The following is a 144,179-nucleotide window of genomic DNA, read 5'->3' as shown; positions in this document are numbered from 1 at the left end:
AGGCAAATTTATTTTAGGCCATTTCTGCCCCCCAGGAGGCAGATCGGCCTATTGTTATTAGGCCTATCTGGCCCTGGAGTGGGCAGAAACCTCTAGGCTCCAGGGATAATTTTTGTTTGTTTTTTGTTTTGTTTGTTAGAGATGGGGAATGACCCCTTAGGCAAGGGTCGCTCCCCTGGGGGCAAATTGTATTTAGACCATCGGCCGATTTTTTGTTAGGCCAATCTGCCCCCAAGGGGGGCAAAAACCACTAGGCACCGAGGATCTTTTTTTGTGCCAATTTCATGCAAGGGGAGCGACCCTTTAGGCAAGGGTCGCTCCCCGGGGAAGGGGGGGCAAATTTATTTTAGGCCATTTCTGCCTAGATCAGCCGATTTTTGTTAGGCCAATCTGCCCCCAAGGGGGGTCAGAAATCCCACCAGAGACCAGGGATTTTTTTTTTCCAGAATAAGAGGGTGGGGGTATGGCCATACCCCCACCCCAAATAAATGCGGCCAAAGTTGTTCTGCCCACCAGTGGACAGATGAGGCAATTACCCCTGATCCACCCCCTCGGGGGGCAGAAAGTCTACTAGATGCCAGGGAATTAAAAAAAAAAATATTGGGCTGGTGGCTACCATCCAGTATGGGCCTGGTTATGTCCCCACCCCAGCTGAAGGGGGCAACAGTCTTTCAGCTCACCCCGCACTTTAAAACATCTTATCCCACAGCAAGCAAGAAGACATTTGATTATTTTGGGTTTTGGTTTTACATTTGGGCCATGAGAGCTTGGCTAACTCTCAAAATCGTCCCACTTGGAATGGTGAGGGCTGCACTTTATGGACTTTGGGACGCTGCCATGTAGAAAAATCCACAAGACCTAGACACTTCTGAAAACTAAATATCTGGGTGATTCCAGGGTGATGTGTTTCACATGCACCCCACACCATTTTTGTTCCCAAAATGCCCTGCAAACCTTCAACTTTGCTGGAAATCACACATTTTCCCCAGGTTTTTGTGATGGAACCTTCCGGAATCTGCAGGAATCCACAAAATTCCTACCACCCAGCATTGACTCATCTATACCGATAACAATTCTGCTGCACTTATCAGGCTAAAAATGTTTTTTTTGCACACTGCCCTTTTGGACCCCTTTTGGGTCCCCCTCAATATCAACATGTTTTTGGCTCTTCCCTTTCACAAGCACTTGGCCCACCTACACAAATGAGGTATCATTATTACCGGGAGACTGAGGGGAACGTTGGGTGGTAAAAGGTTTGTCCCAGTGCTGTGATCCCACACAGAAATGTGGGAATTTTTTTATTTTTTTAGCTAAATTTGAGGTTTGCTGAGGATTCTGGGTAAGAAAACATTGGGGGATTCACGCAGGTCACACCTCCCTGGACTCCCTCGGGTGTCTAGTTTTCAGAAATGTCTGGGTTTCGTAGGTTTCCCTAGATGGCTGCTGAGCCCAGGACCCAAAACGCAGGTGCCCCCGCAAAAACAGGTAGTTTTGTACTTGATAATTTTGAAGTGTCCAGATAGTGTTTTGGGGCATTTCCTTTTGTGGGCAGTAGGCCTACCCACAAAAGTGAGGTACCATTTTTATCGGGAGACTTCGGGAAAGCTGGGTGGAAGGAGATTTGTGGCTCCTCTCTGATTCCAGAACTTTCTGTCACCGAAATGAGAGGAAAAAGTGTTTTTTTGGCCAAATTTTGAGGTTTGCAAACGATTCTGGGTAACAGAACCTGGTCAGCGCCCCACAAGTCACCCCATCTTAGATTCCCTTAGGTGTCTATCTATCAAAGCTGCGCAGGTTTGCTAGGTTTCCCTAGGTGCCGGCTGAGCTAGAGGCCAAAATCCACCGCTAGGCACTGTTCAAAAAACAGCTCTGTTTTCTTTGTGAAAATGTGATGTGTCCACGTTGTCTTTTGGGGCATTTCCTGTCGCGGGCGCTAGGCCTACCCTCACAAGTGAGGTACCATTTTTATTAGGAGACTTGAGGGAACGCTGGGTGGAAGGAAATATGTGGCTCCTCTCTGATTCCAGAACTTTCTGTCACCGAAATGAGAGGAAAAAGTGTTTTTTTGGCCATATTTTGAGGTTTGCAAAGGATTCTGGGGAACAGAAACTGGTCAGAGCCCTACATGTCACCCCATCTTAGATTCCCCGAGGTGTCTAGTTTTTAAAACTGCGCAGGTTTGCTAGGTTTCCCTAGGTGCCGGCTGAGCTAGAGGCCAAAATCCACAGCTAGGCACTTTGCAAAAAACAGCTCTGTTTTCCTTGTGAAAATGTGATGTGTCCACGTTGTGTTTTGGGGCACTTCCTGTCAAGGGCGCTAGGCCTACCCCCACAAGTGAGGTACCATTTTTATTAGGAGACTTGAGGGAACGCTGGGTGGAAGGAAATTTGTGGCTCCTCTCTGATTCCAGAACTTTCTGTCACCGAAATGAGAGGAAAAAGTGTTTTATTGGGCAAATTTTGAGGTTTGCAAAGGATTCTGGGTAACAGAACCTGGTCAGAGCCCTAAAAGTCACCCCATCTTGGATTCCCCTAGGTGTCTAGTTTTCAAAACTGCACAGGTTTGCTAGGTTTCCCTAAGTGTGATGCTATTCATTGTGTTTGACCAATGACTTTGTGTTTCACCACTGTGCATATTAGTTGCTCAATGTTCACCAGTAGCACATTATGGGGGTCATTACAACATTGGCGGTAAAAAGGCGATTACCGCTGTGCAGAAGACCGCCAATACACCGCCGCGGCCGCGGAATTCCGCCACAGCTATTATGACCCACATCTCAGAATCCGCCGAAATTCAGACACCCACAGAAGTCCGCCACACCAAAGGTCAGTGATAAACTGGCGATAACAAAACCAACACCGTTGAGGTACTGGGTTTTTCAGAACCGGTACTGATCCGGTAACCCAGCGGTGCCAGGGTACACCCAAAGACCTCGGGTACTTTCCTGATTCAGACTACAGAAACTCAGAGTCTTCTAGGTGAAGTCAAAGATCGAATTTATTGGCTGCAACCAAGTGACAAGCGTCCTAAAAGTACAACAGCACGGTTTGTATGTTCTCAGGAGAATGTGTTTCAATGCAAAGTCAGGTTTCCTTATATACAGTTTTTTAAGCTTCAGGCAAACATTCTTGACATTTTGGTTGGTCATTCACATGTTTTCACTACAAAGGAAAAAACAGTGTCATGATGAAACCTCATATTTCATCATATCATCATATGCCCTCCCCCTTTACGAGGGGGAGGGCACCTCCCCCTCGTAAAGTAAGAAGAAGAAAAGAGCAGGTGCAGGTGTGAGCAAGATTAGGCAGGGTGTGTGAGCGATAATAAGGGTTTTATGGCATGGTGTGCCTTGATGCTATCTGATTCGGCCACTGGGAGAGGGACTGACCAAACAGGTTTGGCCTGAGGCAATGGTTCCAGCTTGCCCAGGTCAGAGAAAAGTCAATCAAGGTGTACGTGTCCTTGGAATCAAATCTGACTGTATTATAAGCCTATGTGAGGGCAACTTTTAAAATGGCTGCCGTGTATAAAATGGGAGCCACGAGTGCAGGACGAAAATGGCGATTTCGAGGTGAAAACGCTGCTGGAATTGAGCGAAAATGCTCATGCTTAGTGTACTAGTCATTATCGGTCTTTTGATACTAAAATCGTACTGCTGTGGCAAAGTAAATTACATGGGTCCAGAATTTTTAGAACCACAAACCCTCCTTTTGCCCTTACATAGGCAATAAACCTATTCTCATGCTAATCTGAGTCCAGGTCTATGTTTATAAGGCCATGGAGATGTTGCTGGAGCAAAATTCTAGTACTTGGTAACTCTCTCTGGACAGGTCTCCTCGAACATGAAGTAGCACAAAAGGCCACATATGGCAGGACAAAATAAGGAATACCTCTATCTGCAGTAGGTGGCATAAGATCACACACCCAACAATTAGTGATGTTCACTACTAACTAGTGTTGATGCAGAAGCTGTACAAAAGAATTGCTTACAAATTCTGATCTTCTAACCTGCTCATGTTCAGGAAAAGGGTGAAAAGAGTGCAAAGAAACAATAGTAGGAAAAGACATAGGTTGGGAAGTGGGTGCAGAAGTCAATTGAGTAGAGAAAAACAATCCCACCCATAAATGACAACGTCATGTTTAAAAGACACTAGAAAACACGTTATTAAGATCATATAGACAACGGGAGAAAGTAGTGACCACTATTTACAAATGAAATAATAATTTTTCACAACCCTAACCAAAAAGCAAATCCTAAAATTATCTAGTAACATTTTTAGGGCTCCTCTGCATTTCAGTAATTTTTGTATGTTCAGGTGGAACAGTGGTGACTCTCATCAATGCTCTAAGGTGAAAAGGGGGTACTCTTTCCACAGAAAATGGACTTTATTCTGCTTTTACTAAACAGAATAGTACTTTAAAACAATGCCACAAAACAATCAGTCTCCTAACACCTAGTCTATACAATCACACGGAAACCTCTTGTGAAACCAACTATGCCCAGAGTCCGTTCAAAAAGCCTCTCTGGCAGGCTTCTATTGTCCATCAAATTTTCTTTTGTTGTTTTCTTTCGCATGGGCCTCTCAATTCAGGCCTCTTCGTGAGAAAAGTACTGCTTAGTTGGAGTGCCCTCCTGGCAAACACCCACAGCTCACTCGAAAGTCTCAATGTCTTAAAGCAATGCACCAGTGTCTCTCCTCTGTGGCAGATACTACAAACAATGTGCTCTTCATTGATCAAGGGCACAAATCATCTCGTGCAGACCCAAGCACCATTAATTGGGAAATAGCTCAAGCTCAGCAGCACTTTCAGACTCCAACACTCATTATTTAGTGTCAGAGGACGCTCAAGCTGCTCTTTCATGGGCACCAAAATATAGTGCCTTTTTCCAAACTTGAAATCTCCGGTGCACTGCCCTTCTTCCGTTGGAGCAAAGAAAAGGGGGTGTGTGGCCAAAACTCAGGCCAAGGGGCTCAAGGGATTGCACACTGTCAGAGGTTACCAGCACATGACAGGTAGAGAAATGAAACCTCAAAACAGCTCTGCCATCAACAACAGGAATCCTTCTCTTTAGCTCTTTTACACTGAAACTTTGGTTTTGTGATGTCCAACGCCGTCTGATGGAGCAAGTACGATACCATGCGCTGGCGATCGCTGTCCAGCTTTGCTACTTCCTGGGTGCTGAGACTGTAGGGCCAAGACGTCCGTCTTTCATCTGTAGCTGTCACTGATGGGAATTAGGCTTAAATCAATGTCCTGCAGGTTATTATGACTTGATACCCGCAGAATCTAGTGACGTAGGAAGTGTGCCACAGCTGTTAGTTTCCTTCAATTTAGTACAAAAACAGTTCATGGTTTTTAACAAGGGGACTGCAAGCAGGTGGTCTGCAATCTTCAAAGGAGTAGCCATACACCATGGGCATAAAATACAAAGACAAAGGCAGAAGGGCAAAACAGGGTCTGTAGCATCTTTAATTCAGTTCTCTCCATTATTCTCTGCCATCTATAGCTACATGAGAATTCTATCTGAATGGATTTCCTCACACAGTGGCATTGTCTAATGGGGTAAACACATATTTGCCTCAATGATTAAGTCTAGGTGTTCCTCCTTACCTTAGAACATCTCAATAGAGAAATCACTTGATACCGATTATCAGGGACATGTAGAAACCTTCCTTTAAAAACTGTGCATCAGGTGCACTATGCAATACACAGGCTAATAGTCAAATGTGCAAACAAAAAGACAAGAACTAGAGGGTCCTGATATTTGCATGATTAGGACACATCTGATCCCACAAAAAATTAAAGTAGCAGGAACAGAAGGGAACCGAAAACCAAATTAAAATAGACATTGAAAATTCGTCATGTTCAAAAAGGTAAACATAAGATATCTCCTATTGAGATGGAAAACTTGTCTTACTATAATATTGAGTCAGTTAACCAGTCTATCGCTACCCTGACAGTCAGGCTGGAAAACATTGAAGCAGGCAAATTCTTGAAAACCAGTCTGGTCATACCAAAGGGAATTATACATAACATGGGGGTCCCTGGTACATCACTGCAGTCTGGAAATGTGAACCTGAACAATACATCAATAATAATAAAAGGGCTGACTGGTGAAAGGAATTCGAAAAAGGGAAATGGGACTAGGACATAGCTAAAATCTCAATAACTAAGCATGGTGCGACATTGGTCAGGGGAAGTAACCAAAGAAAAAATCTATAGAAAGAACAAAAAAAATTATTTGGGTGATAGTCAGGCATGTGACACAACACCAAGAGTACGGGTGATACACAAAGGCCAAAGTTACACAAATTTTAACTCTACCGTTGGCGACTACACCATATACGGTACTCCTAGCTAATGTTTCAGTTCCTTCTTCAGGAAAAAATGAAAACCTGGTTTTCTTTTAAGGAACGAAAGCCATATGCTACTTAGGAAACAGAACATCATTAACTAATGTAATATAGAAATTAGGCCACCTTGAATCACAGATCTATAATTTCATCCTTAGGTCCAATCAAGGATACATAAATGTAGGGCTGCCTGTTCCTTTAAGGGAAGGGGCAGTAACGTGACTAACTGCAGGTGACACACTTTGATCCTGTATATCTCTTTTTATTTTCCTTCAATACCATTATAGCCAAATAGACATTCACTGGTGAAGTGTTGTCTTTTATGTTCACAGCATGAAATATCATTATCTGTGGAATTTAGTAACCAGAACAAGTTCAACCAACTGTTGCGTAGCGATGGGCATCGTCATGACCATCCCCTCACAACACAGGGGAGCTTGTAATAGTATCAAAAGCAGCAACAAACATGCAAAAAACAAATAAAAAAAATAATAAAAACGCACAAAACGTCAAGCCATCAGATATACTTGCTGTGTATCAAGCACAAAAAGCATAGACAAAACAATAGCATGTGTGAATAAGCGGTGACACACAACACCATGTCATGTACTTTATGCACTGTAAACCTGCAGCCCAAAACCCAATATTTGGGCCTGTTTAATTCGTCAGGTTTAAAATCCTTACCCTCCTTTTGACAGTAGATCACCAGGCAATGGAAATCTGCTGTCAAATATAACTTTACTGTTTCTCTTCTAACATACAGGACCAGCAAGAACAATTCATGATAGGACCAAATACATGAAAATAAATTTCCATTACTTAACTGTTACCCTCTTGTCAGTTACTTCGCAACATCAAGCCACCTTAGTTTTACCTTTCTAAAAGTAAAAATTGTTACACTGACACTCCATATTAATTTGGCACCTACAATTTCCACTGTGAAAAATAAGTCTTAATTGGCAAATCGTTCTCATTAAGGCATGTAGCCTTCAAAATTTTAGAAAAGGGCTGCATCTTATTTTCTGTCTAAGACTTAATGCAACACTTTGTTTTCTGTCAAATAAAAGCAACTAGCAGGCATAATTTTATTTTTTTAGAGCGGAGACGCAAATGTATCAGTTCTGCAGAGCATTTAACATGATGTTGGGACTTTCGAAGAAACCCCTTTTTTTATATTTTCCCTTTGGAATTAAGTTCTTTAATTGTATTGATGTTCTTCTGGAGAAACCAGAAATCCCACTTTTAGAGGCCCGGTAGGGTCATTCTGCATTTCACAGAGACAAGGCCCTAATTTAAAAGGTCACAAGTGTCAACATGACAGCCTCCTCCATTGTTTATGGGAAAACTAAAGATAGCATCTCAGCAGAATGACTTGAGCCAGCCTCTGTAGCTCTCCTAGCTTCTGCCACTCTGAATCTGTCAAAGACAGTAGGCCTTTCTATTTTCCTTCTAACCTGCAATAATTCACTCTATTTAAAAAAAAATTTTTTTCCTTTTTAGGCGCTAAAAAAATGTATCTCTATTTCCAGATTATTAAACTACATTTACTGTGAATAATTCACAAACCTTAATAACACACATACCAGTTGTTAGAATAAATGCTTGTTGCAATCCCATGCAATGGTACATATTTCATCAACCTCGAATGAATGAACGTCTCAGTAGGCCCAGCTGAAGTTAGAACCTTCAACCTTGATATTAAAACAAGCCTTTGTACTGGCACATTGACTCATTGAATCATAAGAAGGCGCAACCTGCAAATATATATCAAACCTAAATGTATGCATTTACTGAAGCCTGATACACTTTAAAAAGTACTCTGAATGAAAGAAAATGCAGTTTAAACAGTGCTTTTGCCCAAAATCGACTTTGATATTTTAGGCATTAAAAAATCAATATCCTACAATTTTCTTGCATAATATGCATTACCAGAATGTCTATTACACAATCCATGAGTCAGCCATTGAAAATATTAACTTATACTTTATCGAAATGAGCTTGTTTGCTCCTGCGCCAAGGGAAAATTGCACATACAAATGTCATTTTAGCGGTGCAACATAACTTAAATTAAATGTTAATGTTAGGAGGTCATAGTATAGGTATTAAGCTTTATAAATATTAAAAAACGATTTTGAAAGGCACTTATTTTTTAAATAATTTTTCCATAATTAATAATTTTCTTTAAAAAAAAAAATATATATATTCTTTTTTTTGTGATAATTCCACATATAAAAGCAAGCTGCATCCCTTGCCTATTATTTGGGATACATTAACTCATAAGCCTAACTTGAAATGCGTCACATTTTTGCGCCACTTTCATTTAAAAGGAAGGTTATGCAAAATTCCACCCATGTTTAACTGGGAAAGTGCTGGCTGAATTGAAAATAGATAATTTCGTTTTTTTTTTTGGGGGGGCCCTATTTATATCTATTGAATGTGTTTTCTAATTTATTAAGCATTTAACGGCAGTTTTGTATATGTGCACAATTGCTCATTCTATAAATTAAAGAGCAACATATAGCTATGTTAGCACATCACATGGTTCATTTCTGGATTTTTTCTAAGTTTCTACTTAATATTAATTAACCAACATTTTACTTAACAAACTGTAAACATCAAGAAGACCCACAAACACACATTGAGCTCATTTCAGATATAAACAGAAAACACTCAGTACACACAATACAGCGCGCTTTAGCCATTTTTCATAAATAGCGCCGTCGCAATTTACTTACAGAACCGTTTGCAGATCCTAGTTGTAAGTCATATTTACAAGAAAAAAAAAAAAAAACTTTTCTCAATTATTTCCAAGAATAGCGGACCCATACTTTATTAAACGTGATGGGGCCCACTCCGTGCTTCACATATAGTTCATAGGTTGGAGTTCCAATCGGAGGAACCGGACATGAGTCCTCCAACCGGGAGTCCCTTTTACAACCAAGACAAAACAAATTTCCAAGTCTGCTAAGACCAGGCATCTTCGCTCACTAGTCTAGCTTCAAACTTCAAAGGATTATCGTTTACGATAGTCTCGTGAATACACAAGTCCTTCGGCTTTGGTACTTGCAAGTTCCAAATCAAAGTGATCCCAAAGGGATACCAAACCAAATGTCCAATTAAGGACCAAACCAAGTGTCCAACTAAGGACCAAACCAAGTGTCCAACTAAGGACTGGGAGACGCTCCACTTATACTTAACTGAAAATATCAATGACGTCACCAGAAGACTCGTCTTATCGTTTCGCTCTACCAAAAATCAAGGGTCCAAATCAGGGCGATAGCCAGGGCAGCAGTCCTTCATAGCCGTCGGGAAGCGGGGAACCTCGCAACAAAGACTTTCGGACCACGTCGACATGCAGGGGTCGATGAAGTGGCGGCCTTCCTCCAGAATTTTCACACGAAGCTCCCCACGGACCTCAGGCTTGGACCGGTACCGCTGGTATCGCCCCACGTTTGGGCGCCAACTGAGGTACTGGGTTTTTCAGAACCGGTACTGATCCGGTAACCCAGCGGTGCCAGGGTACACCCAAAGACCTCGGGTACTTTCCTGATTCAGACTACAGAAACTCAGAGTCTTCTAGGTGAAGTCAAAGATCGAATTTATTGGCTGCAACCAAGTGACAAGCGTCCTAGAAGTACAACAGCACGGTTTGTATGTTCTCAGGAGACTGTGTTTCAATGCAAAGTCAGGTTTCCTTATATACAGTTTTTAAAGCTTCAGGCAAACATTCTTGACATTTTGGTTGGTCATTCACATGTTTTCACTACAAAGGAAAAAACAGTGTCATAATGAAACCTCATATTTCATGTCATCCAACCCATAATAAATTACCCGGCAAGGCCTAGTATTTTACATCAGATAAGTGTGGACCCCCAATAAAAACGGGCACCTCCCCCTCGTAAAGTAAGAAGAAGAAAAGAGCAGGTGCAGGTGTGAGCAAGATTAGGCAGGGTGTGTGAGCGATAATAAGGGTTTTATGGCATGGTGTGCCTTGATGCTATCTGATTCGGCCACTGGGAGAGGGACTGACCAAACAGGTTTGGCCTGAGGCAATGGTTCCAGCTTGCCCAGGTCAGAGAAAAGTCAATCAAGGTGTACGTGTCCTTGGAATCAAATCTGACTGTATTATAAGCCTATGTGAGGGCAACTTTTAAAATGGCTGCCGTGTATAAAATGGGAGCCACGAGTGCAGGACGAAAATGGCGATTTCGAGGTGAAAACGCTGCTGGAATTGAGCGAAAATGCTCATGCTTAGTGTACTAGTCATTATCGGTCTTTTGATACTAAAATCGTACTGCTGTGGCAAAGTAAATTACATGGGTCCAGAATTTTTAGAACCACACCGTCATGCTAACAGAAACACGCCCATGCTATTATGACCCACAAATCCACGCGGCAGTCTTACAACCGTGGTATTCCATTGGCGGTACACACTGCTGCGCTCAAAATACACACACATCTCCAAAACACCGCCACATTGGACAATTCAAAATACACACACCTGATACACATACAAACACCACTCCCACACACCCAACACAATATAAAACACACACCCACATCACCCACAAACCCCTACCACAAAAAATTATAGACGAAGGCGAGAGAGAGAGCACAGCAATAGATAACCCCACCACACAGAGGCACACAACACCATCACGCACACAACATCCACGCACAAAACACCACACACCAGTACACATCACCACACTCATCACCACATACACCACCCCACACATCACCAACACCACCCCATGGCACGCCAAAGACACCCCAGGTTTTCGGAGGAGGAGCTCAGGGTCATGGTGGAGGAAATCGTACGGGTAGAGCCACAGCTATTTAGATCACAGGTGCAGCACACCTCTATAGCTAGGAAGATGGAGTTATGGCGAAGAATCGTGGACAGGGTCAATGCAGACAGCACCCAAGAAATCGGGAGGACATCAGGAAGGGGTGGAACGACCTACGGGGGAAGGTGCGATCCGTGGTCTCCAGGCACAATATCGCGGTTCAGCGGACTGGCGGCGGATCCCCACCTCCTCACCCACAACTAACAACATGGGAGGAGCAGGCCTTGACCATCATGCATCCTGAGGGCCTCGGAGGACTCGGTGGAGGAATGGACACTGGTAAGTCAAATCTTAACTATCACATCCCCCACCCTACCTGCATGCTATCACACACCCCCTCCCCTATCACTCCAACTCCTCACTAATGTACTAATAACACAAACCACACATCCCAACACCAAGCCCTGCATGACACAACAACGCATGGACAACCATCACTAAAGCATGCCCACTGCACATACCCATAACAACCCCTAACCATCATCACACAAGCCCCCACACAGGAATGCTAGCACTGGGGTACACGCTCACCCACCCATTGCACACCATGACACACACAGATGCAATAATCATGCTTTTACACCCATGCAGGACCACTACCTAACGTCACCAGACAAGAGAGTCCAGACATCTCTACCCCACCCACAGAAGAGGCCCACAGTGAGGACAGCAGCTCTGGCCAACTGGATCCAGATGACCAGTCCGGACCATCGTGGGCCTCGGGACAGTCGGTTCCCCTCGCACAGGCACAGCCCAACACTGACCTTCCACCCTCTGGAAACACCAGTACAGCACCCACCCAGAGGGCCCATACCTCCGTCCCCACGACACGTCAATCAGCTGTGTGTCCACCACTACAGGGAACCCAGGATAACCCACCACCCCAACAACAACAGGGACCTGGGGGCAGTGGTAGTGGGCACACGGTCCAGGGGACGGAGGCACAGGAACACAGGGGAACTGGGCGGGCTGCTGTGCGACAGGGGCAGACAGGCCAAGGGAACCCACTCTCCACGAGGCCCTCTCCTCCGTCATGGGCACCTACCACCACTCCCAGGAGACGATGGCAACGGTCCTGGCCAAGTTTCAGGAGACCCAGCGCCTGCAGGAGGAACAGTATTTGGGCTTCAGGGAGGAACTCAGAACCATAAGCTCCGCCCTGGGCACCATCGTAGGGATGCTGAAGGACATACAGAACACCATGAGGGACACCGTGGCACTCCAAGGGGCCCCTGACACTAGCCTGGACGATGAACTGCCCACCACCTCCACCAGCGCTAGTGGACAGGAGGCACCGCCACAGGACCACCACACCAGTACCCCACCCCCTGCAGACGGAGAACCACCCCCGCAAGCGGTCCCTGAGAACCAGGAACAGGACAGAGCACGATGGCAAGCCCCCCACCAAGAAATGAGACCACCCTGATTGTCATCCCACTGTCCCACTTTGTAACCCTGTCCATATTGGAACTGCTCCAGCTCCACTTCCTATGGCCATATGGGCAGTGCACCTGTGAGACTAATAGACTGGACTCTGCCATGGACATTCCTCCACCATCACCCATCACCCTTTTACCACCCCCTCCAATAATTAGCACTTCAATAAACACCCTTGAACCACAAAACAATCTGGAGTCAGTCTGTGATGTTGAAAATGTGTATTACCTATGACAATGACAAAATCCGTTCGAAAATGTAATGTCAACATACCTATGTCAAACATCACAAGTCCATGAAGGATGCAAGCAGATGACACACGTTGGTAACCACACCTGTGAAACCGTAATGGAAATGTACAACTCAGTTACCAAATACTGCTTGAAAATGACAGACAGGATAGAGGTAGAAGTGTGAAAGTAAATGTATTAGTAAAGAAAGTGTTCTCACCTGTGTGTCACTGGAAATATTGCTGTATGACTGAGTCCCTGTTGTCAATGTCTTCTTCCTCTGCTTCCTCCTCATCACTGTCCACAGGCTCCACAGCTGCCACAACACTGTCATCTGGACCATCCTCCTGCAGAAAAGGCACCTGGCGTCGCAATGCAAGATTGTGAAGCATACAGCAAGCGATGATGATCTGGCACACCTTCCTTGGTGAGTAGAATAGGGAACCACCTGTCATATGGAGGCACCTGAACCTGGCCTTCAGGAAGCCGAAGGTGCGTTCGATCACCCTCCTAGTCCGCCCATGGGCCTCATTGTAGCGTTCCTCTGCCCTGGTCCTGGGATTCCTCACTGGGGTCAGTAGCCATGACAGGTTGGGGTACCCAGAGTCCCCTAATAGCCACACCCGGTGCCTCTGGAGTTGCCCATCACATAAGGGATGCTGCTATTCCACAGGATGTAGGCGTCATGCACTGAGCCAGGGAACATAGCATTTACCTGCAAAATGTACTGGTCTGCCAAACATACCATCTGTACGTTCATCGAATGATAACTCTTCTGGTTCCTGTACACCTGTTCACTCCTGTGGGGGGGGGGGGACCAGAGCTACATGGGTCCCATCAATGGCACCTATGATGTTAGGGATATGTCCCAGGGCATAGAAGTCACCTTTAACATTAGCCAAATCCTCCACCTGAGGGAAAACGATGTAGCTCCTCATGTGTTTCAGCAGGGCAGCCAACATTCTGGACAACACGTTGGAAAACATAGGCTGGGACATCCCTGATGCCATGGCCACTGTTGTTTGAAATGACCCACTTGCTAGGAAATGGAGCACTGATAGCACCTGCACTTGAGGGGGGATTCCTGTGGGATGGCGGACAGCTGACATCAGGTCTGGCTCCAACTGGGTACACAGTTCCTGGATTGTGGCACGGTCAAACCTGTAGGTGATGATTAAATGTCGCTCCTCCATTGTCAACAGGTCCACCAGCGGTCGGTACACCGGGGTATTCCGCCATCTCCTCACATGTCCCAGCTGACTGTGCCTAGAAAGGACAAAGGCGACCACAGAGTCAAGCAATTCAGAGGTATGTACCCACAGCTACACAGAACACGAAACAAAATCCAAAAAGTTGTCTGTATGTGTGTTGAGTCCAGGCCTAGGTATGTGTGACGCACTTTAAAATGAAGCCATGTGGGCCCCTGAAATGGGACAATGGGATGTGAGGTAACTGCGCTGGCGTTGTACACCGTCACAGTAGGTGGTCATAGACCGCGGCGCAATGCTGCATTGGTTAACATTGGACCCTATGGGTCCCAGGAGCCAATGACGAAGTGCGCTGGCGGTGATGATGCGCACCGCCGCGGACTTGACGGCCGCGGACGTGACCGCCATTTTCTATCTGTTCAATCACTCGATACCTGATCTTCGACAGGAGAGGACCTACACTGCAAGTGCTGCTGTGACCTCGGTCTGGAAGAGACAATGGCTCGTGCGTCTGGGGAAAGGGCCCCTGCCTTCACTGCACAGGAGTTGGAGAAGCTCGTGGACGGGGTCCTCCCCCAGTACACGCTATTCTACGGTCCTCCAGACAAACAGGTGAGTACATAGGGTGCAAGTTGTATGGGCTATGCCTGGGTGGAGAGGGCTGGATGTAAGAAGGAAGGGGGCAGAGTTCTGCGAGCATGAAGGACTGTGAATGCATGTGCCACATGGCAAGGGCAGGGATGTGGGCCACTCACTTTGACGGTGCAGTTGGTAATGACTTCCTTCTTCCCCTGTACATGTCATGTAGGTCAGCGCCCACCAGAAGAAGGATATTTGGCGTGCCATCGCCAAGGACGTCCGGACCCTGGGGGTCCACCAGAGACGGAGCACCCACTGCCGTAAAAGATGGGAGGACATTCGCCGCTGGAGCAAGAAGACGGCGGAGGCTCAGCTGGGGATGGCCTCCCAACGTGGGAGGGGTGCCTGTGGCACCATGACCCCCCTGATGTTCCGGATCCTGGCGGTGGCCTACCCTGAGTTGGATGGGCGCATGAGGGCATCACAGCAGACACAAGGGGGTGAGTACACTCTCATTCTGCTGACTTTGCGCGCAGTGGAGGGGTCTGGGTGGGGGAGGAGGGCTGTGGGTTTCCCTAGGCCAGGGCAAGTTCCGTAGGCTAGGCCCCTCCGTAATGCATGCCATTTGGCACTCCACCCCACCTCTGTAGAGTGCCAAGTACAGCTATACATGCCCCTGTGTCATCTATGTGTGCAGATGTCCACCATAGCCATGTAGGCCATATCCCAGGAACTGCATCTGTAGAGCCCAAGAGCACGGCGTAGTGCAGGGGGCTGCTGTGTCTGTATTGTCCGCCAACAGTAGTGGTAAGCCATGCACTCAACCTGTCTTTCTTCTGTCCCCACCCCCCTTTTTGTGCTCTCCCTGTTCTTTTGTGCATCAGCATCATCAGGCGGAGGTACAGTGGCACCGGAGCACGAGGGGGCTCCATCCCACAAGGCCATGGAGGGCTACACCATGGACTCAGAATACACCAGTGGGACGGAGGGAGAGGGGAGCTTCACGGCGGGCACCGGATCAGCAACCAGCGACACGGACTCGTCCTCCGAAGGGAGCTCCCTTGTGGTGGCGGCACCATCTGTGCCCCCCACTTCAACAGGTACAGCCGCCACCCCCGACCAGCACCGCCCTCCCAGCAGCCCCTCAGCCTTCGCCTCGTGCCCGCTCACCCAGGAGGGTAGGCATCAGCTTCGCCCCAGGCACCTCAGCCCCTGCCCCTGTCACCCCTGCTGCCCTCAGTGAGGAGGCCATTGACCTCCTCAGGTCACTCACTGTTGGGCAGTCTACCATTGTGAATGCCATCCAGGGTGTAGAAAGGGAGTTGCAACACACTAATGCATTCCTGGAGGGCATTCATTCTGGTCAGGCTGCCCATCATCGAACCCTGCAATCTCTGGCCTCAGCACTGATGGCAGCCATTGTCCCTGTGTCTAGCCTCTCCCCTCCAATTTCCTCCACCCAGACCCAATCCCCTGTACCTCAGCCTATTCCAAGCACACCATCAGACCAGCCTGCACACACCTCAACACACAAGGGCAGCTCAGGCAAACATAGGCACCACACATCCCACAGGCACTCACACAAGCATCACCCACATACAGACACAGCAACATCCACTGCCTCCACTGTGTCCCCCTCCTCGTCGTCTCCCTCCTCCCTCCCAGTGTCGTCTACACTCTCACCTGCATGCACTACCACTACAGCCACTAGGACTCGCACAAGAACACCCACCACCACACCCCGCTCACCTGTACTCACCACCCCCACTACCATTTACACGTCCCCTGTGTCCTCTCCCAGTGTGTCTGTGACGGCCTCTCCCAAAGTACACAAACGCGGCCACACACACACCCGACATCCATCCACTCACGACAGCCTCCGGAACATGCACCTGCACCCAAATCATCTAAACTTACACCTCCTACAACCACCTCCTCTTCCTCCACTCCCAGTCCCCCTGCAGCTACCCGTCCCTGTGTTCATCAGAAACTTTTCCTGAGCAACGTTGACCTCTTTTCCACCACCACCCCTCTCCAATTCATAGGTCCTGTAGTAGCACCTCAGCCAAGAAATCTCCGGTACCAGTGGTGCCTGTTAGAGGTATGTGGAGTGCACCGGGCACTAGGGCAGCCAGTGTGACACGGAGCCAAAGCACAGCCAGTCCCCCCCGTGAAGCACCAAAAGTTGGACAGTGCCCGACGGGAGAGGGTGAAGACTCCTGCCGGCAAAGCCACTCACAAGGGTCCCGGGGGGAGTGTCGAGTCAGCTGTGACGCCTCCCAAGGTGGGGAAGGGGCAGAAGAAAGCGCCAAAGTCTGGGAAGAGCAGCATGGCGGAGAAGGCCGCCATCATCCCCGCTGCCCAGGATGCTACCGCCAGCCCCATCGTCAGTGGTCAGGAGACCACCGCCAGAGTCAGTGCCCAGGAGGGCAGCACAACCGTCAGTGGTCAGGAGACCACCGCCAGAGTCAGTGCCCAGGAGGGCAGCCCCATCGTCACTGGTCAGGAGACCACCGCCAGAGTCAGTGCCCAGGAGGGCAGCACAATCGTCACTGGTCAGGAGACCACCGCCAGAGTCAGTGCCCAGGAGGGCAGCCCCATCGTCACTGGTCAGGAGACCACCGCCAGAGTCAGTGCCCAGGAGGGCAGCACAATCGTCACTGGTCAGGAGACCACCGCCAGAGTCAATGCCCAGGAGGGCCCCGGCAGCCACAGCCCCGCTGGGCAATGAGGGACCGCCATGGCACACACCACTGCACAGGTCAGAGACAGCAAAGTCAAGCACCGTTGAACAGGGCAAAGTCCGCCAGGGCAAGCACCGCTGAACAGGGCACAGACCGTCATGGCAAGCACCGCTGAACAGGGCAAGAACCGCTGAACAGGGCACAGACCGCCATGGCAAGCACCGCTGAACAGGGCAAAGACCGCCATGGCAAGCACCGCTGAACAGGGCAAGCACCGCTGAACAGGGCAAAGACCGCCATGACAAGCACCGCTGAACAGGGTAAGCACCGCTGAACAGGGCAAGCATCACTGAGCAGGGCAAAGACCACCATGGCAAGCACCACTGAACAGGGCAAGCACCGCTGAACAGGTCAGAAACTGCAAAGTCAAGCACCGCTGAACAGGGCAAGCACCGCCAACTCAAGCACCGCTAGCCCATGTGCGTCAGGGGCAGTGACGGAACTGGGACTGTCACGGGGAGAGTGATGCACCCTGGGCACCAGTCCCCCTCCAGAACCAGTGGAGAACAGCATCCACTACCTCAGTCCTTGGCAGGATGAAGCACTCTGGGCACCAGTCCATATCCAAAACCAGTGGAGAACTGCATCCACTACCTCAGTCCTTAACAGGAAGAAGCAGTCTGAGCACCAGTCCCCCTCCAGAACCAGTGGAGAACAGCATCCACTACCTTAGTCCTTGGCAGGATGAAGCACTCTGGGCACCAGTCCCCCTCCAGAACCAGTGGGGTATCACATCCACTACCTCAGTCCTTGGCAGGATGAAGCACTCTGGGCACCAGTCCCCCTCCAGAACCAGTGGAGAACAGCATCCACTACCTCAGTCCTTGGCAGGATGAAGCACTCTGGGCACCAGTTCCCCTCTAGAACCAGTTAGGTATCACGTCCACTACCTCAGTCCTTAGCAGGGTGAAGCACTCTGGGCACCAGTCCCCCTCCAGAACCAGTGGAGAACAGCATCCACTACCTCAGTCCTTTGCATGATGAAGCACTCTGGGCACCAGTCCCCCTCCAGAACCAGTGGAGAACAGCATCCACTACCTCAGTCCTTTCCAGGATGAAGCACTCTGGGCACCAGTCCCCCTCCAGGACCAGTGGAGACTGTTATCCACTTGAGAGACTGTGGCTTTGCACTCCCCAGGATGGTACAGTTGGCAATCCACCCACTGCAAAGACTTTTGAGACTGTGGCTTTGCACTCCCCAGGATGGTACAGTGGGCAAACTACCCACTGCAAAGACTTGTGAGACTGTGGCTTTGCACTCCCCAGGATGGTACAGTGGGCAATCCACCCACTGCAAAGACTTGTGAGACTGTGGCTTTGCACTCCCCAGGATGGTACAGTGGGCAATCCACCGACTGAAGAGACTTGAGAGAATGTGGCTTTGCACTTCCCAGGATACAGCAATGGGCATGGAGCCCCGTCGTTGATCTGGCGTGGTGCTGTCATCCAGCTGAGGTGCCCCCCCTTCCCTTCCCCCTGAGGTGCCTGTTGTATTTCTATCTGATGCCCCAGCAGTGTTCTCTCCGTTTCTGGACAGGTATCGTGTGTGGGCCTCACCCATGCTTTTTGGGCCCAGTGGTCCACGGACATTGAATGGTGCATACGTGCACTACTAACCATGATGTATATTTTTGGAATGTGTATATATTTCTGTATATATTAGCTTACTGTATTTTGATACATTACAATGGTTGTACTCAATTCCTTTTGTCTTTGCATTCTTCCGGGGGCGGTTGGGGGTTGTTACTGTGATGTTTGGAAATGCATTGGTGTGTGTGTTGTAGTGTGTGAGGGTCGGGGTGGGGGTGTTGCGTGTGTGTGTCCCTGACTTTTGCCTCCCCCTCCCCTATGTCGTAGGTGCTGTACTCACCGTTGTCTTCGGCGCCGGCGTTGCTTATGATCGTATAGGAGCAGGAACACTATCGCAGGGAGTATTTGGAGTTCCGGCTTCATGGTGCCCTCCTTCCTCGTGGAGTGTGTTAAGGTGAGCGTTTTCCCATTGAAATGCCTGTTTCCGCCGTGTTTTTATCCATGGTGAATCTGCCCCAGAAAAGGTGGCGGATTGGCTTGTTGTAATACTGTGGGCGGTACTTGGTCTTCCGTCTGTCTGTTGGCGGTGACCGCCGCGATGCTTGTCTGTACCGCCGTGGCGGTGGGAGTGTTAAGGTGGCTGTCTTTGTTGGCGGTTTCCGCCACGGTCATAATTCCCTTTTTTTTTACTGATGGCCTGTTGGCGGTCTTACCGCCGCTTTAACACCGACCGCCAGGGGTGTAATGAGGGCTTATATGTTTTGTTCAGTTTAGCTGCCTATTGGCTTTGACATGGCATTAGCCATTACATTCTGTATTCAGTTTAGCTGCCTATTGGTTTTGACATGGCATTAGACATTACATTCTGTATTCAGTTTAGTTGCCTATTGGTTTTGACATGGCATTAGCCATTACATTCTGTATTCAGTTTAGTTGCCTATTGGCTTTCACATGACATTAGATATTACATTTGATATTTAGGTTAGCTGTCTATTGGCTTTAAGGTGGGGTTAGACATTGCAGTTGAGATATTGCTGATGAGCTGTATTTTTCCACAAGATGGACCAAGCTAGTTTCTTCACACCAGACCTTAGCTGATAAGAGCACGTAGATTTTGTGTTTACCTCGCAATCCAGTCTGAGAGCGAGTGAGCTCGGGAGAACTGGCCACTCTCCAAGGTTCTTCGGTTCTCACACTGAGTTTGCTTTTAAGGATGACTCTCTACAGCAGAGTTAGATTGAATCTGCTTTGACTTCAGACAGGAGATAGACGTCAGTTGCCTGTCTCCCGTTTGGGTAGAGAATCTCTTTCTCGCAGTTGACCGGAGTCATCAACTTACAGACCCAAGAAAGATGAAGCTGAATATAGGCCCTACCGCCTTGCCCATACGGTGTTGACTTTTGACTTTTATGCTTTGCTTTGAAGTTATGCCATAATATAATCACATCTATTTGCTGTGTACATTGCAACTGAGAAGTACTTTGATATATTTTGCTTTCATTGCTGCGACTACTTTTGAACGTGTGCTTCCAATCTACTAATTTCATCTCTCAAGAACCTTGCGGTGAAGAAATAATAACAATAAATGTCTTCTTTAAACTCAGAAGTACATTCCAAAGAGGTTCTGTAAGCTCGGTTATGAGATAAGAGGGAAAGCAGAACATTTTGTCGTTAGTCGTCAGTCTGGGAGTCAAATTGGAGTTTCAAAGTGCACTATTTAAAAGTGTAATTGTTTTTTGTTGTTTGGAGAATTACAGAAGCACGGCAGACCATGTTTGAAAATGCATGTGAAGTCAAACTGCCTTATGGTGCTGTGAGAAACATGTTTTCTTGCTGAGATAAAGCATATTTAGAAAATGTGCCTTTTGAAAGAAATGATGTTCCTTTTGTTGTTGACAGAAGGGTTTGGATACTTTTATCTGCTTACAGAAAAATGCAGGAGAGATGTAGGCAGTTAGAACATGAAAATAAGAATTTACGTGAAAAAATTAGCTAGAACACATTAATGCAAGATAATGCTGAAATCTATAAAACTGCTGTTTTAGAAGAATCTGGCTTTTCCTATTCCAGTAATGAGGGGGTTAAGACAGCTGTGAGCCAGTCTGAGCCTCCGTGTGAGCAGAGCATAGAACCAAACACCCCGCATTCCTTAACTGATAATACTGAGAACAGAGCTCAGAATGTTATTTACAGACCGCTTCTGCAAAGAAAAATTAATTCGGACATGGCAGAAGTACCGTCACAAAATGTGCAGTTACTGGCACAAGTAAAACAAAAGATTTTAGAGTTTCTTACTGTTTGCACTACACCGAGTTTCATTAGCTTGTTTGATTTTTGGAAACAGTATAGCCCTCATCTGAGTGAAATCTTAACACTTTGGTATAAAGTATCTAGGAAAAAATATAAGCAGCTGCGTGCTTGTGATTTGGCAAATGAAATAATTCAGACTTTAGGTTTCTGCGCAGTCCAAGAGGGAAACACTGATGTACATGTAAATCAGGAACAGGGGAAGACAAGAGTGCCCCTGGAACTTTGGAGTATTAAACTTGAAATATCAAGCATGCAGTGGGTGATGAGTTCACCTAATTCTCACAGTTTAGGACAGGCACAGGAGGCTAGCATCATGCACTGGATTTGGTACATGCAAGACAGGGCTAGAGTCACTGCAGCCCTACATGAACAGGTGTCACAAGCCCCTTTTCAGGATGTGGAGAGGGTGTAAGGAGTACCACAGGTAAAAGAGTCACCAGTGAAATTGAGTGCACCTTTTGAATTTGTGTCCCCTGAGGATAACAAGTGTGTATGTTTGACTAATGATTACAATCCAGTTACTGAAAAGTTGTTTTCTAGCACAGGAGAAGTAACAGATTTGTACAATGTGTGTCAGATTTTAAAGCAAGAGCTGCTTGAGATGTGTCATTTTTACACTGATTCTTGGTTCACTGCCAATGGTCTAGCTGTTTGGTTTTCCACATGGCTTATAAATAACTGGTTCAATTCCCTTGCAGATGTTAAAGAGAAAAATTCAGAGTCTGAAGTGTCCACCCAGAATTCTGACTTAGTGGGGATGGCTAAGTGGGTGCACCAGAAATGTGGACAGCTGGGAGAAAAAGCCACTTACAGGTGGGCAGAGATTAGAGAGATGCACATTCCCCTAGATTTGATAAAAACTGTGATTGTGCCTATTTGTCAGCATACACAATAGCAATCTGTCCCACAAACAGTCAAAGATCAGTTGGAGAGAGGAAAGTTACCAGGACAGATGTGGCAAATTGATCAGGTTTTAGGGGGAGTGATTGCTGCAGATTACCAAGGAAAAATCATAATTATGCTGATAACTAGAAAATAATCTGATTCATTCATACAAATTGGAGACAGAATGGCCAAACTTGTCAAAAGTGCAGTGAATGGAGGTTTGGTAAAGAAAGAGTCTGCCCCAGCCCTTCTGACAGTGCAAGGAAAGGGATGCTGTGGTGCAGCAGATAGAAACCTCAGTTCTAAGGTGTGGGTTGAAGCCCCAGATGACCCTCCAGAACCTGCAGGAATCATGACAAAGGGCCCCAAAAACGTCCTGCTGATTATAAAACAAGGAAAGGAAGAGGAAGGGCACATTTCAGGTGACAAATGTTATTTGCAAGAAAAGTCATACTTTTTTCTTTTGCAGATCCTACCACGTTTCGCCACTGACCATGAGTGTGCTGTGTGGTCTCCCTTCGGGTGTGTGCGTGTGGGGTCGGGGGAGGGACCGAACCCCCAACCTGAACCTGATTGATTAAAGTACAGACCCCACGGATCCATTTTGCGCATCTGGCACCTTCAGTTCAAGTTCAACTTGTTTGATTACATTCTTCCACTGGAACTAAGCAACCTTAACAGTTAACTGTCTATGTTTTTTCGTATGGAACTCTGACTTTCGCTTACATTTCAGCAAACCTTTCAGGTGGACCATGCACCTTTACATGAGTAGAACTCATGCTACATCAAATTGCTATTTTAGAGACACTGTTCAATCAGTTATTATCCCAATCAGAGTATATAAGTTTCAGTCTTTTCTGTGCAGATGTATCTGATGTGAAAGGTTACGAGATTAATATGTTAATCCACTTCCATTGCTTTACAGTGACTGCTTTGATCATTCAAATCTGATTTGCTTATAATGTTTTTTCTGTTGATATTAGTTTTTTTTGTTTTTGTTTGAAATAAGAGATATGAAACAAAAATTCATTGGTCAGAGGGTGGAATGTGATGCTATTAATTGTGTTTGACCAATGACTTTGTGTTTCACCACTGCGCATATTAGTTGCTCAATGTTCACCAGTAGCACATTAAGGTGATCATTATGACCGCCAGGGCCAAAACGACGGGAGCACTGCCAACAGGCTGGCGGTGCCTCCCGGCGTATTTTGACCACGGCTGGCCCCGGCGGATGTAATCCGCCAGGGCTGCGCTGCTTGCAGCGCTGCCCTGGGGATTAAGACCCCCTTACCGCCAGCCTGTTTCTGGCGGTTTGCACCACCAGGAAGAGGCTGGCGGTAAGGGGTGTCCTGTTGCTTTGAAGTTATGCTATAATATGATCACATCTATTTGCTGTGTACATTGCAACTGAGAAGTACTGTTATATATTTTGCTTTCATTGCTGCGACTACTTTGAACGTGTGCTTCCAGTCTACTAATTTCGTCTCTCAAGAACCTTGCGGTGAAGAAATAATAACAATAAATGTCTTCTTAAAACTCAGAAGTGCATTCCAGAGAGGTTCTGTAAGCTCAGTTATGAGATAAGAGGGAAAGCAGAACACTAGGTGCCGGCTGAGCAAGAGGCCAAAATCCACAGCTAGGCACTTTGCAAAAAACAGCTGTTTTCTTTGTGAAAATGTGATGTGTCCACGTTGCTGCGCTAGGCCTACCCATGCAAGTGAGGTACCATTTTTATCGGGAGGCTTGGGGGAACACAGAATATCAAAACAAGTGTTATTGCCCCTTGTCTTTCTCTACATTTTTTTCTTCCAAATGTAAGACAGTGTGTAAAAAAGACGTGTATTTGAGAAATGCCCTGTAATTCACATGCTAGTATGGGCACCCCTGAATTCAGAGATGTGCAAATAACCACTTTTTCTCAACACCTTATCTTGTGGCCATTTTGGAAATACAAAGGTTTTCTTGATACCTATTTTTCACTTTTTATATTTCAGCAAATGAATTGCTGAATACCCAGTATAGAATGAAAACCCATTGCAAGGTCCAGCTCATTTATTGGCTCTCGGTACCTAAGGTTCTTGATCAACCTACAAGCCCTATATATGCCCACAACCAGAAGAGTCCAGCTGACTTGACGGTATATTGCTTTCAAACATCTGACATCGCAGGAAAAAGTTAAAGAGTAAAATGTGGAGAAAAATGGCTGGTTTTTTTCACCTCACTTTCAATATTCTTTTATTTCAGCTGTTATTTTCTGTAGGAAACCCTTATAGGATCTACACAAATGACCCCTTGCTGAATTCAGAATTGTGTCTACTTTTCAGAAATGTTTGGCTTTCTGGGATCCAGCATTGGTTTCTCACCCATTTCGGTCACTAACTGGAAGGAGGCTGAAAGCACAAAAAATAGTAAAAATGGGGTATGTCCCAATAAAATGTCCAACCCTGACCTGTTGAACAAGAACTAAACAAACATACTGCCTAGCAATGCTATGTACTACAATACAAACCAGTTGCTTTACTGTTACTGATTTGTCCATGGCCTATTACCAAGTAGAAGTGCACCCTTCCAGATCATCTACCTCATATATAAAATCCATAGGAGTCTACAAATGGCGCAGGATGTGATTTGAGATGGCATCCAAAGCTGGAATATTCTAAAGAATGAGACAGCAAATACTCAAGTGAATTCAAATGTTGTGTTTCTAGGATCATATCCTGATATGCGGTGCAACTGCTGGTGATCACAATGCAACGTTAGGAAGGGTACTATTTAAATTAAGTAAGGCTATTATCACAATAAAAAAGTTGAATTTCAAATCAGTGCCAGTTCGTTAGATTACCTAGGCCACACCATATTGAAAGATGGTGTAAAATCAATTTTAATCACAGATGCAAGGATGTAGAGGGTAAGTGCAATGTGCCTCACATTTTTAAAAACATTCTGAGAAAAATTAATCAGAACTAGAAAGAGAAGCTGATGCGGGCTTCTGGGCAATTCATGTTTATTCTGTGGGGTTTAAAGTTTGCACTTAATACTGACCCCAAGCTATTCACGTTTACATGTACTTCCAAAGGGACAGAGCATAGTACTCTATATGTTACTAGGTGTCTGCTATCTTTAGAAGTGGTTAATTTCAAATTGGAATATATCCTAGTTGTAGGAGGCTGGCCCTCTATGTGTTGTGCAAAACTAGGCACACTATGCAGGCGGTCCAGGCAAGCACACTTTGGTTTCCAGAGGCAAAAATTAGACCACCTAATGCTCCAATTTGTAAGGTAGCTGGTCCAGCAGTTAGGCTAATCCCAGAGATGTGCTAAGCATTTGTTGTACTCACAGATCAAATCATGCACTACACACACTCAATGAATAACTCAAGACGAGAATTTATAAAAATACTTCAGACTTTTATATAATTTTTAAGACCAAAATGGTTAAGAAAAGTTAAGTACTTTTGGAGTTATGATTTTTCAAAGTTTTAATAAAGTTAGTCTTTCTGTGCGTAATTATGCACCATAGGAATCAATGGAAGGCCACCTAGAATAATGCATATAAAATCACAACGGTGGGTTACCAGTCTCTTCTTTTTCAGAGTGGTCGATGAGGTTGGTGGGCATACCGTGCCAGCTGGAGAGTCTTGGACGGCTTCCGGTTCCAGCGGGAGCAGTGCTGGAAAGTCTCTTGGCACAGGGTCACTTGGAGGGGCCACTTCGAAAAGGAGCTGGTTTGCAGGTTTAAGGGTGGTGCCTTGGGGTCCCCTTGGGCTGATGAGGTCGCAAGGGGTTAGAGACCCAGGACACAGAGCAGGTTCCACAATGCAGGGCTGAGGGTGGCTGGGGACAGGGCGAGTTGGAGGTCTTGGATGCTGTGCACAATGGAACCCTTTGGAGTTTGAGGTAAGTCTTCTTCCCGGGGCCTTGCAGGACGACTAGGGTGCCCTAGTGGGAGGTCTGGGGTGTCACTGAAGTCCCTCGACTGGGGATTCCTTCTGGTCCGATTGCAGCTCTGGGGGAAATGTTTTTGGTGGTGTCCGATGTGCATTAACCAGTTCCTGGGGTATTGGTACAACTCAGCCATGGGAGGGTGCTGTGCCACCAAACTTGGCAAACTTGCAGGTCTCCTCTGGGCTGTTGTTGATGTGTTGCTGGGTTTGGCTGTGACTGCTGGTTACGGAGATATCATCAGTCAGTGAAGTGACCCTCACCGGTTTGCTGGTTCCTTGTAGGTTTCTTTGGTTTCTTGAGTGGCGCCTACACTCAGGAGGGAGATCTCAGGCTATTGGTGAAGCCTGGAGGTCCTCAGGGGTCTTTTGAGGTTGGTCCAGTGGTCATCTCCTCCGCAACTGTCAGGACTCCGTTGCAGCAAGCAGGGGTCTTGGAGCCTCTTCTGGTGCAAAAGGTCCTCTGTTCTCGTCCTGTCGAGTTATTTGGTGCTGTCTTCTTTTCTTCCTGATTAATCTGGTTTCTTGGTCTAGGGTAGCCCACTAAATATTGAATTTAGTGGGTGTTTTAGGGGGAACCTGGTAGTGTCCAATAGAATACTTACCGTCAGGTGGCTACATCCACTACAGTGACCACTTACTGTGGGAAGGGTCACTACCCTAAACCTCATTGGCTATTTTCCTGCCATCCAACATGGAGGAAAATGAAATGGAGGGTCCACTTCACCTGCAAGCCCCTAGGGGTGGTGCATGCTCAGTGGACCCCTCCTCCCACCCTTTTTGTGGTTTCCCGCCTTTGCTCCAGCCAAAAGTGGGGGTGGACAAAGGGGATAGCCATCATCTGCTAGCAGCCGGCCTGGGGGCTCGTGTTTCAAGGGCAGTAGCCCTTTGAAGCAGGGGACCATGGCCAGGTGTAGGCCGGCTGATCTTAAACAACGGCTAGGTGTATACCACCTTAAAGTGGAACTAAGGTATTTCGAGCCCTGGGAATGTAAAGCTGTATAAGTGAGACAGATAGCTTCAAAGGCAATACGCTTCCCTATAGGCAGCCAGTGCAGCTGCCTAATGCTCTCACTTGCAGATACGGTCCAAGGAAGATGCAGCGCAAGACGAACTGCAGTGTTCTGAATGAGTTGCAGCTTATGAAGGGAGCCTTGATTAACATTCAACAGGACTTCAAAGCAAAGCATAAAAGTCAAAATTCATCACTGTATGGGCAAGGCGGTAGGACATATATTCAGCTTCATCTTTCTGGGGTCTGCAGGGTCTGCAGTTTGGACACAACCAGAGCCAGTACAACAGAAGACCTAAGATCCTTGGGATAGAATTTTCCAGTGTTTTGATCATCCAGAAACTGATTTTAATGGTTTGATTGACCTGAAAATCAAAAGACGGAGCTGTCAAACAGAATCCCTACATTTTTGGCGACAGGTAATGGAGATGGCAGGTCCCCGCAGAATTGAGGCCACCAGTGCGTACTTCATAATGAGCTGCTTGAGCTAAAAAAATATAATCTCAGTTTTCTCCACGGTCATTTTAAGCCAATTATGGCTCATCCACTTGTTTACCTCATTCATTCAAGTATGAGCCTCTTCCCAGTTTTTATTAATCAGAATAGTAAGCTGAGGTCTCGTCTGTGTATGAGGAGATCTGAACACCAAAGGAGCGGACCAATTTCGCCAGCGGTGCCACATACAGGTTAAACAGGGTAAGGATGAGGGAAGATCCCTGTGAGACACAACAAGGAAGTTGAAACAGAGAGGCTCTGAAGTCCCCACAGCTCACGATGGTGGATCTCTTACTCAGAAAAGAGTGCAAAATGCTCAGTACATCCTCTCTTAGCCCTGCGTGGTATAGGCGACACATCGTCAGTTGAGGGGATATAGTACCAAATGCAGCCAAGAGATCTAAAAGTACCAAAATGGCTCCCCCGCCTTGGTCAACCATCCAGCGGATCGAGTCCGAGGTGGCAATAAGGGCCAATTCTGTGCTGTGAGATTTACGAAATCCTTGCTGGGAGGGGTCAAGGCTCGATGTTAAGGTGCTCACCTAAAATCTTAGCTTCTGTAGGCATAACGAAATTGGGCAAAGGTTTTTTTAGATCATTAGGGTCACCCCCTGGCTTCTTTTTAAGCAGGATCACAATTGCCTCTTTCCAGGAGGGAAGAAAACCTTAGTGTCTAAAACCTCTCGATATGCCATTTCCAGTGCCTGAGAAATAAGGTCAGGAGCCTACCTTAGAACTTTAGGGGGACAGGGATTATCCGGGGATCCTTACCTGACCCCTGACAAAAGTGATTCAATTCTGTTGCCTGACAGCGGGGAGAAACAAGTGAGTGAGACTCCACTGTGTGTCTCTGCCCCGGCCACTGGTACCTCAAAAGCCAGGTCCGAAGAATGCAGGGTACAATTTGCTTGAATCTGTGAAACCTTGTGTTTGAAAAAGTCAGCTACCTTGTCGCAGAAAGCTTGGGAGTTCTCTAAGTCAGGGGAGGTGACTGGGGAGGCAAGAGAGCGAACCACCTTAAAAAGTTCTCTGGGTACATTGACTGCTTCCTTAATCTTAAGGGCATAATAGTCAGATTTGGCTTTTCTAATTGCCTGCTTATAGTCTCCAATCAGGGTCCTGAGTTTAGCTCTCTCTTCTAAGCCCTGATCTAATTTTCATCTGCGCTCCTGAACTCTATACACTCTTTGAAGATCCTTAAATTCCTTAGTGTACCATGGGGTAAAGCCTCATCTCCTGCCATCGGACTGACCTTCCTCAAGGGGGCAGTGAGATCCACTGCTGCCCTTATCCCATGTTCATACCTCTTAACCATGCATCTACACTGCCCCTCTTCCTGTCCCCAGCAAATCTCCAGTGCTTGCACAAACATTTGCTGTCCGATTTTACCCTAATTTCTGACCTTCTTAGTGCCCGGAGGGCAATAAGTCAGTCCCCCCCTTCCTGCCACCGTAAAGGCCAGCAGATGATAATCTGTCCAGTCAAGGACTAGGTTCCCAATAAGAGAGCACCTGGCATGACAAGAAAAGATACCATCCAGGGTATGTCCAGCCTGGTGGGTTGGTGACGTAACCTTCAAGTCCCAGACAAAGTTAGAGGTGAAATCCAGCAAGGTCCCAGTAGCACTACCCAAGTTATCCTCTAGGTGAAAGTTAAAGTCACCTAGCACGATACATTTGGCAGTCATTATCAGTGGTTCCATGATAGAGGGCCAGAGTGATAGAAAATAATTTTTAGGTCCTGGTGTACGATAAATCAACAGGCCCTCAAACCAGATAAGGTTCCTATGGCGGACCTTGAAAAAAGCACCTTCACATATTACAGGGCTGACATTAATTTGTTCTAATGAGCAGTGGAATTTACTTCTGAAGATCACTGCCAACTCACCTCCCCTCCTACTTGGTCTATCCAGCCTGGTGGACTCATAGCCTGCATGAGTGGCTATTGCAAAGTCAGAACCCGAGTCTTCCCTGGCCCATGTTTCTGTTACAAACAGGCAGTCCAAAGCCAATTCTTCAATAGTATTGTCAATTTCAACACTATGGGGGTCATTACAACCCTGGCGGACGGTGTTAAAGTGGCGGTGAGACCGCAAACAGGGCGGCGGACAAAAAAAGGGAATTATGACCCTGGCGGTAACCGCCAACTAAGACAGCCACTTTAACACACCGCCCGCCAGGGCGGTACAGACAAGCAGCGCGGCGGTTACCGCCAACAGACAGGCGGGAGACAATGTACCGCCCACACTATTACAACCCGCCAATCCGCCACCTTTTCCGGGGCGGATTCACCGTGGATAAAAACACGGCAGAAACAGCGTTTGCTATGGGAAAACTCTCACCTCAACACATCCCACGAGGAACGAGGACACCATGGACCCCGAATTACAAATCCTACCTGCCCTTGTCTTTCTGCTCCTTTACGACCAACAGCTACGTAGGCGCAGAAGATACCGGTGAGTACTGCACCTACGACACGGGGGAGGGGGGAGGCAAAAGTTAGGGGGACACCCACCAAACACCCCCACCCTCGCATATTACAACATACACACCAATGCAGTCACAAAAATCACAGTAACAACCCACAATCCCCCCGAGAATGAAAACACAAAGCGAAATTCGGGCAAACATTGTAATGTGCCAATATACATGTCATACAAAAATATACATATATATATCTCAAAATCACTCTTATTTACACATACAATCCGAGAAGTAGTGCAGATATGTACACAACAATGTCCGTGCACCAACAGTCCAAAAATGCATGGGCGAGGCCCACAATAGATACCTGACCAAAATCGGAGAGAACACTGCCGGGGCATCAGATAGAAACAATCCAGGCACCTCAGGGGGAAGGGAAGGGGGGGCACCTCAGCCAGATGAATGCGAAGCCTGATCCACGACAGGGCTCCATGCCCATTGATGTATCCTGGGGAGTGCAAAGCCACAGTCTCTCAAGGCTCTACAGTGGGTGGGTTGCCCACTGTGCCATCCTGGGGAGTGCAAAGCCACAGTCTCTCAAGCAGATGCAGTTTTCTACTGGTACTGGGTGGGACTAGTGCCAGACTGGATGAGTCTCCCCGTGAAAGTTCATGTCCTGTCACTGTCCCAGCTGTACATGGGATAAGGATGCCTGATGTGGCAGCCTCTTTATTCCTAAACGGTGCATGCCCTGTTCAGCGGTGCTTTGCCATGCTGGTCTATGGACTGTTCAGCTGTGCTTTGCCATGGCGGTCTTTGCCCTGTTCAGCGGTGCTTTGACATGGCGGTCTTTGCCCTGTTCAGCGGTGCTTTGACATGGTGGTCTTCGCCCTGTTCCGCGGTGCTTTGCCATGCCGGTCTATGGACTGTTCAGCGGTGCTTTGTCATGCCGGTCTATGGACTATTCAGCGGTGCTTTGCCATGCCGGTCTATGGACTGTTCAGCGGTGCTTTGCCATGGCGGTCTTTGCCCTGTTCAGCGGTGCTTTGACATGGCGGTCTTTGCCCTGTTCAGCGGTGCTTTGACATGGCGGTCTTTGCCCTGTTCAGCGGTGCTTTGACATGGCGGTCTTTGCCCTGTTCAGCGGTGCTTTGACATGGCGAATCTGATACGGACATTGGTGTGTGGCATGATGATCTCTACACTGGGCATTGGTGTGTGGCATGACGTTCTCTACAATGGGCATTGGTGGGTGGCATGACGTTCGATCATTGCCCAGTGGGGCTGTGGCATCCGGGCCCCTCCTGGGCTGTGACTCCGGCGGTGGTCTCCTTGCCAGTAACGATACTTGAGCCCTCCTGGGCTGTGACTCCGGCGGTTGTCTCTGGACCAGTGACGATACTTGTGCCGTCCTTGGCTGTGACTCCGGCAGTGGTCTCCTGACCAGTAACGATACTTGGGCCCTCCTGGGCTGTGACTCCGGCGGTGGTCTCCTGACCAGTAACGATACTTGGGCCCTCCTGGGCTGTGACTTCGGCGGTGGTCTCCTGACCAGTAACGATACTTGGGCCCTCCTGGGCTGTGACTCCGGCGGTGGTCTCTGGACCAGTGACGATACTTGGGCCCTCCTGGGCTGTGACTCCGGCGGTGGTCTCCTGACCAGTAATGATACTTGGGCCCTCCTGGGCTGTGACTCCGGCGGTGGTCTCTGGACCAGTGACGATACTTGGGCCCTCCTGGGCTGTGACTCCGGCGGTGGTCTCCTGACCAGTAACGATACTTGGGCCCTCCTGGGCTCTGACTCCAGCGGTGGTCTCTGGACCAGTGACGATAATGGGGCCCTCCTGGGCTCTGACTCCGGCGGTGGCTGTGGTCTCCGGACTAGTGACAACGGTGTTGGCGGTTGTGTCTGGACCGCCGGAAATTATGGCACACTTCTCCGCCGTGACACTCACAACAGGCTGGGCAGACTTCCTCTGGACCTTCCCCACCTTTGTTGGAGTTACAGCTGACTCACCAATTGCCTTGGAACCCATGTCACTTGTTGTCCCACCAGGAGTCTTAACACGGTCCCGTAGTCCATTCTCCAATTTTAGAGCCTTTACAGGGGGTGGGCTGCCAGTGCCTTGGCTCCGGGTCCTACTGCCTGCCCTGGTGGCCTGTGCACTCCACAAACCTTGAACACGCACCACTGGTACTGGAGGCTTTTTGGCTGAGGCGCTACGACGGGACTGATGAATTGGATGAGGGGTGGGGGCAAAAAGGTCGATTTTACAGAGGGACAGTTTCTGACGGACACTGGGATGGGTAGGTGGAGGGGGTCTGGGAGTGGAGGAAGAGGAGGTGGTTGTAGGAGGTGTCACTTTAGGTGTTTTGGGTGCAGGTGCAGGTACTGGAGGCTGTCGTGAGGTGGATGGAAGTTGGGTGAGTGATTGCCTGCGTTTGTGTACTTTGGGAGGGGGCGTCACAGACACACTGGGAGAGGACACAGGGGACGTGTAAATGGCAGTGGAGGTGGTGAGTGCAGGTGAGCGGCTTGGGGTGCTGGGCGTCCTGGTGTGAGTCCTAGTGCCTGTAGATGTGGTGCATGCAGGTGTGTGTGTAGACGAGACTGGGAGGGAGGAGGGAGAAGAGAAGGAGGGGGACACAGTAGGGACAGTGGATGTTGCGGTGTCTGTATGTGGGTGAGGCTTGTGTGAGTGTCTGTGGTGTGTGTGGTGCCTATGTCTGCTTGAGCTACTTGTGTGTGTTGACTTGTGTGCATGCTGGTCTATAGGTGTGCTTGGGATGGGCTGGGGTACAGAAGATTGGGTCTGGGTGGAGGAAGTTGGAGGGGGGAGGCTGGACACAGGGACAATGGCTGCCATCAGTGCTGAGGCCAGAGATTGCAGGGTTCGCTGAAGGACAGCCTGACCAGAATGAATGCCCTCCAGGAATGCATTACCATGTTGCAACTCTCGTTCTACACCCTGGATGGCATTCACAATGGTAGACTGCCCAACAGTGAGTGACCTGAGGAGGTCAATGGCCTCCTCACTGAGGGCAGCTGGGGTGACTGGGGCAGGGCCTGAGGTGCCAGGGGCGAAGGTGATGCCCACCCTCCTGGGTGAGCGGGCACGGGCGAAGGCTGAGGGGCTGCTGGGAGGGAGGTACTGGTAGGGGAGGTGGCGGCTGTACCTGTAGAAGTTGGGCATACAGATGGTGCCGCCACCACAAGAGAGCTCCCATCGGTGGACGAGTCTGTGTCGCTGGTTGGTGATCCGGTGGCCGACGTGAAGCTCCCCTCGCCCTCCGTCCCACTGGTGCATTCAGAGTCTGTGGTGTGGCCCTCCATGGCCATGTGGGATGCAGCTCCCTCATGCTCTGGTGCCACTGTACCTCCGCCTGATGATGCTGATGTACAAAAGGACAGGGAGAGCAGAAAATGGGGGGGAGACAGAAGAAAGAGTTTTAGTGCATGTCATACCGCTACCGTTGGCGGACAAGACAGAAGCAGCAGCCCCCTGCATTACGCCATGCTCCTGAATTCTGCACATGCAATTTATGGGATATGGCCTACATGGCAATGGTGGACATCTGCGCACAAGGATGCCTCAGGGGCAACTATACCTCAACTTGGCACTCTGCTGTGGTGGGGTTCAGTGCCACATGGCCTACATTACGGAGGGGCCTTGCCTACAGAATTTGCCCTGGCCTAGGGACACCCACAGCCCACCTCCCCCACCCAGACCCCTCCACTGCATGCAAAGTACGCAGAATGAGGTTGTACTCACCCCCTTGTGTCTGCTGTGATGTCCTCAAGTGCCCATCCAACTCCGGGTAGGCCACCGCCAGGATCCGGAACATCAGGGGGGTCATGGTGCGACGGGCACCCCTCCCACGTTGGGAGGCCATCCCCAGCTGAGCCTCCGCCGTCTTCTTGCTGCAGCAGCGAATGTCCTCCCATCTCTTCCGCCAGTGGGTGCTCCGTCTCTGGTGGGCCCCCAGAGTCCGGACCTCCTTGGCGATGGCACGGAGGTCACGCCAAATGTCCCTCTTCTGGTGGGTGCTGACCTACATGACATGCACAAGGGAAGAGGTACAGTCATTACCAACTGCACTATCGTTGTGAGTGGCCCCCTCCCTACTCTGGCCATGTGGCCCATTCATTCCCATGCATTACTGTTCTTAGAACTCTGCCCCCTTCCCTCTTCCAACCAGCCCTCTCGACCCAGGCCTAGCCCATACAACGTGCTCCCTGTGCACTAACCTGTTGGTCTGGAGGACTGTAGAGTAGACCAGAGAGGACCCCATCCACAAGTTTCTCCAACTCCTGTGCAGTGAAGGCAGGGGCCCTTTCCCCAGACGCAGCAGCCATCGTCGCTTCCAGACCGAGGTCACAGCAGCACTAGCAGTGTAGGTCCTCTCCTGTCGAAGGTCATATATCTAGTGATTGAACAGATAGAAAATGGCGGGGACGTTCGCGGCGGTGACGTCCACGGCGGTGCGCATCATCACCGCCAGCGCACAGGATCATTGGCTCCTGTGACCCATAGGGTCCAATGTTAACCAATGCAGCATTGCGCCGTGGTCTACGACTGCCTACTGCGACGGTGTGCAACGCCAGCGCTGTTACCCCACAATCCCATTGTCCCAGTTTAGAGGTCAGACAGCCGCCATTTCAGGGGCCCACATGGCTTCATTTACTACTGCATCACACATAGCTAGGCCTACACTCAACACACATACAGGAAGGGTTTTGTGTCTGGTGTAGTCTTGTGTGTAACTGTGGGTACATACCTGGAGGAATAGTAAGGTGGTTCTTCGCTGTTGTCCTTCGTAGGCACCGTCAGCTGGGACATATGAGAAGATGGCGGAATCCTCCGGTGTACCGACCGCTGGTGGACCTGTTGACAATGGAAGAAAGACATGTCATCGTCACCTACAGGTTTGACCGTGCCACTATCCAGGAACTATGTACCCAGTTGGAGCCAGACCTGATGTCACCGATCCGCCATCCGACTGGAATCCCCCCTGACGTGCAGGTGCTGTCAGTGCTCCATTTCCTTGCAAGTGGGTCATTTCAGACAACAGTGGCCATGGCATCAGGGATGTCCCAGCCTATGTTTTCCAACGTCATGTCCAGAGTGTTGTCTGCCCTGCTGAAACACGTAAGGAGATACATCATATTTCCTCAGGTGGAGGATTTGCCTACAGTTAAAGGTGACTTCTATGCCCTTGGACATATCCCCAACGTCATAGGTGCCATTGATGGGACCAATGTAGCTCTGGTCCCCCCCCGCAGGAGTGAACAGGTGTACAGGAACAGGAAGAGTTATCATTCCATGAATGTCCAGATGGTCTGTTTGGCAGACCAGTACATCTCGTAGGTAAATGCTATGTTCCCTGGCTCTGTGCATGATGCCTACATCCTGAGCAATAGCAGCATCCCTGATATGATGGGTCAACTCCAGCAGCGCTGTGTATGGCTATTGGGGGACTCTGGTTACCCCAACCTTTCCTGGGTATTGACCCCAGTGAGGAATCCCAGGACCAGGGCAGAAGAACGGTACAACGATGCCCATGGGCGAACTAGGAGGGTGATCGAGCGGACCTTCGGACTCCTGAAGGCCAGGTTCAGGTGCCTCCATATGACTAGTGGATCCCTATTCTACTCACCGAAGAAGGTGTGCAACATCATCGTCGCCTGCTCCATGCTCCATAATTTGCCATTGCAACGCCAGGTGCCTTTTCTGCAGGAGGATGATCCAGATGATGGTGTTGTAGCAGCTGTGGAGCCTGTGGACAATGATGAGGATGAAGCTGAGGAAGAAGAAAACGACAACAGGGAGTCAGTCATACAGCAATATTTCCAGTGACACACAGGTGAGAACATTTTCTGGTTTAACATTACATTAACTTTCATACGTCTACCTCAATCCTGTACCTCCATTTCATTCACTATTTGTTAATTGAGTTGTACCCTTCCATTTCAGTTTCACAAGTGTGGTAACCTACGTGTCAACTGCTTGCATCCTTGAAGGGCTTGTGATGTGTGACATAGGTATCTTAGCCTTACAATGGGTAACCCATTATGACACTGTGATTGATAATACAAAGTACCAAATCATAGACTGACTCTAGATTTTTTGTTGTTTGACGGGTGTTTATTTAAGTGCTTATTTAAGTTATTTAAGTGTTGTTGGGGTGGTGGGTTACCCTGGGTGCCCTGTAGTGGTGGACACACCGCTGATTGACCTGTCCTGTGTAGGGAGGTTTGGGCCCGCTGGGTGGGTGCTGTGCTGGTGTTACCAGAGGGTGGAAGCTCAGTGTTGGGCTGTGGCTGGGCAAGGGGAACCAACTGTCCTGAGGCCCACGATGGTCCGGGCTGGTCATCAAGATCCAGTGGGGCAGAGCTGCTGTCGTCACTGTGGGCCTCTTCTAGGGGTGGAGAGGTGTTGTCTGGACCCTCTGGTGTGGTGACGTTCCTTCGGGTTCCTGCAGGGGTATAAGAACATGATTATTGCATGTGTGTGTTTCATGGTGTGCAATGAGTGGGTGTGCGTGAACCCCAGTGCAGGCGTTCCTGTGTGGGGGCTTGTGTGATGATGGTTGGGGGGGTGTTCTGGATATGTGCAGTGAACATGCTTTAGTGAGGGGTGACCATGCTTAGTTGTGTCATGCAGGGCTTGGTGTTGGGATGGGTGGTTTGTGTTATGGGTAGATTAGTGAGTATCTGGAGTGATAGGGGAGGGTGTGAGGGTGGGGGTGTGTGATAGCATGCAGGTAGGGTGGGGGATATGATAGTTAAGAATTGACTTACCAGTGTCCCATCCTCCACCGACTCCTCCGAGGCCCTCAGGATGCAAGATGGTCAAAACCTGCTCCTCCCATGTTGTTAGTTGTGGGGGAGGAGGTAGGGGTCCGCCGCCAGTCCGCTGTACCGCGATGTTGTGCCTGGAGACCGTGGAACGCACCTTCCCCCGTAGGTCGTTCCACCTCTTCCTAATGTCCTCCCTATTTCTTGGGTGCTGTCCCACGGTGTTGACCCTGTCCACTATTCTGCGCCATAGCTCCATCTTCCTGGCTATTGATGTGTGCTGTACCTGTGAGCCAAATAGCTGTGGCTCTACCCCGGACGATTTCCTCCACCATGACCCTGAGCTCCTCCTCGGAGAAGCGGGGGTGTCTTTGGTGTGACATGGGGTTGTGTGTGTGAGGTGTGGGGTGGTGTATGTGGTGATGAGTGTGGTGAGTGTAGTGGTATGTGGTGTTTTGTGCTTGGATGTTGTGTGGGTGATGGTGTTGTGTGCCTCTGTGTGATGGGGTTGTCAATAGCTGTGCTCTCTCTCTCGCCTTCTCTCAGGATTTCTGGTTGTAGGGGTTTGTGGGTGATGTGGGTGTGTATTTTATATTGTGTTGGGTGTGTGGGAGTGGTGTGTGTATGTGTATCAGGTGTGTGTATTTGGATTGTCCAATGTGACGGTGTTTTGTAGATGTGTGTGTATTTTGAGCATGGTGGTGTGTACCGCCAATGGAATACCGCGGTTGAATGACCGCCGCTTGGATTCGTGGGTCGTAATAGCATGGGCGTGTTTCTGTTGGCAGGGAGGTGGAGGATTTGTTTCCGCATGTTTATCGCTGACCTTTGGTGTGGCGGAGGTGTGTGGGTGTCTGAATTTCGGCGGATTCCGTGATGTGTGTCATAATAGCTGTGGCGGTGTACCGTGGCCGCGGCGGTGTATTGGCGGTATTCTGCACGGCGGTAAGCGCCTTATACCGCCAATGTTGTAATGACCCCCTATGTTTGATAAGGGAACAAGCATTGATCAATCCACATTTTAATCTACTCGGATCGCAGGCCCCTCGGTCATTAAAGGTAGCAGCAGGTTTTTCGGCCCGGAGCAGACTGCATTAGTAGAGATAAACGGCCTGGCCTCCCATGCGCAACAAATGCACCTCCGGCCCTCTATCTGGTCCAGATTAGCTGGCCTCCTGTCCCTACAAGTTCACGTGACGCGAGATTTATCAAGAGCTTTCTTAAATACTGGAGGTGTGGGCCTTCCCGGGCAGGCCGGGCACCAGCCCCTGGATTTGGGCGGGCATGGAAGGGCGCAGACTGGCTTGCCTTAGGTGCGCCTTTGGCGCACCAGTGGCATGCCCGCTGCGCGCACGCAGCCCAATCTGTTTAAATGCCGATGTCCAGTCCATGTGGCATTAGCAGTGCCCAAGAGACTAGCCCGCTAACCTGCCCTGGCAGCTTCTGGGCACCAAAGATGGTCACCGCCAAAAACGGGGAGGGCTCTAACAGGCCCTTTCTAACCCTGGTAACAGAAATCAGTATGGAAGTGTCTAGCGTGTCCCAAAAAAATACTAATGTTAAAAGACTCCAAGGAAGGCACGGGTAAAACAATCCCCTTTATCAAGTAAAATTATTATACAAATATAAAACTATGCCAAGGAAAATAAAAAAGAATTCCCACCACAAAGCAGTGTGCTCTCGTCTGTGGCTAGCGCGCCCGCGGCCCAATCGGTGTAAATGTCGATGGCCGGTCCATGCAGGTCAGCAGGGCCCAAGAGACTAGCCTGCTAACCTGCCCTGGAAGTTTCCGGGCACCTAAAATGGTCGCCGCCAAAAATGGGTAGGGCTCTAACAGGCCCTTTCTAGCCCCGGTAACATAAATCAGTATGGGAGCGTCTAGCATGTGCCAAAAAAAAAAATACTAATGTTAAAACACTCCAAGGAAGGCACGGGTAAAACAATCCCCATGATCAAGTAAAATCATTATACAAATATAAAACTATGCCAAGGAATATAAAAAATAATTCCCACCACAAAGCAGTCTGCTCTCTCCTGTGGCTATCAACTTTTCTCAGTCTCGCTCTTGTCCACCTCATATCTCTTTTAGTTCCAGCCACCATTCAATTTGTATCAACAGCCTCCAAAGAAGCGATTCTTTTTCTTTACTGATAACCACTCACAGGATCAATTTAGCTGATGGTCATGATGCGTGCCTTTTATACCGATGCTGCCGATAGTTTTCAATAAATGTTATTTGTGGGCTATTTAGTTTCTAGGGGTACACAGTGGGTAATTAGATAATAATTATTTAGCAAATAACTACTAATTGCTAATTATTTAATTAATTTTTTTATTATGTAATTTATAGAATAGTTATTCATTTTATCTATATTATAGTTGCCTGTAGCTAGGTTTGTAGGAGTATTGGGTGGAAAGTTAAGTAATAATTATTAAACAATTTATCTAATTAATTCTTACATTTTTTAATTATGTGAAATCTGGAATACTGATTTATTTTACTTATATTTTAGTCCTGGGATGCCAGGTTTGTAGGGGGTTTGTAGGGAGACGTTAATTACATACTAATCAACTATTATTATTTGTAAATTTGTATTTATTTTATTCTAAATATGTAAGTTATGGAATAGTTATTTTTAGGTATATTGTAGGTGCAGACTGCCAAGTTTGTAGGGGTGGGAAGTTAATTAATAATGAATAACAAGTATTTCTTGATTGATATTTTTTATTGAATATTAGTTATGTAATTTGATAATTTGCTTTTTAGTTTATATGTAATATATAATGTTAATATTTGTTATTAAGTTTATTTTTTTTCTACATTCATGGAGTTACTCATATATGTAATGTGTTTGAGGTGAGGTATTTTCCCTACTCTTGCTTAGACTGCAATAGACTGCAATAGGAGTAGGAAAATGTATCTCTTCACAGTTAACCCTTTCCCTGCTGTGGTGCTGTTTGGAGTGGAAATAGTAAATTTAACCCCTCTGAAGTTTAACAATTTCCCTACTGTTATGTTGTTTGGAGTGGGAATAGTAAATTTCACCCCTCCTATGTCCAACGCTTTCCTTACTGTTGCACAGATTGGAGTGGGAACAGTATATTAAGGGCGGACAGTTTTCACCGTCTGTCGAACTTCCGACGAGGTGGTAACCGCCATAGTGGCTTCCTCCCCGCTGGGACCATTATGCGTTTCCCCTCTAGGTAAGCTTGTGGAAATCTCAATTTCCACCCACTGGCCTAGCGTAAAACGGCCTACAGCATTGTCTTTGGCTCGTAAGCGGGCCGACGGCAAGGTTGGAGGGTGCACCAGCACCCTCGCAATGTTCACTGTCTACAAAGCAGGCAGTGAACCTTGAGAGGGTGCTGGTCAGGGGGCCCCCTGCATTGCCCATGCTAACAGCATGGGCAGTGCAGGGGCCCCCTGCACCCATTCTCCGCCAGCCTTTTCATGGTGGTGCTACCTCCATGAAATCGTTGGCGGAGAACGAGGTCGTAATCCACACTGGTGGATTAGGACCGTCACAACTGCCAGACCGCTGGACGTCCAAGCCTGGCGGTGCTGGCAGTCCAACACTGACACGACCACCATGGTCACAATATGGCACTCAGATTTCTGTATTGGTGGCGGTCCGACCGCCATTCGTGAACCTGGCAGTCATGAGACCACTGGGTTCATAATGACCCTCAAATATTCTTAGACGTGAATTGTTTTCATAATGGTGGTTAAATAGTTTATAGCATTGTTTTTCTATATATTTTATATTATTTATGGTTTTATGATGAATCTTTCGATGAATCCACTAGAAACTGTAATAAAATAAATGTCCAATAACACCCAAGTCCTGAAGTTCAATGCGCGATCAAAAACGATGCTCTTCCATTTAAAACCACCGATTCATGTATTTGTAGGAAAACAAACCAATGGGTTTGTTTCTATGGGCGGTTTCCCTTTATTCACACTTGCAGCGTTGTGACGTAACCACATCAATCTGCATTTTCCTCGCGGACCCGGTGAGTCAACACGCGAGGTAAGAGGCACGCGACTTGTAACCGGCAGACGCGCGACTCGTAACCGGCAGACGCGCAACTTGTTTACAGCAGGTGCGCGAGAGCTTAGCAACGGCAAACGCGCGAGCTTAAAGATTAAAATGAATGTTTCTTCCTATACAACGCTGCCGCGTTTCCAATAAATATCGAGATAATCAAACACAAATAGTGTCAATAGTCTCACCTGCTCTCCTAAACAACGGCTGTCCACTGGGCAATATAAACAGCTCCTTACGCTCCTCACAACATCCGTACACTGCCTCCAATTCTCAGGATGCTGTGAATCTTCCATTAAGTAAAATAAATCCAACAGCCACAGCTCGCTAGTCTCCAATTAACAAAAATGTTTTGTTCAGCAAATAAGCGGGAAAAAAAAAAATACCAAATCCATCCAAACCAGATGCTCTGCCAGGGTTGATCCTCATATACGACATCCCATCCTTGTCGCCACTAAAGGAACCAAAGACACGGCATTCCTTAAGTATATCTTCTTTATTCCAGTCCAGATGTATACATCCAACCCTGGCAGTTCCCAGCAGCTAACTGAGTCCACCTCACATTCTACTCAACATTCCACAAGTTGCTAAGCACTAATAGAATCTTAACTAACACCCACTATAATACAACATAAAGGAAAACCAACTTTGTATATCTAGAGGCGCAAAAACTTTTCGGATCCTTACGTTCTCGTACAGAGGTCTGATTGGCTGCCAACACTTCAACCAGGAAGTGTTGGCAGCCATTTTGAGACTGAACTGAATCTCAAAATCAAATGTAAAAAAAACAAAAGGGGGCACAGTACATTTACCCTAATTCCCAAGCCTTGGTTCAAGGGTCCCCCATGAGCCCCCCGCAGGGCAAAAATGCATTTTTTTTAAAATTCATGGGGAAATTCAAAAATATTCATGCATTTCCCCATCAATTAAAAAAGTAAGAGCAGTCTCTTGTGCTTGCTTTTAATTTTGACCCTAGGTGGGACAGGTCACGGAGGCATACATATTTTCATATAATAAGGAGTGGGGGCACATAGGGGAGCTGTGAAAATTCTTCTACTTGCTGGAAGCGGAGTTTTCATCTCTTCCCTGCCTGGTAGCTTGCGGGCAGGGAAAGAGATGAACGTGTTGCTCCCACATGCAGGGAGGTGCATTTTCAGCAGCTCCCTGCATTTGGGAGCACTGTTGGCTAACGCAGGAGGCTGGGAACAGGCTGGCACCGCGGGGCCTTGAGCCCCCCCCACTGTCCTCTAATCATCCTAACTTCTGGCACATGGCCGGGGCAAAGCAAATCTGTTTTCTCTTCATTTCCACTGTAAACAGTTATCTGTAATCCTTGATGAAAGTGTTTACATCCTTGCTTTTTTCGAGCGCAATATCACATTTAGGGGCATACAGTATTTATAAGCCCCTAGCACCACCTTGCGCCCTATTAGTGTAATTTTTGTGACGTTAATGTGGCCATGAGGCCAAAATCCTTGCGCCACATTTACAAAGTGGCACAATGCATGCATTGCACCACTTTGTAACTCTTTGTGCTACATTATGCCTGCTCCAGGCATAATGTATGCAAAGGGGGTGTTCTCCCATTAGGGGGGGCCAAAATAAAGGTGCAAGGAAATCTAACAGATTTCCGTGTGCCATTTTGTATGGCACTTTTAACGCCTGCTCGGAGCAGGCGTTAAAAGGAGGCCTCCATTATTTAGAATGAGCCCCTATGTACTCTGCAGGAGTAGTGCCAACATTTTGGCGCTACTCCTGCAAAGTACATCAATAGCATCACACAGAATGACGCTAACGCCCCCTACCATGCGTCAAGGTGCACCGTATTTTAAATACGGCGCACACATGGTGGCGGTAGGGGGGTAGTAAGGGGCACAAAGAAAGTGGCACTGCAGTCGGTGCAGCGCCACTTTCCATAAATCTAACCCTTAGTGTCTTTGACAAGTGGGTGCTTTCTTGTCATCATCTGCTGAGACCAGAGATCGGGTTCTAAACTTTTAAAAACTATAAGTCAGTAAACTTGCCTAAAAGATCCGCTCGTATGGCCTGCTCCATATACATTAGTGATATGCAATGTTTCCACCCCATTTCCCCTGGAAGATGGAGAGCGCTCACTAAAAGAAACCCTGAGCGTTTTTCCCACCAACGCGTTTTTGATGCCATAGGAATATGATCACATCTATCTCGAACAAAGAAACAAATCCTGCCACACACTGCCAAAGGCCATGTGCTATTTGGCGCTGGGTGGTTATACGGGGTTGGCTGCATGTGCGTGGCGGAGGTTGGGCTAATATAAAGTAATTAAAATTACTTCATGATAAGAAAAGACATATAACTTCACTGAAAAAAATAAATGTTACAGGGACATTATAATTAGGAAATAGAATTTAAAAAAACATAGAATTTTAAAAACATAGAAATTCCCTTAAAAACCAAAGGTTAAAGGGACGTTATAGTTAGGCTCACATTTTAAACATACAAAACCATTGAATTTTACCTGTTTTATCTGTGATTTGTTTACTTACCATTATAAGTAGGAGCACAATATTATGTAAACAATAGTTTTGACACAATATTTTTGTCAACAATATTGTTTACCACAATATTGTGTCAGTGATCCTGCATTACTTTGGTGTAATTTGGGAAATTAACAGAAGCACCTATAGTTTTTGGCACAGAGCATAATAAATTAAAATACCCTGACCAGGCTCTGAATCACAAAATAATGCCTCCCGAAGTAGCCAGTAATATAGAGAAATGTTTTAATTCCATCAAACATTCCCACTCATTGCATGCGTGTTGCAATGTACAGCACACAATGTGTGCAATGTTTAAGGTTTTATCTAACCATAAGATATTTTACTGGAAATGTGTGCTTCTCGTAGAAATCCTATGCTAGACAGCATGGTGCTTTTTCAAGACTGTACCAATAAGGTAGCTACTGGAAAAGAAGCTGTATCAGCTGTAGGCATAAACAAAGCTACAAACTTATAACCCAACTGCCTTGCCAACGTGTGCAAAATCACTACAAGCCGTCAACATGTCCCAGTTTACCAGAAAGTTTAAAGTAGCTATGGATATGGATCTACTTCTACCTGATGCTGCGGTCCACAAAGCTGATTTAACTGAATGTATCATATTGCGTATTCAGTGTGGACTGAAGGATCAAGAAAAGCCAGTTCCTCCATGGGCCGCAATTTATGCTCAGATCTCCCAGAATATCGTCCCACTGAAGAGGGTTGGGGTTTTACCAGTAATAACATCTCCATACACAACTCTAAATAATTTCCAGCATGTGCATGCTCAGCTTGCCGACCAACCTATTCTGCCAATTTTCTGAGATTAAGGTGTTTTCTGTATTGTAGCTGACATTTTTATGAGCAGTCCAGTAGAATCTGTTGATCTTTAGCCAATAACCGGCATTTTCTACATGACAAAGGTTGCGTTACAGTGTGCAGAAAGTTATCTCAATGGATGTGGCATAGACCATGCACTTATTGAGGCAGAAATCTTTGGAAACAAAACTGTCCAGTCAGTATTGAGTGGAACTCATTATGTTCATTCGTTACAAGGTATGCTCATCATATCTGAGGCTAAAAAACATTGAGTTGGAATGCTTTTGGGAACAAGAAAGACAAATAAGGTTCTACATCTCTTATCTCAGATGTGAACAAGGCACAGGGTTCACTTCATTCAAAAGACATAATGAAAAGCCATGCGATGTACAATTCAAAGTTCAAAATCAGAAAACCTGAAAACCAAGGGGCTGATTTATGAAAAGTGGCGCTGCACCTAGTGCAGTGCCACTTTCTTGCACCCTTTATCACACCCCTCACGCCACCATGTGTGCGCCATATTTAGTTCAGCAATTTGTAGGACTAGCGTAAAAAATGTTGACCCTAATCATGCAAAGCACCCAGAGGCCCATTGAAACCAATGGGAGCCTCCTTTTACTGCCTGCTCTGAGGAGGCATTAAAAATCCCTGAAAAAAATCATGCAAAGAAATCTTTTAGATTTCTTTGCACCATTTTTTCGCCCCCCTAGTGCTGGAACGCCACCCTTGCATACATTATGCCTGGCGCAGGCATAATGTAGCGTAAGGGATTACAAAGTGGCGCAATGGATGCATTGTGCCACTTTGTAAATATGGTGCAGCATTTTTGGCCTTCCAATGGCACATTAGCGTTAAGAAAAATGACACTAATGACAGAATGGCCCAAGTTTGTAGAGTTTGTCAAAGAATGTGAAGAAAAATCAGAACTTTGCAAGTGCTGGGGAAACGTTTTACACATTATAGCTCTGGTGAAAAACTTGGTACATGCTGATCGGGAAGGTGACTGGGAGCTGCATGTGAGACTGTGGAGTTACTGACTACTGTTTTTTGCAAATTTGATTTCATAAACTACCTGAGATATTGGTCCTGGTATTTGGAAAGAGTGGAGAATCTAGGGGTGGAAAAACCATACCTTTACAGAAAATTCGTCCAAAAACTTTTTGTGGCGAAAGACAGAGAGGGAGGTCTCAATGCTGTGGTTCCAGATATAAAACTGGAACAGACAATCCAGAGCTCACAGAAAAGCTCCAAGAGAATTGTTGGTCAGACACGTAAAAGTAGTCACGGCTCGCGACCAGCAGAAGGGGCGGGGTGGTAGGCACGCAGGAGTGGAGGGGGTCGGGAATAAATATTAAATAATTAAATAAAAAATAATAAAATCAACACTTAACGCTGCCGCTGTTGACACTGCGGCTCCTTCCACTCCTCTGCAGGCCCAGCTGTGTTGCTGGCTGGAGAGAGCCGACTGCGCATGTGTGTTTGGCCGGCCCGAAACAGCCGGCCAAACACACATGCTCTCTAAGGGGAGTGCTCTGTGAACTCCCCTCAAGTGCTCGTCTCACCTGAGGCCCGCCCCTTTTCAAGAAAACGATAATAAACACAGTTTATCATTGTTTTCTTTAAAAGGTTTGTAGCTGCTGCTGCCAGCAGGGGTGACGGTCCTCCACCCTCATGGAGGAGCCGCCCCTGCGTAAAAGTGAATATGTTGCTCAGTGGCAGATAGTTTACCATTAATATTTCTGTTTGCAATCTTTTCAGAGAGATGGCAAATTCTAAATTAATGGACCATCTTGAAACTGTTCCTCACCTTGAACTTGTGGGAAAGAGAGAGGAATGTTTTAATAAACATGTTGACAGCTTTTTTAATTTCATGCAGCAACAAGGAAACCCCTTTGAAATGACTGAGCCTGTGCGACTACACAACTTTGTGACCAAACAATATGTGGACACTGACATAAAGAAACGTCTACTAGATGTCCTGGAACATGGAATAAAACTATACACAGAACTGAAGAAGGAGACATTTGTATTGATAGAAAAAAAGCTGTTTGACATAATCACTGAAGCTAAACTTCCACACTTTAATTGCATAATAAGAGTTTCATCCAACCAGTCACTACAAAACGGGTTACAAAAAAATAACTTTCACAAGCACAAAGAGAGATGAATGTAGCAAAACAAAGGGGTTAATTTATCAAGGACATTCTGTTTCATAATCTTCCAACAGATGCATTATTTGATGGAGATGGTACAACCAAAACAGTGAAGCACAAACTCGTACAAGAGCTTGAAAAAAAACTTTCCCTTGAAGAATTTCAATTTGAAGAGGTGTCCTCATTGAAAACTGCAGTTGTTGTGAACTATATTTCACAATTGCGAATGGTCAAGATTTCATCCATGCAAAACTTTAGAGAGGTCGTTGAGACTGTTCTACAGATATTAAAGTCAGTGTGCACCTTGCAAGAACTGCGCATTGTCTTTGACAGTTATCTTTAGCTATCTGCCAAAGAATGTGAGAGAATCAGATGAATGTCTGTAAGTGGAACAATAGACCTTGCCTGCATCAAAAATTTGACACCTGTACCTGTGCAACGTGATAAATTCTAGTCATCAATATCAACCAAGATGAACTTGGAGATGTTAGCACATCAAAACATTGCTGATGCTTCAGTGAACAGTGAATTTCCAATTATTGCAAGTGGAATGATTGCCATTGAGAAGTTGGTGCCTGCAGAGAGATATTCAAAAGGTGTGGGCCATACTGTTCAAGAACTGAACAGCAAATTGGAGGACCTGACTTTTGTGTTGTGCCACATGTTGAGTCATTGTACTGTCAAGTGACACATTTGTTATTATTGCGTTACTTACATTTGTGGCAATGTTCATAAGTCAAGGGTTGTCAGAGTTATGGATAAGTTATGGAACAGGTAAGAAAAGACACTTAGGGCCTCATTACGAGTCTGGCGGTCACTAGATTGCCAGATTCACGGATGGCAGTCGGACTGCTGCCAGTGTGGTGGTCTGACCGCTACATTACAACCCTGGTGGTCAGGCCACCAGGGAGCCACCAGCTCTGCCAAGATCAGAGATCTTGGCGGTCTGGCGGTAGGTAGCGTTCCTAAGCCGCCAGGGCAGTGCTGCAAGCAGCACTGCCCGGGGATTACAACCTCACTCTCTGCCAGCCATTTCATGGCGGTAGCACCACCATGAAAATGCTGGCGGACAATGGGTGCAGGGCCCCCCCGTCCATCACAATGGCAATATTCACTGTCTGCTTTGCAGACAGTATACATTGCGAGTGTGCTGGTGCACCCTGTGCTCTACAGCATTGCCACCTGCTTGATTACAAGCCGGAGACAATGCTGTAGGTCGTTTCCCGCTAGGCCAGCATGCGGAAACTGAGGTTTGTGCCCGCTGACCTAGCGGGAAACTCTTAGGCCATATTTATACTTTTTTAGCGTTGCATTTGCGGTGCTTTTTCACGCAAAAGCAGCGCAAACTTACAAAATACAATTGAATTTTGTAAGTTTGTGCCGCTTTTGCGTCAAAAAATGCCACAAATGCGGCGCTAAAAAAGTATAAATATGGGCCTTAATGTGCCCCGCGGGGTTGTAGCCACTATGGCAGCAACCTCCCTGTCAGAAGTTCGGCGGACAGTGAAAACTGTCTGCCGAACTCGTAATGAGGCCCTTAATCCCGCTTCATATTTTGTACAAGAAACTTGGCCCAGAGATGACGAATGTTCTTATCAAGGCACATATTTTTACGGGTGATGACACTATGAGCAAAATTGGAACAAAGCTTGGAGCTTTATCTGCTGAACCTGTGAAGTTTCTAAAAGGATATGCTGAGGCAGAAGAAGAATGGGACTTTAAAGACGTAGAAAAATACCTTGTGCGTGTGTGGGAAATGAGTTCTGACTGTCACACATTTGCCGATCTTCGGTGACAGTGAGTTCAAGAGATCAGTCCTGCTAAGTGACCTTCCACAGACATCATATTCTGCACGTGGACGCATTAAAAGAGCGTTTTACTTTATCAGAAGATGTGTAAATGTTTTGGATCATGCATATGTAGAGAAAGATCCACATGAATTTGGTTGGCATGATATTGATGGGGTGCTAAAACTTATGACATTTCTAAAGCCTCTACTTACAGAACTTACACCTACATATACTTGCAAAACCTGTGCTACAAAATGATGTCCCTGTCGATATGCTCTTCTCAAATGTTCAACATTCTGCAAACCTACCACAAGCAATTGCCGAAACAAATAAATAAAGTGATCTATGAAAATGTGTCCAAAACTTGAGTGATAAACATTATTTTTTTCATATTCAGATCATAAACATTGTTTGGTGTATACATAAAAGGATTAAAAAACATTATCATTTGTTTAATTTCTATATATGTATTTTCCTCTATTATGGCCGCCATTTTGGAAAATGACAGAAGGGTTACACTGAAGAGTCATTTTCTGTCTCCAAAAGACTGCTTGACCCCCAAAATCTATGTTTTGACACCAAAATAAAGTATATAAGTCTGATGGTCCCTGGACTATTACATCATCACTGCAACACATCCGCCATTTTTAAAAATGTCTTCTTGAAAGATTTGGCCTTGATCATCAATGTCTACCCAAGCTAAATTACTTCTCTAATGATCCAAAAACACAAATCAAAAATTAAAATCTCTGGACAATTTTTTTTTAATTTAAAATCAATTTATAGTAGGTAATCATATTTAGGCATGAAAAGCACACATCTGGGGGGCAGGATTATGAGGTGTTGGATTACAGTACAGATCTTTCCTATTTAGATTTAAGAATAGGTAAAGTCAAGGAAAATTATACATTGCAACATTGTAAGAGGAGGACCATCTGTATTGGGATGACTTGACCAAGGGTTGGAAATGCAGTGCTAGAGAAATTTCCCCAATGTATTTTCTGTCAATATTGGCAATCTTACAGATTTTAAACATCATATTATACTCAAGGATAATGCTCAACCTAAAGTTCATAAAGTCCAAAATATTCCTATTTTGTAAAGGGAGGAGGTTTAGAAAAAAACACAAACTGCTAAAAGTTAATATTATTGTGGAAGCATATGAGTAGATTTCACTTGTTGTAATTGCCAGGCGCAACAATGGTAAAATTAGATTGTGCATTGATTTGTGTTACTTTAACAATTATATTGTAGTAGACAAATTTCCTTTGCTTAATATATCTAAAATGTTAACCTTAATAGATGGTACCAAATGGTTCACATCACTTGATTTAACTGCTGTATACCATCAAATATCATTACATTAGGATAGTAAAAATTGTCCTGCTTTTATAACCCCAATGGGATACTATTAATATGAAAGAATTACTTTTGGTCTAGCGTCCACTTCATCATTATTTCAGCAATTAATGCATCAATTGTTTGGCAAAATGAAAAAAGTAAAGTGCTTTCAAGATGTTTGATTTACTCTAAAAATAAACAAGAATACAATATGATTTTAAAACATGTTTTGGAAATCTTGACTTAAAGGAACTTGACAGTGGAATTCTCTATATTCAAAGTCGCTAAGTATTCTGTGACATATTTGGTCATGTGTTAAGTGAGGACGGTATTTCGCTCAAACCTGAATTAGTTGAAGCCATTAGCACTGCTCCATCACCTTCAAACAAAGACGAATTAGGATAATTCTTAGGTCTTGTGGAATTGTATTCTAAGTGAATTGAGCAATGAAAAGGTTTGATCCCATTTGGGAGAATTATGTTATGGTGGATGCAAATAACAAGGGATTGGGTGGAGTTTTAACTCATAAAGATACTAAAGGACGTGAATGCGTGATTTTGTGTACATCTAGAACATTGTCACCTATGGAAGAAAAAAATTCTGTTATAGTGAAGGAAATGCTAGCTTGTGTTTGGGCATTGGAGCGGTTCAGGTTGTTATTATAGGGTAAAGCATGCATGCTTAGAACTGTTTATAAGCAACTTGATAAGCTCCTGACAAATGAAGGTTATGTTTAGAGCCTCTGTGAGAATAGCAAGAATGTCCTTGTGACTGCAGATTTCATCTATTAGATAGAATATGATTCAGTTAAAAGTCATGTAGTGGCTGATTCATTTATCAATAGTGCATTTGGCCATTCAAGAGTGTGAGAAATATAAATGGGAAAATCTCAATATTGTATTGATTCGTGATCAGGGTGTTGTCAATGTTAAGAGAGAAAAATGGGAAGAAGAGTATACCAATGATGTTGTTTTACAAAGCTTGATCAGATTCATTAAATCCGGTTGGCCTAGAAAAATGTGATTTGTCTACAGACCTGAAACATTTGTGAGAAGGGATGAAACAACTGTTCCTCCTGTTACTTTGCAGAAGAAATTACTTCTCAAAAGCAAACAGATTGTCAAAAAGTGGTATGGCTGGCCTGGATGAGACGTGTGTGTGAAAAGATTAGTGTGAGAATGTTTTGCCTGTTCTAATTCTGATACGTCATTAAGGACTTTAAGACCCAGTTTGTGTGAACCCATTGTTCCACATTAACCATGGGAAATCATGGCAATGGACATTATACAATGCGCAGGAGAAGAGCCGAAATATGTGATAGCTTTGATTGATACCTTTTCTAAATGTCCAATAATCAGAACTGTAGGAAAAGTAGACAGTGATGCTGTTCTAACATTTATGGATGAAGTCTTCCTAAGTTTCTACCAACCATCCAGAGACCTCTGCTCAGCCTCCCTCGCCCTGGCCCATGTCCCCTGCATCCACTGCGATCACCACTTAGGGTGTTCCTTCTCCCACCTCGCTGCCAGATCCTGGAACGACCTCCACCTGCGCACCTCCCCTTCACTAAAGGACTTCAGAAAGCAGCTCCAGACCTGGCTCTTCAACCACCAGCATCAGCCAGACAAGACCCACAACACCCCCCATTGCCTAGAGACCCCCAAGGGTGACAAACTTGCGATATATATAAGACCCCATTATTGAAGTGAAGGATCGCCAACACAATTAATAAGTGACAATGGTGTTCAGTTTATGTCTAGTAAGGCACAGAATTATTTTTCCAGTGTGGGCCTCAAATATAGAACCACATCATTATATAATCACAGTGGTAATGGTACGATAGAACATTCTAATAGAATATAAAAAAATGCTGTGCAATTGGCCAATAATAACAAGGATAATTTGGAAATGCAAATTTGTTTAATGGTTTGCATGTATAAAACTGTCATTCATGATGCATTGGGTGTGTCACCCTTTGAAATCATGAGAGGAAGGGAAGCAAAGACCAAAGCTAATCTTGAATGGTTGTTGCAGTCTTCCACTATGAATTTTTCTATGGAAGTCCATGGAAGATGTTAGAAAAAGAATTATTAATACTCATTTTATGTACAAAAAACAATGTGATTTGAGAAATACAATAAAGATTTTACAATAGAAGCAGGAATGATTGTCATAGTAAAGAACCTTGAAAAGGTGAAAGTCACTTCTCTGAACCTTTGAAAGTTATTAAAGTTTTTCCTGTTAAGTGATGGGAATGTTTGGTATTTAAAAAGAATTGCTGTGTTAAACAGTGAAAACAAATGAAACGAGATACTTGTAGACAAGAATGCTAATATGGACTGGGATGAGTTGGAACAAGCAGCGAGGGTTAGAAGGAAAAAAGTAAATGTTAGTAGGCAGAGTGATACAACTGAAGGTTAAAGAGAAGAGAAAGATGTGTGTTTGAGAAGTCAGAAGAAGTCGTAAATCATGTTGGAAATGTGGGCATAGAATTTCAAGAGGATGGTGATGATGTTGTGGATGACATACAAGATAAAGGGGCTCAGAGGAGCTCAAGAACAGAAGGGAAGGGAAAATAAAAATGTGCAAGAATTAAACCAAAATGGATGTCCGACTATGAAGTGGAATCATGTTATCACATTGTATTAGGCCACTTGTTATATAATGTATACATTAGTTTGTTTCGTTTATTTTGTTGTTATATTATTTATAAAGGGGGAAGAAGTGTTATGCTGATGCAGAGTTACACGCGCCTTGCATGTGTTCCGCACTGTAACATTGTTGTGTGCATGCTGTTCTAGACTTGCAGATGCTTGTATGTGTGGCAGTTGAAGCCACTTACTGTTAATGAGTGGATGCAGCTGCCTGATCTCTTGAAAGAAACGTAATGCCTATTTTGGAGACTTCTGTCATTGATAAAGGCACACTATAATTCTGTTCTTTACAGAAATCCAAAGCGGATGTAAAGAAAGTATTTAATGTTTTAGGAACGACCTGGGGAACGAAACAGGTTCCCCGGCTTAAGACAGAGCTTCATGAGAGGCTCCTTTTCCTGTGTGTTCAGGAACAACACAGTTACCAAAGTGGGAATTTCTACCCACAAAAACGGAGAGCATGGTGTTCATGGAGAGAGATAGGCTCTTTACCACAGCTACCAGTCCTAAGGTGCATGTGCTCTTGCCTTAAAATGTGGTAACATTGGCTTTTCCACGATTGAAAATTTTAATTTAAGTACAAGTCCCTAGTACAGTGTACCACCTGAGCCCAGGGCTTGTAAATTAATTGTTACTAGGGGGCCTGCAACACTGATTGTTCCATTCAGTTAAGTAGCTCTTCAAACATGTCTCAGGCTTGCCATTGCAGAACCTGTGTGTGCAGTTTTAAACTGCCATAACAACCTGCAAGCTCACCCTCTTGCCAGGCCCCAAACTTCCTTTTTAATACATCACCCCTAAGGTAGGCCCTAGACAGTCCAAGGTCAGAGTACAGTGGATTTCAAAAGAACAGGACATGTGCTTTAAGGTTTCACATGTCCTAGTAGTGAGAAACTCTTAAATCTGTTTTTCGCTACTGGAAGGTCTATTTCTCCCACAGGACAACATTGGGATTACATTATTACATTTTCTAAGTGTCATTTCCAATTGGGAAGAGATGGGACCTCCAGGTTTGGTGACTCTGGAATCACAACTTAAAATTACAGCTTGTGGTGAAGTCGATTTCAATTGTAATTCTGAAAATACTACTTTTCTAAAGATGGCATTTTTTTTACTTTAAACATTTGGGGCCATATGTACTAAAGCATTTTCCCATAGACACAGAATGGGTAAAATCCTTTGGTAAATATGGCCCTTGGTGCCTTACTGGGCAGGATGGTTGAGAGGAGCTGACACTTAAGCCTGAATAGGTTGTGTCTTGCCCCCATACAAAGTGCTGCATTCCCCCCTATAGTGCATCTTTATCCAGGGCAGGAAGGGCAGTGACTCTGTGCAACTGAAATGCATATCTTTGAAGTCTCCCTGTTGGAAATGGCCCTTTTGCAGAGTCAACCCCAAACTTTTATCTTTCTCCCTCTACCTTTTGTTGAATCTTTTTGTTGGCCTTAGGACTCTGTGCATTTTAGCACTGCAGACCAGTGCTAAAATGCATGTGCTTCCCCCTTAAACATGGTAACATTGCTGTTTCTGCAATTGGCATATTTAATTTACTTGTAAGCCCCTTGTAAATCAAATGCTACTAGTAGGCCTGCAGTACTGATTGTGCCACTCACTTAAGTAGACCTTTAAACATGTCTCAGGTCTGCCAGTGCAAAGCCTGTGTGTGCAGATTCACTGCGTCTTCAACCTGACATTTGAAACCCTTGCAAAGCCTTAAACTCCCCTTTTATTACATATGTCACCCCTAAGGTATGCCTTAGGTAGCCCAAAGGGCAGGGTGCTGTGTAAATAAAAGTCATGAGTTGTGCTTTTATGTTTTACATGTCCTGGTAATGAAAAACTCCCAAAGTTGTCTTTCACTACAGTGAAGCCTACTCCTTTTATAGGTCAAGGAGAGGATGTGGCGTAACGCAGTTTTAAATCAAAAAGTTGTGCACCGGCTTCCACTATTCTTGAGCACAAGCTGGGCAGCATATTTATGGAATGGTGCAAACCGGCACAAAGGGTAGGCTAGCGTAAAAAAAATTACGTTATCCGGGTGGGGGTGGTGGTATGGGAGAAGGGGGCTTTGCACCAAAAAAATACGTTAGGCAGGTTAGAGTAAAAAAATGACTCTAACCAGACTAGCGTCATTTTCTGATGCAAAACCATCCATACCACAAGACTCCTGTCTTAGAAAAGACAGGAGTCAAGCCCACCACCCCAATGGCCAGCAAAGGGGACCAGGGTCCCCTCAGAATGGTCATTGCACCCAGTGCCATGTAGGGGGGGGACCCTTGTTAGGGCGCCCAACAGCACTTTAAAAGCTAAAATAAAATACTTACCTGTACTTACCTATACTTATCTGGGATGGGGTCCCCCACCCTCCGCTGTTCCACCATGGAAATAGGCCCACAGGTCCCTAACTCATGCCCTGGCCCAGGCGTTAAATAATGGTGCGAAGCTAATTTTGCACCATTATTTGACCCCTCCTCCTACTGTGTGTGATTTTAGCACGGGTTGATAAATATGGCGCTAAGGCCATAGAGTCATTTTTTTGCACGGGTACACCTACCTTGCATCTCGTTGACTCAAGGTAGGTTTCCATGTCCAAAAAATTACTTTAACTTCATAACTTTGGCGCTAGACGGGTCTGGCAGAAAAGTTTGAATATGGAGTTAGTTTTGCACTGAATTTGCATAAAAAATGACACAAATTTGGTGCAAAACAAGTATAAATATGCCCCTTAACCTCCCCTTGCCTCCCAAAAAGTAATGTGTCTTTGTGTAACATAACTGGTGCTCATAGTATGAGGCTGGCCTGGCTTATAGTGGGTAACAATGGTACTTACACCTTGTGCCAGGTCCAGTTATCCCTTATTAGTAGAGTGTAGTAGTGTTCTAGCAGCTTAGGAGGATAGTGGTAGCTATAGTAGAGCAGCCAAAGCTGAACTAGGAGACATGCACAGCTCATGCAATACCACTTATATCATATAGGTACTATATCATTAGAAAGACAATACTCATGGTTACTAAAAATAAAGGTACTTTATTTTAGTGACAATGTGCCAAAAATATCTCAGAGGATATACTCCCTTAGGAGGTAATTAACATACACAAAATACACACAACAAACCAAATCAGGTAAGTAAAACAGTCAGAAAGTAGTGCAAACACTGTAGAATACAATAGGATGCAATAGGCCTAGGTGCAACACAAACCATATTCTAAGAAAGTGGAATGCGAACCACAAATTGACCCCTAGGCTAGTGTAGTGTGTAGAGGGTCACTGGGAGTGTAAGAAAACACTAAGGGTGTAAAAGATAACCCACCCCCAAGACCATGGAAAGTAGGAGTAAAGTACTACTATTTCCCCAGAAACACACTAAAGTCGTGATGAGGGATTTTGCAAGGACTACAACAGACTGCAAAGCACTGAAGACGGATTCCTGGACCTGAAGACCTACAAAGGAAGGGGACCAAGTCCAAGAGTTGCTAAAGTGTCCGGGAGGCAGGAGCCCACTAAACCCCAGATGAAGGTGCAAAATGGATGCGTCTGAATGGAAGAAGCTGCAGGTTTTGCAACAGCGACAACGAAACGAGCTGGGAAGTTCTTCTTCATGCAGAAGATGTCCCACAGTGTACTGGAGGATGCAGAGTTGTTTCCTTGGCAAAATACCGCAAACACGCCTTGCTAGCTGCAAGCTGCGTTGGAGAAAAAGGGTGCTGCCCAGGCCCAGAAAGGACCAGAATGTGTCCACTTGGGAGAGGTGACAGAGGGGGCCTCAGCAACGTAGAGAGCCCACGCACAAGCAGGAAGCACCCACAGAAGTCCTTGAACACAGGTTCAAGAAGTCTGAACATTGCGGTTGTCTAAACACTGCAGAGAGAGGTCCCACAACACCGGAGATCAACTCAGGGAGCTGAGCATGGCAGGACAGAGTGCTCGGGACCCCAGGCTCGGCTGTGCATGCAGGATTTCTTGGAAATGTGCACAGAAGCCCTTGTAGCTGCAGTTCACGTGGTGCACAGGATTACTGTCTGGAGAGGGGAGGCAAGGACGTACCTCCCCCAGATTTGGACAGTCTGGGTCACTTGGGTCCACCACCAGTGTTCCAGGGGCCACGCTCGTCAGGATGAGAGGGGACCCAGAGTACCGGTGAAGCTGAAGTATGGTGCCTACTGAAGCAGGGGGAAGATTCCGTTGACCCACAGGAGATTTCTTTGTGGCTTCCAGTGCAGGGTGAAGGCAGGCAGCACCCAGAGCATGCACCACCAGGAAACAGTAGAGAAAGCCGGCAGGATTAGGCGCTACAATGTCGCCGGAGTCTTCTGGCTACTTTGTTGCAGGTTTGCAGGAGTCCTGGAGCAGTCAGCGGTCGATCCTTGGCAGAAGTTGAAGAGAGAAGTGCAGAGGAGTCTTGCTGGATTCTTGCAAGTCATAATCTGAGGAAAAGCCCACTGGAGAGACCCTAAATAGCCCTCAGAGGAGAATTGGCCACCTAGTCAGGTAAGCACCTATCAGGAGGGGTCTCTGATGTAACCTGCTGGCACTGGCCACTCAGAGGCCTCCAGAGTGCCCCCACATCTCTGGAAACAAGATGGCAGAGGTCTGGGACACACTGGAGGAGCTCTGAGCACCACCCCTAGAGTGGTGATGGACAGGGGAGTGGTCACTCCCCTTTCCTTTATCCAGTTTTGCACCAGAGCAGGGACTGGGGTTTCCCTAAACTGGTGTAGAATGGCTTATGCAAGGAGGGCACCATCTGTGCCCTTCAAAGCATTTCCAGAGGCTGGGAGAGGCTACTTCTCCCCAGCCTTTAACACCTATTTCCAAGGAGAGAGGGTGTAACACCCTCTCTCAGAGGAAATGCTTTGTTCTGCCTTCCTGGGACTGGGCTGCCCAGACCCTAGGAGGGCAGAACCCTGTCTGTGGGGTGGCAGCAGCGGTAGCTGCAGAGAAAACCCCAGAGAGCTGGTTTGGCAGTACCGGGGGTCCATAGTGGATCCCCCGGAATGCATGGAATTGGCTCCCCAATACCAGATTTGGCATGGGGGGGACAATTCCACCATCTTAGACATGTTACCAGAGTGTGAGCACATGTTAATTTAAAGTGTGTATCTGACTTACCTTGACTAGGATTGTGGTCCCTACTTGGACAGGGTGCACACCCCTGTCAACTAGAGAGCCAATTTCTAACATTCACCTACTTCAAAGACCAAACTGGGTATAAGTACTGGACCTCAGACACCACCAACTCAGTGCGCTTCCAAATCTGTGAACAGACGGACTGCTAAGCTGCTAGAAGGACTGCCACTCCACTGGACTCCTGCTCTACTAGTGGTATCAATCCAGTCCTAGGCCCTTGGAAATTGGTATAAAGTTCTGCAACTGCCAAAATCACTCAGAACTGGCGCATTTGCCTCAATGCTGATGCATTGCACCTCCATTGATGCATCACCACTGCTACGAGGATCGAGGGCTTTGCCTCCATTTCCGAAGCATCTCTGACTTTGTGTGACTTGGAGCCAATGCATCACCTACATCCTAAGTATCGACACCAATGCATCACCACCTTTGCTCCTTACACCTTGTCTTCCACATAAACTCGAACCAAGGTACTGTTTCAGTGGGCCAATGCTGGTCCCAGTACCTGACCCGTGCTCTATCACAGTCAACCTGAACCGATGGATTTGACTAGCATGACTGGATATCCCCAGTTCGCACTTTATGCTTTTAAGCACAACATTTCAGTTTATTCTTTAAGAATTCATAACTCTGGTTATACCTATTGGATTACTGTCATTTTGGTCTTGTGTTCTTCAATAAATTAATTTCTAATTTCCTTACCAGGTGTGGTATCTTTTTGTGTGGTGTTTTCACTGTTTTACTGTTTGAAGTGTGGCCTTTGGAAGTGGGTTTAAAGTGCTGCTTCAACCACAATTCACACATCCTCATCGTCTTTGCATGAAACAAAGCAGTGTATCTTTGTCATTGCATGGAGTGGACCTGGCACATCAATCAATCAATCAAAGATTTGTAAAGCGTGGCTATTCACCCATAAGGTCTCAAGGCCCTGAATGTAGGTGTGCTGCTCAGTTGAAGAGCCAGGTCTTGAGGTCCTTCCTGAACAGCTTCAGTGATGCAGTCTGCCTGAGCTTGAGGGGAAGTGTGTTCCATGTCCAGGCTGCTAGGTAGGAGAAGGATCTTCCTCCTGCTGTCATTTTCTGGATCTTGGGGATGGCTGCAAGGGTGAGCTGGGAGGACTGGAGATGTCTATTGGGTACTTAGAAGGTGAGGCGGTGATTGAGGTATGCTGGTCCTATGTTGTGCAGTGCCTTGAAGGTGTGGATCAGGAGTTTGTATGTGATGCGCTTGTTGACTGGGAACCAGTGTAGGTCTATGAGGTGGGAGGAGATTTGGCTGTGTCAGGGGATGTCCAGGATGAGTCTGACTGCTGCATTCTGGACTCTTGTAGTCTTGATTGAAGTTTCTTGGTAATGCTGACATAGAGTGTGTTGCCGTAGTCCAGTTTGCTGGTGATGAGTGCGTGGGTGACTGTCTTTCTTGTGTCAGGCGGAATCCATTTGAAATTCTTCCGCAGGAGACAGAGGGTGTGGAAGCTTGATGAGTAGATGGAGTTAACTTGGCGGGTAATCGATAGACTGGAGTCCAGGATGATGCCCGTGTGTTGCGTGCATGGTCCATGGGGGCAGGGGCATTACCCACAGCGGTGGGCCACCAGGAGACGTTCCAGGCAGAAGGGGTGGGGCCGATCACGAGGATCTCTGTCTAGTCCGAGTTGAGCTTGAAGCAGCTGGCCTTCATCCAGGCAGGGACTGCTCGCATCCCATTGTAGAAATTCCTCTTGGACTTGCGCAGAGACCTCGGACAGGGAGAGGATCAGTTGGGAGTAGGAGACTATGTTTAGCTCATGTCATCTGGTGATCTTAGCGAGCAGGCCATGTAGATGTTGAAAAGCGTTGGGCTGATTGGGGATCCGTGGGCACTCCGCAGCAAGTGTCTTTAGGTTGTGCTGTGAACTGTGGTAGTCTGCCCTTCTGTGTTGTTCCGGTGAGGAAGGACCTGATCCAGTTCAGGGCTTTGTCCGGATGCCAGCGTTGTGCAGCCTGTTGCAGAGGGTGGAGTGGGAGACGGTGTCAAATGCAACGGAGAGGTTGAGGAAGATGAGTGCAGCAGTGCCTCTGTGGTCCAGTATGATGAGTATGTCATCAGTGGCTGCTAAGTGTGTGGTTTTGGTGCTGTGGTCGCTTCTGAAACCAGACTGGGAAGGGTCCAGGATATGATGTGTCATGAAGAACTCGTGAGTTGCTGGTTGACGGCTTTCTTCATTAACTTGGCTGGGAAAGGGAGCAGAGAGATTGGTCTGTACTTCTTCAGCTCCCTAGGGTTGGCGGTGTATTTCTTGAGTAGCAGGCTGATTTTCGCGTGTTTCCAGTCTGAGGGGAATATGGCGGTCTTGAAGGATAGGGTGATGGTTTGGCAGAGCTCCGGGTCCATGGAGGTGCTGGCCAAGTTGAGGATGTGATGAGGGCATGGATCCAAGGGTGCTCCCAAGTGGATGGAATTCATCAGTCTTTAGGTGTCCTCTATGGGGGTCCAGGAGTTCAGTATCTGGTTGGGTGCAAGGTCCGTGGTGGTGAGCGGTTCTGGCGGGCTTTGGTTCCAGAAGCCTTTGTAGATGTCCTGGATTTTACGGTGAAAGAACGTGGTGAGGTCATTGCAGAGGTCTTGGGAGGGAGGGATGGATGAGGTGTCTGCCCAGGGGTTCGTGAACTCTTTGACAATGGTGAAGAGCTCTTTGCTGTTTTGAGTGCTGATGTTGAGGTGTGCTTGAAAGGCGGCTTTTTTGGCAGTTCTGATGTTCTTGTGGTGCATGGTGACTGCTATTTTCTAGGCTGTGCGGTCTTCGTGGATTTTCTGAGCCTCTATTTGTGTTCCAATCATTTGCAGGTGCACTTGGATTCCTGTAGGTCTGGCGTGAACCAGTAGGGTGCTCTGCTCTGTCGATTCCCTGCTGATTTCCTTAGGGGGGCTAGTCGGTGGGCTAGTCCGTGGACTTGTCGGCAAAGTTTGACAGCCAACAGTGTAGGTTGCTTGTGGCTTCATTAGCATCTGTTGCATCCAGTGGGAGGCAGTGGTTGAGAGCATTGCTGAGCTGTGCTTCTGTGACTTTGCCCCACCGTCTGCCAGGGAAACGGGGAGTGAGGTGGCATACAGTGTTCTTTGTGTAGGTAAAGTGGATGCACTTGTGGTCGGTCCACTATGGTGTTTGGGGGTGTTGGAGATGGTGATGTTGTCCCCTGCTGAGAAGACGGGATCGAGAATGTATCCGGTTCTGTGGGTGGGGACGCTGATAGGCTGTTTGAGGCCGAGAGTTGTGGGGTTGTCCAGGAGGTTTGAGGTGTTGGGGTCATCAAGGGTATCAAGGTGGAAATTAAGTTCATTGAGTACGATGTAGTTGGAGGAGGTGAGAGCTTGGGGGTGGCGACATGGTCGGCGGTATCTTCGCAAAACTGGGGTCGGTGTCTGGGTGGCCTGTAGATGAGGCTGCCATGCAGGGAGGTGATTGGATTGGTCTGGATCTGAAAATGTAGGTGCTCGTGCGCTGACTGAGACTGCGGCTTGATGGTGGTAGGCAGGCGGTGGTTGTTCTTGTAGATTATGGCATGGCCTCTTCCAGGCCAGTTGGCTTTGTCCTTGTGGATGATTTTGTAGTTGTCCGGGATGGCAATGGCAATGTCTGGGGCAACAGGGGGGTGATCCAAGTCTCCGTTGAGAAGGGGACGTCCAGGGCTATTGAGTCGAGGAGGTCCCAGACTTCTACAGAGTGTTTGACGAGGGAGCGTGTGTTGAGATGTATGGACTTGAGGTGGGTGTCCGTGCTTGGTGCCTGAACATGGGGTGGTCCTTGGAGGGTGCTGGAGTGGGCACGGCAAGAAAGAGGTCCCTGGGTGTTCCTGTGGTCGGCTGGGTGGCAGCCTGAAGATCTTCCCAGGTTGAGGGCAGGAAGAGTGCTGGCGTCAAACTGGCAGATGTGGAGAGAACCAGGGTCCGTGCCGCTGGGCGCGGTCCAGGTGTGGATGGGCTAGCCTTTGGCACACCAGCAGTGTGGCTGTGCTGCAGCTGCCATTGAAATTGGGAGGGAGGCCGGGGGTCGGGCTGCAGGGTCAGCAGGGAGAACGCGGGAGGGAGAGGAGGCAAAAGGGTAAAAGAGAATAAAAGGACAGAAAAATAAAATGAAGTAAAAACAGAAGTAGAGGCAGAAGTAAAATGCAGGAGTAAAGAGAGACAGAGAGAGACAGAATATACTTACTTGCAGATGGCCACTTGGCCACCAGGGATGAGGCACAGGTAGGAGCCTGTGGATGGAGGAGGGCCTTGAACTGAGAGTCAGACAGGCTCTCAGTTCAATCCAAAGGCAGAGGCAGCAGCAGGAGGAACTGGGAAGGGCAACAGATGCTGACCAGGAGGTGACTATTGCCCTTGGAACTGGTACTTCACCTTCAGAATCAACGCATCACCTACTGTGGGAGCAGTAGCCACGCATCACATTTGGAATCAATGCATCGCACTCAGAATGGCCAAATTATGCATCCAGTTCACTGCGTGGCTCGACACAGATGCACCGTTTTCGCTGCACCTTGCATCCTCATTGATGACGATGCATTTCAGATCATTGTACTTTGGTTTAGCGGGCCAAAGTGTGCCGCTGTATCTGCCCTGTGCTCTATCACAGTTGGCCTGAACTTTTGACTTTGTCCTGGTCCAGCACGACCAGATACCCATTTGAGCACTTTTTACTTCTAAGCACTAGTTTACATTTATTCTTTGAAAATGTATATCTCAACTTCTGCTTGTTAACTTTTTGCCGTTTTGATCTTGTTTTATTTAAAAAATTAAGTTCTATTTTACTAACATAGTGTGGAGTCTTTCTGTGGTGTTTCACTGTGTTAGAGTGTGATGTGTTGCACAAATACTTTACATATTGCTTTTTAAGTTAAGCCTATGTCAAGCTACCAGAGAGTGAGAACAGGTTAATCTAGGGTGTGTTTATGACTTACCCTGACTAGGATTGTAGTTCCTGCTTGGACAGGGTGAATATCTCTGCCAACCAGAAACCTAATTTCTAACAGTTGCCAATGAAGGCTTTGGTACAATTACCTTAATGTGTTTTCCTTAGATTAGTGAGCCTTTTTTTTCCAGAGAGCTTCCCTTTTGCTCACAGATAATAGGTGTGGAGAGCTTGCTGCAGAAATTAGGTGTCAGACCTTAGAGATGCCTGCCGACTTGGAGCTGAGCATTCTTATTTCTCTCAACAGAGCCCTTCATTTGGGTTTCTGAAATTGACACCTTGTCTTTCTTGCTGAAATTAAATGCCCTTCATATCTAATCTTCATTAATTTAGAGATTTTCTTTATTGAACACACTTGCTGCATTTTCTGTATCTTAATTGTAATTCTTACTGATATACTATTTTATCTCACCCTGAAATATCCACTTATGGATTATTTGAATTTGTAGTAATGATGACTAAACTTAATACTTACTAAATGAATAATTGGATTTGAAATAATTTGTTAATAAAAACCCTTAAACTCAGACGAACACTCCTTGTTGATTCTTGTGAAACACCAATTGGACTTCACTGTTCATGTTAATTGATGTAAATGATAGCTCCTTACCATTTTTCCTTGTCTATACGACCAATGGTGGGCGATATTAAGGAGCACGAGCGCTCTATACATTCCAATAACATTAACATTACCTAAAGTTCTAAATACACAGGAAAAAAAGATGTTTTCTTATGGACAATTTATGCCCTTTTTTGTTGAGAACTAGACAATTTATTGTCAGCATAATAGAAGGATAGTTTTGTCCACTAAAAGAATTACATAGACGACGCACACCCTCTGCTAAGGCTTGAACTCTTATCTCTTAGTCTGTTCAGGCGGGTGAGAAAGCGGCCACGCGATGCCGAGACTGCAAAAAAAACACTTTACACAACATATTCTTTTTTTTTTCAAACCGGGCTTTGTGTTCCGCAAACTCTGCGCAAAAGTCGCTGATTCAGAAAAATGTTGTCAAATCGAGCCCATTGTGTTCCAGGGTAATGCTGACACTTACCGTGCACTCTTGTATGTCTTGGGCAACGCCTTCCGGAGTGATAACTGCGTGATAAAATAACGCACGGGGTTAACGCACCTGCTGCAACTTCTGAGTAGAACTGGGAGGCGCAGAGTGTGAGGTCGCGGCAGCGAATCCCCGTCTTTCATTCCTTTGTGTCAGATTATCACGTACCTTGGTAAGAGTAATGACAATTACTTATAACGATTTATGGTGCAGCGTGCATGGCCCCAAGTACGTAGCCAGAAGCTTTAATGTCAAAGGTTAGTTTGAATACTGAACTTTGACATAAACATAGTTTGAGTTCATTAGTCACTTGCGTTTGTTGGTCACTTGCAGTTACAATCCTTTTGGGCACGCAATCAGGAAAATACAACACAAAGCAAGAAATAAAAATAATATTCAGTCATGCTTGAATGACATGAAATCCTCTGGGCGTGGTTGGTCTCCTCATCGGTGCGCTGTGCGCGTGCACAGACATGTACATCTTTGTCCTGTTGCAAGGGCCGGAGGTGCAGGAACTTAGGGCCAGATGTAGGTACAAAAAATTCGGCGACTCGCAATTTGCGAGCATGTGCGACTCGCAAATTGCGTGTCGCTAATAGGAATTCAGGTACAATGTCCGTGTAGAATTTGCGACTCGCACCCGGAGTCGCAACGCAGATAGCGAGTCCGCTTTCTGCGAGGTCGCTGTTTGCGGCCGCGCAAAAAACGGACTCGCAATTTGCAAGTGGGTGTCGCAAATTGCGAGTTGCATGTAAATTGATTGCAGGTGCTGCAGAACACTCCAGAAACCACTCCAGAACACTCTGGAAACACTTCCTGGCACATGATGATGACATCACAGCCAGGAAGTTTACTAATACACCTGGGAGGAGGGAGGATCACACCCATTTTAAACTGCTGAACTGCAAACAGGAGGAACAGCAGCTACAATACCTTTGCTACATCTGGCCCTTAATCCGGCTGAGCCGACCACTTGGGATGCGGTAACTTTGGCTGTCACCATTACTGGATGCCTCCTACATCACTGTGTGCGCTGCCATTGTTCCCAAACTGAAACTGGTTGCGTCTTATAGACCTAGCTGGTTCTACCAACGCCCCTTCTAAGGAGAGAAGCGACACTGGGGTCCATCACCCACTCTGTCGCAGGTCGTGACCGCCTGGAGTGACTCAAAACACCAAACCACCTCCATCATCTGCTCTTTCCTGATGTGAAAGGACGAGAAACATTAAACCATGCATGTGCCAGGTGTGCAAAGTTTTTATCTTAATAAAGTGACTTCTATTGTACCTATGCATCTGTAAGTGCAAGCCTTGCATAGCATCTCTGTATGATCAACATCCAACAGATCACAGTTGGCAGGATATACCTGACCAAACATACTGACATCAGTCTGCCTGGCCTCGGCCAATGAAATCTCTTAGAACCTATCTTGCAGCCTACACCAACAGTACACCTCAGAACAGCCCCTGAAGCCATCATGAGCACAACAGGGCTTCAAGCTGTTTGTGGCCGAACATTTTCCAGTCTAACACACAGCCAGATCAAGTTATGTACACATTATACACAGCACCCGACACCAGGATGAGCGCACCATAAATCCCAGACATTCCATTGCCTACGTTTTGCCTCCACATCAGAGATCATCTCACGTTATACACTTAGGGCCATATGTACTAACTTTTCCGGTCACATACGGCCGATTTGCAGAATTTTGGGAATGTACAAAGCCAATTTGCAATTCAGTAACATATTACCGAGTCAAATTGGGCCTGCGATTCAGTGTTAACAAGAGGAATGTTTAGGGCTTCCCTTCCTAATATCAAACCGCAGTGGTATGCATGAATTGTTTAGACCAAAATGTGGTTGCAAAATATATGCATTTTATCCCCAACTCCAAGCTCAGGCACCTTGGCAGACGTTTATTTGATAGTGTAACCTTGGGCTCACAGTATCGGCTTGATTAAGAATTTGAGTGTTAGACCTGGCATCCTTGATGTGGTTCTCACCTAACCTTTTGCCTTCCACCCTCCTGTTTTGCTGCACTGTGGTTTTGCTGGCTTCAGGGCTCTGGGCACTTACCACTGCTAACCAGTGCTAAAGTGCTTGTGCTCGCGCCTTAAAACTTAGGGGCATATTTATACTTTTTGATGCAAAACTGCACTAACGCAGTTTTGCACCAAAAAATTTAGCGCCGGGTGGGACTGGTAGCATGGGAGAAGGGGGTTTTGCACCAAAAAATGACGTTAGGCTGGTTAGAGGCAACAAAAAAATGCCTCTAACCAGCCTAGCATCATTTTCTGATGTAAAACCATCCATACCACATGACCCCTGCCTTAGAAAAGACAGGAGTCATGCTCCCCACCCCAATGGCCAGGACAGGGGACCAGTGTCCCCTGAGCATGGCCATTGCTTCCTGTGCCATGCAGGGGGCCCCAGGTTGGGCCCCCAATGGCACTTTAATTTAAAAAAAAAAATTACTTGCCTATACTTATCCTACTTACTTTATCACACCTATTTCTCCCGTAGGATAACATTGGGATTACCTCATTACATTCAATACACTGTAACTTCCAATTGGGAACAGGTGGACAGGTTGAGTTTAGTGTTGAAAGAATTGTAATTAAAAACCCTCTTTAATGTTAAATGTTGTACTTTTAATCACATTTCTGAAAATGCCATTTTCAGAAAGTTGACATTTTTTGTCCTAACCATTTTATGCCTGCAGCTTGATACTGAGTCACATGACTAAGTGTAGCTGGCAATTGGTTTATGTGTTTGTTAGACCTGACAGCCATAGGGTGGTCACCCCCAACTTTTTGCCTGCCTCCCTCCCAGGACACCAGGGTTAAAAATAGACTCATCAGTAAGATATAGGAAGGAAAAGGAAGGATGTGGTTTTTTCAAGGTGAGGAAACAGTGATGAAGGTTGTGCCCATCACGGAGGGTGATGGCAAGTAGACATCAGATAGGTAACTGTTAGACCTGACTGCCTGAGGGTGGTCACCCCTAACTTTTTGCCTGTCTTCCTCCACTTTTGTGACACTGTTTTTGCTGGTTTTAGGACTCTGCGCACTTTACCACCGCTAATCAGTGTTAAAGTGCATATGCACTCTCCCTTAAAACATGCTAACATTTGCTCATACCCAATTGACATATTTAATTTACTTGTAAGTCCCTAGTAAAGTGCACTACATGTGCCCAGGGCCTATCAATTAAATGCTACTAGTGGGCCTACAGCACTAGTTGTGCCACCCACATAAGTAGCCCCTTAACCATGTCTCAGGCCTGCTACTACAAGGCCTGTGTGTACAGTTTCACTACCACTTCGACTTGGCATTTAAAAGTACCTGCCAAGCCTTAAACTCCCCTTTTTCTACATATAAATCACCCCTAAGGTAGGCCCTAGGAAACCAATAGGGCAGGGTGCTATGTAGGTAAAAGGTCGGACACATACCTGTGTGTTGTATATGTCCTGGTAGTGCAAAACGTCTAAACTCGTTTTCCACTGCGGTGAGGTCTGCTCCTTTCATAGGCTAGCATTAGGACTGCCCTCATATGCTTTTTGAGTGATAGATTCCGATCAGAAAGGGGTAGACTGCCCCCCCCCCCGAAAAGTGAGAGCACGACCTCCAAGCACATACGTGAAGAGGGGGACCGAGCAATAGCCCATCCCAGATGCGGAAGGAGAACTGAGCCACCTTACCAGTAAAAAGTGTAAATCCATCTCCACATACAGCCAGAGGAGTGGGGTCCCTGGGCCACAAGAGGAAAAGCAACAAGCACTTGCGGGACACCAAAACAGGTTTGAGGATGCTGAACTAGCTGCATATAAGAGGTACTGAGTGACATCTGCACCACGTGGAATCTCGGAGTGGCACAGTGACAGTCCTGAGACCCTGCGAAAGGGGAACTCCCCCCAGGCCAACACCTGACCTCAATAGTTGTCATCCGGAAGGAAGAGAAGCCGGCAGACGATTATGGCTCGTCCCATCAAATCTCTCTGCTTAACGCAGAGGTCAAAATATTGGCCAAGATACTGGCCTCCCACCTTGTCCTGATCATGTCCACACTGATTGACCCCGACTACTCGGGATTTATGCTGTGACAGAATACGGCCTTAAATTTTAGGACAGTACACAGCTTACTTGTCCAGGCTGAATCTCTGTGGGACGATGCCACAATTCTTTCCCTGGATTCCCGAATGGCCTTCGACTCTGTTGAATAGCAATGCCTATTTGCAGTATTAGAACAAATGGGCTTTGGACCCTGGTTTAAGGCCTGAGTGGGACTTGATTCCTTGCCACAAGCTCAAGTAGTGGTGAATGGTACATGGTCAAAGACATTCACCCTACGCCGTAGCACTCTGCAGGGGTGCCCTCTCCCAACCTTACTATTCATGCTGGCCCTCGAGTCGTTGGTGGTGTGGGTGCAGATGGACCCCTTAGTTTCAGGGATCGGATCGCCTAAGGCGACCAGTGGAAGAATAGAATTGTCGGCAGATGATATACTACTGTACATCATGAATCCTTCTGCCTCCCTAGATCGCATAATGCACATAAAAACCTTGTTCGGGCAGTATTTGGGGTATGTAATCAACTGGGTAAAATCTGTTGTCTAAATCCTCTAGGGGAATACTCCCCACCTACCCAGGGGGTGTCCCCGTTGAAACCAAAACCGATGGCTTAAAATACTTAGGCATATACATAACAAAAGATTCCACCAACTACTACTCATCCAACTTGTCCCCCCTCCTGGGACAACTTAAACTAGATATACAACACTGGAGAACATTGCCACTATCACCATTGGAAGGGGCCCTTATATGGAACAGGGGTCAGGCCAGAATTTCCCTGGCTAAGCTGATCAGGGGGTGGTACGATAGAGGGGTTGCCCTTCCCAGCATAAAGAAATATCACTGGCCTGCACAGTTGACATTTGTTAGAAATGGGGCCTCTAGTTGGCAGTCAGTTTGCACCCTGTCCAAGTGGGGACCCTTATTCTGGTAAGGATAAGAGAGATATCCGCTCAGATAACCCCTGCTCACCCCTTGGTAGCTTGGCATGAGCAGTTAAGCTTATCACAGAAGCAATGTGTAAAGTATTTGCACATAACACACAGTAACACAGTGAAAACACTACAAAAGAACACCACACCAGTTTTAGAAAAATAGCCTATATAAAGCAAGACCAAAACAATAAAAATCCGACATACAGTAATAAAGATTTGAGTTTTACATGATTTAACTTAAAAATACTGTTCCTTGAAGTCGATAGCTCCACCTGGGGTTATCACGGGGTCGTGATCAACAAAACAAACACTTCAGGCTGGCTGTGGCGTCGTGGGCCAGCTATGGTGTCGGGAAGACCCACAAACAGTACCTTGGAATTGCAGGGCCTTGTGATCCTTGCGGTGAGCTCCAGAGAGTGGAGTTGCTGGTGTCGTAGTGTCGGTTCTGGAGTCGATGCGGGAGTCGTTGGGCCCTTGAAGTCATACGTGTTGCGGATCGAACTCTGGGCTGATGAAGTCAGGAGCGCTGGCGTGGATGGAGTCGTGGCTGCAGTGCGAAGTGGGACGATGCGACGTGCAGTGCCTACAGGTCACGGTGCAGGCAGCGGCCTGGTGACGGCGTACAGTGGCGTCGGTGAGACCACAGCTGCGTTGTGAAGCGAGGCAGTGTGATGTGCAGTGTCCACAGGTCATGGTGCAGGCAGCGGCGGCGTCTTTGCTGAAGCGCTGTCGTCGGTAGGCCCAAGCCAGCGGAACGGGACGGTGCTTCGTGACCCTCATGAGCGGTGTCCACAGGCCACGGTGCAGGCAGGGATGCCTGGTGACGACACTGGAATTGATGGCGCTGGCGTCGGTAGACCGGATCTGCAGTGTGGGACGGGATGGTGCTTCGTGGTCCTCATGAGTTGTGTCCACAGGCCAAGTTGCAGGCCAGCGGCGTCGATGTCAGCAGAAGCGGCAGCGTCGGGGATGCCCAGGCTGCGGTGTAGCAGGCGATGCTGGAGTACAGGGCCCACAGGTTACGATGCGAGCAGCGGCTCAGTGAAGTCGTCTGATGATGGTGTCGGTGAGACCAGGCTCGCAGTGCAAAGCGGGGCAATGCGACTCCATGCAGCATCGGTAGGTCACGGTGCAGGCCAGCGGTGTTGTTGGGGGAGTCACAGTGGTTTTTCCTCTAGAACAGCATAAAACACACAGTTCCCAGTGCTCCGGGTCGAGGAAACTGAAGTCTTTGGTGTCCCTGAGACTTCCAACAGGAGGCAAGCTCTACTCCAAGCCCTTGGAGAACTTTCTCAAGCAGGATACACAGCAAAGTTCACTCTTTGCACTCCTTTCAGACAGAAGCAGCAGCTGCAGGGCAGTCCAGCAAAGCAACACAGCAAAAGGAACAGTACTCCTCCAGCTCTCCAGCTCTTCTCCGTTGCAGAGGTTCCTCTTGATTCCAGAAAGATTCTAAAAGTCTGGGGTTTTGGGTCTTCTTCTTAAACCCCTTTCTGCCTTTGAAGTTGGAAAATTTCAAAGCAAAGTCTGAAGTATTTGTAAGATGCTTCCTTGTCCAGGCCAGGACCCAGACACACTAGGCCTACATTGTGTGAGGGTTGGCACAGTAATTTCAGGTGTGAGTGACCACTCCTCCCCTCACAGCACAGATGGCTCATCGGGATATGCAGGCTACACCCCAGCTCCCTTTGTGTCACTGTCTAGAGGGGATTCACAAACAGTCTAACTATCAGTCTGACCCAGACAGGGAATACACAGGCAGACAGAGTCACAGAATGGTTTAAGCAAGAAAATGCCTACTTTCTAAAAGTGGCATTTTCAAACAAACAATCTAAAAACCAACTTCACTAAAATATGTATTTTTAAATTTTGAGTTCAGAGACCCTAAACTGCATACTTCATCTGCTCCCAAAGGGAATCTGAACTTCAATAATATTTAAAGGTAGCCACTATGTTAACCCATGAGAGAGATAGGTCTTGCACAGTGAAAACCAAATTTGGCAGTATTTCACTGTTAGGACATCTAAAACACATTAGTATATGCCCTACCTTAAAAATACACTGGCCCTGCGACTACCTATGACCTACCTTAGGGGTGTCGTATATCTAAGAAAAGGGAAGGTTTAGGACTGGCAAGTGGGTACACTTGCCAAATCGAATTGTCAGTTGAAAACTGCACACACAGACAATACAGGCTACTAATGTGGGTGGTGTAAACAGTGCTGCAGGCCCACTAATAGCATTTGATTTACAGGCCCTGGGCACCTCTAGTGCACTTTACTAGGGACTTATCAGAAAATCAAATATGCCAATCATGGATAAACCAATCAACAGTACAATTTTTATAGGGAGCACTTCCTCTTTAACACTGATTAGCAGTGGTAAAGTGCGCAGAGACAATAAACCAGCAAAACAGACCTGAAAAAGTAGGAGGAAGAAGGCAAAAGGTTTGGGGCTAACCCTGCAAAAAGGGCAATTTCCAACAACATTGACCAACAATTGGATGCATGTACCACAAGATGAACCCACCTACTGAATGGACAGGGGGCTGCTACAAACGGGGGTATTTAAGGGCCCTATATTCCTCCCCCCAGCTGTCACTCAAGCTCGGCCCCACGTCAGTGACCATCGGCTACTGACACGGGGGAAGATTAACCCAAGCCACCCTGCTCTGGGATTCTGAAGCAATGGGCACTTTGGATGTCCTCCCCGGGTTCACAAAGTGGGATCTTAGCAGCATATCAAGGATCAGGGACCTCTGGCCACGCAATGCCATCAAGACCTTCAGCGAACTGCAGGAGGAGTATCAGCTGGCCCCTTCGGAATACTTCCGCTACCTACAAGTGCGACACGCTTTACACTCAGAACTCCCTAAGGGGACGGAACTCCCCGAGGCCTCTCCCCTGCAGCGTAGATTACTAGAAGATCTCTTACACAAAAATGCTATCTCCCTCACCTACAAAACCATACTCAACAATTTGCAAGACATGCTTCAACATCCTAAACAGCAGTGGGAATGAAACATGAGAGAGCTGGAGGAGGAGCAATGGAAGCAGACACTGGCACACCCAAGGGAGGTGGGAATTTGCTCCAGGATTCGCTTGATTCAGTTGAAAATACTCTATACAACATACTTACCATGTACAATCAGATCCAGAATGGGTAGGGCCAAGAGTGGCCTATGTCTTAGGGGATGCAGGATGGAGCATCCTTTATACATATTCTTTGGGAGGTCAGAGAGACTACTAGTAATGCTTGACAGGGTGGTCGCAAAGAGAAATATTGCCAGTCTATGGGGTTCGGCAGAAGTGCCAGGATTGGAAGATTGGAAGAGAGACATGGATTGGTATATGATAGCGGAGAAGGCTATCTATATGAGTCGGGGATGCCCATCGAAATGTGGGAAGGTGTGGGGGGAATGGAATAACTACAGAGCTATCAAGATCTTGTCCTGTCTATATTGCTCTGTGCTGAGAAAAACCCACATTTTATATTTGTCAACCCTTTAATAAAAAGAAATGTAAAAAATAACATTTTTTTATTCAATTCCTAAGATTAAAATCCATAAGCGCAAGATGGCGAATGCTATAATGAAGATTGTAAACGAGCTAAGGTCAAGCTTGTTGCTGCAGCCAGATCATTGTACCTGAAGTTAAGATACAGTACTTTACCCGTTAATGCAGTAACTAGTAGGTGGAAGTTGTAGGCACAAAATGTTGCCCAGCATGTCATTGTTCTTTCTAATCTTTGGAACATTTTATGTTCTTCTGCCCGGCTTACCCTAAAACTAGGAGAAGGTGGTTATTCCAGCGCGTCGGTCTCTCTCTGTTTCACGGTATGTCGAGCGATGCACGTTTCAGGAAGCGAAAACATAGAGAGGCTAGTTTTCACAGTATCAACATTTTTGATGTTTGCCTGGCGCATATGTGATACATTCTTAAAATACATTTAAGTTATCCTGTGGCCACAACCCAATATGGCTCATGCACTTTTTAGGTATTTGTATTATGCTAAGAACCTAAAATGATGAAGTTAGTTATAACAACTTAATTGGCATATAAACCTGACCCGGGTAACTGAGATGTCATAAATTTTGAAATTGCATATGGCCAATGTGATAGTCTTAACAATTTGTAACTGTTTTTGTGTCTCCGATTGGAAACTGTTGCATGTTTTAGTCCTAACTCATTGATGCCTGGAAATACTGAGAGTTATGTGAGCATGAGCACAAGGATTTTAATTGATTGCATAACAAGAGGTTGGTAACTTGTTTTTGTTTATAGATTGTTGGGAAAGTGATTGCACAAGGTGTTTTAAATTGATTTTTATCTTGCTGGGGGAGAGTGTCTGGACCTGCATCTCTGAAACCAAGACCCCAGAGTGACTCCAACGGCTAGCCTTCTGATCATAAGCCTCAGGGACATAACATGCTTTCAACAACCTTGAACTCAGCACCTGGACTCTGACATCTGCTCTCCCAAGTGATGACATCCCAGTTCTGGACACTTGGAAGTGGGCCTGAAGACGGTCTGCCATCCAGCATAACCAACGTATCTCCTTAGTGGCACATCTACTCGCAGACCCGGTGACTCATCACCCTCGAAACTGATGCATCGCCCCCAAAACAAGGACTTCTTAGCGCCTGTCGTAGCCCATAGGAGCCGACGTAGCCCCACAAGGACTTCACCTTGCCTAACACAGCCCGTAGGAATCAAATCAAATCATTAACATTTATAAAGCGCACTACTCACCCGTGCGGGTCTCAAGGCGCTAGGGGAAAGGGGGGGTTACTGCTGCTCGAAAAGCCAGGTTTTTAGGAGTCTCCGGAATGCGGAGTGGTCCTGGGTGGTCCTGAGGCTGGTGGGGAGGGAGTTCCAGGTCTTGGCTGCCAGGAAGGAGAAAGACCTCCCACCCGCCGTGGAGCGGCGGATGCGAGGGACGGCAGCGAGCGCGAGGCCAGAGGAACGGAGGAGGCGGGTGGGGACGTAGAAGCTGAGGCGTCTGTTGAGGTATTCTGGTCCCTTGTTGTGGAGGGCTTTGTGTGCGTGGGTGATAAGTCGAAAGGTGATCCTTTTGCTGACTGGGAGCCAATGCAGGTGTCTCAGGTGTGCGGAGATGTGGCTGTTGCGGGGTACGTCGAGGATGAGGCGGGCCGAGGCGTTTTGAATGCGTTGCAGGCGATTTTGGAGTTTGGCGGTGGTCCCAGCGTAGAGGGTGTTGCCGTAGTCCAGGCGGCTCGTGACGAGGGCGTGGGTCACTGTTTTTCTAGTGTCGGCGGGGATCCAGCGGAAGATCTTGCGGAGCATGCAGAGGGTGAGGAAGCAGGCGGAGGACACGGCGTTGACTTGCTTGGTCATGGTGAGAAGAGGGTCCAAGATGAAGCCAAGGTTGCGGGCGTGGTCTGTGGGGGTCGGTGAGGTGCCGAGGGCCGTGGGCCACCAGGAGTCGTCCCAGGCGGACGGGGTGTTGCCGAGGATGAGGACTTCCGTTTTGTCAGAGTTCAGCTTTAGGTGGCTGAGCCTCATCCAATCTGCGACGTCCTTCATACCCTCTTGTAGGTTGGTCTTGGCGCTGGCGGGGTCCTTGGTGAGGGAGAGTATAAGTTGGGTGTCGTCGGCGTAGGAGGTGATGATGATGTCGTGCTTGCGTACGATGTTGGCGAGGGGGCTCATGTAGACATTGAAGAGTGTCGGGCTGAGCGATGAGCCTGGTGGAGTCTGAGCGAAACGGAGGGAGGTAAACTCTTTGGGAGCGGTTTGAGAGGAAGGAGGCGATCCAGTCCAGAGCCTGGCCTTGGATCCCAGTGGAGCGGAGGCGGGTGATTAGGGTGCGGTGACAGACGGTGTCGAAGGCAGCCGAGAGGTTGAGGAGGATGAGGGCGACTGTTTCACCGCTGTCCATCAGGGTTCTGATGTCGTCTGTGACTGAGATGAGGGCGGTTTCCGTGCTGTGGTTGGTTCGGAATCCGGTTTGTGAAGGGTCGAGCAGGTTGTTGTTTTCCAGGAAGGTGGTCAGCTGTTTGTTGACCGTCTTTTCTATTACCTTGGCTGGGAAAGGCAGGAGAAAGATGGGGCGGAAGTTTTTCAGGTTGCTCGGGTCAGCCATAGGTTTCTTTAGTAGGGCGTTGACTTCGGCGTGTTTCCAGCATTCCGGGAAGGTAGCAGAAGAAAAAGAAGAGTTGATGACGGCCTGGAGGTGCGGGGCGATGATGTCGTCGGCTTTATTAAAGATGAAGTGAGGGCAGGGGTCCGAAGGGGCGCCGGAGTGGATCGAGTTCATGGTGGATTTGGTTTCTTCAGTGTTGATGTGGGTCCAGTTGTTGAGGGTGATGGCTGGGGGTGCGGGTTCGGTGATGTTTGGTTGGGTCTGGTGTCCGAAGCTGTCGTGGAGGTCGCTGATCTTGCGATGGAAGAAGGTGGCGAGGGATTCGCACAAATCCTGTGAGGGCGTGACGGCGTTGGAGAACTCCTTGACGATGCTGAAAAGTTCTCTGCTGTTGTGGCTGTTTTTGTCCAGTCTGTCGGTGAAAAAGTTCCTTTTGGCAGCGCGGATCAGGTGGTGGTGTTCGCGGGTAGCGTTCTTGAGGGCGGTCATGTTGTCAGCGGTGTGGTCCTTGCGCCAGGCCTTCTCGAGGGTGCAACAAGTTTTCTTTGATTCTTTGAGGGTGTCAGAGAACCAGAGAGGTTTTTTGGTGTTGGTCTGTCGATGCGTGTGTTTGAGGGGAGCAAGGTTGTCTGCGCAGGTGGAGATCCAGTTAGTGAGGCTGAGGGCTGCGTCGTTGGGGTCGGTGGTGAGGGTGGGTTGGTTGGTGGCGACTGCGGAGAAGAGTTGCTCTTCGGGGATCTTGTTCCACTGTCGACGAGGGATGGGTTGAGTGCGGAGGTGGCGGGTCTCGCGTCAGAATGTGAAGTGGACACAGCTGTGGTCGGTCCAGTGTAGAGCGGAGGTGTGGCTGAAGAAGATGTGTTTGCTGGCGGAGAAGATAGGGTCAAGTGTGTGTCCGGCGATGTGGGTGGCGGTGTTCACCAGTTGCTTGAGGCCGAGGTTGGAGAGGTTGTCGAGCAGGGCGGTGGTGTTGGGGTCGTTGTTCTGTTCCAGATGGAAGTTGAGGTCGCCTAGGAGGATGTAGTCCAACGAGGCGAGGGCGTGCGGGGAGATGAAGTCGGCGATGGCGTCTCTGAAAGGGGCTCGCGTTCCGGGGGGACGGTAGACGAGGGATCCTCTGAGGGTGGTCCTGGGGTCGGTGCAAATTTGAAAATGCAGATGTTCAGCGGCGAGAGGGTTGTCTTCGGTGGAGGTGGTGACGCTGATGGAGTCTTTGAAGACGATGGCGATACCTCCTCCTACTTGGTTGGTGCGGTCTTTTCTGGAGATCTTGTAGCCTTCGGGGATGGCAGTGGCGATGTCTGGAGCTGATGAGGCGTTCATCCAGGTTTCCGTGATGAAGGCGACGTCCGGAGCTGTGGAGTCCAGGAGGTCCCAGAGTTCAACAGCGTGCTTGTGGACAGAGCGAGCGTTGACCAGGATGCACTTGAGGTGGTTGATGGCGCGTGGGCTGGTGGTCGTGGTAGTTGCGTGGTGGAAGATGCGTTTGCAGGAGTTACAGGCGAAGGGTCCATGGGTGCGCTTGGGGTGGGCTTGGAAGCAGGTGTTGGAGCGCCCGGGGTTGAGGGCGTGGAGGGTGGTGGGGTCGTAGCGGGTCAGCGGGGTGGGGAAGGGCTGGGGACCAGGGGTCATGACGCTGGGCGTGGTCCAGGCAAGGACTGGCGCAGACGGGCTTGCCTCTGGCACGCCATCGCCGCGGTCACGCAGCGGCCGCCATAAGAGGGAGGAGGGGGGGGAGGGGTCAGCTGGGGGCGAATGGGAGCTGGGGACGGGGGCGTGCAGGAGGTCGCGGCGGGAAAGCGCAAGGGAGGGGGGCAGGTAGAGTGAGAAGAGCTGGGGTAGGGGGTTTAAGGGTGAAGGGGGGTGAGTGTTAGGAGTTTTAGGAGATTAGGGAGAGAGATAGGAGTAGGGTTGAAAAGATAGGGGGGGTGGTAGAGGTGGGTGAGGGTGAGAGGTAGAGTGAGAGGATAGGGAGATAGGTAACAGAGGGGGTGTCGGGACGGGGGGAGAGATAGGGAAATAGATAGATGGAGAGATAGGTGGAGAGATAGAAAAATAGGTAGATAGGAGGAGGGGGTCAGTGAGGTAGTTAGATGGAGAGATAGGTAGAGGAGTGAGGGAGGCAGGTAGCGAAAGGGTAGATGTGGGTGATAGTGAGAGATAGGTGGAGAGATAGAGGGGGTGAGGCAGGAGCAGGAGGGCAGAGACAGGGGCGGGAAGAGACAGGGGTCAGAGAAGACCGGAAGAACACAGAAGAACAGAAGAGAAGAACAGAGAAGACCGGAAGAACAGAGAAGACCGGAAGAACAGAGAAGAACAGAAGAACACAGAAGAACAGAAGAGAAGAACACAGAAGAACACAGAAGATCAGAAGAGAAGAACACAGAAGAACAGAAGAACACAGAAGAACCGAAGAGAAGAACACAGAAGACCGGAAGAACACAGAAGAACAGAAGAACACAGAAGAACAGAAGAGAAGAACACAGAAGAACAGAAGAACCGAAGAGAAGAACACAGAAGAACAGAAGAACACAGAAGAAACCGAAGAGAAGAACACAGAAGAACAGAAGAACACAGAGGAAGATGCAGGGGACGAAGAAGCAGAAGAGCAGACGAACAGAAGATCAACAAAGAAGATACAGAAGACGAAGAGCAGAAGGCAGAAGACCACAGAGCAAGATGAGGAAGAAGAGAGGCGAAAGGAGAGGCTGAGGAGCACACAGAAGAAGAGAGAAGACGGGGAAAAGAAGAGTACAGAAGAAGATTGCAGAGGAGGAGCGAGGAGGAAGAGACAGAGAGGAGGAAAAGGAGCAGGAGAGAGGGTGAGTAGCGCGGGGCAGGGCGAGGGGCTGGGAGGTGGGGGGTCTTACTTTGAGGTGGGTCTCAGGAACTCAGGAACCTGGAGGAGCTGGAGGAGCTGCAGCGGCAGGGGGAGCGACCTACCCTTGGGTCAAGGGTCGCTACCACTGTCGCGCAGCGGCCGCCATAAGAGGGAGGAGGGGGGAGGGGTCAGCTGGGGGCGAATGGGAGCTGGGGGGCGTGCAGGAGGTCGCGGCGGGAAAGCGCAAGGGAGGGGGGGACAGGTAGAGTGAGAAGAGCTGGGGGAGGGGGTTTAAGGGTGGAGGGGGATGAGTGTTAGGAGTTTTAGGAGATTAGGGAGAGAGATAGGAGTAGGGTTGAAAAGATAGGGGAGGGGGTGGTAGAGGTGGGTGAGGGTGAGAGGTAGAGTGAGAGGATAGGGAGATAGGTAACAGAGGGGGTGTCGGGACGGGGGGAGAGATAGGGAAATAGATAGATGGAGAGATAGGTGGAGAGATAGAAAAATAGGTAGATAGGAGGAGGGGGTCAGTGAGGGAGTTAGATGGAGAGATAGGTAGAGGAGTGAGGGAGGCAGGTAGCGAAAGGGTAGATGTGGGTGATAGTGAGAGATAGGTGGAGAGATAGAGGGGGTGAGGCAGGAGCAGGAGGGCAGAGACAGGGGCGGGAAGAGACAGGGGTCAGAGAAGACCGGAAGAACACAGAAGAACAGAAGAGAAGAACAGAGAAGACCGGAAGAACAGAGAAGAACAGAAGAACAGAAGAGAAGAACACAGAAGAACAGAAGAACACAGAAGATCAGAAGAGAAGAACACAGAAGAACACAGAAGAACCGAAGAGAAGAACACAGAAGACCGGAAGAACACAGAAGAACAGAAGAACACAGAAGAACAGAAGAGAAGAACACAGAAGAACAGAAGAACCGAAGAGAAGAACACAGAAGAACAGAAGAACACAGAAGAAACCGAAGAGAAGAACACAGAAGAACAGAAGAACACAGAGGAAGATGCAGGGGACGAAGAAGCAGAAGAGCAGACGAACAGAAGATCAACAAAGAAGATACAGAAGACGAAGAGCAGAAGGCAGAAGACCACAGAGCAAGATGAGGAAGAAGAGAGGCGACAGGAGAGGCTGAGGAGCACACAGAAGAAGAGAGAAGACGGGGAAAAGAAGAGTACAGAAGAAGATTGCAGAGGAGGAGCGAGGAGGAAGAGACAGAGAGGAGGAAAAGAAGCAGGAGCAGGAGTGAGGGTGAGTAGCGCGGGGCAGGGCGAGGGGCTGGGAGGTGGGGGGTACTTACTGTGAGGTGGGTCTCAGGAACTCAGGAACCTGGAGGAGCTGGAGGAGCTGCAGCGGCAGGGGGAGCAACCTACCCACGATTGCACAACACATTTCCACCAAGGACATCGCTTCACCCACCACAGACCATCGAGACCACTGCTGCACGATGCATGTCCATACAAGGACATCGCCTCATACCCCACAGCCCCCCAGAACTGCAGCTGCATGACACATCGCCTTGCTCCGACCTTGTAGAGCCTCTGCTGCACAATGCATCCTCAACACAGGACTCTGCATCTCTTCGGAACCAGGTGCCATATGTACAAACACATTTTCCCATTGACACAGAATGGGAAAAACCCTTTGCTACATCTGGCCCCAGGATTTAGGTTTAAGGTGCTCTTGTTCAGTGAGCCGAACTGGGTCTCTGTAGCCGGCCTGCGTATCATTGTGGTCAGCCGAACTTGGTACTTTGTCCCAGTCTAGCGCAATTAGATTACCACAGTTGGTGCTTTGTGCTTTTTGGTGCTATTTTCACTTAAATCTTGCATGTCTCTGATTCAACTGTGCATTTTTATTGTTTCAGTCTTGATCTATTTACAACATTTTACACTATTGTTTTAAATTGGTGTGGGATTTTCCTTGCGTTGTGTTATTACTGTTTGAAGTGCTGCATACATTCTTTACACATTGCCTCTGACTGCTGTACGCCAACCTACCAGCAGGTTGAGTAAGGGTTAATTTAGAGTTGGCTTGTTCCTCACCCTGACCCTGACCCTGTGGCTGCTGCTTGCGTAGAGTTGCACTCCCCCTCAATTAGTAACCCAATTTATCATAACGACTAAGGAGGTAACACTAGCCCTTGGTCTGCGTACACTTTGGCCTGAACACCTCATTACCTGTGCACTCCTCACAGTACAAGAACGCTACAGTCATACTCACTTCAAAATGCTTGTTCTGAATATCAGCTTTATCAATGGCACAAACACAAAAGAAGTATAGTGAAAGTTTTCTTTGATTCTTCTTTCTCTGAATCTCTTTATTAAAAAAAAATGTTCAAGACAATAAGAGAATAACTTTGCTGCAATGGTACAGACAATGTACTGGAATGGGCATTCTTGTGATACACCGCAATCATACCAAGCAACAGGAACCATATTCACCAAGGTCATGATAGACCAGCTGAGATATAAGATTCCTTACATTCTGTAATGGCATTATAAGGCTTCTTATATTGGAACACATTTTGTAAAGGCAATAAACCAGGGAGTGAAACCAAGATTCGAGAAATGGGGAACAGGTCATAGTCAGAGGTGTGTGGGGGCGAGAATGAGGCAGCAGCAACACACTGCATAGTAGAGGCATGTTTTCCAGAAGGAAAGTGAAGGTGAGGGGCTCCCCCTCAGCAGGAGTGGACCAATTAAAGAGCTGTAGTGATCTGAGCCTGGGTGGATTGAAGCAAGTGAATTCCATACTAGTTAGCGTAGAAGGGGCTGTCATATGGACCAGAACTTAGTGTCAGTTTTGGAGAGATTGTGGGAAAGTTTTTCCATCACCTTTATATGCCAAAAGCGAGTACACCATAGTGCAATGGGGGGAGTTGGTTTCTTTCATGCCAGGGCTATTAATTGTCTGGTGGCATGAAACATATAACTAATAAGGGCGGCCCACTCAGCATGAGTCATTGCTTTCAGTGATATTGGTCGAATCCCAAGGATTGCTGTGTGACAGGATGCAGGGAGAGAGTATCCCACCAAGAGCTTGATATGACTCAGGACCTCCTTCGAAAAGGTAGATATGAGGTTACAGGACCACTACATATGACGGAAATCAACCTTGCCACTCTTGCAGCGCCGGCAAAGAGAGGATGTGCCAGGGTAGATATAAGAGAGGACGGCCGGGGTGTACTACCATTGAAGCATAATTTTGTAAGCCGTTTCCCTCAGAGAGATACTGCGATAATTCTTAGCTATGTTGCGACACAGATCATCCCATTGTTTGGCCGTTATTCCTTCTGCATTAGCGGTTTGCCATATGGTGTGATAGAAGTGTGGGCGGGGGCATAGAGTGTTGAAGTTTGCAGAATGTGTTGGAGATGAGTCCTCCTAATCCTTCATTTGCCCTAATCAGTCTCTCCAAGTGAGGGTATGGTCGCATGTCCTCAGGATAGATCGATGGGTGAAGTGCCCAGTGAAGCAGCTGGAAGTATTGTAACCTGGCTGTCTCAGGTAGATTATACTCTTCTTTACACTGTTCAAAAGATTGGATAGCGCCCCCTGTGAAAGATCGCCTAGTGCTGTGCATTCACCATCGGTCCAGCCTTGGAAGGTGTGCGAGGTCATCGCCGGTGGGAAAGCTGAGTTGCGAGCTATAGGTGTGTTGGGTGAGGGAAAAGTAGTAAGCCTTTTCCTGGTGGCCAGTTTGTCCCAGCTATCTGGCACCATCTTGGTAGGTGTGGCAATGTAGGTGATACATGGCATGCTTGGGCAGCCAGACAAGGTCCCAGAGAGGTCGACCAGCAATCACCCTGTCCATATGGAAACAGTGCTTCTCTCTCTCCCTCACCACCCATTCCCAGACGAATCGAAGGTGGGCATCCCAGTAATATTCAAGGAGGTTAGGACACGCAAGACCCCCTCTGTCCCTTCGTTGCATCCACAGAGCATGGGGGACCCGCTGTCATTTACCCTTCCAATGAAAGCACGCATATCCCGCTGTAGGTGCATGATATCACCCTGGGAGATTGGGGTAGACAGAGTCAGAAATAGATAGAGGGCCTGTGGCAGTATGTTCATTTTTATGATGTTGATCTGCCCCAGCCATGATTTGTGGAGAGGTTTCCATCGCTGAAGTTACTCCAGGATGAAGCGGCAGAGGGTGGTCCAGGTAGCGAGTGTGGGAGTCAAATTAAGGCACAGGTATTTAAGGGTATCTGTGGCCCATCTAAATGGTGCCAGATCCTGTAGAACAGGGGTTTTGTGATTTGGTCTAGTGAAATTAAGTGTGCTGGATTTGTAAACATTGATTTTGAAGTCAGACACCGCCTTGAAGGCAGTCAGGCTAGTCATGACTGCAGGAAGTTAGCAGGTCGTGTAAGAGTGAGTAGGAGGTCCTCAGATAATAGGCTATATTTATGTGCCTGGCCCCCGAAGGGAATGCCCTCAATTTCGGTCAAGCGGCGAATGGTGATTGCCAGGGATTCAATGGGGTTCGATAGCTAGAGCGAAGAGAAGGGGCAACAGCAGGCATCCCTTTTGCATGCCCCTCTTATTAACAATGGGTTCAGTAGGTTGACAGTTAATATGCAGTGTGGCCACAGGGGCAACGAAGGAGGTCATGATTTTAGCAATAATGCCCAGACCCAGTCCCATCTTGAGCAGGACCGCCCGGAGGAAAGACCAATTTACTCTGTTGAATGCCTTCTCGGTGTCAAGCAAGAGAAGGTATGCTGGAATATGATGGGAGCCCATCAGGGCCTGGTGTTGTGCCAAGGAGTAGGGCTTGCACTGTACGACGGATCTCATCAATTGTGATTGCAGTGCCCAGATGCCCTGCTTGCTGTGAGTGAAGAGGATCCCAGTTGCATGCGGCTATGTAGTGTTCTATCATGGTGGGCGAGGCCTCTTCAGCATCATAGAGGTTTTGATAGTATTTGTGAAACGTCTGTCTTTTATCCCATTCAGTGATTGTCCATTCCCTGTTGTCCCTCCAGATTTTCACAATATGAACCTTAGAGTGTGCCTGTCGCAACTGACCTGCCAAGAGGATATCCACCTTTCCAGACCCCCTCATAATAACGCTGTTGTAGAGCTAAAATGGAACATTCTGCTCTATTTGCCCTAAGTACTCGGAGTTGTTCTCAGGATAGCAAGTTGCCATTTGATGGAAGACTGTAATTTTGTCCTAATTCTTTAGGACCTTGACCTCAAGTTAGTTTCCAATTTCCAATAAAGGCATCTCCCTTCCCCATGCAATGGCCACTGATGAGCTCACTCCTCTGACAGTAGCCTTGAATTCTTCCCATAGCGTGTGTTGGGAGATTTCAAGTAGCGCATTTAAGGTGAAGTATTCATTAAGCGCTTTACAGCTCTCCTTCACATCTACAGGGTCACTGAGAATATGCAGGTGTAGGCACCAGCACACAGGGCCCCTCTAGGAGAATAAGGAACCAGACCAGGTCAATTCAGTATGTGCATGGTCAGAGATGGAGATATCTGAGATCTCCACCACATCTAGATGGCTAAGAAGGGAGTGTGTAACCAAAACATAGTCAGTGCGGGAGTATGATGTATGCACATGTGAATATAACGAGTGGTCCAGTGAATCAGGATGCTTGTAACTCCAGGCATCTACTAATCCCAGGTCTGTTATACCCGTTTTGAGCTGTGTGGATATGGTCCCAATGCCTTGGTATGTGGTTGCTCTCCGGTCCAGCCGTGCGTCCCATACCAAATTGAAATCACCACCCACTATAATATTGCTCACTACCCCCGACAGCTGCTCTCTCAGAATGCAATGAAATAAGGAGTCCTGCATGGTTTTTGGGGGCATAAATATTAAGTAGAGTGAGCTGTTTCTTACCAGGGAGGAGGTGTAATGTTAGGTCATGGCCGTTCCTATCCCTCACCACCATGGAGATTGTAATGCCAAGGCAAGACTTACAAAGAACTCCCACTCCCCGCATCCTCATGTCTGTGTATGCCCAATGACAAATGGGGTATTTGGCATGGGCCATCCTGTGTGTGTTGGATCCCGTAAGGTGGGTTTCATTGAGGAAAATGATGTTGGGATCATGATGTAAGATGTAACTCCAGATCTGTTTCTGTTTGTTTGGGGAGTTAAGGCCCCTGGCGTTAAGGATAAGAAGTTTAGTGCCCTTTATCATGGTCAAAATTAAGAGCACTGAGTGCCACTAAGCAAAGCAGCCCCCTTTTGATGGGGTGAGGTCTGTGAATGGAAAGGGGTAGCCAAGTGATATGTTCCTCTGGCTTGTCGATGTCTGGGGGGTGTGACTACAGACAGGCCTATTAAGTAAAATGTCCCACAGGGTCTATAGAGGGGTTAGTGGTGAGTATTCCCTGCCAAGAAGAGGGAGAGCTCAAGAGAGTGTGTGCACCATGTTGTAGAAACACGCCAGCTATGTATGACCTGCGGGGGTAAAACAGACAAAATCCATCAAACATAATGGGCCAATAGGGCACAACATATACGTCTGCTTCCAGCGGGGACCGGCATCCTTGTGCCCACATCCCCCTGAAGGTGTTGCCCTCTTGGGGTATGTGGTGTAGGGGGTCGTCTCGTAGACAGAGTCCAAGTCCAACTGTAGGCAGAAAAGGAGTAACAGTCCCCGGTCCCTCGCCCCTCAACCCCCTCTAAGTTCATGAGGGTGGGCAGGGCCTCAGTCCTCGCTACACAAGGACATGTGGTCTCAGCGCATTGAAAGTCACAGTCATCACAGGTGACTGTCTAAGGAAGGTGCTGGAGACGTATCTTTCCCCATGTTGTGTAAATCAGTGGTTCCCAACCTTTTGACTTTTGTGGACCCCCAATTTATTATTACTGGAACCCGGGGACCGCCACTGAATAATTGTTAGAATCTGGGGACCCCCCTCTGAGTCATTACTGAAAGCTGGGGACCTAATCTGTTAATATTATTTAATTTTCTAAGCAGTCTCGGATCTCCTGAGAAGGCTTTGCAGACCCCATGGGGTCCCCTGACCAAAGGTTGGGAACCACTGGTGTAAATTATTGTGATATCACATTTTGGGGATCATTATGACCCCGGCGATAGGTGGTAATGTGGCGGTAGTACCACCAACAGGCTTGCAGTACATACCGCCACATTATGACATTGGCTGGTTGGCTGCAGCCAACCCCCCAACTTACCATTCCTACCGCCAGGGCGGTTGCAGCTGCCGGGCCGGAGATAATAATCTCCAGCCCGGCGGCCGCTAAAGTACCACCGTCGGCATTTTGAGCCAGCCTACCGCCATGGTTTTCGTGGTTACCAGTGACAGGGAATTCCTTCCCTGTCACTGGCAGGAGGCTGACTCACCCCCCAAACACTCCTCAGACATCCCACAACCCCCCTCTATCCACGCTCCCCCCTTCCGATCCCCCACCCCTCCCCATACATGCACACACTCGCAGACACGCACCACGCATACACCCACTCACTCACACTGGCAGACATGTATTCATTCACGCATACATCCATTCATGATAGCACACATCCGTACACACATTCACACTGACATGCAGACATGAATTCACATTTCCATTCTTACACACATTCACACACATGCATACACCCACACAAACAACACTACACACACAGACGCATTCACGCACACACTCACACATTCATGCACACAACCCCACACACACAACACTCCCGCCCCCATCCCCTGTCAGAAGCCCAACTTACCTGCATCCAGGTGGTCTTCCAGCAGGGAACTGAACGGAGTGCTGCTACCGCCAGCAGCGCTAGCCAGCAGGACACCGCTAGGCTGTATCATGTGTCATGATACGGCTGGCGGTGGTCTACTGGCGTTGCGGTGCTGGTGGTAGCAGCGCCATCTTACCACCATCCACCAGTATGGCCACGGCCGGATTTCCGCCCTTCTTGTGGTGGAAGTCCAGCTGTGGTCAGAATCTGGCAAATGGGTGGTAGCGGTCATGGTCTTTTGGCGGACGTCACTGGGGCGGTAGGCAGCTTATACCACCAATGTCTTAATGTGGGCCTTTGTCTCTTAAGAAGGAGAACTCCACTTGGCATCTGCCCAGACAATGAGGTTTCACTGTTGTCCAGATTGGTTTCAAATCCTCTCTGGGGGGACTGCGTGCCGGCAATGGTTCCCTCTCTCGCAATCCAGCCGCAAGGCCCAGTAGTGGTTTCACCTCCGACAGGATGTACCACCTGCCCTCCCAGTTGAAGAGGAGCACAAAGTGGTGGCCCCATTGATACCTGATGTCTAACTCTCTGAGCCTATCAGTGACCAGTTTGAAGTCCCGTTGACACCTCAGAGTAACAGGTGAGCAATCCCGAAATAGGGAGAGGGTGACGCCCCTTGTTGGACCTGGCCCTTTTTGCAGGGTCATCCTGAATCTTTTTGCCTCCTTCCTCCTATTTTTTCTGACCTGTTTTTGTTGGCTTTAGGACTCTGGGCACTTTACCACTGCTAACCATTGCTAAAATGCATATGCTCTCTGTGTAAATTGTATTGGTGATTGATTTATCCATGATTGCCATATTTGATTTACTAGTAAGTCCCTAGTAAAGTGCACTAGAGGTGCCCAGGGTCTGTAAATCAAATGCTACTAGTGGGCCTGCAGCACTGGTTGCAGCACTGTTTGTGCCACCCACCTAAGTAGCCTTGTAAACATGTCTCAGACCTGCCATTGCAGTGCCTGTGTGTGCAGTCTTGAACTGCCAATTTGACTTGGCAAGTGTACCCACTTATCAGGCCTAAACCTTCCCTTTTTATACATGTAAGGCACCACTAAGGTAGGCCCTAGGTAGCCCAATGGCAGGGTGCAGTGTATGTTAAAGGTGGGACATGTACTGATGTGTTGTACATGTCCTGGCAGTGAAATACTGCCAAATTCAGTTTTCACGGTGCAAGGGCTATCTCTCTCTTAGGTTAACAGGGGGGCTGTCTTTAAATATTATTAAAGTTTAGATCCCCTTTGGGAGCAGATGAAAATATGGAGTTTGGTGCCTCTGAACTCACAATTTGAAAATACATCCTTTAGTGAAGTTGTTTTTTAGATTGTTAGTTTGAAAATGCCACTTTTAGACGGGCGTGGTTTGCCCACGGACGAGAATGGACGCCTGAGGACGAAGCTCCGCACGCCGAGCCGGATATCAGCTTCGGCGGGAGCAGTATACACCTCAGGCAACCTCGCAACAGCCTCCCGTAACCGCAGGTCGCACGGACCGGGGAGGCAACGGATCCTTTCAGCGGAATACAGCGACCGTGGCAATATCGAACGCGGAGCCATTTGAGGCCTGCGGCCGAACAGCCAGCCACGGCTTATAGTGAGAGGCCCGCCCGTTTGAAGATGCGGCCTCGGAGGAACCTGTGCAGCGGCCGCATCTCAGCACAGTGCAGTCAAGGATACCAGCTCGGGACCGGGTGCCGGAGGACACGGGGGTAAGAATCAGCAAGATTGGAGCCCCTATCTCCCCCCGCCTCCACTCACACCCATGACCCACGGGCAGCGCTGCAATCCAAGATCTACCCACCCCACAGCCTGGCATGAAAGTACTGGTCCAGCAGTGCTCAAAAGGGGAGACATGGCTCTAGGTGATTCCCTATGTATGGAACAAATAATGCAGGACATTTTTCAATAAAGGCTGTTGATCCCTAACCGCAACATGCATGCTTTAAAGGGAGAAATCATCTCCATGCATCTCTATGATAGAAACCTAGGAGGCCATTACCAACAGGATCGATATATCCCCCCCTCCCGACGCAATCTGCTACTCTGCCCAGAGGCCCACAGAGTGAGAAGGCGAGGGTGGTAAAGAGGTGAGATACCACCAGTGAAGAAGTGGAATAACACCAGAGGGACAGAATGAAAAGACGAGGGTGGTGAAGAGGTGAAATAACAGCAGAAGAACAGAGTGAAAAGTCGAGGGTTGTGAAGAGGTGGAATACCACCATAAGGACAGAGTGAGAAGGCAAGGGCAGTGAAGAGGTGAAATACCACCAGAGGGACGGAATGAAACGAAGAGGGGGGTGAAGAGGTGAAATACCAGCAGAAGGACAGAGTGAAAAGACGAGGGTGGTGTAGAAGTGAAATACCAGCAGAAGGACAGAGCGAAAAGACAAAGGCGAGACAGGTCCCCATACCAGGGCAACACAGAGAAGGAGGGGCAGGATCCGATACCCATCGACAATTTCATCCTTCTCAACACAGTGGGCACTCTGGTTCAACTTAGAGGCTTCCCCCTCGCTGTAGACTCTGTTTCCTTGTTAATAACCCCATTGCCTGAAAGCGGTCTGAAGGCAGACTAAGGCATACAACACAAAATAGGGGATATCACAGGGTGTGGCACCTAATGACACATAGGCAGCCTGAAAGGAAAGCGGGAAGGACCCCCACCACCCACACAGCTTCTTAGCTAGCCCATACCTCATACCAACTCAACCCCTCCCCAACCATTGTCTACGAGGACCAACCTCCTGCAACAGATACGACCTTGACGCCTAAATAAACAGGGCACAAGGATAGCAGTCAGCACAACTCGCCCTCATCACATGCCCACACAACAAGTTCTGCCCTCCAGAGACCCTCACACCCCGAGGGAAATGCCCAACTGGAAGCCTTCATGCAAACACTCCAGACAACTCCTGTTCTCGGAGGCTATCACTCAATCAAAAGCCATGGCGGCGTAAACGGCAACACCTGGTCCAACATCCTCGCCAACTGACCCTCCTGCCCTAGAAGCCACAGAGCATATACTGCAGGAGATTGCCTCAGTGGAACGTCGTCTCGAGGCAATGGACCTGAAGATAACAGACTTAACCATAACCTCCTCCTCCATCCGAGCGGATATAGCCGGCTTCAAAGAAACAGCGGATGCCCTAGACCAACGACACACTGCTGTGGAAGATCAAGTGGAGGCATTACCAGATCAGGAAACAGAACTACGATCACTCCGAGCAAAGTTTGCTGACCTGGAAAACCAGAGTCACTGAGACAACATACGCCTTTTCGGTATCCCGGAACGCAAAGAGGGATCCGATATCAAGTCCTTCCTCCAATTACTCCTGCCCGATTTGTTTGGTATTGAATTCTCACCACCACCAGAATTTCAGAGAGCACACAGAATCGGTCCGCCCCATAAAGCTACCTCAGACAAACCATGGCCTATCATAGCATGCTTTTTACGACATGAACAGGCTCGACAAGTCCTCTCTGCAGCTAAAACGCAAGGGCTGATTTCCCTAGACGGTCACGAGATCAGAGTGGCTGCCGATTTCTCTAGACTAACAAATGAAAAACAAAAGGCGTTCCTAGCCCTTAGGCCGCAACTCAAAACCTAGACATTAAATATGGCCTTTTCGAACCTGCAAGGATGTGGATCACTCACTGTGGTAAATCAAAAGACTTCACCGAACCGGATGACCTCAGCTAATTTCTCAATGATCTTGCCTCATATCCTATGGACATCTCATCAGGACATGAAGACCCTGACCCTTCTCAAACCGGGACCAACCCCTCTGCTGCACTATTACGAGCCCAATGCCAATGTTCTACCTCACACAAGAGAGGCAGAATGTATGACCGCCTTCCTAAACCACAAGACATCCGTGAGCAGGTACTGCAGGCAGTAATGGACCACACCCAAGACATGGGCAGGGACAAATCTTGCACCCCCCTGAAACTGTCACTGGACGATCACTCAGGTCACTGAACACCAAGAATATCCAGAACCCCGAAGGAATGCCGGATCTGCATTTAGCAATAGAGCTACCTATCGTCGGACAGATAAGTGGCATACCCAACTGTTCTAAACTAAGACTGCATCCTTGATAGGGAGGGACCTGGGCGGTTTGGGATTCTACTGCCACCCTCCCACCATGGGACGCAGTTTCTTAACAGTTGTTGTCTGTTGATTAGGACATTATTAAACCAACTCAGAGCCATAATTGAGCTCCCTACACGGATATGTAGTAGTAATTCTAAAGGGTGTAAAAATTGTTTTGAACATGTCATTTTCAACTGTATACTCTATTTTAATAGTATGTGACCAAACCTTCCTAATACCTGTACTACGAGGTTGAATGCACCTCCCCCCCTGAGGTACCTTTATCACACCTACCTTTACAACATACTATACCAATTAGGTATGGGAATGGCTCCCCTCATGCTACCACACTGCCTCCCTCACACGTGATGAATAGGGAAAATAGGCAGGGCACCAGTATAAAAGGCCACATAGCTATATTATGTTATTAGTAAACCCATTGATCCCTCATACACACAGTCCATAGACTCCAGACCCGTGGACAATTCTCGACGAACAGGTCGCCACTAACGGAGACACGACAAATAACACACACTTAATCGGACTCATGTGGCAAGACCTACCTCAGACGAACACAACAACAACAACACCATGCACACCCAATGCCCCCCAACATAAGGCCCCTGCTCTCTCTGAGTCTCCATATGACCCCCCGCAGCCTGCATTACTATACACTGTAACTTATAAAGTTTGACGCACTACTATCACGTGCATATTAAGAATTCCACATACATACCCCTAACACCCCATTACTTACATACGTGATACGTAACACACAACACAAGGAGGCTGCCTGCTGACCCCTCAAAGCTATTTAAGGAACACCAGAACGCCCCTCATTATACTTATACCCCATAACAATATCCTTCCGGCGCACAGACCCTACAGGTTCAAACCAGCAGATTAATAGTTTTGTAGGTAGCGAGTTTTCTCTCTCTACAGGTCTCTCTCCCATCCCTTTACCCATTAGCGCACAAATCAATTCTTCACTTTCAGAGCTTACCAACCCTTCCTCTAATCGTGTTGATCTTCTTTACTCCCCCTGGTGACCGAGGGGCCTAGACACACCACACTCTCACTTCTTGCACCACTATCCCCGCTACATGTCCCGGAGAGGCTACTCTCCATCCGACACTCCCCCTTCCCTATTATTTCTTCCCACCCTCTCCCCTTTCTGAAAAACAAAATACAGATACATTCTACAGAGTACACCTCACCCATAAAGCACCCATGGGAACGACGACCCTGCTCACAATCCTTTCCTGGAGCGTACATGGTATGACCCACTATGTCAAACGACAGAAGGTACTATGCTATTTACGCTCTAAACATGCTGATATTGCCCTGTTACAGGAAACGCATCTCACCTCAGCAGAATCTGAAAAACTCTGTACAGACTGGGTGGGCAAAGAGCTCTATAGTGGAAGGCCATCCATGCCCGACGGAATACAGGGTACTGGGAGGAAATGCGGGGTGGCAATTCTCATACGTCGTTCACTACAGTTCCGATTGCTTAAAACATGGCATGACCCGGAAGGACGTTACGTCCTCGCCAAAATCAGGGTAGGCCTCTCCACAATCTGCATAGTTCCGGTATACGCCCGATAGGCTTTAAGCGCACTTTCTTCCTCTCTCTCAACCAACTACTCAGATTGGCGCCTCACAATACATACTGGGAGGAGACTGGAACATTGTACATGACGCCATTCTTGACTGCACAAGTGGCCTCGATACAGGCAACAACGAAGATCGGGCCCTTCTCCGTGACGTCCTCTCTGACCATGGCTTATTGGACTGTTGCCGTCTACTACACCCCTCTGACCGCCAATACACCTTTCTCTCCTCGGTCCATGGGACCCAATCGCGACTAGATTACTTCATGATTGATCAGAGACTGATGCAATCGATAAGAATGTCGGATATCCTCACAGCCGCACTATCTGACCACTCCCCGGTCCTAATAACGTTGGAACTAGGAAGGATCAGACCCGCCCGTAAACCCTGGCGTCTCCCCAACTCCAGAAATAGAACCCCAAAAGGAAAGGAACAAATTAAAGTTCATCTAAAGATAAAAAAGGCGCTGTATCCTCACCCCAACTTCTGTGGGCAGCGGCAAAGGCAACTATCAGAGGTCAGCTAATGAGAGACGCTGCCATTGCCAAAGCTCAAAAAAGAGATCAACAGGCCAAACTGGAAGACAGGATAGCCCACGCGACCAGGGAATATACGCAAACCCCTACTTCACTTAACCGCCGCTATCTGGAACAAGCTAAAATGGAACTCAATTCCCTCTACACTTCGCGAGCGGAATATGCATTACAAAAGCTAAAGGGCCGCCACTATGAGCACGGTGAGAAAGCGACTCGTCTACTAGCCGCCCAACTACACCAAAGAGAACTCACTTTAGCCATACCAGCGATTAATAACCGTAATAACAACCTCCTTACGCACCCGCAGGCAATTCCGAACAAATTCGGCAGCTATTACCAAGCCCTCTATACCCCAGAAACAGTACAAGCCACTGACCGCTTAGATGCTTTCTTACAAAGAGCAAATATACCCTGTCTTACGGCCGAAGGTAGGGCGCTCTTAGAGGGCAACATTAGTAAGGTAGAGATCCAACAGGCAATAGACAACTTATCATATCACAAAGCTCCAGGGGAAGATGGGTTCATGTCCGAATTTTATAAATGGTCCGGGACCGATACAGTAGAAACCCTATACAAAGCTTTCCAGGGGGGCGATCACACGGTATCCTTACACCCTATCTCCAACAAAGCCACAATCACAGTTTTATCCAAACCAGGGAGAGATCCCCTTCTCTGCGGAAGCTACCGTCCTATTTCACTACTTGATGGAGACACAAAAAATTCTAGCAGCGATATTAGCAACATGACTCAAAAAAGTCATCCCTTCCCTAATCCATCACACCCAGGTAGGCTTTGTACCGGACTGCTCATTGAGGAACCATCTCTGTACGTTATTCCATACCATCTGGACAGCACGAGACTCACAGGAAGAGGCTCTTGCCCTCTCATTGGATGCCGAGAAGGCATTTGACCAAATAGAATGGTGATATCTCTTTGAAATCCTAAAACGCTTTGGACTGGGGACTAACTTCATCAATAGAGTACGATTACTTTATGACTCCCCGACAGCCCAGGTAAACTGTGGAGGGTTTCTGTCTGACACCTTCTCAATATACAGAGGAACCCGACAGGGCTGCCTGCTATCCCCCTTGCTATTCTTATTAGCTGTAGAACCCCTAGCGGCGGTAATTCGGAGCTCTAACCTAATATCAGAAATTCCAATCCCAGGCAGATGTTCCACCATCTATTTCTATGCAGACGATATTCTGCTCACCCTCACTGACCTACCCAACTCTCTATCAGCCCTCAAACAGATATTAACGGAATTTGAACATCTCTTGGGCTACCGGATAAATTGGGATAAAAGTGAGGCTCTACCCCTATCCCCCATAACAGTCAGTTCTTCACTTCAAGCTTACGGGTTAAATGGAGACACTCACGCCTTCGTTACCTGGGCATAGATATAAATAGAGGCTTAGAAAAAATAGTGACAGATAACCTAGATCCCTTAATTAATAACATGAAACTAGATTTAGAGAAATGGAAACAACTAGGATTTTCCATGTGGGGCAGGGTGCAAGCAGTACGAATGATAACCCTCCCAAGATTCCTTTATGTACTAGGTATGCTCCCCTACATATACCATTAGCCCTCCTCCGAGAGATCGACCGCTGCATCCGTGCCTTCGTCTGGGGATCTATGCGCCCACTACTGCCTAGAGCTACATTATTAGCCCGGCGTGAATTCGGTTTAAATCTCCCTTCCGTAGAACAATATTCTTCCGCGTTACACCTATCACAGCTGACCCTCTTACTTCCGAATGTACGAGATCTACCACATTGGGTGATAGTGGAAAGAACACTCACAAAGGCTCCTCACGACCTCCAGATAATATTTAACACAGGCCTGATGGGCCAACGAGCCACCAACCCCATAATTGGAGCCATGAGGAAAGCCTGGCGACAGCCACACCTCTCTCTGAAAATAGACCCATACCTACATGATAGAGCCCCCCTATGGGGCGATAGAGGGTTTCAGATAGAGGGTAAGACTATTCACTGGAGATACTGGTATCTAAAAGGTATCATGAGGATAGACCAACTCATCTCTGGAGACAGCTGGAAGACGTTCAGGGAACTCCAGGACGAATTCGATCTCCCTAACACTATTTATGGCGCTACCTACAATTACGACACTGTCTAGTACAATGGCTGGGACGTTCCCCCCGACGGCTTGCACACTCTCCAATACTTCAATACCTAGAAACATGGGGCCAACTAAAAGGGGCCGTATCGGGACTACAGGCGGTGTTGAATCAGCACCTTTTCTCACTACCACTTCTCAATTCCCTTAAGGCTAAATGGCAAACCCGCCTACAGAAAGATTACGATCTAGAGGACTGGGCTGACCTAATTGAGGCTAGAGATCGAGGAGCCCGGGAGGCACACCTAAAAGTCTGTCTTTTCAAGACTCTACATGACTGGTACTGGACCCCCCTGAAACTATGCGCGGCACGACTTCTGCCCCATGCGTCCTGCTGGAGATGCCCTCACATTCATTGTGACCTTACCCACATCCTGCATGATTGCACCACCATACAACCCTTCTGGCGGGCGATAGGACGCACTCTTAGGGAGGTCTTACCCTTACCACCAACCCTCACACCATCCCTTATACTCTTACACGATACAGAGGAGCTGCATCATCTCTCCCAACCCCAAAGCCGATTATTGCACACCGCACTGGCTATGGCAAAATTATGTATCCTCAGACATTGGCGGGCAACAGCTGCTCCCTCCCAAGAAGAATAGATTGGCGCAATGTATCAGGCGGCCTCCCATGAGCACCTCATATACGACCTATAGGACCAAACTGACATATTTTTACAAACATGGTCACCCTTCCTACCCAACCTGCCAAACTAAGTTTATCCTACGAAGACCCACAACCACCTAATCTATACAAACAAAAAATCACCACCTCCCCATTAATTCACGCAATATTGCCCTCAGCTATACTATATCCCCCCTTCTATCCCTTGATAGAGCCGCCTCAACAATGACGCCCTTTTCAACTACTCCCCCGTAACCCAACTCTGCATAGATGATTTATTTCTTCAACCCCAGCGCCCCCCACTCCCCAACTTCTACTTCAACATCTCCAGTAAACTACTATCATCACCCCCCTCCCTATCTCCTAGCACCATCACTTCGCCTGCCCTGTAACCCTGACTCTATTTCAGTCACCCTTACCCCACCCCTCTTTTTCTATAATCTCGCCCCCCCTCGCTCACCATCGCTCTCACTATCATCACCACGATCATCATTGTTATTATTATTATTACTATTATTATAATTGGTATTATTATTATCATTGTTATTATCATTCCTTCCTTTTTAGGATTACCACCATTATCATTCTCCCCAACACTATCCTACTAAGTTGAATATTCCCTGCTCGCAGGAATACCCCCATCCTTAGCACTAGATTATTTTATTGTCAACCTAACTCGTGCCGCGAACCATTCTCCCACATATTAGGATAGAACAATCTATCTATCTTCGACTAGCATCCCTCTCACGGAGACCGCCCAAATTTACTCCCCCAACATCATTACTCATTGAGTCTCTATAATTCCCTCCTTGCAACTATCCTCCTTTTGGTCCCCTGAACTCGTTAGAAAAGGGCTATTACTAGGGATAAACACAAATAACCATACAATGACCCAACCCCATTAGAGACACAGACTATGCTAATGAGAGATTATTAAACAATCGCTGAATACTACCACTAGCATACTGGTACTGTTATATAGCAGTACCATGGTATGGATGTATCAGACGACTATAGATATATCATACGCTGACGATGTTCGAACACTCTAATTATTTCTACATCTTGACTGTTTGTTGATACGAGACCACTATGCTAGCAATACTGGCTCTCAAATTTAAATACTAGTACTGGTTTCAATTGCTTTTTCATTTGGCATGTCTGTAAACAGTGATTATAAACGGTAAAGATTGTATACTCCCTAAAAGCTGGGACTCTGCTCTATGTACCTGCCCAACGATACGAAATAATAAAAAATTACAATACAAAAAAAAGAAAATGCCACTTTTAGAAAGTAGGCATTTTCTTGCTTAAACCATTCTGTGACTCTGCTTGTTTGTGGATTCTCTGTCTGGGTCAGTTTGACAGATGGGCTGTTTGTGCATCTCCTCTAGGTAGTGACACAAAGGGAGCTGGGGTGTAGCCTGCATATCCTGATGAGCCATCTGTGCTAGAGAGGAGGTAGGAGTAGTCACTTACACCTGCCTGCCTTCACATAATGCAGTTTCCAACCCCTTGGTGTGTGTCTGGGGCCTGGGCTGGGCAAGGCAGGATCTTGTGAACCACAGATATTTTCCTTTGAAGTTTGCCTACTTAAGAGGCAGGAAGGGGTATAAGTAGTGGACCTTAAACCCCAGTCTTTAGATTTGCTCAAGATCACTTTTGGATACAAGAGAAACCTCTGCCAAGAAGAAGAGCTGAGGAGAAGTGCTGCCCTGGCCTGTGACTGTGCCTTTTTGGACTACACTATACTAAACTAGTTGCTGCTTCTGCCTGTGAAAGGGGACAAAGACTGGACTTTGATGTGCATTCCTACTTGAGAAGGATCTCCAAGGGATTGAACTGAGCTTGCCTTCTGCTTTGAAGTCGCAGGGCCATCAAAGACTTCCCCTGCCAGCACCTGGACTCTCTGCTGAGACTCCTGTCCTGACAAGTGGTGCTCTATCCAGTGCCTGGGCCCTTGAAAGGTGAAGTTGGCAGAACAAGGACTGAAATCCACACATAAAACACAGTGCGGGGAAATTTTCAACACACCATCTGCAATGCGGCTGATCATTGACGCACCACCCGCTTCGTGGCTGAAATCGATGATCCCCCTACATTGCGGCTGGGAGATTGATTCATTGTGGCTTTATAAATGAAGCAACACCCGCTTGCTGCTGTTAATGATGCAAACCCCACAGAGTGCGGTTTTCTAATTACGTGCAACCGGATTTCACACGCATCGTCCCTGGGCGTCAAAGTCAGTGTGAACCTAAGTGGATCCGAGGTGCCCTGTTCGAAAATTGACGCATCGCTCTCTTGCAAGGGAGAAAAACAACGCATTGTCGACCGGACCGGAGAAGGAAACAATGCACGGCCTCACTTGCGAGTAAGGAATTGACGCATCGCTGACTTTTCCAACACACGCTCGCCCGTGCGGCTACATTTTTTAGGCTAACCAGGTACTTTGTGTAAAATCAAAGTTTCCATTGTTTTCTATGGAGTAAGACTTTTATTCTTTTGAAAATTCATATCTTGACTCCTGTATGTTTTTTTTTTTTTTCATATGGTCTTGTTTCATTTAGATAAATATTACCTATTTTTATCAACTGGTGTGTTATCCATTTTGGAGTGTTTTCACTGTATTACTGTGTGTGTTGGGACAAATATTTTACACATTGCTTCTGAGTTAAGCCTACCTGCTCTTGCAAGCTACCAAGGGGGTGAGTAGGGGTTAACCAGGTGTTTTTTTCCTTTGCCCTGACTAGAGTGAGGGTCCTTGCTTGGACAGCGGGTAACACCCCTGAACACTAGATCTGCTTTTTTCCTAGAGGCTTTGAGGATGCCCAGGCGCAGAGGCCACTCAATGCGCCCTGGGGGGGGGCATCTTCATCTCCTCGAATTGTCTGAAGGAGCTCCATCGTGAATTTCATAGTGTCTCCACCCTCTGCTCCTCTAGGAACTACCCTGATATGAAATTTGTTGCAACGGTTGCTGTTTTCAAAATCTTCCTGCTTGGCTTGGAGCTCAATGCACTGTTCTTCAAGGGCTGCCTTCCGCCTCCACATCAACTCCTGGTCTTTTGACCTGGTGTCGACAATGCGTTCCAGATCGATTACCCATTCTCCAAGCTTGGAAACCTCCCTCTTAACTTCTTTAATGAAGGACTTGAGATCCGTTTTGAGTGATCCAATTTCAGTATATATCTCCTGCAAAATTCGATCCATGGAGTCGTGAATGATAGGTACGGTAGGCGTGCTTTCCCCTGGAAAGACCAGAGGGTCAGGTGGGGTGGTGGTTTCCAGAAGGGAGAGTGTATTACAAAAGGAGGTAACCAGTGTATCCTTGAGAGATTGGTTGCAGGGCACTGTGGCTATGGGGTCTCAACCTTGCCCTTCAGTAAGAGAAAGGAGCTAAGATAGTGTCCCACGACAGGGCCTCTCACTACTGCTGCATTTTCCAGTATGCTGTCTCAGTGCAACAGATATTTGCAGTGTGAAGTGATGGTAGCAGGATAGAGTCTTGGGGGAGGAAGAGAGCTCGCACAGGTTAGAAAGTGTGTGGAGGCGTTGATTTAATTTATATTGCAGAGTCTTTGCAAAGATGGCAGTAGGGCAGAGGTCCGCCTTTAAGGAGGGGAAGCCAGGAGGAGCACCAAATCACCAGTTCAGAGCCAAGAGTGAGTTCAATTCTTGTCAGTGTTCACAGTTCAGGTAGAGTGCCGCAAGGCAGCACCACAGGCCACCAAGGCACTTTTAGGGAGACAAGCATTAGTGGTTGAAGGCCAGCCAAGTTCCCAAAGGTGCTTGGGTGCTGAATCTCACAGTGTGATGTGCCAGATGCCTGTTGCACAGGGGGTGCACTCTCCCAGCAGACCATCTAGATGGGTATGCCAAACTGCAGACGGCTTGCAACCCCACAGTCCCCTTTCACCTCCTTATTCAGTACCTCAGCTCTATATGTGTGGCAGCCGTGTTAGGCTAGGGCCCAATGTGCCATGATTCTCAGGCTGTGCAGCCACCTCAGTTTCTCACTTGAACGTTCCCCTGATGTGGAAGCAGTCTTCTGGGTTCAGGGCTCGGGTGCAGCGATGCAGTAAAAGGGACAGGTGCAGAGGCAGTCCGCAGCCCTGTAGCCCCAAGGAGGGGAGCAGGCTCTGTCACTCGCAGTGCTCTCCCGTCCAGGGGGCACCGTAGGTGTTGAGAGCAATAGGAGATGAGGAGCATGCCAGAGTAGGTGGGTCTCCAGTTCTGCAGGGGAGTTTGGAGGGGGTAACTGCTGCTATCTCAGTCTCTGGGGGGCGCCTGCATTGCTTCTACAGCTGCAGTTCGGCACAGCCCGCCAACCACAGGGTGGCAGCTCTCATGTTAGGGCGCAAGCGGCACCCGCTAAATAAAGGCCATGGCCACCATTGTGCACTGATATCTGTCCCGTGTCAGCTGGCAGTGGAGCATGTCAGTCTTCTGCAGTCAGGCCAGGGCATCCAGCATGGACCTGCTGCTGAGGATGGGGCCAGAAGCACCGGAAGGGACCAAAGGGTCAAAGAAACACATCTCATGCCATACTGAGTCAGGCCATGCCCAGTTTTATTTTATTTTAACCCCTCGGGTGCCCTGGGTGAGCTGGTCTCGCCCTCGGCCACGGTTGACGTGTGCCAAGGACGAGACCAGCTCGTCCTGCACCAGGCCCACATGGGGAATGCTAGCGCTCCCCCGGTGGACCTCTCGCCCACCTCCCATGGGCAGGGATGGAAGGGGAATCACTTCCCCTTCCACCCTGCACCCTCTGTGACGTCTGATGACAAGGGTCGCTCCCCTGGGGGGCAATTATTAATTAGGCCTTTTCGGCCTATTGTAATTAGGCTGATCTGCCCCAAGGAGGGCAGAAACCTCAAGACACCAGGGATCTTTTGTTTTTATTGTTTACACTTGGGGAGCGACCCCTTAGGGAAGGATCGTTCCCCTGGGTGGTCAAATTGTTTTTAGGCCTTTTCTGCCCCCTTGGGGCAGACCAGCCTATTTTTTTAAGCCAAAATGCCCCCAAGGGGTGCAGAAACCACTAGACACCAGGGATTTTTTAGGGTCGAGCCTGCATCGCATGCACTTGCGCATGCGTTTTGCTTGAGAGACGCCTTAGGAGTTAGAAAAGGGCTCGGAGCCCCATCCATGTCACATCAGTGTCTTTCATTGGTTCGTGAGCTTGCCTTTCAAAATCTGCTTGCTTTCATTAGTGGAAGGCATGCATACGTCATGCCCTTTCCGGTGGTTAGCCCTCCTAGAGCGTAGCAACCAAGTACTGAAAACATTTGAGGCTCGCTGTTTCCCATCAGGTTTGTGGACTACTTTTTACCTTTTTTTCGTAGCGCGATCTCGCTTGGCAGAAGTCGAGCGCTTTGCATAACATCGACCCTGTTACATAGTTAATTGCACTTTTGCCGGTTACATGGATAATTGCACTTTTGCCAATAGGTTTCACTACGAGTGAACTGTAGCAGCGAGATCGTGCTGTTTTTTTTCATTTAATGTGGCAAGAAAAATCCGGTTGGGCATTTATAACTGCTAATAGCTCTAATTCAGAGAAATGCGAGACACTATTGCATTGCAAATGCTAGTTTTAATGTCAGTTACACAAGGGGGCACGACCCTTTAGGCAAGGGTCACTCCCATGGGGGGGAAATTTATTTTAGACCATTTCTGCCCCCCTTGGGTCAGATCGGCCTATTTAAATTAGGCCGATCTGACCCCAAAGGGGGGGCAGAAAACACTAGGCACCAGGTATTTTTTTTTTTTTTTACAGATGGGGAGCGACCCCTTAGGCAAGGGTCGCTCCCCTGGGGATCAATTTTATTTTAGGCCACTTCTGCCCACCTTGGTGGCAGATCGGACTATTTTTCTTAGGCCAATCTTCCCTGAGAGGGGCAGAAAGCACTAGATACTGTTTTTTTTTTTTTTTTGCGCCAATTTCCCGCAAGGGTTGCTCCCCTCGGGGGCAAATTTAATATAGGCCATTTCTGCTCCCCTTGGGGGCAGATCTGCCTATTTTAATTACGCCGATCTGCCTAGGCACCATGATTTTTTGGGATTTTTTTATTTTTTACAGATGAAGTGCGAACCCTTAGGCAAGGGTCACTCCCCTGGGGGGCAAATATATTTTTCTATTTCTATTAGGCCGATCTGCCCCCGGGAGGGCAGAAACCACTTACGCACCAGGGATTGGTGTGTGTGTTTTGTTTGGGGGGGGCAGCCCCTTGGACAAGGTTCGCTCCCAATGGGGGGCACAATACTGTTGGCCATTCCGTCCTATTTTTGTAAGGCCCATCTGCCACAAAAAAGAGGGTGGGGGTATGGCCATACCCCCACCCCAAATAAATGGGGACAAAGTTGTTCTGTCCACCGGTGGACAGATGGGGCAATTCCCCCGATCCACTCCCCAGGGGGGCAGAAAGCCTACTAAATGCCAGGGAATTAAAAAGAATAAAAAATAGTGGGGTGGTGGCTACCAACCAATATGGGCATGGTTATGCTCCCACCCCACCTGAAAGGAGTAACTGTCTTTCAGCTCTCCCCCCACACACTAAAAGATCTTATGCCAACGGCAAGCAAGAGGACATTTGATTATTTGGAGTTTTGGTTTTACATTTGGCCCATGAGGGATTGTCTAACTCTCAAAATCCTCACACTCGGAATGGTATGGGCTGCACTTTTTGGACTTTGGGACGCTGCCATGTAGAAAAATCTACGAAACCTAGGCACATCTGAAAACTAAACATCTGGGTGAGTCCAGGGTGGTGTGCTTGACATGCACCCTGCACCATTTTCTTACCCACAATGCCCTGTAAACCTCCAACTCTGCTTGAAATCACACATTTTTCCCACATTTTTGTGATGGAACCTTTTGGAATCTGCAGGAATCCACAAAATTCCTATCACCCAGCATTGTTGCATCTATATCATTGAAAATTCTGCCCCTCTTGTCAGCCTAAAAACGTTTGTTTTCAAACTGCCCTTTTGGACTCTCTTTGGTTCCCCCTCAATTTTGACATGTTTTTGCCTCTTCCCTGTCACAGGCACTTCGCCCACCTACACGAGTATAATTTTTATCGGGAGACTGAGGGGAACGTTGGGTGGTAGGAAATTTGTACCGGTGTGGTGATTCCACACAGAAATGTGGGAAAAATAAGATTTTTTAGCTAAATTTGAGGTTTGCTGAGGATTCTGGGTAAGAAAACTCTGGTGGATCCACGCAAGTCACACCTCCTTCAGGTGTCTAATTTTCAGAAATGTCTGGGTTTGGTAGGTTTCCCTAGATGGCTGCTGAGCCCAGGACCAAAAATGAAGATGTCCACCCTACCCCCGCAAAAACAGGTAGTTTTGTATTTGATTATTTTGATGTGTCCACGTGGTGTTTTGGGGGCATTTCCTGTCACTGTACTTAGGCCTACCCACATAAGTGAGGTACCATTTTTATCAGTAGACCTGGGGGAATACTGGGTAGAAAGAAATTTGTGGCTCCTCTCAGATTCTAGAACTTTGCAGCACCGAAATGTGAAGAAAAAGTGTTTTTTTGCCAAATTTTGAGGTTTGCAAATGATTCTGGGTAACAGAACCTGGTGAGAGCCCCACAAGTCACCCCATTCTGAATTCCCCTAATTGTGTAGTTTTCAAAAATATAGAGGTATGCTAGGTTTCCCTAGGTGCCAACTGAGCTTGAGGCCAAAATCCACAGCTAGGCACTTTGCTAAAAACAGGTCAGTTTTCTTTTGGAAAATGCGATGTGTCCATGTTGTGTTTTGGGGCATTTCCTGTCGCGGGCACTAGGCCTACCCACATAAATGAGCTACCATTTGTATCGGGAGACTTGGGGGAATGCTGGATGGAAGGAAGTTTGTGGCCCCTCTCAGATTCCAGAACCTTCTATCAATGAAATATGAGGAAAAAGTGTTTTTGCCAAATTTTGAGGTTTGCAAAGGATTCTGAGTAACAGAACCTGGTGAGAGCCCCACAAGTCACCCCATCCTGGATTCCCCTAGGTGTCTCATTTTGAAAAATGCACAGGTTTAATCTTTTTCCCTAGGTACCGGCTGATCTAGAGGCCAAAATCCACAGCTAAGCACTTTCCAAAAAATACGTCAAATTTCAATGTATAAATGTGATGTGTCCATGTTGTGTTTCCTGTCGTGGGCATTAGGCCTACCCACACAAGTGAGGTACCATTTTTAACGGGAGATTTGGGGGTACACCGTGTAGAAGAACAAGTGTTATTGCCCCTTGTCTTTCTCTACATTTTCCCTTCCAAATGTAAGACAGTGTGTAAAAAAAACGTATATTTTAGAAATGCCCTAAAATTCACATGTTAGTATGGGGACCCTAGAATTCAGAGATGTGCAAATAACCACTGCTTCTCAACACCGTACCTTGTGCCCCTTTTGGAAATACAAAGGTTTCCTTGATACCTATTTTTTACTCTTTATATTTCACCAAATGAAAATGAATTGCTGTATACCCGGTATACAATGAAAACCCGTTGCAAGGAGGGTACCTAGGGTTCTTGATGAACCTACAAGCCCTGTATATCCCCACAACCAGAAGAGTCCAGCAGACGTAATAGTATATTGCTTTAAAAAATCTGCCATAGCTGGAAAAAGTTATAGAAGAAAATGTGGACAGAAATGGCCTTTTTTTTTCACCTCAATTTCAATATTTATTTATTTTAGCTGTTACTTTCCTTAGGAAAACCTTGAAGGATATACACCCCTTGCTGAATTCAGCATTTCATCTACTTTTCAGAAATGTTTAGCTGTCCAGTATCCAGTATTAGTTTCACACCAGTTTCTGTCACTAACTGGAAGGAGGCTGAAAGCACAAAAAGTAGTAAAAATAGGGAATGTCCCAGTAAAATTTCTAATTCAAGGCTGCCTGTTCCTGAAAGCTGGGAAGATGGTGATTTTAGCACGGCAAACCATTTGTTGGTGCCACAAGCTTTCTTCTGCAGCCCTTTTTTCCCATTTTGTATTTTTTTAAACGAACTTTTCGCTCTATTTGGCTAATTTCTTTGTCTACTACAGGGGAACCCACAAACTCTGGGTACTGCTAGAATCCCTAGGATGTTGGAAAAAGGGACGCAGATTTTGGGTGCATAGCTTATGTGGACAAAAAGTTATGAGGGCCTAAGAGCAAACTGCCCCAAATAGCCAAACAAAAGGCCTGGCACCTGAGGGGGAGAGGCCTGGCGGCGAAGGGGTTAAAGCAGGTGGTAATGGGAAGCTACACAGGTGTGGAAAACAACATGGAGTGCGAAGTTGGGATAAGCCACGGAGGGCCAGTGGGAGGAGCAGAGTTGTGACACGGAGCAAGGACAATTGGGTGGGGGTAGTTTGAGATTACCACTGTGCAAGGAAACAACCCTTGCAGGGGTTCACTGACGGGCAATGGCTTCATGGAGGGGCAAGGAGGAGAATCACATGGGTGAGAGAAAGAAGTGCAGAGAGGGAAAGAGAAGCACACCAGGGAGTTAGTAGGAAAACCCATTCCCTCCTGTACAGTGCTTAAACAAGTAGTGCCTGAAAAGGCGAATAGTATAAGGACACAGTAATGCATCCATGTGCTAGAGGAGGGGAGAAGTAGAAAATAGCACACACTAGTGAATAGGAAACAAGCAAATAAAAGTGACAATGAAGCAAACCAATGGTAAACAGTCTGCAGGTCCTCCTCCTCTTTTCTTGAACTCCACAAGACCTGGTTTTTCAGTTAACCAACCCACCATAAGCAAGGCTAGGCAAACAAACCTACTCAGGGCCAGGATACCCCCACTGGTAAAAGTGCACTATAATGTGACAAACAATAACATAAGAGGTCACAAGTTTCAATCCCTGTAAAATAATTCAGAGTGTTGCTTGCAGATATCTGCATTTACCATGAGACATGAGTTTCAGTCTTTTTCAGAGCTTACCTCAATCATTTGTTCCTCTTAGGTTAATAAAACTGAGTGTCTTTGAGTTTACTTGACTTTGTATTGTATGCTGTACAAATGGTCATTATCATTTTAAACACACACATACTTAGGTCTTCCTCTGTGCAATGCAATATACGTAATTGCATTCAATAGGCATGCATTTTCCTCACACCGTCATTGGTTTATTTCTTGGCCCTCTTTTGAAGTGACAGGAAGAGTCTGCCTTTCTTTCCACTGATGATGTGTACATGTGGATTGTGGAGGCAATGTGTAGCAGAAGCACAACAAGACACAACATTCGAGGGGAGCTAGGATTTTTAATGGTGGACACATAGACATCTTCAAAGCCTTAATCAAAATTACTCTTAGAGGTTTACCTTTATTGTTCAGTGTTGCAGTCTAATACTAGCTGGGCCAGTATACCTGTCAGAATGTGGTATTTTGTGCTCCTGTTTCTGGAACACTGAGTCAACTGGGCTCAGTGTATTTTAGAAAACACTATTTGCCAGATATTAAAGCATCGTTTACATATATAATTACATATATAAAAACAAATATAACTCATTTGCAGGTTAAGCCTGTGAAATATTTACATTTACTTTGAGTGTATTTCCAGAAGATATTCATGCCAGATAAATATTTTTGGAATAAGACTCATTGGGTGAATGCTGACCAGTGGCATAAGAGTTAGATATATAAACACACAAACGCTGTATATTGCAAAATCACAGGGCTTGTGAGCCTAAAAGGGCTTTTCAGAATTTACAAATTCCTTTTACGCTTTGGAAAATTATTATTAACTCATGAAAGGGCTTGCTATTCTTTTTAAATCACATATAGGAGGGGTTGTGAATTTCTTCAAATTATAAATTGAGGTTCCTGGAGATTGGTATCTCTTATGATACTAAGCCAGCTGCACCCGGTGTATGTGTCATGGACATGGGTTCTTATACTTTGCCCTGACTTTTCAATCTTTCCTCTCACACGAGCAATAAAGCATCCCCCGGAAGTATATGATTTTGTGTACTATCATCTAGCATTTGGCCCTGTTGAAGTCCTAATTTGGCATATGTAATTGTGAATGAAACACATTGTCTCAGGTTTGAATTTGATTAATTTGACCTAACGCCATAACTAGAACACATAATTCTTAGCTGGAAGCCATATCTAAAGGTACAAGTGTATCAAAGGTGCTAAAAACAATGGAGGATAAAATTCAATTTGATGAACTGTAATAAATTAACATTGATGAGGAGTGCAGCTTGATGTAAGTGACCTATATGCCATAGGGTCGTAAGGATTCTTGTGCCTCAACAAGACTGCTAATTAGGGGCAGGACCACCTGTGCTAGTAGGTGACTGATGTCACTTCTACACCAATTGGCAGCCGTCGGCCCAACTCTCCTGACTCTTTAGCAGCACCTCACCCGAACCCAAACAGTAAAGGTGATTTGTGGCAGCCTAATGCATGGAATCTGAAGACCTCTCAGGGACGTCACGGTGGAACAAGTCTTACCCTTTTCTCTAGTTAGCAATAAGTCTCCCACAGGCACACAGGCATAAAAGAAGATGTACAACAGTTTCAAAATATGTTATTGACAAGACTTCAATCTACAATGAAATGCATGAGCTGCAATGATTAGGATAATGAGCAAGAACCAAAATAGGATTGTGAAGATGAACGATGTAAATATGAACAACCCCAACATATTGTAATAAATGTGAAGATACAATATTTCATCCTAAAGCCTGTTTTCTATCCTAGAGTGAGAGCAAGTCATAATAAACCTAATCTGATGATCGTGCAGTGTCCATGAGATGCTCCCCAACCCCCATTACCTTAGGACAAGGTCGGCCTCATGCCTCCAGATCAGATCCGTAGGGACACAAAGGCTGAAGTCTGCTACAAAATGGCATGCAGCATAGATGGAATTTCCTGTCTGGAATCTCCTCTGATGGCCTTTGTCCCACAATAAATTTTTGTAAGGGGCATGTTATTGTTCTTTAAGGAAGCCTGGTGTGGTTATGGACCTAAACATCAAGTTGTTTGTGCAGTACTGTGTCGGCCATACAGTGCTTAATTTGTGCTTGTTGTTTCCGGTGCTGAGCACCGGCACTTATTGTTGAGGGGCGGCGCTTATTCTTCGCCCGCAAGCATTTGCTGCTGGCAAAAGACACATCTGGAAAAGACGGAGGAAGAGAAAAACGAAAAAGCATCACTATGGGAGAAAGGTGAAAGCTGCAAAAGTGAGCTGAAAAGGCAGGGAGTGGCTTTATATGGATTAAAGAGGCCCGAGGTGGCTTCAGGATTACGCCACCTCAGTATTCTGTGTTTCCACATTTAATTGCAGCTGCCGCGTGTTTAAGAGGAGAGCTTTGAGCACCGCCACCTTGGTATTTACAAATTAAGCACAGCTGCAATATTATAACAATCTTGCATCCTTTTTATTCTGTTCTTGTCAACATAGAGCAAAAGGACATGATGACAATGTAACATGCACATCACTGATAATGATGCTTTCCCGGAATGGCAGCTGATTATATTTCTACTAAAAAACAAACAGTGCTAAAATGAATAAAATGAAATAAAAAACACAGCATGGTCTATAGGTAAAAGAGCACAGGCCTGCAAGGCAAAGCTGAGCTAAACCCCAGTACCCAAGCAGAGAGCTAAAATGGACCCAAAACAATAGATGTTGTTTGTCCCTCATAAGTTGTGTGGTTTAAACAGCAGAAATAGAGTTGAGTGAGTGCGTCCTCTTACTCTTAGGTGGTCAGTATGATCTTGGCTGTCAGGTGACCACCACGCCAGAGATGGCAGTAATACCCTCACCAGGCCGGCGGTAATGACCGCCAAATAATGAGCATGGTGGTGATCCCTCCCATAGAAAGCCCATGTACCACACCAACTGCCAGCGCGGTACGACCACTGAACATGGCGGTAACCGCCTACAGGCAGGCGGAAGTCAAGTATCCACCCACCATATTATGACATAGCAGACTGCCAGGATTTCCGGGGTGTAGGAAAGTCTTCCTTTTTGCCCTGGTCACCCCCAAACCTTTTGGACAGGTACTGGTGGTTACTGACTCTCGGCTGTGCCCTGGGTACTGCCTACCAGTCCCAGGGCCAGTGCTCCGTGTAAAGTGGATATGCAAAGTAGGCTAATTATAATTGGCTAAATTAACTTACCTATAAGTCCCTAGTATATGGTAGGGCATGCAGGTTTAGGGACCCCAGAATAGGTACTGCCCCCTTAGGTGCACTTCTGAGGTGCCCACTATCATTTTAAAGGCAGGCTTGCCTTGCTGGCTGCTTTTAAATTGAAGTTACATGTAAATTCGACTTTGGAATTAAAAGTAGTTCCAAAGTCTTAAACTACCTTATTGTTACATATGTCACCCCTAAGGTGTGCCCTATGTGCCCCTAGGGCTGGGTGACATGTAACTATAAGCAGGGACCTTATTTAAATAGTTGTATAAGCCCTGGTGAGGTAAAACAGCCAAATTAGTTTTTCCCTCATTGTAGTGAATGGCCTTTATAGGCTAGAATGGGGAGACTTTGGGGCATATTTATACTACGTCTGCGCCGAATGTGCGTCAAAAATTTTGACGCACATTCAGCGCAAACCTTGCCCCGTATTTAAACTTTGACGGCCGAGCACGCAGATGACAAAATTCCACAGTGTGTGTCATTTTTGGGATGAGGCAACCCGCCTGGCGTTAATCATATGCAAGGTAGGCGTTCCTGTCCAAAAAATGACTTAAGCGGCCGTGCGTCGTATTTATGCTTTTGGGCAAAAATGACGCACGGCCAGGAGGCGGCGTGGGAAAATGACACACAGCCCGATTTGCGTCAAAATTTAACGCCTGGGTCAGGGCAGGCGCTAAAATGGGGCAAACACACCTGTATTTAATCAGAACACACAGAAGCAACAGCAAAGCAGCAGAGCAGCAAAAGGGAGACGTGGAGTTGCTTCTTATCCAGCGTGCACGCAGATGCAGAGCCCAGCAACAACAACAGCAGCTACCACAACACCAGCAGGGACCCCAAAGGCAGCGCAGAAGGCAGGAGAGGATATTCCGCACCAGAACAACCCTTCATGGCCTCAGGGAACATGACATCATCCAGAGGTACAGGTTGAACTGGCAGGTCATTCAGCAGCTGCTGCGAAACATAGAGCCACAGTTGGCACCCACCTTGCTGACACCCCGCACCATCCCAACAGAAACCAAGCTGCTTGCCGTACTTCACATGCTGGCAAGTGGCTCTTTTCAAACAACTTGTCCCCTGGTTGCCGGAATATCACAGCCGTCATTCTCTGCCTTTTTGCCCAAAGTACTGGATGCCATCTTTGGACTCACACCCCGCCACATCTGCTTCCCTAACACACTGCAGAAGCAGCAGGAAACAAAACAGGGGTTCCTCCTCATTAGTGGCTTCCCACACATCCTTGGTGCAATCGACTGCACACATGTACGCCTTTTGCCACCTGCTGCAACTGAACACCTCTACCGCAACAGGAAGCACACACATTCCATCAATGTGCAGGCCATTGTCGATCACCAAGGATTGATCACCAACATTGTGGCAAAATATCCTGGGAGTGTCCATGACTCATTCATCTTCCATCACAGCACCATCAATCAACACTTTCAGGATGGACGGTATGGCAATGGACTACTTGTTGGTAAGTACAAAAACCTACTTATATACACACTTCACAGCAACCCTCTAGGACACACAACACATACACCACAACAGCAACATGTCGACAGGAACACACTGAGTTTGTGACATCGCTAGCCATGTTTCTTAGGTCACCATTGAACCTGCCACACATCTGAAATTACTGTACAGCCTAATGTTAAGACGTCAATGATCACAACGTTTGGAGTGTGTTGCCTAAATGTCACCTTGCAAATTGTAAGCGTCTCAATTATGTTTACATTAATCCATTGCGTAAGTCTAAAGGTATGGGATGTCCAGGGTACATTGATATGAACGTGTTAATAACACTGTCAAATTGAACCTGTGTATGGAACTATCATCTCACCCCCAGTGAAGACAGAGGGACACCTGTATCACAAGTCACAATGCTAGGTAGGGGACACTGTACTGCAAATCCCAAAACATGCTGCTGACAACTGGTCAGCAGCCAAACACTTGTTCAGCCAAGGAAACAACACAATGCAGATGGTACATCCTACAAGCCTAGGATGCGACACAATAACACAAAAGAGTCACAGACAACACAAGACAACTACTGCCATGCAAGGTGATTTCAATGGGGCAAGCTACATCAACATGATCCCATTCATTTTCTCTTGCAGCTGATCAGGGGTATGGCATCCAGCCATGGATAATGACACCTATTGGCAACCGAGTACTGCAGCAGAGCGTGTCTACAATGACGCACATAGGAGGACACACACCATAGTCAAGAGGACCTTCGGCATCCTCAAGTCGAGATTCCGGTGCCTCGACATCATTGGTGGTAGCCTCCTATATTCCCTGGAAATGGTCTGTAAGATCATTCTAAGATGTGCCATTCTGCACAACAGTTGCATAAGAAGGAACATTCCCCTCCTGGAACCAGAGCCACACATGCCTGAAGAGGAGGAAGAGGAGGATGGTGGCCTGCAACATGAGGGGGAACAACAAAACACGGCCGCTGGTTTGCGTAGGCGGCAACATATCGTGAACAATTTCTTTTAAATATAATCACCATCACCACTTTATGAACTAATTTAAATAAACACCTATAATACTCACCATATCATGGTCCGGCTATTCATTTTTGCACACCTTTATCTCTAACTATCAGAATAAGAGTGCTGCCTCATGGAGCATTCCTGATATACCGATCAGGACACTGAAAATCCCAGAGCAAATGTGATGCATGCCATACAACGGTCACATACACACACACTGTAAATGACATACATCCTGTACATTTCACCTTTGAAGGACAACAGCAGAGGACCACACCTACTTCACACATACATGTTGGAAACATGGTTCATCGCAGCATATGGCACACAACTAAGACACCATCACTCAATAAGAGGAAAACATGCCTCATACATGAGGCAGTTGATGTGCTTTTGCATCAGTAACAGGAATGTATGACCAGACCCTTGACAGCAGTAAGTCCAACTGCATCCAAACTTTGCAAGGACTATCTGTGACTAGAGTTCCCTAGAATCATAACATACACAGCACAAGTGGCACACATATGAGCAGCATTGCGCACATGACATTCCATGTACATGTCAGCCCATTTCCTACCTCCTGACACACCCATGCACCTGGTCACATCCCACCTATCTGAAGAGGTCCCTGGAATAGTAATATGTGTACCCCGATATTCCCTCCTCTACACACACAGACTAACAATAGTAATCCAGTGTGCTACACTCTTTCCTATGGTGTACCATTGTCATAGTACATCTGACTGCTGGACGTCAGGTCAATTAATACACTGGCTTGTAGTTTCTAAGCCCTGTTAGCACCTGTAGATTGCTTCCCGTGTGAAAACCTCTGTTGGCCATTAGAATGCAAATCTCACATACAGGACTTGTGAGAAGCTGATGCAGCCCACACCTGTGATCACCTCCATGCACACCACCCATTTCAACATGCACTGCCCCTGCTGATGCCCGGAACAGCATAGGAGTTGTCATGTTGTCAAATACACCGTTAAGCATTGCTACTAATTAAGCCGTGTAACACAGCCCTTGGGTTCATGTGTCACCTTCAAAAACACAGGACATACACAGTTTTACATGTCAACTGTCTAGTTCGTACTCCAAACAGTCTTAGTCAGACCACTGATTATGTAACTTGTGAAATTGGTGGATCCAGATTGACCCTGCATCCTGTCAGCCTGTCTGGCATCTGTCTGTGCGTCACCCTAAAGTTTCCCTCTGGCTACATATGTACCACACTTGCTTTACCAAACCTCTCATGCCTCAGAGGGTATCTGGTCATGTGCTTCATCAATGCATACCCAAATACATTATATAGCACCATCTGCCTTTTAATTGTACCATATTAGTTAAATCCCCTGTGAATACCAAAATTCATGGCCCATCCCTTGTCTGGGTCACATTTATGCATGAACGACAAAGTGTGACAGTGTACCAGGGCCGTATGCAGGGATTGGGTATGTGGCCTTCAGCAGAACCAGCAACCTCTGATAATGTCCATGAAAAGTCCACACATGTCAGGACCCTGACAGTTCACACACAGATTTACATTGCTCACAACATATTGATGCCGTGTGTGGTGAATAGCTGCAAAAATAATCAGCACAGAGGCTATGATGTTCCCAGATGCAGTGGGAATTGCAGAGGCCAACCTGTGTACAAATGTTGTAATGACACCTGTCGGAACATGACACCTGAGACATTATCTCACTCAGTACATCAAGGTTGCCCTGTTGACAGTCTCATTACACGTCTGCAGTGACAGGGTGGGACCATCCCCATGTAGGTTCTCATGTCCTCATCCACTTTACTCACATTGATCAACAAAGGATACTCAGTAGATACAGGAATAGCTGCCACTGACTCATGATGAGACCTGGACGTAACTGTGACAACATACACCCCTAAAAATATACAGAATCAACATTGGACCCCACACATGAACAAGACACCTCTGTGCAATTGATCACTGGAAATATGTGGACACGTGCTGCCTTGTCTGCTGGTCCACCACAGCCACTGGAGAGTTGTGGCTCAGTTATATGACCTCAACTGTGGCGTCATCATACATTTGTGGTTCACCTTTGGCTGTCTGGGCCAATTACACGGTACCCACTTCCTCAATGCATGTGTCTGACTCACTGTGGGATTCACCAACAAGTGCCTAGGAAGCTGTTACTAAAAATCTAGGACATAGGATGGTGAAATTGTGGACCATTGACATGAACAAGCGTCTGCCATCTATCTGGTGCATGGTTTGTCATTTGTGGTGTCTACGTTACCCAAAATCTTGGAAGTGCACATAACGGATGTTGCTACATGTATGACTAACACATGTCCCCTCTCATTTCCACAATGACTTGCATCTAAGCTATGGACACATTGACTTCACATTCATACAAGCATATGTTCAATAATGCATCTTGTGATGCACACACACTCGGTCAACAACTACGTTAGTTGCCACTGCACACACATTGAGCCATAGGCATTGAGGTATTGTACTTATGTGCGTCACCTTGCTATCCTCTCCTGATGCCAAACATGCCCAAATTGTGCAACACATATATGTAGGCCACACATATGGCCATCTAGTGCGTCAGCCAACCGTCAAAATCCTGTTAAGGAAGTAGCGGGTCATGGTCCGCTGCAGTATGATGTCTCACATGTGAACATACACCATCAAATCATTGTGGGTGCAATCAGCCTATCTCTGATGTGTCCCAAATGTAACATAACATAAAAACTGAAAAAATGCCCAAAACCAGTTTATGCACTGAAATTTTGACGTTGCTAGCATTATGCGTCATTTTTTTCTACCAATACAGATTGTGCGTCATATTTTTCGACGCACAGGAGTGAAAATTAGGCCTCATCCAAATAATTGTACAGACTATTTACTATTATTTCGATGCGGCCTAATTTTCACTCCTGTGCGTCGGAAAAATATGACGCACAAACTGTATGCGTGAAAAAATATGACGCATAACGCGAAAAACAGCAGCAACTTTATGCAGGAAGTGATGTAATAGGATATCCTGTTTACAGATTATGTACAGTGGGTGTACTTTCACTTTCACTTTGCAGTCTGTGAGTCTTCTAGACTGTGTGGCTGTGTTCAGAGTGTTGTCCAGTGATTTTGTGCTTTTGTGTCCTGTGTGCTATCTTAATTGTTATTTTGTGAAATAAATGTTGTTGTATAGTGTCCTAGTGTGTTTTGTTTACATTTGTCCAGTATTCTAGTGTTTTTGTTGTTTGTGGGAGTCTGTTGTGGGTAGTGCTAGTTTGGGGATAGTTCGGCTCTTTTAGTGGTTAGGTTTACTTTTCTTCTTTTTTTGTACCCCTACTTTCCCCCTTTTCCCCTTTCTACTTCTTTATCCCCTATTCCCCTTTTCATTGCCGAGATGTCTGGTAGGCCACGTCTTGGCAGGATGGGTGAGGAGGAGTTGGGGGCTTTATATGGCTAGTGTGCCATTTCCTACCAATCATGATTGAGGCAGGGCGCAGGGTAATACAGGGGTATCACACTGAGGTGCCCATAATCCGGTGGGGAAAGTTGCTGCATCACCTGCAGCGCGTGTATGGCAGCCAGAGGAGGGACCACCAGCAGAAGCACCGGTGGGCTGACCTCATCACCAGGGAGCAAGATCTGCTGGACCACCTGGGAATAGTGATTGGTGGCCCTGTTGGTGAGTACTAATCATGTAAATGTGCACGATTAAATTCTCTGTAGTGACATCAGATGATCTGTACAATATCTGCCAGCTAAGTTGCTGACTGTGTGTAATGCTGCGGAAACATACAGGGTAATTGATGCACTATGTGAAGGATCACAATTGCTAGCTGTCAGGAAGCACGGGCTCTGCAAACTGACAGGATACTTTTCCGTTAAGTAAATTGGTGCCGCCTTTGTGTCAGACAACCAAACAAAATAGGAGCCAATCATGTCTATAGAGGTCACATTTGCCAGAGAAGTATAGATGTACTAAAATATTGGCGAACTTTGTTGACGCAATAGCTAGACTGACTTTAGAAACACTACATGATGCAGAAAATGAGTGCTGGCTTCACGTCAATTGATGATAGCAAAGTGGCCCAGACATATGTCTCATGTGAGTCTGGTGTGGAAGGAGAGCGTTCACGGAAGTTCTATGAATGTTAGGTATTATTGTGGTCCTTCATCTTTTTGGATACATGTCAGATATGGATTTGAAAACATTGTGAAAAGGTGTAAGGTGCCCTCAGCTAACATCTTAGAATGGTACTTGGAGTTAGTTGTGCCACATCCCAATCAGGGATGACAGTCCAAAGGTATGCACATGGGTTCACATCTCCATGGTTGGCGCAAGTCCCCATTGCTGGGCCAATATCAAATGAAGAAACTGTAACAAAACGAGGGCTTACAAAAGTCCCTGCCCCTCTGTACATTGTACCTATGTGTAATAAATGTGTCATGGCCACATGGGCTGTTTGACTGGTAATGCAGTCCTCACGTAACCAGGGTTTGGATGTCTCTCTTGGATGCACATGATGAGACGATTACACTCCATTATTATTTCTGATCACTAATGACGGAGCATGTTTGCCACCACATGATAGTTAGGGCCACTGCATGTGTGCAGATATGTGTGTAACTGTCACAGGAGACCCATGCTATGTACATGTTGGCCGTGATATATCAGATGCAGTATCATCATGTCTGAATGGCTGTCATTTCCTTATTCAGCTTACACATTGTATATGTTTTTGAAATTGTTGGTCAATGCACAGATTCTGAGCATATTTCTTCCTTCCATGCCTTACAGGTGGACCGGCACCCTACACTGTGGGAGAGGTGGGTACATTTGAGGACCCGACCACTCCAGTAAATGTTGATGTGTCTGTTATGTGTTGTGTTTGCTGGTGATGTGTGATGGACTCCTGTGTGTTGAACACATAGAAAGGTGTGATGCACTGGCCAATCATTTGTCTTGTTCCATGAGTGGGATTTCAGTTTCTCAAAAGTTTTGAGTTGGCCAATGCTTATCCGATTGTATTATCTAGGGATTGTAGGTCATTCCTGTAGGCCCCACAATGAGTACTGGGGTGAGTCATGTGGATAACACTTGTATCAACAAGAGTCGCACTGGAACTCAGCTCAGATTTAGTCAGCCTGTCAGACCCACAGTCTCCCAGATTGGTACTGCAAATCTCTTTCCAATAGACTTCAGCTTCCCTATTCACCAAAGTACTTATGAAACTGGAGGTAGAACTTCCCAGCAGCATGTACTTCCACATGTAGTGCTACAGGTATGTGGAACTTGAGTGCAATGGCCTAGGTGTGCATGCTAATCATGATCATGGGTGTTCTTGCAACTCTGTGTCTGGTGTAAGTCATGCCTTACTGGAAGTATATGATGTGTACCAAGCTCTGTATTTCCTGACATGTGTGGCGCTATGATTGGACAAGGGTTTGCAGACTCCTAATTGTTGATAGACCTTACCTGTGGTGTGTGGGTAGAGCCAAACACGTGTAGAGTTTTCCATACACTCCTGGGTGTCCATGTTGTTAGGAATTGTTCACTGTTTCTCCACCCCTCCCCCCCCCTCAAACACAGGCATGGGTTTGTGAATAGGGTACCTAGCACTGATGCTACCAGTATGTTACACATACATGTGAATAAGTGACTGTTTGGTCGGAACCTAGTATACACACTCAGGTATGGCACATGAGTACTATACTAGCAAGTCCAGTTACAACTTGCAGACCATGTGGCTTTAGTTTTTCATTCCATACACTGACTTCTGTAGCCCAGGCATTGGCGGAGGATGTGCAGCATGATTGTTAGCTGATAACTGGCAGAACTCAGATGGCAAGTCAATGCCAGTTGTTACCCATCTCGTAGGTTTTGGATGTGCTATGTGTGATGTGACCTTTGTAGGCTGGCCTGCCATGTACTTACTCAGGGACATTCAATGATCTGTATGGTGATATGAGCTGTTACAAGAACAGTAGATGTATTGTCTGATTTACTTCTTGTGCCATTTCAGACAATGTAGTTCCTAATGTAAATTATTTGCCTTTGTCTTAACAGCTGCAAACATGACACCCATCCGGGTCCGTGAGTTCCAGAGGCGGGCCATGAGATACCAACATATCATGCTGGTAGAGTCGGGCTTCAGGAGGATGGCCCGTAGATACCGCCATGAACGGGCCTCCGGAGCATGGAGGGCTTTCCCACAGGGTGGCCCTACTTTGCCCACCACAGCCACCACCAGCACAACCACCAGTTCCCCCCAGGTGGCACCACCCACAGCTGGGACTGTTGTCCCAACGTCTGCTATTGTTCCAGGCCCCAGCATTGCAACAGCTTCAGGACAGCCCACAGGCCTTGGCTCTACACGCCCACAAACCTCCTCCGCCGGTACCCAGACTGCCCCTGCTCCAACAGTTGACCATGCAGCTTTCCAGGCAATGGAACGTAAGATGGACCGTGTGTTGAGGAAAATCAGTAATCTGAGCCGGGATGCTCGCCATATTAACAGGCGTGTGCGGTCCCTCCAGGGGGCCAACCTCTAGACTTTGATGACGATGGACATGATTCCCTCCCCTCCCTCCTCTTTCCTTGTTCTCATACTTAGTGGGCTTAGGGGGCTTAGTGTTAGGTTAGTATAGTCAGTTAGTTTAGTTAGTATTAGTGGGTGGGGGGTGAGGGGTCCTGATTCTTTCTATTTTTACTTATTAAGTCTGTGGGTGGGTGGCGGGCTATGTTGGGGTTCTTGTGTGTTTAATAAAAAAAATATATATATATATATCAAAAAATACAAAATATATATATATTTGTTTAGGATAGTATAGTATGTGTTTAGGTTGGTCTCTGTTGTCCGCCATGTGTCCCGTCTCATCAGGGGGGTGAGGGGGTTGATGTTTAGAACGTTTCGTTACATGTGATGAGTAAGTTTAGGTTAGGTTAGTTAGGGACAGTTGTGGGTAATGAGTAGTCAGGGTAGATTAGGGTAGGTAAGACTTTTCCCTCAGTTTCCTCTTCTCTGATAACCATTTAATAAATATATAGTGAACCCTTTACAGTATATGTTAAATGCTTCTTGATCATGGCCTTGTCATTAGTGTACATGAATTTTGTACTATTACATTTGTGTCCTATGCTACCTACAAATCCCAAATGAGCTGTAAGATTGGCAGCTACCCCAGAGCTACCTTGCAAAGATTCCTCCATTCGTTGCAACCACCAATCACAGTTAATATGGATCCCAACGTGATTTGTCGATAAGTATGTTTTGTAAGTCACAAACGGTGCTTCCAGACTTGGTATTGGGGGAACAGTTTTAGGTCTGACTGCAGTGTGATGTTCAAGGACACCCTTATAAGATGAGTTGTCGTAAGCACTCTTGTAGTTTTGTCTTCATGACTCACATAGATCATTTGTGACACAGTTCAGCATGATTACCTATTTGGATGTAAACTCAGACACCTTCATTCATGCAGTTTTTAGAGTGTTTGCTTAGATTTGTGTGCACTGTTATATGTGTTAGTATTGCATGGTGACAACATTTTGCTGCCACTATTTGATGACTTAGATATCCCTTGAGGAAGCATTATTCTGTCCAACACAGCATGATGGTGTATGGTTTCTCACTTCATCAGATATTACCCTCAGGAAGGGCAGAGTATGATGCAATCCTGGCCACTGTGCAGATTTATCTGACTACAAAATTTCAGGACAGTTGTATTGACAAGCTACGTTATTTGACAGTAGGCACATTTCAGTTATCTACTGCACAGTTGATGTGTCACATTACCCAGAGACAGATTTGTTGTGTAAGTGCTATTTATTGAAAAGTGCTGTAGTGCTATATGTACATTGTCCATGACTGTGAGTCCACTATAGTGACATCTTACATTGTGATCCTACACAAGGGGTTAAGGAAATGCTTTTGACATGCTGGGGTGATGTTTCAGACAGCGCAGAGGGACAGGATTTGCCAATGAGTAAGAGAGAGACAAGCACTGGGCAGGCTGACAAGATATACAGTGGTTAGCAGAACAGTCATTGAGTAGAGTTGTTGTAAGACTGGCATGTTACAAAACGCAGGACCTTGGTAATAGTTGGCCATGTGGCAGGGACTAGTGCTTCCGGGTACTTTTCCATGTGAATGTGATCTGTTCCATGTCTTCTTCTTCTGCTGTTTGTGTTGCCTCCTCTGTCCTTGGTGTTGGTGGTTGTGAAGGGGCAACACACACCTCAGTGTTAGAAGACGTGGAGTCAGACATCCTGGTCACTGCTACTTGTGAAGGTCTTAAGGGCAGTACTGCAGCAAGGAGGATATGCTGATTCTTAAGAATAGCAGCCACATCACGATGGTAGGCAGTCAGGTCGGCTCTGAGGGGGTCATGATTGCATTCGTACATGCAGTGGAAGGTTTGGGGTGCAAGGTGTTGTGGCAACTCCCTTACTGCAGTGGTGAATTCCTTGACAGTTTCTTGTAGTCCTTGCAGGATGGATGTTAGCGCCTGCATGGCTGCTGCCTGATCTCTAGATGACATCATGCACGAATGCACCCCCTGTAGGCTGGCTGCCATAGTTTGCATCCCCACCCGCACCTCATTGGCCAGCTCCCGCTGTACCCCAACTACAGTTCGCTCAAAGCTGGTGCCTGTGTTGTCTGAGTCCTCAGCTGTATTGGAGCTGGCAGGTCTTACAATTGGGGTGGTGGGTGGGTCCTCTGTGATGGCTGCTTGTTCTGTGCTCCTCCTTGTGAATGAAGGTGGGGTCTGGAGGGTTCCAAGGACCCCTTGGATGGTTTGCTGGGGAATGTTTGTGAGCTCGTCATCCATGTCATCTGGGTATTCTGGGACAGGCATATCTGCAGGAGATCCATTGTCCTCTGCAATGAAATGGGGTACAATTAGTGTGTGTGTGTTGTGGCATTAGTGATGTGACATGCCTACCTTGTGATGAATTCACATTGTGATCTTGTTTCGTGTTTATAGCTCCAGTCTTTCAGATGGGCATTCTCCCAGGCCTATGGCCCACCTGCATGTCACATGTATTGTGGTAAGTTATTAGACTTGTCGGCATCATCTCCTCTAGGTGTTTGTTCTGGCCAAATAGTGAATTGCCACCTTCTTGTCCTACTCAACCCTCTCATGGTGAGGCCTTTCACTGGCTGTGGGTGCTCTGATGGCACTGGCAGCACACTTGACAATCTGGACCTGCCGAAGTCTCTGATCTTTCACATCCACCTAAATGTAGTTGACATGTAGCGTATCCTATGCATAGCATTGTTATGGCACGATATGGATGTTGGCATTGGTAATGTGTACAGCTGATGTTGGGAATGTGTGGTACATTGGAATGCCCTGATAATCGTATCAGTGTCCTATTTCCTCCTCTGACTGTTCAGGTGTATTTCAGTGACCACTTACATGTGTCCTCCCCCTCAATGCTGTTGTCTGAGCAGTATGACATTTGGGATGTTACACAGCGACCAGGCACAGGATGGACCCTGACACATGCAGCATGGGTATGTCCTTAGTGCTGTGTAGCTCCTACTGTTGATGACATTGGCTGATGTTTGCGGCAACTATGGGCCTTGACATTTGACAGGACTGGGGCCTTTGTCTTGTTTCAGGGGATTATTGGAGTTGTCATCCTCAACCCTCAAATTTTGCTGTGTATGATCCATGGAGAAGTTACTGCCATTGGCTACTTGAGCTGCACATAGAACAGAGTTGGTCGTGACAACTGTTGTCACTGTTACGTTCCAGTTGTTGGTATGGCTAGAGGTTGTTAATTGGGCCCTAGTTAATGTAGGGGGTATGGTGGCTGACGTGTGCCAGGATGTCAGTTTGACGTTGTGCCCTTCCCTCCTGGTTTGGCTTTACCTTTGCTCCATCGTTGGCATGGCAGCATGCCCCCATGGGACTGTTGTTGGTGTAGTGTAATGGTGTGCCCCAGCTTCTGTCTGTACAGGCCATGCCCCCATGCCATACCCCTTTACCCATGCCACTCCATGTATATGATGGCTTCCATGCATTTTGTGGTTGGAATCCCCCCCGCTTACGGTTAACATTAGTGCATTTTAATTCCCCATGCGACTTACCCTGCATGTTCATTGTCTCGTGGTAGTCTGCGCTGTCCTGTCCTTGAATCTCTGTGATGATCTCCTCAGGGATGACGGCTGCGACCATCTCCTCCATGTGGTCCAGGGCCTCCTGGTCTGCTGGACTCCCATCTCCCGCCATCTTTTCCTTGGTCCTGTGCTTGCAGTCATGCCAGCGTTTCTTGCACTCGATGACTGTTCTGCGTACTTCTGCAACACTGTTAATCTTGTCAACAATTTGTTGCCATATAGCCTCTCTCCTACTGAATGGCAACTTTGAGGTGACAAACAGTTGGTGCTGGTATTCCGTCACCTCTTTAACCAGAATTTCCGCCACGTTAACGTTGTTTTGCTTTACGACTTGACGCTGCGCTGTGCGTAAAAAAAAATGACTCACACCTGTGGTTTGCACCGCAGTGCGTCAGAGTATAAATTTGACGCCTGCACGGTGCACCAAAATGGTGTTAACCGGCGGTATTATTTTTGACACAAAACTGTGCCGGCGCAGTTTTGCGTCAAGAAGTATAAATATGGCCCTTTGTTTTAATTTTAAAAGTCCCCTTAAGTAACAGATACCACAAGTTTGGTATCAAATTAATTGTTATAATAAATCCCACAACTTCGAGTTGTGGGATTTAATATACCTTGTTCAGGTAAGGAGTTTTAAACTTTACCTAAAAAGTTGCCAACTTCAGCCCTGCAGTGTTTTTGCTGCTTTGCTCTGATTGGCCAGCCTATGGCAGCCTGGCCAGGCTGCCTTGATGAGGTGTGAAGTGGCCTGGCTCAACACAAAGATATGTGCCTGGGAAAGGAGATATTCCCTCAGCAGATGGGAAAGCAGGAAGCGGGGAGGGCTGCCAAACTGGTCTTCAAAGGCAGGGAAGGACATTTGGAGCAACCCAGTAACACCCTCACATCCTGCAAACCCAAACAATTACGTGCCCCCTTGATTAGATTAGGAGAGGGCAGGAGAGAGGTGTGTTTAGAATTTTTTAGCCACACCAGTGGGTGAGCTCAGCCAGATGTAACCTCCAAAAATCACTTTCAGCCATGATTGATTTTTGAGGAATGTTGCTCCCTGCGATTGATTTTTGCCACATTTCCCAGGAAGTGGTCATCACAGGGGGAAGGACCCTTCCCCTTATTGGAGAACCAGAACCCCCTGTTTTTCACCCAGGAGCAAGGATAAAACTGGCAGACCTGCACCCACACCTCAGTCCCTACCAGATCCCTATCAGATTCCAACAAGGAAGAACTACAGAAGAAGAAGGACTGCCCTGCTGGACCCCTCGCCTGCACCTGGACACTGCACTCTGGAGGACTGCACCAGCTGCACACTCGGGCTTCACCACAAGAAGGTCTTTGCTAGGCTTCAACCTGTTTGCTGCAGGTAAAAATTTGCTAGACAGAGTCCCCTGCACCAACTCCTGAAGAAACCAACAAGCTGACCACTGTCCAGTGCCAAAAAGGTATTTGCGCCAGGTGCATTCTGGGAGTTGTAGTCCGCACTCTCAAGGAGCATCTCAGAGCTTCTGGAACCTTGGGGTGAACTGTGGACCTCAAAAGAACCTTAAAAGAACATCTGGAAGTTTGGAGAACTTTTGGAAAAAAAGCTCCATAGAGGGACCGACCCGCCGCGGCAACTCTAGCTGGCTTGCCTCAACCGCGACCCAGTCTGACTTGCAGGTTCGTCCCGGTGCAGAAAATCTACAACAAAGTGACTACATCCGAACGTAGAAAGTTGACCGGGACCTCCCAGGCAGTGTATCCGAAGAGAGCTCCAAGGACCTCGGATCAAGATTCAGGTTTGCCCCGGTCGAAGGATTCTCACCTAAAAAAACGAAGGCCCATATTTACGAAATACAATTACATTTTGTAAATCTCCACCACCTTTGCGTCAACAAATGACACAAATGCGGCGCAAACTAAGTATAAATATGGGCCTAAGTGCAAAGGTAAAAATCTCCACCGAGGGCTCCTGCGACCCGTATCCGAGGAAGAGGTGGGATTGGATTTTCCAACATGGGGCGTTAGCAACACCACCAAAAGCCTGGCGGAAACACATCATATAAAAGGAGACACTCACCTTTAGGGACACAGAGGAGTCCGCATCCGCCATGGAACCTGAAATACAAGTCTTCCCAATGCTGTACCACGCCATGTCCGTCCCAGAGCACCAACGCTGATGAAGACGACGACGGTGATTATAGACACGTAGAACACAAAGGAGGGTGGGAGGGAGGGGAGAGTGACACACACACACATGCACAAGACACACCATACACACACACCACACACCTAGAACCAGCTGCAGAGTAAATCGACAGTAACAGGACCCAGGAGCAAAGAAAGCCAGGACACATACCTTTGTTCAAACACTGTAATCCTGTTGGATGAAAAGCCCAAATCCAAAAACATGGATTGAGAGGGGCTTCTCATCTGGTTCTGGAGGGGACACCTTGCATACTGGTTCTGGAGGTGGCTCTTTGCCCACTGGTTCTGTAGGGGGCACCATGCCTACTGGTTCTGGGGGTAACTCCTTGCCCAATGGTTCTGGAGGGGGCACCTTGCCCACTGGTTCTGGAGGGGGCTCCTTGCCCACTGGAGGGGGCTCCGTACCCACTGGTTCTGGAGGGGGCTCCTTGCCCACTGAGGCTCCTTACCCTCTGGTTCTGGAGGGGGCTCCTTGCCCACTGAGGCTCTTTGACCTCTGGTTATTGAGGGGGCTCCTTTCCCACTGGTTCTGGAGGGGGCACCTTGCCCACTGGTTCTGAAGGGGGCTCCTTGCCCACTGGTTCTGGAAGGGGCTCCGTGCCCACTGGTTCTGGAGGGGGCTCCTTGCCCACTGAGGCTCCTTGCCCACTTGTTCTGGAGGGGGCTCCTTGCCAAATGAGGCTCCTGGCCCTCTGGTTCTGGAGGGGGCTCCTTGCTCACTGAGGCTCCTTGCCCTCTGGGTATTGAGGAGATTCGTTGCCCTCTGGTGATGGAGGGGGCTCTTTTCCCTCTGGTGATAGAGGGGGCTCCTTGCCTAATGGTTCTAGAGTAGGCTCCGTGGCCTCTGGTTCGGGATGGGGCTCCTTCACCTTAGTTTTGGGAGCGGTCTCCTTGGCCTTAGTTTTGGGATGGGCTTCCTTGGCCTTAGTTTTGGGAGGGGTCTCCTTGGCCTTAGTTTTGGGAGGGGTCCCCTTGGCCCTTGTTTTGGGAGGGGTCTCCTTGTCCCTAGGTTTTGGAGGTGGCTCCATGGTCTTGGTCATCTCTTTGGGAGGGGACGGCATTTTAGCCCTCCATTTGGGGGCCGAGGAGTGTCCTTGGTGCAGGGGACCAGCGTAGCACTCATGTGCCCCTTAGTGGCAGCTGGAGACTTTGTGGGTGGAACAGTGCCAGACTGGGTGCTTGAGGTACTGAGATGGGGGGTGGGACCTTCCTATTATGGGCAGAAAGAGGTTAGGGGGAGGGAAGAGGTCAAGGCGGGAAAGGAATAGCTTCTTAGGGTCAATGGGCGGGATGTGAGAGGAGGGATGGGAATGGAGGTAGAGGGAGTGGTTTTTGGAGGAGGTGAGCTGGACTTGGGTGCAGGTGCATGGACAGTGTTAGTGTGTGAGGTGGATGGCTGTTGGGGGTCTGAGTGCGAGTGTTGTGGGTCTTTGGAGGGAGGACAGACAGGATGGGGAGGTCAAACAGGACATGTGGATGGATGTTTTGGTGGTGTCTGCAAGTGAGGTGGGTGTGCTACATGAGGTGGTGATGGTGGTGGTGACTGCACATATGGTGTGTGGGGTGCATATCTGTGGATCCGCTGTTGTGGTGATTGTGGGCAAGGCTGTGCAGGTGGGAGGGTCAGGGACTGTTGACGCAGTGCATGCAGGTGTGAGTGCAGATGTGGCTGAGAGGGAGGAGGAAGAAGGGGAGACAGTGGAGGCAGTGGATGATGCTGTGTGTTGGCTGTGTGAGTGCTTGTGGACTGAAGTGTGCTGCCTGTGTTTGTCCGTGTGAGTCTTGTGTGATGTTTTGTGTGCAAGCTTGTCTGAATGTGTGCGTGGGATGGCTTTGGGGTGAGGAGACTGGGCCTGGGAAGTGGTAGTTGGAGGCGGGACAGAAGAGACAGGGACACTGGCTGCCATCAGTGAAGAGGCCAGAGCCTGAAACGATCTCTGTAGAGCCGCCAAGTCACTGTGAATGCCCTCCAGGAAGGCATTGCATTGCTGTATCTGGGATGCCAGCCCCTGGATGGGATTCACTATGGTTGACTGCCCTACAGAGATGGATCTCAGGAGGTCAATAGCCTCCTCACTGAGGGAAGCAGGGCTGACTGGGGCATGGCCTAAGGTGCCTGGGGCGAAGGAGATGCCCACCCTCCTGGGTGAGTGGGCATGGGCAACTCAGTGGGGGGCTACTGGGAGGGCGGTGGTCGTACAGGAGGTGGTGGTAGAACCTGTAGCTGGGGTGGCCCCATAGGCGTCCACCACCACCAGGGAGCTCCCATCAGAGAAGAAATCAAAGTCAGTGGTATCAGCTCCTGTCCCCAACGTGGTGCTTCCCTTGCCCTCCATCCCATTGGTCCCCTCGACATCGGTGCCCCTGCTCCTTCGCCAGATGATGCTAATGCACACATGGACAGGATGACAAAAGGAGGGGGGGGAGAAAGAAAGGGAGCACAGGGTCAATCACAGCACCAACACCACAGATGGCATACACATTAATGTCACACACTGAGACTGAGAATGGGCAGTATGGACCACACTGGCATACCATTGGCTAAGTACCACAGCAGGTAGGAGCCAAACACTGCCATGTGCACACCAACTGGGACCAACTAAGCCCTGTCTGCCTAGCTACCTAGCAATCAAAAACATGCAATTCACCCAATTAACCTAAGCTGGACCATGCAGCAATGTCTAAACTGCCATATTGGGGCATCCCCTGACTAGTACACTGCACCCAAATCCCACGCCAGGCAACAGAGATGGGTGTCAAACACACTGTACTCACCCCTTTGTGGCTGCTGTGATGCCCTCAAGCGCCCATCCAGCTCTGGGTAGGCCTCCGCCAGTATGTGGGCCATCAGGGGGGTCAGGTTCTGATAGGCAGCCCTCCCTTGTTAGGAGGCCGTCCCCAGCTGGGCCTCTGCGGTCTTCTGGGCCCAGCGTCTCAGGTCCTCCCACTGTTTCCTGCAGTGGTGCGCTGCCTGCTATAGACCCCCAGGCTCCACATGTCCTTGGCAATGGCATGCCACAACCACTTCTTCTGATGGGCGCTGACCTGCAGAGGAAACACAAACAGAGGGACACCATGAACCAGACAATCCAGCCTGTCACACATATGGCCTACAAACTGCATATGCCTCTCATCAGGCACACACATGATCCGTACCTCTGCATTAGCACTGCAACCAGCCATAGCCCCCCAAATGACACACTGCCAGCATGCACACACATCGCCATGCAGCCATGTCGCATGCAACGTACCCATTGTGTACTCACCTGTTGGTCTGGAGGCCCATACAACTGCCCACAACCTCTTCAACTCCTCCGACGTGAAGGCCGGTACCCTTTACCCTGTTGCACGTGCCATGGCTGGTTCCAGACACAGGTCACAGCAGCACATGCAGTGGAGATGTCGTCCTGTGTAAAGTCAGGAATCAAGTGAAGTGGTAGAAATAAAATGGCGGTCGCATCCGCAGAAGTGAACACTGTCACCCCCGGGGTTGGTCATCATTGGTTCCCATACCCCATAGAAGGCCATGTTAGCCAATGAGGAATTGCACAGCAGTGTAGGCCGCCTCCTGCCATGATGCGAACGCCGACAGAGTGAGGTCACTTCCACATGTCCCTGCATACAGGACAGGCGATTGCCATTTTCTAATGCTAGTACACACGTACAGATTAATAAGTGCGTCATTGTAGTCAAATGTACACTGTCCAACATACAAGCATGCTCTGTGTGCACTGCTGTAGTGTGTTCATGGTTCCTGTTGTCACTCCCTTCTAACTTTTGGGTCCCTTAGGTACCAACCACTGCGGAGGGATAGGAGAAGGAGGCAAGCACCCATGTACAGACCCCTTGGAGACTTGGCTACACTGGAGGACAGGCACATCATACTCACCTATCGTCTGGACAGGGCCACAATCACAGAGCTGTGTGCACAATTGGAGCCTGATCTACTACCTGCTATCCGTTGCACCACAGTAATACCCCCTCTTGTGCAGGTACTGTCAGTGCTCCATTTCCTGTCAACTGGCTCTTTCCAGGTGACAGTGGGCTTGGCTGCAGGAATGTCACAGCCAGTGTTCTCAATTGTGCTTGCAAGGGTTTTGGCAGCCTTGCTCAAACACATGTGCAGCTACATCGCATTCCCCCATGTAGATGATTTACTCACTGTGAGGTCTGGGTTCCATACAATGGGACATTTACCACATGTTATTGGGGCCATTGACGGGACCCATATTGCCTTAGTCCCCCCAGGGCCAATGAACAAGTGTAAAGCAATAGGAAGAGTTTCCACTCACTCAATGTCTAGATGGTGTGCCTTGCTGACCAGTACATCTCCCACGTCACTGGAAAGTATCATGTGTTGGTGCATGATGCCTTTGTCCTGAGGAATAGCAGTGTTCCACAGCTGATTGCACAACTACAGAGGCACAGAGTGTGGCTTATAGGTGAGCCTGAGTCCCCACCAAATGTATGTCAGTGTCTGCCTTCAGGAGTCATACCCCATGCCATTGTGCAGGGCTAATGTGTGTCCCTCACATTTTGCAGGTGATTCTGGCTACCTAAGCCTGTCCTGGATCCTGACCCCTGTTAGGAATCTGAGAACAGGGGGTGAGAATAGGTACAATGATGCTCAAGGGCTTACCAGGAGGAATGTTGAAAGGACCTTTGGTCTCCTGAAGGACAGGTTCAGGTGCCTCCATCTGACAGGTGGATCCCTATGCTACTCCTCTGAGAAGGGCTGCAGGATTGTTGTTGTGTGCTGCATGCTGCACAAATTGGTCCTCAGATGCCATGTGCCCTATCTGCAGGAGGAGGGGGTGACAATGTAGCTGTGGCAGCAGTGGACACTGAGGACAGTGAGGAAGAGGAAGAGGAGGAGGAAGTGGACAACAGGACACATATGATACAGCAGTACTTCAAATGACACTCAGGTAAGACTGCTGAACTAAAAATTTCTCCATGTGGGTGTTGTGCTGTGTGGGTGTAGCATAATGCCAGTCATTACCTTTGCATCCTACCTGACTGTCACTTATGCCTTCCCTTATTGCATATGTTGCTGTGGTTACAACAGTTTAATGCTGTGATGTGTACAGACTGCTGACATTTACACAGGATCATGCAGTTCATTACGTTGTACATTACCTACAGATAAAGCACTATTACTCAAGTTGTGTCCAAGGGTGTTTATTAAAATTTGTATACAATGCAAAGTGCAATAGTGGGCTAGTGTGTTTGTAGCACAGGTCCAGTGTCCAAGGGGCCATAGGAAGGGGAGCAATGGCAGTTGAAAGTGGACAAAGTGACACAGTGGAACACAAGGGGGGGATTCAGGAGGGACTCATTTCCTAGCTGTGGTCTTGGCAACAGTCTCTGGTGTCTGTCTGGGTCCCTGTGACCGTTTACGGGGTGGTTCACCTTCTGCAGGGGCAGGGGTGCTGGTGGCCTGTGGGTCCTGTGCCAGGGCCTCCTGCCCACTAGGTGCAGCAGATGTGGAGGGCTGGTCAGTACACTGGCTGGTGGTAGGGGCCCGCTGGTGTGCTGTGTAGTCCCTCATGATATTGGCCATGTCACCTAGGACACCTGCAATTGAGACCATGGTGGTGTTCAGGACTTGCAATTCTTGCTTGATCTCCTGGTGGTGTTCCCCCTGCAGCCGCTGTATGATGTTTATCACCTGACCCATCTTGTTCTGGGATTGTTGGTAAACTCCCAGGACATTAGTGAGTGCCTCCTGGGCTGTCGGTTCCCTGGGCCTGTCCTCCCCCTGGCGCACAGCTGTCCTCCGACCGTCTCTGCCCCCTGTACCTGTGGCCCCTGAACGGTGTGCCCATTTCAACTGACCACAGGACCCTCATTGTCTTGCCTGTGAGGTGTGGACTGGGGTCCCTGTACAGGTGGGCACAGTACTGATTGACTTGTCCCGGGGACAGAGGTCTAGGGACACTGGGTGGCTGCTGTGGTATTCAGAGGAGTGAGGCTCAGTAGTGGACTGGGTGTGGGCTGGGGTATCCGACTGACCAGTGGTCCCTGATGGGCCAGGGAGTTAATCGAGATCCAGAGCTCCAGAGTTGCTGTCATAACTGGGGGCATTTTCTGGTAGGGGACTGGGTAGCCGTGACACCTCCTCACTGTTGAGATTGGCTGGGGCACCTGTGGGGATGTAAGTGGTGTATTATTCTACATGTCTGTGACACATTCTGCATCACTAGCTTCCCCTGTATGATTGCTGTTGCCCTGCCATCTGTGATTGTGTATGGTGATGGATTGTGGGATTGTGAGTTCTCCATGCTATGCATGCATTGGTGGTGGGTGTACACGCAGGTCTGGAAGGGATGTGCATGCAATTGGTATGGCATGCACGGCTTCGCATTTAGGTTTGTTAATTGGGGTGGTGCACTGTGTGGGATGGAGTGGGGTGATGGGAGTCAGGGTAAGGGGTCAAGGTGGCATGCGGGCATGGGGGGTGATAGGTAATAAATGTTGACTCACCAGTGTCCAATCCTCCGGCTACTCCAGTGAGTCCCTCAGGATGCAGGATTGCCAAGACTTGCTCCTCCCATGCTGTCAGCTGTGGGGGAGGAGGTGGGGGTCCACCGCCAGTCCTCTGGATGGCGAGCTGGTGCCTTGCTGCAATGGAATGCACCTTCCTCCGAAAGTCGTTCCACCTCTTCCTTATGTCATCCCTTGTGCGTGGATGTAGTCCCATGGCATTCACCCTGTCCACGATCCTCCACCATAGCTCCATCTTTCTGGCAATGGATATTTGCTGGACCCGTGCTCCAAACAGCTGTGGCTCTACCCTGACTATTTCCTCAACCATTACCTGCAACACCTCATCGGTGAAACGGGGTGCCTTTGTGGGGACATGGGTATTGTGTGGTATGTGTACTTTGTGCAGAGGGTGATGCGTGATGTGGTGGGTGTGTGGTGTGTGGTGCATGTTGGATGAATTGGTAGTTATGATATGTGTGTGCAGTTCTCTTTTGGATTAGCGTTGCAAAGTGTAGCCGTCTTCTTGTGTTAGCAAATGATTGTGGGTGAGTGTTTTATAGTGCTGTTGGTGGGTGTGTGTATTTGTGTCAGGTGTGGGTTTTTTGTTCTGGCCAAAGTTGTCTTGTTTTGTATTTGGGTGGCCATATCCGCAGCGGCGGTGTTCACCGCCAATGGTTTACCATCTTTGAATGTCCGCTGTGGTGATTCGCGGGTCATTATTTGGAGGGCATAGTATTGGTGGTGTAACGGTATGTGTGGGAGTACCGACAGTTTATCACTTCCGTATTTCTGGAGGATTTGTGCCTGTGGCTGTTTTCTGTCGGTTTTGTGTGTATATGTCATAATATGGCAGACGGATGTTTGTCTCCGCAGCGGTATGATGGCGGCAGTCACTGCGGCGGTGTTCGGTATTTACGGCCAATGTCATAATGAGGGCCTTAATGTACCTCTGTCAGCATAGCTTGTATATCATGTGTGGCCTCTGGCTTAAAAGCGTATTGGGCTTGAACCTGTGGCTCACTCTGAACAGGAAATACAAGTGGTGCTATGGCTAATCATCATCTACAATAATATTGTAGGCCTTTGATAAATGTGACCAAAACTCTTTTAATGTGCAATTTCTAATTGATATATTCTGTCAGGGTATTCACATATCCATTTTTTGTTCATATCTGAATATATTTCTCACCCTGTATTGTGACCAGTTAGCTCTAGAGTCTGGCAAGATACTGTTGTTTCTGCAGTGCTGTCTAAGAGTACCAGTGTCAATCTCCCATTCTGCACAAGTACTCTCATTTTTGAGGCACCATTTTCTGCAGAAGTACTCTCATTTTTTAGGCATTATTTTCGGCAGCAGTACTCTTGTTTTTCAAGCATTATTCATTTAGTTAATCCAGCCACTTTTATCTTTTTAAAGTGAGCTTTTGAGTCCAAACTCATATTGGTTAGCAAGGACGTCACCATAGTAGCCCACCGTGGATGCCACAATATGCTGTTAGACAGTTCTAGTCCAGGTATGAGGGTTTCCCCTGTGTGTCACTCACAAAACCTTCTCCCAGTTCCTTACTAGTAGCCCTCAAGCAACAGAGTCTCTATTCCCATAGGTTGTCCGTCCACATCCACTGGGAAGACAGCAGGCTAAAGAGAACAGAAACAAAGCATTTAGGTCTGGCTCAGGACGCCATGCTAGTTCACTCACCAAAGAGGAAGGGGGTATACCTATTAACAGGGTCCAGAATCTCCACCTGGGAAGCCAAATCCCTCACCCATTCCACACGACCAAAAGGATTTGAAGACATGGCCTACCATACAATGCAGCAGTACGATAGATGTAAAGGCAAACTAGGTCGGAGAAGATATTTAAGCCCGCCTCTCTACGTCCGAGGACATTCACTGGAACCCTGGAGGTATCTTTGATTGGCAAGGAGGTAGGAGGTTGTAAAATGGAGGTAGGCCAGGAAAGAAGTGGTGAGTAGAGGGAGGAATAGAAGAGGCCATTTGCTGGAAACCTGGAGCCATTCTTGTCTGATTCTCCCTGACTCACACCCTTTGGAATCCCATATTGACTAAAGTAATTTAGAAAGAGGGATTACAACAAGGCTTTCCTCATGGGGTGTGACTCAGGTGTTCTTCCATCCTGAAAGGGAGATTAAGAAATCCTTATTGCTACTGGTCTGTGAATAAACAGACCTGAGTATGTTTTGAACCACTGGCGTAAGGAAACCTGAAGGGCCCCCCTGCAAACTACCTGGAAGGGGCCCCCTCCCGCCTGGACCCAGTCAGAGGCCTGCCGCCTGCAAACAATGTACTGTGCTGAGGGGGTCCCCTGGAGCTCGCGAGCCTACTCACACCTAGGAGGCTGCGGGGGCCTTTGTTACGCCACTGTTTTGAACTCTTTTTCCTAAGTACTGATATTCTTTAAAACTGAATAAAGAGCCCAGGTATTGACATATAAACTGCATAACACTCACATACATACTTTTATTTATTTATTTATTCTATATTTGCTTCTCAAGTAAACGTTTTTCCTTCTGGGCATAGTGTGTCTGTGGTCCCTCTGCTCTTCCACCTCTCTTCAGCCACATGGCTCTTTCCTCATTCGCTCTGCTGGTCTCCCGTTTTCTTTTGCCGCTGCTCCCCACTCTCATAACCACATAGTATAATACAAATTCATCTCAAACTCAATTAATAGCGCTAAAATAATTTAACAATATAAAGCACACATTTTTACAATTAGATGCATTTAACAAAGATAACAACTTTTTCATGGTTCAAACCTTGCTATTCACAAGTACGGTCTAGAAGTACAGGGCAGGTAAGTAAAACAGGAGTTACAGTGTCTTTGTTACCTAGAAAGAAACTATAACACTTAACTTTAAAGCACTGCATCTTATTGTCTGAGGTCTTCCACATAAAAAATTGGGGATACCCCAAATTAGCTGGGCTTACACAGGGCTGAAAGTACATTTTTTGGAACAGTGAATAAGGTTAGCATTGTACATACCGTTATAGTATTTTCCCTGTTCTGTTTCCCCAATTAATTTACGTATTGGAACATTGCTAGCCTGGAGGCTCATTTAAAATATTACATAGACATTACAACGCAATTGAAGAGAAGGCAGGGTTTTAAAGGGAAGGCTGAAACGGTTGAAGAGCTCATCAAGAGTAGGAGACACATTAAGGGCCTCATTACGACCCTCGCAGTGAATGATAAAGTGGTGGTAATACCACCAACAGGCTGGAGGTAAGTACTGCCAAATTATGACCATGGAGGTGATAACTCCCATAGACAGCCAATGTTCCACTACCAGGGTGGAAACAACAATCACCATGGCCTACTCCTCCGCCAAATGATGCACACGAGGACAGGATAACAAAACAAGAAAGGGGGGCAGACAAAGGATACACTTGGCCAGTGACTGCACCAACACCACTATTGGCATGCACATCACTGTCACACACAGGGAACAGGCTTAAGCACTATGCATTGCACTACCAGTGATATGGCTAGTCACTAAGGCAAGATGAGGACCACACACCGCCAACTGTAGCACTCCTGGGACCCAGGATGCCCTGGCTGTAATGGACTACTAACAAGCTAGGTTACCTGTATTCGTCGTGTACACATTACCCTTCAGTTGACCCACGCTACAAAGTCTGGCCAGGCCTTAGGGGCACCCACTAACACACATCCACCACCCAGATATCACCCCACCAGCCAAATTATGTATTGATGCCCACTGTACTCACCCCCTTGTGGCTGCTATGATGCCCTCAAGTGCCCATTCAGCTCAGGGTAGGCCACTGCCAGTATGCGGGCCATCAGGGGGTCAGGGTCTGACGGGCACCCCTTCCTCGTTGGGGAGCCATCCCCAGCTGGGCCTCCGCGGTCTTCCGTGGCCATCGTCTCAGGTCCTCCCACAGTTTGCGACAGTGGGTGCTCTGCCTGCCATAGACCCCAAGGGACCACACGTCCTTGGCGATGGCATGCCATATTCCCTTCTTTTGATTGGCGCTGACCTGCAGTTGCAATACAGGCAGGAGAACACCATTAGACAAACAGTCCAGCCTGTCACACAAATGGCCCACCATACCTGTTTCTATCACCATTTGCAAACACATAGCCCAGCACACAACATGTACCCCGCCACTAGACATTCCACCACCCACCAGGCCCCCATACACGATGCTTGCACACACATCTCCATGCATCCTTCCAACATGCATCATGCTCAAAGTGTGCTCACCTGTTGGTCTGGAGGCCCATACAACTGTCCGTACTGGGGTAGGACCCCATCCACCAGTCGCTCCAACTCCTCCAAAGTGAAGGCTGGGGCCAGGGTAGGTTCCAGACACAGGTCACAGCAGCACATGCAGTGTAGGTGTTCTCCTGTTGAAGGTCAGGAAACAAGTGAGGAATCAGATAGAAAATGGCAGTCACGTCCTCGTTAGTGTACACCGTCACCTCCAGCGTAGATCCTCATTGGCCACTGTACTCAAGAGAGCCCCATATTATCCAATGAGGAATTGCACGGCGGTGCAAGATCGCCTTCCGCCGCAAAATCGGGGAATAACCTCTCTTTCACCTGTCCCTCCAAACAGGACAGGAGGTTGCCATTTCAGGGGGGGGGCAGGCCTATCGACAATTACTGCGTCACAGATTAGATTGGCACATACTTCACCCTTTACACTGTCCCAATGCATAAGTGTACCATGTGGGCTGCAGTTGTGGTTTTGTTGTTCCAGTTATAACACCCTACTCAATCTTGTGTTCCTTAGATACCTACCACTGCGGATGAATAGGATGTGGAGACATGACCCCGTGTAAAGACCTCTGGTGGACTTGGCTACACAGGAGGACAGGCACATAATACTGACCTATAGACTGGACAGGGCCACAATCACATAGCTCTGTGCCCAGTTGGAGCCTGACCTGATATCAGCTATCCATCCTCCCACTGGGATCCCCCTATTGTGCAAGTTCAATATGTGCTCCATTTCCGCGCAACGGGTTTGTTCCAAGTGACAGTGGGATTGGCAGCAGGAATGTCACAGCCAATGTTTTCTATTGTGCTGGCAAGAGTTTTGTCTGCCCTGGTGAAACACGTGTGCAGCTACATAGCTTTCCCCCAGGTGGAAGATTTGGCCACTGTGAAGTCTGGATTCTATGCAATGGGACATATCCCCAATATTATTGGTGCGACTGAGAGGAGACATATTGCATTTGTCCCCCCCGCCAGAATGAACAGGTGTTCAGGAATCATAAGAGTTTCAACTCAATGAATGTGCAAATGGTGGGCCTAGAGGACCAGTGCATCTCCCACGTCAATGCTAATTATCCTGGATCTGTGCATGATGCCTTTGTTCTGAGGAATAGCAGCATCCCAAAAGTGATGGCCCAACTACAGAGGCACAGGGTGTGGCTAACAGGTGAGCCTTGGTCCCCACCCACTGCATGTTAGAGTATGCCTCTCGTGTGAACCCCATAGGATTGTGTGTGGCTAAATGTTGTCCCTCAATACTTGCAGGTGACTCTAGATACCCAAACCTATCAAGGCTGCTGACCACTGTGAGGAATGCCAGGACAAGGGCTGAAGAACGTTATAATGAGGCACATGAGCGAACCAGACGGATCATGGAGAGGACCTTCGTCCTCCTGAAGGCCAGGTTCAGGTGCCTCCATCTGACCGGTGGATCCCTGTGCTACTCACCCGAAAAGGTCTGCCAGATAATAGTGGCATGCTGCATGTTGCACAACCTGGCCCTCAGACGACATGTACCTTTTCTGCAGAAGGAGGAGACTGGAGATGCCCCTGTGGCAGCAGTGGACCCTGAGGACAGTGAGGATGAAGAGGCTGAGGATGAGGACAACAGAACATCAGTAATCCGTCAGTACTTCCAATGACACACATGTCATTGGATGTCTACGAATCAGATAGAAAATAGCAGTCACGTCCGCGTTGGTGTACACTGTCACCTCCGGCGTAGATCCCCATTGGCCACTGTACTCAATAGAGCCCCATATTATCCAATGAGGAATTGCACGGCGGTGCAAGACTGCATTCCGCCACGATGCCCAACATCGGGGAATTACCTCTCTTCCACCTGTCCCTCCAAACAGGGATCCCCCCTATTGTGCAAGTTCTATTGGTGCTCCATTTCCGGGCAACTAGTTCTTTCCAAGTGACAGTGAGATTGGCAGCAGGAATGTCATAGCCAATGATTTCTATTGTGCTGGCAAGCGTTTTGTCTGCCCTGGTGAAACACATGTACAGCTACATAGCTTTCCCCCAGGTGGAAGATTTGGCCACTGTGAAGGCTGGATTCTATGCAGTGGACATATCCCCAATATTATTGGTGCGATTGACAGGGGACATATTGCATTTGTCCCCCCCCTCCGCCAGAATGAACAGGTGTTAAGGAATCGTAAGAGTTTCAACTCAATGAATGTGCAAATGGTGGGCCTAGTGGACCACTACATCTCCCAGGTCAATGCTAATTATCCTGTGTCAGTGCATGATGCCTTTGTTCTGAGGAATAGCAGCATCCCAAATGTGATAGCCCAACTACAGAGGCATAGGGTGTGGCTAACAGGTCAGCCTTGGTCCCCACCCACTGCATGTTAGAGTATGCCTCTCGTGTGAACCCCATAGGATTGTGTGTGGCTAAATGTTGTCCCTCAATACTTGCAGGTGACTCTGGCTGCCCAAACCTATCGTGGCTGCTGACCCCTGTGAGGAATGCCAGGACAAGGGCTGAAGAACGTTATAATGAGGCACATGACTGAACCAGATGGATCATGGAGAGGACCTTCGGCCTCCTGAAGGCCAGGTTCAGGTGCCTCCATCTGACCGGTGGATCCCTGTGCTACTCACCCGAAAAGGTCTGCAAGATAGTAGTGTCATGCTGCATGTTGCACAACCTGGCCCTCAGACGACATGTACCTTTTCTGCAGGAGGAGGAGACTGGAGATGCCCCTGTGGCAGCAGAGGACCCTGAGGACAGCGAGGATGAAGAGGCTGAGGATGAGGATGAGGACAACAGAACATCAGTAATCCGTCAGTACTTCCAATGACACACAGGTGAGACAGTGCAGATTAACATTTCTATGACTAATGGTGTATTCTGTGTGGCTATGGCAAGACGGCATTAACTTCCTTTTACCTCTACTTACTGTCACGTATGGTTTGTCATTTTGCAGATGCTGGTGATATAACAACTGTGTACTGATGTGCTGACTAGAGCCAGCTACAGTTAATTATTTCTATGCCCTCACAATGTACACTACATTTGCAATGGATGTAACTGTTTCCAAGAATACACATTTTCAACACATGACATACAAGTAGTCGGGTTGTGTCTAAGGGTGTTTATGGTAGTGCTAAGAAATTGAGGGGAAAGTGCAATGGATTGGGTGATGATGGAGGAAAGTTCAAGGTATTGTTCCAGTCTGTTTGTAGCACAGGTCCAGTGTCCAAGAGGCATAGGAAGGGGAGCAAAGGAAGTTCAAAGTGGACAAGGTGACAGGGTGGGACACCAGGGGGACAATCAGGAGAGTCTAATTTCCTGGTGGTGGTCTTGGCAAGTGTCTCTGGCTACTGTCTGGGTCGCAGGGAACATTTGTGGGGTGGTTCACCTTCTGCAGGGGGAGGGGTGCTGGTGGCCTGTCGTTCCTGTAGCGGGCCTCCTGCTCACTAGCGGCAGCGGAAGTGGAGGGCTGGCCGATGGACTGGCTAATGGTAGGTACACGCTGGTGTGCTGATGCCTCCTTCATGATGTTGGCCATGTCTGCCAGCACCCCTGCTATGAAGATTAGGGTGGTGTTGATGGCCTGCAAGTCCTTTGATACTTTTCCTCCTACAGCCGCCTGTTCTCCTGCATGTTGTCTAGGATCTGGCCCATCGTGTTCTGGGAATGTTGGTAGGCTCCCAGGATCTCGGAGAGTGACTCCTGGAGAGACGGTTCCCTGCTTCTGTCCTCCCCCTGGCACACAGCAGTCCTCCCAGTGTCCCTCTTGGCCTGTCCCCTGAACGGTGTGCCCACTGCCACTGACCCCAGGTCTCTGATTGTCTTGGGGTGTGGCCTGGGGTCCTTGTACAGGTGGGCACACTGCTGATTGACTTGTCCTGGGGACAGAGGTGTGGGTATGCCATGTGGGTGCTGTGATGTTGGATCCTGATGGGGAAGGCTCTGTGATGGTCTGTAAGTGGGCTTGGGTGATCAGCTGTCCAGTGGTCCCTGATGGGCCAGGCTGGGCATCCAGATCGAGAAGTTCAGAGTTACTGTCATTACTGGGGGCAGCTTCTGTTGGGGTACTCCTCTCCATTGACATTGGCTGGGGCACCTGTGGGGATGTAAGTGATGTATTATGCTGCATGTGTATGGTATATTGTTCATCCCTGGCTTTCCCTCTATGGTTGCTGTTGCCCTGCCACCTTTTGTTTGGGTATGATGATTGTTAGTTTCCCTGTGCTGTGCATGCTTTTCTGATGGGTGTCCATGCAGGGCTGGGAGGACTTGGAGGGCTGGGAGGGCCGTCCATGCATTGATATAGCATGCAGGGGTTGGGATTGGGGTTAGTCATATGTGTAGGTGCAGTGTGGGATGTAGTGGAGTGAGGGGAGTGAGGGTGAGGGTGTGGGATGGCGTGCAGGTATGGGGGGGGTGATAGATAGTAAATGTTGCTTACCAGTGTCCAGTCCTCGGCTACTCCAGCGAGTCCCTCAGGATGCAGTAATGCCAGTACTTGCTCCTCCCATGCTGTGAGCTGCGGGGGAGGAGGTAGTGGTCCACCGCCAGTCCTCTATATGGTGAGCTGGTGCCTTGCTGCAATGGAACGTACCTTCCCCCGTAGGTCGTTCCACCTCTTCCTGATGTCGTCCCTTGTTCTTGGGTGCTGTCCCACGGCGTTCACCATGTCCACAATTCTCTGCCATAGCTCCATCTTCCTTGCAATGGATATCTGGTGTACCGGTGCTCCAAACAGCTGTGGCACTACCCTGACAATTTCCTCCACCATGACCCTTAACTCCTCCTCAGTGAAATGGGGGTGCCTTTGTTGTGCCAAGGGTGTTGTTTGTTGTGTGTTGGTGAGAGAGTGTTGGGTGATCTGGTGGAGTGTGTGATGTGGGGGTGCATGAGGGATGTATGGGTGTCAGTGGTGTGTGTGTAGTTGTCTCTGTGATGTCAGTGGCTAACTCTTGCAGTCTTTTGGTGTTGGCAAAGAGTTGTGGGTACTGTGGGTGTGTGTTTTATAGTGCTGTTGGTGTGTGGGTGTGGTGTGTGTATGAATGTCAGGTGTGTGTCTTTAGTATTGGCCAATGTGGTGTTGTTATGTTTGTGGGTGTCCATTCTGAGCGCGGCGATAAGTACCGCCAATGGTTTATCGCCGTTGAATGTCCGCCGAGATGATTTGTGTGTCATAATGTGGTGGGCATTGTTTTGTTGGCGTAACGATATGGGTGTTGGTACAGACACTTTAGCACTGACCTTTGGGCTGGTGGATTTGTATGTGTGGCAGTATTCTGTTGGATTGGTGTGTGTGTGTGTCATAATATGGAGAACGGATATCCGCCACGCGGTGGTATATTAGCGGCAGACAGTGTGGCGGTAAGCAGGATTTACCTCCAGTGTCATAATGAGGGCCTATATATGGTTAATAAAATTCATAGTTACCTGATCAAGAGAACTCTTTACTGTTAGATTCAAAACTATGGCGCCCTTTTTGGGTCTCATCTATAGATAGATTTAGCTGTTAGGTTTTGCAATTTCAATAAGGTTCTTACACATCATTCTTGTTGGCATTAGGACTCCGTGCACTTTACCACTGCTAACCAGTGCTAAAGTGCTTGTGTTCTCTCTCTAAAACAGGTTTGATTGGATCATACCCAATTGGCATATTTAATTGTACTTGTAAGTCCCTAGTAAAATGCACTGCATGTGCCCAGGGCCTGTAAATTAAATACTGCTAGTGGGCCTGCAGCACTGTTTGTGCCATCCACTTAAGTACCCCCTTAAAGATGTCTGAGACTTGTCATTGTAGAGCCTGTGTGTGCAGTTTAAACTGCCATGTTGACTTGACATTCAAAACCCCTTGCCAAGCTTTAAACTTCCCTTTTCTTACATATACATCACCCTTAAGGTAGCCCCAGGTGTTCCATATTTCATAGTGCTGTGTAATTGAAAGCTAGAACACATACTTGTATGTGTTACATGGCTTAGTAGTGAAATACTCTCAAATTCGTTTTTCACTACTGTGAGGCCTACCCCTCTCATAGGATAGTATTGGGGATTCCTTATTACCTTTAATAAGCTGTAATTCCTTATTGTGAGGTGGTGGATAATTCATGTTTTGTATCTATGAACTCGTAATGATTACCCTCTTTAATGGTAAAGTTGAATTTGTTACATTACAAGTTTGAAAATGCCACTTTTAGAAAGTTGACATTTTCCTGTCCTCTATGCCTGAAGCATGCCTCAGGTCACATGATTGGTTGTAACTGACAGTTGAGACTTTGTGAATTCACCCCAGACAGTCACACAATAGTGGGATTAGCAGATCCTGAATGGCCCATCAGAGATGGGGGGGGGGGTATGCTGAGCACAGCTCAACGTTCCACCTGATTAGGCTGCGCTCTGGCTTCTCACAATAGGCTTAGTGACCCTGTATTTTCAGTGCAGTCAGCTTTGAGCCATGGCAGGTGAGGCAGGAAACTCCTAGAACTTCAAAATACCTTTCAATAAACTTTTCCCACCTTCTAGGGGCAATGAACTAGGGTATAAAACTAGGGCTTTCAGACCAACTCTTCAGTTTACTACTGGACCTGCGGAAGGACTCTCAGAGGACTTCCTGCTGCTGTGACCCGCTGTGCAATCTACCAATCTTCTGCTGTACCTGGAAGGACTGCTTTGCTGCCTTCAGCCTGCCTTGAACCCTCAGAAGCCAGCTGTGAGAAAACAGGGCTGATTGCAGAGGCCCCCTAACTTTTTGCCCCCATTTACCCCTTTTTGCTGGTGTTTTCCTGACTCTGATGGTGCCCTGGGTACTGCTAACCAGTCCCAGGGCCTGTGCTCTGTGTAAAATGGATATGCAAATTAGGCTAATTATAATTGTCTAAGTTAACCTACCTATAAGTCCCTAGTATATGGTAGGGCATGTAGGTTTAGGGACCACAGCATAGGTGGTGGACACCTAGGTGCACTGCTGAGGTGCCCAGTGTCATTTTAAAAGCAAGCCTGCCTTGCTGGCTGCTTTTAAATTAAAGTTATATGCAAATTCGACTTTGGAATTAAAGGTACTTCCAAAGTCTTAAACTACCTTATTTTTACATATAAGTCACCCCTAAGGTGTGCCCTATGTGCCCCTAGGGCTGGGTGCCATGTAACTATAAGCAGGGACTTTATAAAAATAGGTTTATAAGCCCTGGTGAGGTAAAAACAGCCAAATTCTTTTTTCCCTCATTGAAGTAAATGTCCTTCATAGGCTAGAATGGGCAGACTTTATTTTAAATTTTAAAGTCTCCTTAAATGTTACATACCAAGAATTTGGTATCAAATTAATTGTTGTAATAAATCCCACAACTTCCAGTTGTTGGATTTAATATAACTTGTTTAGGTAACAAGTTTAGACTTTACCTAAAAAGTTGCCAATTTCAGCTCTGCATTGTTTTTGCTGCTGTGCTCTGATTGGCCAGCCTGCAGCAGCTTCTGCCAGGCTGCCTTGATGAGGTGTGAAGTGGCCTGACTTCACACAAAGGAATGTGCTTGGGGGAGAGAATCTCCCCTCAGCAGATGGTGAGGCAGGAAGGGGGAGGGCGGCCAAACTGGTCTTCAAAGGCAGAGAAGGACATTTGGAGCACCCAGCAACACCCCCACATCCTGCAACCCCAGACAATTAGGTGCCCCCTTGATTAGATTAGGAGAGGGCAGGAGAGGGGTGTGTTTATGATTTTTAGCCACACCAGTGGGTGGGCTCAGCCAGATGTAACCTCCAAAAATCAGATTCATCCATGTTGGATTTTTAGAGACTGTTGCCTTCTGGGATGGATTTTTGCCACACTTCCCAGGAAGTGGTCATCACAGGGGGGGGACCCTGTCCCTGATTGGAGAACCAGGACCCCCCTGCTTTTCACCCAGGAGCAAGGATAAAACTGGCAGACCTGCACCCACACCTCAGATCCCCACCAAATTTCAAGAAGAAAGAACTTAAGGAGAAGAAGGACTGCCCTGCTGGACCCCTGACCTGCACCTGGAACCTGCACTCAGAAGGACTGCACCAGCTGCACACTTGGGCTTCACCACAAGAAGGACTTTGCCTGGCTTCAACTGGTTCAAGGAGGGACTCCCTGTTTGCTACAGGTGAAAAATTGCTAACCAGAGTCCCCTGCACTAACTCCTGAAGAAAGCGACCAGCTGACCACTGTCCAGTGGCCAAAAAGGAGTTCGCGCCAGGTGCATTCTGGGAGTTGAAGTCCGCACCCCCCAAGGACCATCACAGAACTCCTGGACCCTTGGGGTGAGCTGTGGACCCCAAAAGAACCTTAAAAGAACATCTGGGTGAAGCCCCAGAAGTTTGGAAAAGATTTGAGAATTTTTGGAAAAAAGCTCCAGAGAGGGACCGACCCGCCGCGGAAATTCTAGCCGGCTTGCCTCAACCGCGACCCGGCCTGACTTCGTGGTTCGACCCGGTAAAGTAAAACATCCAAAAAAGAGACTAAGTCCGAAGGTAAAAAGTTGACCGGGACCTCCCAGCCATCGTATCCGAGAAGGGCTCCATGGACGTCGGATCAAGATCCAGGTTTACCCCGGTCGAAGGATTTTCATCTCGAAAAAACGACTAAGTCCGAAGGTAAAAGTCTCCACCGAGGAAACCCACATCGCGTATCCGGACAAGGGCTCCAGGAGGTCGGATTCAAGTGGCAGGTTCGTCCCGGTGAAGAAAAACTTCAAAATAAAGACTAAGTCAGAAGGTAACTTTTTAACCGAGGCCTCCCGCGACCTGTAGCCGAGCAGGGCTCCATCGCGGTCGGCCTGAAACTTTGACTTTGCCCCGGTCCTGGTGCAACCAGATGACCCGATTGGCGCTTTTTGTTTCTAAGCGCTAGAAAAATAATAATACTTTAAAAATTCATATCTCCGGTTCCCCTGAACCAATTTTATTCGTTTTTGTGTCATTTTAAAGATAAAAATATAAACTATTTTTATAAATTGGTTTTGGATTTTTAAACTGTTTCCTGTGTTTTATTTAATTACTGTTTTGTGATATTTGAATGCTTTACACTTTGGGGGTGATTCTAATTCTGGCGGGCGGCGGAGGCCGCCCGCCAGAATTCCGCCCCCATAATACCGCTCCGCGGTCAGAAGACCGCGGAGGGTATTATGAGTTTTTCCCTGGGCTGGCGGGCGGTCTCCAAAAGACCGCCCGCCAGCCCAGGGAAAAACTCCCTTCCCACGAGGATGCCGGCTCGTAATCGAGCCGGCGGAGTGGGAAGGTGCGACGGGTGCAGTAGCACCCGTCGCGTATTTCAGTGTCTGCAAGGCAGACACTGAAATACCTTGCGGGGCCCTCTTACGGGGGCCCCTGCCGTGCCCATGCCATTGGCATGGGCACGGCAGGGGCCCCCAGGGGCCCCGCGACCCCCCCTACCGCCATCCTGTTCATGGCGGCTTTCCCGCCATGAACAGGATGGCGGTAGGGGGGGTCAGAATCCCCCATGGCGGCGCAGCAAGCTGCGCCGCCATGGGGGATTCTGAGGGCAGCGGTAAACTGGCGGGAGACCGCCGGTTTACCCTTTCTGACCGCGGCCAAAGCGCCGCGGTCAGAATGCCCTGCGGGGCACCGCCGGCCTGTCGGCGGTGCTCCCGCCGACCCTCGCCCCGGCGGTCGAAGACTGCCGGGGTTAGAATCAGCCCCTTTGTCTCCTAAATTAAGTCTTGATGCTCGTTGCCAAGCTACCAAGGGTTGAGCTGGGATTAATTTACTGAGACCTAACTGTACCTAATTGGAGGTTGGTGGCTTGTTGCTAGGTGTAGGTACCTACCTACCCTTACCAATAACCCATTTTCCAACACCAGCCCTGCTGTTGAGACCTGCATCTTCACTTGTACCCAGGACTTCTAGAGTGATTCTAAGGGTTAGTTTGCTGGCCTCCTGTTCAGAGCCACGGGGACATAATAGGCCCCCACCATCTTGAACCTGCACCTGGACCCAGCCTGGGTGAGTCCTAGACCCCCCCAGTGGTCGCCATCCACTCCTAGACCCTTGGTAGTAGTGCTAAATGCGCCCAGATGGCCAATTTCCAAAACTGAAGACTTAGACACAATTTGGCCTAAAAGTGCTTTGAGAATCAGGAGGAGACCGGGACCACCCTGCGCGCCTATCCATCCAAGGTGCATCGCCAGTTGGATTGACTTGTGGCTTCTCCCAATACGATCTTACCCACAGCAGCAAATTTGTTTCAGCAGTCGTTCACCAAAGAGGTATCTGACCTTGTGGAACTATCTTCTGCTACAATCTTCTGCTTCATCCCGCTGGAGATTTTCAACTTCCATCTCGATGACTAAGCCCAAAGGTAAAAATCTTCACAGTGGCTTCACTCAAATGCTATGATTCCCCCTCCTCGGACACTCCTGTGGCCTTGCCTCGCTGAACTTCTACCTTCTCAGAGACTTTCTCTTCAAAAATGTCTACGTCCGAAGGTAAGTACTGACTGGAGTCATTCCACTTTGTGTCCATACAGTGCTCCATCGCGGTTAGCCTTAACTTTTGACTTTGCCCCAGTCTAGATTGACCAGATGTTTACGGTTGGCACTTTTTAATTTTTAAGCACTATTTTGAATCTTAAACTTTAAAAATTAATAACTCCGTTACTACTAATTGGATTGTTACTGTTTTGGTGTCAAGTGATTTATTAAAATGTACTCTATTTGTCTAAAATGGTTTGGGATTTTTATTATGTTGTGTTTCCACTTTGTTACTGTTTGTGAGCTGTATAAATACTTTACACATTGCCACTAAGTTAAGCCTGGCTGATTTTTTGTGCCAGGCTACGTAGAGTTAAGCACAGGTTAATTTAGTGACTATTTGTGGTACACCCTGCAAGGGATTGTGGCTGTTGCTTGACCAGGGCTTACACCCCAAATAACCAATAACCCAATTTCTCACAGTACTCAAACAATAACAAAGTGGAACGCAGCACAAGAAAAATCTCAAACCAATTTAGAAAAAATAGAGTCAGTTTTATAAATAAAATGACACCAAAATGACAATAATACAATATTTAAAACCAGAGATATGAATTTTTAGATTTTTTATTTAAAAATAGCGCCAAAAGTACGAAGTGCCATCCACAGCTATCTGGTTATGCCAGACCAGGTTCAATTCAAAAGTTGAGGCCGACTGAGATAGAGCATGGGTCGTATACAGGAACCAGGTTTGTCCCTGTGGTAAATTTACCTTTGACTACATGGAGAAAAACTCATCATTGATGAGTTGTTGGTGGGTCAAGCTATACCTGAAGTGGGGCTCAACGATGGCAGGTTGCTGAAGTGCGGGTATCTGTATACTTGTCTGCAAAGGTGCTGTTCCCAATAAAGCACTCTACTTTCAGATTTAGAAACTTTTCTGACAGTCAGATCTCTCTTAGAGTGTCAAACCAGCAAGCTGAGGCTGACCAGTGATTTGAATTTGACGGCTGTTTTTAAGTCCCACTTCTTGCAGTTTGGGGAGAGAAGGCGTACAGTCTAACACCAGCTAAGGGTCCAGGAACTTGGGACACTTGGGGGTTAGGACTCACTCCAAGAGAGGCCA

Source organism: Pleurodeles waltl, chromosome 4_1 (assembly GCF_031143425.1).
Source record: "Pleurodeles waltl isolate 20211129_DDA chromosome 4_1, aPleWal1.hap1.20221129, whole genome shotgun sequence".
Lineage (NCBI taxonomy): Eukaryota > Metazoa > Chordata > Amphibia > Caudata > Salamandridae > Pleurodeles > Pleurodeles waltl.
This window is presented reverse-complemented; position numbering follows the sequence as displayed.